The sequence below is a fragment of the Ascaphus truei genome, chromosome 4 (genome assembly GCF_040206685.1).
Source record: "Ascaphus truei isolate aAscTru1 chromosome 4, aAscTru1.hap1, whole genome shotgun sequence".
In the NCBI taxonomy this organism is placed as follows: Eukaryota; Metazoa; Chordata; class Amphibia; order Anura; family Ascaphidae; genus Ascaphus; species Ascaphus truei.
This window is the reverse complement of record NC_134486.1, coordinates 264,203,747-264,347,925: the sequence shown is the minus strand read 5'-3', so window position 1 is coordinate 264,347,925 and position 144,179 is coordinate 264,203,747. Positions and strand designations below refer to the sequence as shown.

Genomic DNA, 144,179 nt, shown 5'->3' with positions numbered 1-144,179 from the left:
TATCAGGTCCAGAATTTGTTCTCTTGTGCGGATTGGGAGTGTTTTAATGATCCTGTTGAGTTCTCTCATGTATTTTTTAGTTGGATCCTCCTGCAGTTGGGTGTAATACCAGAATGAGTGACATTATTAAATATAAGAATATTATGAGATGTCCTTGGCTGAATATGCTAAGAGTTACATATGTGTAACCGGGGGACCAAGCCGCAAATAATGATTACAGACACATGATGTCTGGCAGGTCCTAAGAGACAGATATTAATATCTCTCTTAATTTTAGTATTACACAGTAATATTTAGTCTCATTGGGAGCGTCATGCGTGCCGGAATGTATTAATATGTTTCGCGTGCCAGTAAGTAATACTGAACTGAAGTTATGAAGTTATTTAGATAGGAAAAGCAGTTTTTAAACGTCCTTGGGTGGGAGGAGTTTTACTCTGAGGAAAACTGTCAACCTCACCACTGATTGATGAGAGGGGCTGGGTTTAGGTTGTGTTCAATGGGAAATAATTGTATAAGAACCAGGCTCAGCCTATGGCTATTGTCTTTCATGTCTTTTGTGATTTTCAAGATTGCTGTATGATCTGCTAGTCACGATTTCTGACTATTTCATCATTTCCATCTTAAGTGAGTGTCCATATTTTGTCTGTTATTTGTATAATCTCGTGTGTTCACCTTTTTCAAGGAATAAATTACATTTTATCATATCTAAGTCTCGTTCAGTTCAACCCAGTGATATTTGGTGTGTATTATTAATAGCCTGTTACAAAGCTACCGTCACAGGCATTAACTGCAGGAGGATCCAACTAAAAAATACATGAGAGAACTCAATAGGTGTGTGCAGTCCTATGCTTTGCTCTCTCTGTGTTCCAGCCTGTTCCTGCTTATCTCTGGATTTCCCTGGTTTAACCCCTGCTCGCCCTGGACTACTCTGCTCTCTGTTGCCCTTGAACCCTGCTTACGAACTCTACCTTGCTGACCTCTGTAACCCCTGGACTTGGCTTACGAACTTGACTACTCTACTCTCTGGATCCCTGGACTCTGGCGCACGGACACCACTATTCTTACGCTTACCATCAAGACGTTGCAAGTATACTAACTAATCTTCCAACAGGCCCAGTTACGCCATACCACACTCCGGGCTTGCCCCCACTGCTGTGGGTGTGTGGTAATACCGTTCCCACCTCAGTATTGGGGTCTTGTCAGGTCTGCGGGCATACAGGCGTGACACAAATATCTTGTTGTTATTCTTGCTAATTGCTGTCAGGCCCAGAATTCCATATTTAATATCTTTTGAAAGGTAAGGCTAGACACGTTCCTGATACTCTGTAGAACGTCTCCAAGAATGCCTTTCCAGGTATATGTAAAAGTGCCCTGTTTATTCTAGTGTCAGGGCAGCATTATTTCAATCCCATTTCTGGCAAAACAGATGTTGACTTGAGATAAAATCAGTCTTATAAAACACAGAAAAGACACCATACTGGATGTTGTGGAGGGATACACCTGTATTCCCCAGTGTGATTTTGTCACATGTAAGTGTGTGTATTTTAATATTTAGTATATGGTATATTTTTATTTTTAATTTTTTTTTCACTTTTTTTTATTGTTTCGGAGAGACATAACAAATATATAGTCTTGGAATACATGATGTTTTAACAGTGTCACTTGTCCATACAACAAAGGGCATTAACAATTCGTCATCATTACTGAAATAAAATATTTGCTATAACACGGTTTTTGAATAAGTGTGGTCTGTCTTCTTATTTCCGGTTGTGTTAGGGAAGCAGCCGCTTCTCTAGGCGTCTCTCATGAGCTTAACAAAGGAAAGAGAAGAACGTAGAAAAGAAGAAAAAGAAGGGGGGGGAGTGGGTTGGAAGGGGGGGAGAGGGCAAGCCCATTTGTCTGGTCTTTCTGTATTTATTACTATAGGGTCCCTAGTTTCCTGGCCATATTTCCCAAATTTTGTGAAATTTGTCAGTTTTATGGCTCAACTGTGCTGTGAGGAGCTCCATCATCTTTATTTCCCTTAGTCTCCGTAGGACCGTCTGCCTAGAAGGCGCATTCACCTTGTTCCAGGCAGCCGCAATAACACAGCGGGCAGCCGTCATTACATGAGTTATCATCTTACTTTCTGCCGTTCCTAATTCATCTATTGGTTTGGCCAGCAAAAATAGAATAAAAATAGAATATTTTTGTTGGATTTCCCCGGCTTGGAGCACGCTATACGTCACTTCCGGTCCAGAGATCCTGACGGAAAAACAAGGAGTATAAGTATGTGTGAGAGACAGCTGTGTGTGCATACATATAGCACAGTATGTACAGACATGGCCTATAGCGCTCATGGGAAGAGAGTTCACTTGTGTCAGTAATGACTCATAAAATTTCGATCTCTGTTTAGGCCACTGCTAAGTGTCCCGAACAGTTGCATAAATTTGTATTCATGCAACCGTCTCTCTTTCGGTGTTTTAAGATTACCTTTGAGTATGGCAACCCTCAGATCGTTCATCTTATGGCCAGAGTCAGAGAAATGTTTGCCAACAGGACTGTCTCTTGTTCTGCGTGTGATGCTGTGGCGGTGCAGGTTCATTCTCTTGTTTAGCCCCTGCCCTGTCTCACCTATGTAGTAGCAGCCCCCTGGGCATTTCATGCACATGATGAGGTACACGACATTGCTGGAGGAACAGGTGAACCTTCCTCTGATTTTGTATTCCCGATTCCTGTGTGGTATTTGTATTGTGTCCGCTGTGTAGAGCATTGCGCAGGTTTTGCATCTTGAGTCCTGGCATGGTTTCGTCCCACATTCAGTTGTACTGCTGAATACTTTACTCCTCACCATAATATTCTTGAGATTATGGGGTTGTCTGTATGATAATAAGGGTGCTTCAGGGAAGACCTGTTGCAGTCTTGTATCTTCCTGGAGGATGGGTTGTAGTTTCCTGGCGATCTTGCGTAGGGCTCCTAGGTGTGGGTTATATGTGACCACCAAAGGTACCCTGTCGCTTGTCTCCTTCTGTTTGTATTCAAGGAGATCACTTCTTGGTATTCTGGTGGCTTTGTGAATTTGCTGGTCTACAATTCTGTGGTTATATCCACGGTTTATAAAATCTGATCTCAAGGCTTTAATCCGCTGGACTCTGTCTGCTGTGTCGGAGCATATCCGGTTGTATCGTATGGCTTGACTGTAGATGGTTGCATGTTTGGTGTGTGTCGGGTGGAAGCTGTTGTCCCTCAAATAGCTGGCTCTGTCTGTAGGTTTGCGGTATACAGAAGTCTGTAGTTGGTTGTTCTTTATAGTAATGGTGGTGTCTAGGAAATGTACTTCATCCGGGGAATGGGTGAGTTTGAGGTTGATGGTCGGGTGGAACGTATTGAAGTTGTCAAAGAACTGTAGGAGGTCCAAATCAGAAGGATGTCATCGATGTAGCGAAGGTATGCAAGGGGTTTCAAGTGACAGGTGGAAAGAAAGTCACTTTCCAGTTTTGCACAGAACAGATTGGCATACTGTGGCGCCATCCGAGTACCCATAGCGGTCCCGGTTGTCTGGAGGTATGTGTCATTTCCAAATGTGAAGTAGTTATGGGTCAGAATAAATTCGATGCATTTAGTCACTGTCTCTGTGAGTGGCTCCTGAGGTCCCAGAAAGTATCTGCAGGCTGAAATCCCATCCTCGTGGGGGATGTTTGTATAAAGTGACTCTACATCCATAGTTGCTAGTAGTGTTCCTGTTGGGAGGGGGCCAATGGCATTCAGTTTGTTTAGCAGGTCGGTGGTATCCTGGATATAGCTGGGTGTGTTCCTGACAAGTGGTTTTAGAATGCCCTCCACCAGCCAGAAATATTCTCGGTAAGTGTGCCAGATCCAGAGATAATAGGGCGCCCAGGGTTACCCTCTTTGTGAATTTTAGGGAACATGTAGAATGTGCCAGGTTTTGGATTAGCTGGTATCAGGTCCAGAATTTGTTCTCTTGTGCGGATTGGGAGTGTTTTAATGATCCTGTTGAGTTCTCTCATGTATTTTTTAGTTGGATCCTCCTGCAGTTGGGTGTAATACCAGAATGAGTGACATTATTAAATATAAGAATATTATGAGATGTCCTTGGCTGAATATGCTAAGAGTTACATATGTGTAACCGGGGGACCAAGCCGCAAATAATGATTACAGACACATGATGTCTGGCAGGTCCTAAGAGACAGATATTAATATCTCTCTTAATTTTAGTATTACACAGTAATATTTAGTCTCATTGGGAGCGTCATGCGTGCCGGAATGTATTAATATGTTTCGCGTGCCAGTAAGTAATACTGAACTGAAGTTATGAAGTTATTTAGATAGGAAAAGCAGTTTTTAAACGTCCTTGGGTGGGAGGAGTTTTACTCTGAGGAAAACTGTCAACCTCACCACTGATTGATGAGAGGGGCTGGGTTTAGGTTGTGTTCAATGGGAAATAATTGTATAAGAACCAGGCTCAGCCTATGGCTATTGTCTTTCATGTCTTTTGTGATTTTCAAGATTGCTGTATGATCTGCTAGTCACGATTTCTGACTATTTCATCATTTCCATCTTAAGTGAGTGTCCATATTTTGTCTGTTATTTGTATAATCTCGTGTGTTCACCTTTTTCAAGGAATAAATTACATTTTATCATATCTAAGTCTCGTTCAGTTCAACCCAGTGATATTTGGTGTGTATTATTAATAGCCTGTTACAAAGCTACCGTCACAGGCATTAACTGCAGGAGGATCCAACTAAAAAATACATGAGAGAACTCAATAGGTGTGTGCAGTCCTATGCTTTGCTCTCTCTGTGTTCCAGCCTGTTCCTGCTTATCTCTGGATTTCCCTGGTTTAACCCCTGCTCGCCCTGGACTACTCTGCTCTCTGTTGCCCTTGAACCCTGCTTACGAACTCTACCTTGCTGACCTCTGTAACCCCTGGACTTGGCTTACGAACTTGACTACTCTACTCTCTGGATCCCTGGACTCTGGCGCACGGACACCACTATTCTTACGCTTACCATCAAGACGTTGCAAGTATACTAACTAATCTTCCAACAGGCCCAGTTACGCCATACCACACTCCGGGCTTGCCCCCACTGCTGTGGGTGTGTGGTAATACCGTTCCCACCTCAGTATTGGGGTCTTGTCAGGTCTGCGGGCATACAGGCGTGACACAAATATCTTGTTGTTATTCTTGCTAATTGCTGTCAGGCCCAGAATTCCATATTTAATATCTTTTGAAAGGTAAGGCTAGACACGTTCCTGATACTCTGTAGAACGTCTCCAAGAATGCCTTTCCAGGTATATGTAAAAGTGCCCTGTTTATTCTAGTGTCAGGGCAGCATTATTTCAATCCCATTTCTGGCAAAACAGATGTTGACTTGAGATAAAATCAGTCTTATAAAACACAGAAAAGACACCATACTGGATGTTGTGGAGGGATACACCTGTATTCCCCAGTGTGATTTTGTCACATGTAAGTGTGTGTATTTTAATATTTAGTATATGGTATATTTTTATTTTTAATTTTTTTTTCACTTTTTTTTATTGTTTCGGAGAGACATAACAAATATATAGTCTTGGAATACATGATGTTTTAACAGTGTCACTTGTCCATACAACAAAGGGCATTAACAATTCGTCATCATTACTGAAATAAAATATTTGCTATAACACGGTTTTTGAATAAGTGTGGTCTGTCTTCTTATTTCCGGTTGTGTTAGGGAAGCAGCCGCTTCTCTAGGCGTCTCTCATGAGCTTAACAAAGGAAAGAGAAGAACGTAGAAAAGAAGAAAAAGAAGGGGGGGGAGTGGGTTGGAAGGGGGGGAGAGGGCAAGCCCATTTGTCTGGTCTTTCTGTATTTATTACTATAGGGTCCCTAGTTTCCTGGCCATATTTCCCAAATTTTGTGAAATTTGTCAGTTTTATGGCTCAACTGTGCTGTGAGGAGCTCCATCATCTTTATTTCCCTTAGTCTCCGTAGGACCGTCTGCCTAGAAGGCGCATTCACCTTGTTCCAGGCAGCCGCAATAACACAGCGGGCAGCCGTCATTACATGAGTTATCATCTTACTTTCTGCCGTTCCTAATTCATCTATTGGTTTGGCCAGCAAAAATAGAATAAAAATAGAATATTTTTGTTGGATTTCCCCGGCTTGGAGCACGCTATACGTCACTTCCGGTCCAGAGATCCTGACGTCATCGCTGGAGGGTGGACGTCGAACGCCGAGCGCGGTACCAGTGACCCGTCGTGTCAAGAAAGTGAGTGCCTTTGCTCCTCCATCTATCCCCCGTGTATACCTCTGCTTGTTCAGATATAGCACCGGGATCAGTGAGGCAGTGGCGGAGGGTGGCGGCGAACTTAGCTGCTTGGTTCCTTCTCAAGGGAACGCGGCGGTTTTGCTACCACACGGCCTCCTTACCACACTCCAGCCCCTACCCGTGTGACGCTATGGGACTTGAGCAAATGGGGTGATTATTAACCAATTCATTACACTTATATCACAATGGGACTCTGAACGGAAGTGTACTTTATATATGTTCATGCAGTTTATTCATACTGGACGATTAGTATTGATAGCACACAATTGGTAGCATCAGTATTTCCCTGAAGCAATTCTGGGTTTTTCTTATCTGGTTTGGCCAGCACCATGGTCAGCGGTTCCACCTCAACCTCCACCCCTAGGTACTCTCTGATCAATGTTTGTATCATGACCCAGAATACCTGAATTTTTGGGCAACTCCACCAAATATGAACTATATCTCCTTTTTGCCCGCATCCCCTCCAGCACAAATCCGGGGACCCGGGGAAGATCTGGGCCAGCCTGCTCGGGGTTAGGTACCAATGAAATAGAATTTTATAAATATTCTCTTTGATAGTGGTACAGATTGACGTTTTTGCAGCTACCTCCCAAATGTCCTCCCAGTCTTCTCTATCGATCCCTGTATTCAAATCTTCTGCCCATTTGATCATATAGCTATGTTGGGAACAACCCGCTGATCGCGCCAGGCCCAGATATATCTCCGAAATCAGCCCTTTACAGTAGTATCCTTTCCTACACAGTCTTTCAAAATTTGTTAAAGGTTTGAATGCCGAATCTTTGGAGACTGATTGCAGGTAGTCAAGGGAAAAAAAAGAGAAAAAAGCGCAAGGCCCATAGGGTAGTATAGTCAAGTTTATGAGTGATCAAAAACGGTTTTTAACTCATTCATACCATATCCATTGATTGCAGGTAGTGCCTGATTTGGAGGTAACCAAACACTGGTATATTTATGATTTGGTGTTTCTTCTCCAGCGCCTGAAGTGGTAGAATTATACCGTTATCTACAAAGTCGTCAGCTACCATCATGGCTGTCAGACCATATTTATCTTTATTTCTAGACCATATCCGCCATGTACATTTCATTGCTCCCAGTTTTAATGTTTCCGAGATGGTCTCTCCTCCCCTCTCGGTCCACATAGCGGCCGGGAGAGAGAGAGGTCTTGTATAGATAGACTCAAGTCCCACCCAGCAACTGGTGGTTGGATCGTTGTTCCACATTATTGCTTGTTTGAGTTGGGCCGCCAAATAGTATTTAATGATATCCGGGACTGCCATCCTCCGCAATCTTTTGGGGCTAGCATAATAGATCTAGCTACCCTGGGTCTTTTATTTTGCCAGATAAATTGGAAAATTCTATTTTGTATATTTTTAAGCTCCGGCATTGGAATATCTATAGGAAGAGTCTGGAAATAATACAGGAGCCTTGGTAGGATATTCATTTTGATCGTGGCTATTCTTCCTAACCAAGATATCTGGTATTCGTTCCAGCTCTGGAGGTCCTTTTTTGCCTCTCAAATAAGGGTGGATAGTTATGTTTGTATAGTGAATTATACCCCCTTGTTATTTGGATTCCTAAATATTTGATCTTTGTGGAGTTCCACCTATATTTAAAATTTGCTTGTAGTAATTTAACTTCAGAATCCGATAGGGTTAGGTTCAATGCTTCCGACTTATCCATGTTGATTTTATATCCCGATATTTTGCTAAATTTATCTAGTTGTGAATGTAAGTTCGGGAGTGAAATCAAGGGGTTGGCGAGAGTTAGGATAATGTCGTCGGCAAATAGGGATATTTTGTAGTTTGTCTCTCCAATTACAATTCCGTTTATGTTTTTTTCGTCTCTAATTGTTGCTGCCAAGGGTTCAATAGAGAGAGCAAACAGAAGCGGAGACAAGGGGCATCCCTGTCGAGTACCATTCTTTATGCTTATAGGGTTTGAGTCTCCTCCTGGGAGTTTCACTATAGCCGTGGGAGATCTGTATAGGGCTCTGACCCCTTCTAAATATGGGCCCTGAAATCCATATTTAAGTAGGGTTTGGTCTAGGAAGTCCCATCTAATCCTGTCGAATGCTTTTTCCGCATCCAAGCTCAACAGAATGGCCTTTGTGGATGAGAGATGTACATGGTCGATTATGTCTATAATTTTCCTAGTATTGTCTGAGGCCTGTCTGCCAGAAATAAACCCGACATGATCTATATGTATCAGGCTTGGGAGTATGGGGGTCAGTCTATTTGCCAGAATTTTGCTGAACAGTTTTAGATCCGAATTAAGGAGGGCTATGGGGCGATAGTTACCACACTGTAGTGGGTCTCTTCCTTCCTTTGGTATGATTGCTAAATTAGCTTTAGACATAGATGGTGGGATGACTGTTCCTTCCAGAAACGCATTAAACATATCAAGTAGATACGGGGCCAGAACCGCCTTAAATTTTTTGTAGTATTGATTGGAGAATCCATCCGGGCCTGGCGTTTTGCTGGGTTTTAATTGGGCGATTGCATCTATCAATTCTTCTAGAGGAGATTTCTTTATTTAGGTCTGAGAGGTTACTTTCCGAAAGTGTCGGGAGTTTACACGCTTCCAAGTATGTATAGATAGCCTCCGCGTCTGATGATTTCTTTTTGGGAAAATTTAGGTTATATAATTTGTTATAATAGTCCGAAAATTCGTTCGCTATTTGCGTCTCACAAAGTGTCTTCGTACCTGAGTTTGTCAAAATAGCTGATATTTGGGATTTAGCTCTCATACCGCGCAATTTGGAGGCGAGTAATCGGTCGGCTTTATTACCTTTATCGTAATAGTTTTGTTTGGTCCACCGCAACGCCCTCTCCACTTCATCCATTTGGGTCTGCTTAAGTTCAGATCTAGTTTTGTCTAACAATTTGAATAGTTTTTTCGAGGGATTAGTTTTATGTTTCTGCTCCAAAAGTTGGACTTTCTCCGCTAGCTCATTATAGAGTTTTTGCTTTATGTTTTTCTTATGTGATGCTATGGAGATGATATTCCCTCTTATTGTCGCCTTATGGGCTTCCCATAACATTGCTGGTGACTCTACAGAGCCCTTATTCAGCGTGAAGTATTCTCTGAGTTTTTGTTTAATCTCTATTTCTACATCTACTTGGTTTAACAGAGAATCGTTCAGTTTCCAATTGTATTGGTTAGTTCTATAGAAGGGGAGGGAGAGTGTCAGCGAGACCGGGGCGTGATCCGACCAAGATATTGATCCTATGTCTGACTGGGAGGTTGCCTGGAAGATATCTTTAGTACCCAGAAAATAATCAATCCTTGAGTAAGTTTGGTGTGTGGGGGAGAAATAGGAGTAGTCCCGCTGACCCTGGTGCTGGGCCCTCCAAATGTCTGTCAGGGAGAACTCCTTCATTATCTGTCTAAATTCTCTGGCATTTGTTTCCGTGACACGGGGATGTGGAGTCCCTGTGGGGCTTGTTCTATCTAGTTCCGGCATTGCTATCATATTTAGATCTCCTACTAGTAACAATGTAGTTCGAGTTTGGGGGTTGATAAGGTCACATAGATCTCTTAAGAATTTGGGCTGGCCTTCGTTTGGGGCATAGATGTTAACAAGAGTGACATCCACTCCCGACAGGGTACCTTGGAGGATAATGTATCTCCCTTCTGGGTCAGCAGTCTCTTGTTTTAACAAGAATTTGACCATATGCTTAAATAAGACCGCTACCCCTCTTTTTTTTGTGGAGCATGACGGATAGTACGCCTGTGGAAAAACCCTCTGGAAGGTGTTTGGGGGGGCCGTAGTATTGAAATGCATCTCCTGTAAAAACTGGTATATATATATGGTATATTTTCTTTAATTTTTTTTTCAACTTCAATTTTTATTGATGTTTACAAACATACATTATATCACAGCCCATTGTAGGGTACATCAATTCTTTTCTTAATAAAACAGGGAATACCACATTAAACATGGCGAACATTGGGAGTTACCTAACACACAAGACATGACACACCAGACGTACCTGACACAGGGCCGAGGGGGAAGGGGGAGGAGGGTGGGGGGGGGAGGGCTTGGGGAGTCATTATGCGAGGTGGGTTGTCGATCGCTGAGGCGGTTTGGCTCCGTCTTGGGTTCTTGTAGAATTGCATTCTGATGCATTTTGTTTTGTCTATTTTCCTTCTTTTTTCCCCCCTTTTTGCGGTTTTTTTTTAGCTGGGGCCCGGCATATCCCTCCCCTTAGTGTGGTCGGGATCGTCGTCTTCTGTCTGCCTACCTATCCGTCCCTATGTGCGGTCATGTCTTGCTACCCTCAAAGGAGAATGCATTTGTTGCTATTATTGAAAGATTGTTGTAGTACTTAGCCCTGGGATATCTGTCTGGTCCAACCAAGGCGGCCAGACTTTTAGAAAATTTTCGCCGGTGTCATTAACTAGACTCGTTAATTGCTCCATCCAGCAGACATGCCAAATCCTATTTTTAATTGTGGGGATGATTGGTATTTCCTGCTGCTTCCATAATGCTGCGATCTCGCACCTAGTGGCGGTTGCCAAATGCACGATCAATTTATGCGTCGCATTTGATATACCCTGGATCCGCCTGCCCAATAGGAACAACCACGGGTCCAGGGGGATCTCCAAACCGAGAATCCTCTGTAGCCAATCTCGAATTTGCTCCCAAATCGGGACCACTCTTTTACAAGACCACAGCATGTGTTGCAGGTCCGCCACCTCCCCACACTGCTTTGGGCAGAGCGGGGAGTGGCCTCTGACGAATTTAGCTAACCTTAACGGGGTATAGTACCAGCGCATAAGGACTTTATATGCGTTCTCCTTTAATGTGGTGCATATAGAGCTTTTCGCCGCTCCCTGTATGATCTTGTCCCACTCCTCATCCACTAACGTCTCGCCTAAGTCTGCCTCCCACTGTCTAATGTACGTGAGTCAATGGTCATTGTGGGTCTTTGGACAGATCACTTCCCTGTACATTCTAGACGTTAGTCCCCTTGTGTCCGTAGCCCTAGAACACAGCTGCTCGAAATTAGTTCTTATAGGCCTAATTGGGGTTTTATTATAAAAGTCTCTGATCTGGAGGTATCTAAAAAATTCCTTATTTGATATCGCCGTTGCGGCTTTAATTTGGTCAAAGGTTTGTATATATTTGTTACCCTCCAGATCCTTGAGTCGTGTAATGCCCGACTGTTCCCAAGCTATCAAATTATTTCTATTCAGGCCTGGAGCGAAGTCTGAGTTGCCAATAATCGGTGTCATAAGTGAGTCCTTGGAGATTAGATTACATCTGAATTTGGTGGCCTCCCATACCTTTAATGAATTGACTATGGTCTGAAGTGGCGTGCCCATCTTGTTTAGTCCCTTTTTGGGTATCCAGATCGCATTATGTATATCAATAGGTGCACAGAAAAGTTTCTCTAATTCAACCCATCTCCTTAGTTGTGGGTCCATGTGCCACTGCGTAATTTGACTTAGTTGGGCCGCTTTATAGTAAGCTATCAAGCAAGGTACCGCTAGTCCTCCTTTACCGGTGGGTCTCTTTAAGATCCCCTTTGCAATTCTTGGGTTTCTCTTATTCCAAATGAATTTCATAATTTGGGACTGTAGAGAGAGGATGTCTGGTGTTACTAAGGGTACAGGTAGACTCTGGAAGAGATATAACATCCTCAGGAGAAGGTTCATTTTCACGCTATGAATCCTCCCAATCCATGAGATACTACCTTTCATCCAGGTTCGGAGATCCTCTTTCAACGTCTTAATTAACCTGGGAAAATTGGCTTTGTATATTGTTTTGTAGTCCCGTGTGATATATACCCCTAAATATTTGATTGCGGAGGGTTGCCATTTGAAATTAAAGTTTATTTCTATCAATTTCTCCACCTCTTTGGGTAGGTTTATGTTGAGGGCTTCTGATTTGGCCTGATTGATTTTAAACCCCGAAATTTTGTTGAATTTACTTAATACCTCAAATGCATTGGGCAGGAATGTGAGAGGTTTTGACAGCGTCAAAATGACGTCGTCAGCATACAAGGCTATTTTGTGTGTTTGGTCATCGATCGAAATTCCTGCAATATCTGGACTAAGTCTGATGTGGGCTTCCAGGGGCTCAATACACAGGGCGAACAACAGCGGGGACAGTGGGCACCCCTGTCTTGTTCCACTTTTAATGTTAAATTGCTCGGAGGGGTATCCCTGATGCCTCACCCGTGCCGTTGGGCTCTCGTAAAGAGCCATAATGGCTTTTAGGAGGCGTCCTTCAAAACCAAATTCCCTAAGCGTCGCTGTTAGGTAGGGCCAGTCTATTCTGTCGAAGGCTTTCTCTGCGTCCAGACTTAGCACCATGGATTGAATATTTTTCTGCTTGGCCAGATCAATCAAATCAATTATTCTCCTGGTGTTGTCTGCCGCTTGCCTTCCTCCTATAAACCCTACTTGATCCGCATGAATCAACCCGGGAAGGACGCTACCCATTCTGTTAGCTATGAGTTTGGAGTAAATTTTAATGTCGGAATTAATCAGAGATATAGGCCGGTAGCTCTTACAGTCTGCCGGGTCCTTTCCAGGTTTGTGGATCACTGATATTGAGGCTTGTAGCATTTGAGTTGGGAAGGAGGCCCCCGCTAGGATCTCATTATATGGTATATTTTTAACTAACACCATTGCTTTGTGTTTTGTTTTTCTTTCCCTATCTTACACGTCTGGGATGATGACTTGAGTCTACGCGCTGGAGGACTTTTTCTCTCTTTTGTGCAAGCTGTTTCTGGAGGGACTGGAACTACCTCCTTGGACTCTAGCGCCAGGACTTTAAATACGCTATACATGTTTATATTTATTTATTGTATTCAAATTTATTGTTTTAGACTACGTTGAATCCTGGTTAACTGGTTGGCGCTGCTTTCCTTTCCTTTATACAACACAGGCCTGGTTTGAAAGGCCATAATAATTTTATTATTAAGACAATTTGTAACCAACGATAACACCTTGAGTGCCAGATTGATTAAAATACTTAATATATCGAGGATGCGCATGCGCGGCAGGTTGGAGATGGTAGTGTAACTGCACAGCTCCGCCAACCGCCGCCAGATAATAGATAATAAACGATAATAAAACCAAACTTGGACACTTCAAAAACAGTGCTAGGAATCCCTAACATACCCCAGAATATAATCTGAGACCGGAGGCGACATGGCAGCGACCAGGCCAAGAACGAAGCGCAAATCAGATATGCGCTCCTACCTCATCGGTCAGAGCAAGGCCGGGGTAGCGGAGCTCTCGGCAATGTCTGACTCTGATTCGGCCCAAGATCCGCAGGAAGAAGCGGCCACAGCGGGCCACTCCAGAATAATAAAAAAAGAAATTTCCCGTCTGCTTGTTGATTTAAAAGCATTCTTCAGAGGTGAGGTGGAGGGGCTCCGCAAGGACATACTTCAAATCGGCAACAGGACAAATGAGCTGGAGGAGCAGATGGAAGAAAGCTCCAAACAGCACCGGGAGACTCACTCGCGGGTGCAGGCTATGGAGGAAAGGATAGCTGACCTAGAAGCCAGGCAAGAAGATAGCGAGAATAGAGACAGAAGGAACAACCTGAGGGTCGGGGGAATACCTGAAGACATTCTAGACCCAGAGGCCCTCTTGACCCGGTGGATGGCATCTATCCTCCCAGGCAAGTCAGAATCGGACCTGAGGATGGATAGGTGCCATAGGGCACTAAGATCAAAGCCATTGCCCTCAAACCCCCCCAGAGATGTAATCTTGAGACTACACTATTTCTCAGTGAAGGAGGAGGTGAGCAGGATTGCTAGGGCCACCCCACACATCACATACGAAGATATCACACTCACAGTGTTCCAGGATATATCCCCTCTCACCCTGGCCAGGAGAAGAGCAGTGGGACATATCACGAAAGAGCTACGGGACCGGGAGATCCGATACCGGTGGGCATTTCCCTTTGCCCTGATGGTCATTAAAAATGGACGTCCCCTAGTACTCCGGCACCCGTCGGAAGAAGTGAACTTTTTAAAGAAACTGGGGCTCAGGGGGGTCCCAGACTCCGCTTCCCGCGGATCCCGAGAGGGGACCACGGTAGATGTACCAGGGAGAAGATCGGGATCTTCTTCCCCAAAAGAAAAGCAGCGAGAGAAAGAAGCAGGAGGGGGCAAGAGCCCATGAACAACACAGGTTGCTGAAGTTAACAAAGTTAAAAAAAAAAAGTTATAAGGCGCAGTTACTGACGCGCAGTTCCTCCAATTTAACCCACTAAAAAACAGTTGCCCATCAATACCAAAAATGCTACCAGCACAGGTGACAGGAGGGCAAGAAAAGAAGACCCAGACGGTTGAATTTGGCCCTGAGATCTTCAGCCACGTTTTCGACCCTAAAATGGCGATTTCAAACTTACCTGAACGTGAAGATACAATCAGGGCGCGAGGATTTCAATGGCGGACGAGGTATCGGCGGGAGAAAATGATCCATAGGTGAGATCCGCCCAGAGACATGCCCATAGACTTGCCTTCTTCCCGTGAGGAGCTGCCTCCAAACACGATCGCCTCGCCCAGGTCGATGACGTCACTGCACCGGATCTAGCGAGAGCGAGAGGTGAGAAGCACAGACCGGATACAGCAGAAGCCGGATGGATGTCCTGATGATCCCGGAGACCCGGAAGTGAACAGGTCCTCCCTGGCGGGGGTACGCGAATTCCGCCGCCGGGGAGAGCCACAAGTTGCGGCACAAGCTGAGTTTGACCCAGGACTGTTGCGAACGGTCGGCAGAGTGGTAGATATGGGCGCATAGTGAGAGAAGTGGAGGGGCAGAGGGCAAGTTAGAGACTGAGGTCGGAGATCCACACACGGAGATAGAGTGGGGATTCTCGCATCAAAAGGGGGGGACCCGGGATAATGATTTTAAATCTTAAAAGGGAGGGGGGGGAGGGGGGGATCACACAAGGTAGCTAGTTAAACGTTCATAGGGGTAGTTAAGGAGGGAGGGGAGGGCAGGATAGTTAAAGGTTAGAGATTAGAGATAGTTAGTGTTAAGACTGAAAATAGATTATGGGACAATAACCAAGTTTTGGTTACCTTTAATGCCGGCGGGGGAAGGTGGGTTGCCACTCTACCTGCAGGCATGCGCGTCGACCCCAGGGAGGTGGGCTCAACCTGCTACCCTGGCAAAGACCCGGATACTCATGGCTGGGACGCAGAGCCATGGAACTGGACCAAGAGGGAGGGGGGTCTAGAGAGAGAGAATCTCTTCCGGGCAACGAACCCGAGGTCCAGTTGGACCAATACGGTTCTCGTTGTTTTTATGTGTTCTCTGTATTTGTGTTTTTTCCTTATGTTTTACCCCTTCCCCACCCCAGCCCCTGAAGGCGAGAGACCGAAGATGATCTATAGGAGCAAGCAAAGCAGTTCAAGCACCTCACAGGAGATACCAGTCCTGGGTAAGCGTGAGATTTATAACATTTTGCAATACACATACCACTATAAAAGATGGCGGTAACTTTCATATCTCAAAATGCCAAGGGACTAAATAGCCCAAACAAAAGGAGAGTCGCCTTCTCAGAGTTTAGAAAGAGACGGGCAGACGTAGTTTTCTTGCAGGAAACTCATTTCAGCTCAAGGAACAGTCCAAAATTCTTAGACGCACACTATAGACAAATGTACCTATCCTCAGGGGAGGAGAAAAAAAGAGGGGTAGCTATACTGTTTAATAACAAAACCCCCTTCCAAGTTGAGAGGATAAAGCGAGACCCTGCGGGTCGGTTTATTGTATTAGTAGGTCTCCTCAAGCAACACAGAATAACCCTGGCCTGTGTGTATGCACCGGGAGAAGGGCAACCTCTCTTCTTTGATACATTCTTCAGGAAACTACAGCAGTGGTCAGAGGGACTTATAATATTAGGAGGGGATTTCAATACAGTGATAGACCCGAGAGTTGATCGGTCCACCTCTCAACAAACCCCGCGGAGAGAGGGCAATACCCCCCTTTTGAAAGGCCTAAAACAACTTGGTCTCGTGGACATATGGAGGGAGCAACATCATGGAGACCGGAGTTATTCTTTTTATTCCCATCCTCACGACAGTTATAGCAGAATTGATCACTTCTTTGTATCTGGTAGGATGGTCCCACAAATTGCCGACACAAACATACATGACATTACATGGTCGGATCATGCATCGGTAGAGCTGCGATGCAGTCAAATTGGGCCTGTTAAGCTAGGAGCAAACCGGAAACTATATGAATCCATAATTAAAATACCAGATATCCAGAAACAAGTCAAAGTTGCAATTTCAAACTATTTTCAGATTAATGAGGGCAGTGAGGAATCCCAGACCATGCTCTGGGAAGCTCACAAGGCCACGGTTAGAGGGGTGCTAATTGGCATTGCTGCTGGCAGAAAAAAGAGAAAAGAGGCCAAATTAACCCAGCTTTATCAAAGGTTACACGAGCTCTCTACGCTACATAACCGAACAGGTAGAGATGACACACTACAGGAGCTGAAGGATGTTAGGATTGAGCTAAATCTCCTCCTGACCTCCAGGGCCGAGAAAGACATGAGTTGGACACAGAGGAAGTTTTATGAGAAAGCTAATAAACCGGACACTATGCTAGCCACCAGACTTCGAAATCGGAAACCAAATTTTAATATACATGCTATTAAAACAGCAGAGGGCCGGATCTCCTCTAATTCTAAAATCATTGTAGAAGAGTTTGCAAAGTTTTATGCTCAGCTGTACAATGGGGAGAAGGTGGTTCATAGTACCAAGACAAGCAGTAAACTGCGGAAATTCTTGGTAGATGCAGCCCTGCCACAAGTAACCAGGATAGAGAGAGAAGCAATACAATGCGACTTTATGAGAGAGGAATTAACAGCGGTAGTGAAAAACTTAAAGACATCAAAAGCCCCCGGTCCGGATGGGTTCTCCAATCTGTATTATAAAAAAATTATTGGAGTATTAGCTCCACACATGCTCCGGTTGTTTAATGGAGTATTAGCAGGAGAACCCTTCACGGAACAGATGCTCCAGGCGTCAATCTCGGTAATTCATAAAGGGGATAAAGACCCCACAAACTGTCAAAGCTATCGGCCAATCTCATTGATTAACACAGATGTTAAAATCTATTCCAAATTACTGGCCAATCGATTAAGTGTCATCCTGCCAAGGTTAATACATCCGGATCAAGTTGGCTTTGTTAGAAATAGACAAGCGTTATGTTTAATGCGTTTCTGGAAGGAACAGTCATCCCACCATCTATGTCTAAAGCTAATTTAGCAATCATACCAAAGGAGGGGAGAGACCCACTACAGTGGTAACTATCGCCCCATAGCCCTCCTTAATTCGGATCTAAAACTGTTCAGCAAAATTCTGGCAAATAGACTGACCCCCATACTCCCAAGCCTGATACATATAGATCAAGTCGGGTTTATTTCCGGCAGACAGGCCTCAGACAATACTAGAAAAATTATAGATATAATCGACCATGTACATCTCTCATCCACAAAGGCCATCCTGTTGAGCTTGGATGCGGAAAAAGCATTCGACAGGATTAGGTGGGACTTCCTAGACCAAACCCTACTTAAATATGGATTTCAGGGCCCATATCTAGAAGGTGTAAGAGCCCTATACAGATCTCCCACGGCTATAGTGAAACTCCCAGGAGGAGACTCAAACCCTATAAACATAAAGAATGGTACTCGACAGGGATGTCCCTTATCTCCGCTTCTGTTTGCTCTCTCTATTGAACCCTTGGCAGCAACAATTAGAGACGAAAAAAACATAAATGGAATTGTAATAGGAGAGACAAACTACAAAATATCCCTATTTGCCGACGACATTATCCTAACTCTCGCCAACCCCTTGATTTCACTCCCGAACTTACATTCACAACTAGATAAATTTAGCAAAATATCGGGATATAAAATCAACATGGATAAGTCGGAAGCATTGAACCTAACCCTATCGGATTCTGAAGTCAAATTATTACAAGCAAATTTTAAATATAAGTGGAACTCCACAAAGATCAAATACTTAGGAATCCAAATAACAAGGGAGTATAATACGCTATACAAACATAACTATCCACCATTATTTGAGAAGCTAAAAAAGGACCTCCAGAGCTGGAACAAATACCAGATATCTTGGTTAGGAAGAATAGCCACGATCAAAATGAATATCCTACCAAGGCTCCTGTATTATTTCCAGACTCTTCCTATAGATATTCCAATGCCGGAGCTTAAAAACATACAAAACAGAATTTTCCAATTTATCTGGCAAAATAAAAGACCCAGGGTAGCTAGATCTATTATGCTAGCCCCAAAAGATTGCGGAGGCTTGGCAGTCCCGGATATCATTAAATACTATTTGGCGGCCCAACTCAAACAAGCAATAATTTGGAACAATGATCCAGCCACCAGTTGCTGGTTGGGACTTGAATCTACCTATACAAGACCTCTCTCTCTCCCGGCTGCTATGTGGACCGAGAGGGGAGGAGAGACCTTCTTGGAAACATTAAAACTGGGAGCAATGAAATGTACATGGCGGATATGGTCTAGAAATAAAAATAAATATGGTCTGACAGCCAGTCCAACACTACTTACCCCTATATTCTATAACCCTGAATTCTCCCCAGGCTGGCTCCCACAGAGACTCAATAAATTTAAGACGTTAAAGCTGATGGTAGCTGACGACTTTGTAGATAACGGTATAATTCTACCACTCCAGGCGCTGGAGAAGAAACACAAAATCATAAATATACCAGTGTTTGGTTACCTCCAAATTAAGCATTACCTGCAATCAGTCTCCAAAGATTCGGCATTCAAAGATTTAACAAATTTTGAAAGACTGTGTAGGAAAGGATATTACTGTAAAGGGCTGATTTCGGAGATATATCTGGGTCTGGCGCGATCAGCGGGTTGTTCCCAACATAGCTATATGATCAAATGGGCAGAAGATTTGAATACAGAGATCGATAGAGAAGACTGGGAGGACATTTGGGAGGTAGCTGCAAAAACGTCAATCTGTACCACTATCAAAGAGAATATTTATAAAATTCTATTTCATTGGTACCTAACCCCGAGCAGGCTGGCTAAGATCTTCCCCGGGTTCCCGGATTTGTGCTGGAGGGGATGCGGGCAAAAAGGAGATATGGTTCATATTTGGTGGAGTTGCCCAAAAATTCAGGTATTCTGGGTCATGATACAAAGATTGATCAGAGAGTACTTGGGGGTGGAGGTTGAGGTGGAACCGCTGACCATGGTGCTGGCCAAACCAATAGATGAATTAGGAACGGCAGAAAGTAAGATGATCACTCATGTAATGACAGCTGCCCGCTGTGTTATTGCGGCTGCCTGGAAAAAGGTAAATGCACCTTCTAGGCAGACTGTCTTACGGAGACTAAGGGAAATAAAGATGATGGAGCTCCTCACAGCACAGTTGAACCAGAAAACTGACAAATTTCACAAAATTTGGGAAATATGGCCAGGAAACTAGGGACCCCATATAAATAAATACAGAAATACCAGACAAATGGGCTCGTTCTACCCCCCCCCTTCCACCCCTCCCACCCTTCTTTTTCTTCTTTTCTACGTTCTTCTCTTTCCTTTGTTAAGCTCATGAGAGACACGTGTTATATCAATTATTTTATTTCAGATGACGAACTGTTAATGCTCTTTGTTGTATGGACAAGTGACACTGTTAAAACATCATATGTATTCCAAGACTATATATTTGTTATGTCTCTCTAAAACAATAAAAATAAATTGAAATAAAAAGAAATAGACAAGCGGCCGACAATACTAGACGCATTATAGATATAATAGATTTCATAGGAGCCAACGAGATCCGAAGTGTGGCCTTAAGCCTGGACGCGGAAAAAGCCTTTGACAGGATTGACTGGCCATACCTGGAATCCACGCTTGGGGCATTTGGGTTCGGTGGCATATTCCGAAGGGCAATAAAAGCATTATATACAACACCAGCAGCAAAGGTGGTTCATCAAGGGTTCCCCTCAGAGCTGTTTCCAATTAAGAGTGGTACGAGGCAGGGATGCCCGCTATCTCCCCTGTTGTTTGCCCTATGCATCGAGCCACTTGCAGCACAAATTCGGAGCAATGCTGATATCTCTGGAGTACAAATCCACTCCCAAGAACACAAAGTGGCTTTGTACGCAGATGACATTATTCTAACTCTTACCAAGCCGCTCATCTCATTACCTAACCTGTTTGAGCTTCTAGAGCATTTTGCTCAAATCTCTGGGTTCAAAATTAACCAGACAAAATCAGAGGCACTAAGTCTCAACATACCTAGAGAGATGGAGAAGCTGATAGAACTCAACTTTGAGTTCAAGTGGCGTCCCACATCCATGAAATATTTAGGAGTGCATATTACAAAAAACGTAGGAGCTTTGTATCAGGCTAATTACCCCAGTTTGTTGAAGACTCTCAAAAAGGAGTTAAATGACTGGAAGGCATATGGTATTTCATGGTTGGGGAGAATTTATAGCGTCAAGATGAACATCCTCCCCCGCATTTTATATCTGTTCCAAACTCTTCCGATAGCCGTGGTGTGTGTAGACATTACAGGGCTTCAACAATCAATCTCAAAATTTATTTGGAATGGGAAAAAGCCACGGATCAAAAACAAATTGATGCAGAAACCTAAAGAGGCTGGGGGTCTGGCAGTTCCAAGCATTATATCCTACTACAAAGCGGCACAATTGTGTCAAATCACGCAATGGCATGGCGACCCTGAGCTTAGGCGATGGGTGGCGCTGGAGAGGGAGATGTGTGCCCCGCTTGAGCTCAGGGACCTAATCTGGTACCCGAGGAAACGGGTGAAGGATATACTCGTTCCACTGTCCTCTGTGCTTAACTCACTCTCGGTCTGGGAGGCATCCAAAAATAATCGCTCGATAACCTCTAAACACACACTTATGGCTCCCCTATACGGTAATCCAGACTTTGCTCCTGGTTTAGCAAGCAAGAGTTTCCCACTATGGCGCAATTTGGGGATTAGACGGCTGAAGGACCTGGAGGGTAGAGGCAAGATTAAATCCTTTGAGATATTACAGTCAGAAACGGACATACCTAACACAGAATTTATTAGGTACCTCCAGGTTCGGGCATATTACAACGCACACCCGGTGAGACCTCCATTAACGAATTTTGAACAGCTTTGCGTGCGAGGGTCAGACACGCGGGGACTGATATCTGCTTTATACAGAGGAGTGGTCAATACGGACTCTGACCAGACAGACAAGCCCCGGTTTATAATGCAGTGGGAAACAGACCTACAGAACACGTTAGAGGACGAGGACTGGTCAGCGATATTTAAGGCCGCGGCTAGCAGCTCCATCTGCACGACATTAAAGGAGAACTCATATAAGGTACTGTTACGTTGGTATCTCACCCCAGTTAGATTAGCTAAATTCATCCCAGGCTCTTCCTCGCTCTGCCCTAGGCAGTGCGGGGAACAGGGGGATTTGGTGCACATGCTGTGGTCTTGCCCGAAAATAGTGCCTGTCTGGACCCAGATCCGAGATTGGCTGCAAAGGATCTTTTTGGGCCTTCACATTCAGATGGACCCGTGGTTATTCTTATTGGGAAAACCAACAAACGATGTATCGAGATCGGGTAACAAGCTGATAGCACACTTTGCTACAGCTATGAGATGCGAGACTGCGGCATTGTGGAACCAGAATGCAATTCCTTCTATAGATAAAATCAGGAACAGAATTTGGTTCATATGCCGAATGGAAAAGTTAACGAGTTTAGTTAACGATTCGGGGGATAAATTCCAAAAAGTTTGGTCGCTCTGGCTGGCCCAGACGGATATCCAGGGGGTGAATGATGCCACAATCTGGCTTTGATAGCAGAAAGTGAGTTCTCCTTGGATGGGCGGGCTGGAGTCAGGGACAACGGGCTGACGATAGGGAACCCCTCAGAACTAAATAACATGAGAGCTCAAATTAAAAAAAAAAAAAAAAGAATCAATAGGCTGCAAGGGTACTACTGCGGCAGCTCGCTTAGAGGTGACTGGCTGCCAAATACTGGTAGCTGGTATGGATAGCTCCAGCACACACAACAAAGGTGGTTAATCTCCTCAGGTCCTGCTTCACGCCCCCACCCCACCCCACCCTTCCCTTCCTCTTTCCTTTGTTATTCGTGGTCTGTGGTTGTCTTGTCAGGTTGTCTCCCCATCAGGTCTTTGTTATGTGTAGTTTGTCTTGAACAGTTCTGTGTATGCTATGGACAATTATCATTATTATTTGATCCCATGTTTGTATGCACAAAATGCCAATAAAAACAAAGTGGAAAAAATAAATACTTAATATATCATGATATTATAATAAAATGCAGAGAACATGCAAACCCACCTCATTCCGTTGGCAGGTTCTGTCTGAGATGTGATATGAGACTTTCTAAGGCATCTGCATGAGAAAGGAGTTTAAGTATAACAGAATACAGTAAGTCTGCCACTTGCCCACATGCACAAGGGCACACAAAAAGCACTAAATTAACTAGTGGTTCATCCTTGTTGTACCTAAATTTATGTCCCAACAAACAGAAAAACATGTGTTAACAATCCATTACATATTTGCCCTTGAATATTTGCCACCTAATATATGTAAAAATCCCAAGCTTTAAAAAATACAATAAAAAAAACCCCACAGGATCACATTGTGTATAATGTGAGTTGCAGCAACCCTAATTACTTGTCAACTGCTATTAAAAAATAGTGCTAATGTACCTAATTTCGATTTAAAAAAATGAGTACACATTCCACGTTGAAACTAATATGTTATAGGCTTAATATTATTTATGCACGGCATTTTTAATAAAATCCCACTCTCTTTAAAATAAATAAATGAATGTGTAGGTTTGCAGTATTATCTGCACCCCCCACCTCAATACAAACATCATTAATCATCTTTATTTGCTTATTGACAACTGCAAATGAAAACAGTAATTAGCCATATGCAAACTGCAGCCACACCCTTCCCAATTATTATTTGTTAAATGTCATTTGAAAAAGGTCGTTTGAGATTGTAGGGTCTAATAAGAGAAGCAGGCACAGATTAGTGCTCTGATGAATCATCCCGAGTGTCTGTAATTGCATTGTGAACCGCATGTCTATTATATAAGGGGTTTAGTGAAATCTCTGCCGCAGGACCCTGGGGACACTGTATGTGGTAAAACACAGCCAACTTGTGCTGACCCGTAGCAATGGCCAATGTCTAGCAATCACTGGGTGGGAAGCCTGTGATCTCAGTGTACATTATGGGAATCAGAGGCACAGTGTCCACACCGTGATCTGCCTGGCCAGCATGTTTCCTGGGATGAACAGCTGACTCAATGTGTACACCAGTAGGGACTGTCACAGCTGGAAGATACTGCACAGCAGATCATTTTCTAACCGCTTCCCAGAAAATGCCTTATTTGTTCAAGCTCCTTGTGTTGATCTCCTGCCTCATTCTCCTGATAGAGAGCAAGAAGAACAGGAGGAGGCGATGGGCAAGTCAGGTGGAAGTGCACAAACAGGCAAGGTAAGCATCCCTACTGAATATACTACTGTTTTGCTTCTCATTTGACTCAAAAAGAATGTTAACCTCAAAGGCTCTACTGAAGGTTAATCAAGGGGCCAGATGTGACTTAATTCCCCAAACAATACAAACTGCATACTTCTTTGTACAGTATATCAGCAGTTTCTGTTACATCAATAACAAACCCCAAATAATGCAAATATTTTAGCATCTCTGAAATGTTAACCTTCCTTAAAGTTGGCTTTGAATTGCTTCTCTATTTCCGTAGTACAAAACAAAACTTTACCATTACTGCTGAAAAACATACATATGTATATACACTGGCACTTAAATGTCTAGCCATTTAAAATGCAATATAATGTGCCAATGACAGATTTAAAAAATATAAAATGCCTATTTCCTGACTAGTACAGAAATAAAAAAAAATACAAGTGGATAATTATGTCCTAGTTGCTTCTGTACTTGTGTGGAATATAATATGTTAAAGCTTTACACTTTGTTAAGAACATATGAAGTAGGCAGATACATGCGGTTTCCATGTATGTAATTAGTAGGTATACATGATAATTAGTGCAAGGGAACTTGTTGCTTTTGTTACATTGAAGGGGTGCACCTTTTGCACCTAAAGAATGTTTTCAGCAGAATGCTAAAAACTGAATGACTTCGGCCAATTCTATGTGTAAATTGTTGTTTATATGTGTAACTTATTTATTTGTGCATGAATATATGATCAAGTCAGGTACTGAAACAAATGATTGAAGTTTTCATCTGTATGGTTGAGCGTGAACAAGAAAATAAAGGCAAATAAAATACTCCAGATATTAACTCAAAATAAGAAATGTTGGCACATTTACTTCTGCCATAAGATGCATTATGATACTTGACGACACTTTACAGCCCTCTCAGATGTCTTATGGCAGAAAAGTGCCTCGTAAATATAGCTCTTTATGGAATTATTTTACATGACATCCTGTGCTTTTTAATTAAAACTTTGAGTATCTGACTTGAATATTTTTTGCTTGCTATTAGCCGAGTTAAAAAAAAAAATCCTCAAGAGCGCCCACTGTCCATTTCCTCTATTCACATAACTAACGTCACTGGTGAATACTCCTTATTGACATGGTGTACTTTGAATCACATCAGAAAGTAAATCTTTTAAACCATTCACACAATCTGTTGGGTGTCTCCGTTCCCCCCGTGGTTATGTCGTTACACAACAAAAATGCGTCCCTTCAGATTATTATTTTTAAAGCTGCTCTACAGAAGCAAGAGTGGATCATTCAATATATGTCTTAAAGAGAAACCCTTGCTTTGTCTTTCCTTAGCTCTTGAGTGCTTCTTGAAATATCATATTAGCCTCAGTCTGACGTCTGAAGCAGGGATTTGTGAGTGTTTGAAAGTCAGTCAATAATAATACCCAGGACTAGCAGAGCATTGAGACAAAGACGAAAAGGATCAAATGGCACGTCTCTGGGCTTAAAAAAATAGCACATTTATTATATAGCGAATAATATCAACATTTTGGTTCCACTATCAGACTTTGTCAAAGGTCTGATAGTGGGACCGAAACGTTTATATTTTTTGCTATATAGTATATTTGCTAATATTTATAATAAGTGTGCTATGTTAACCAGTAGCAAAACTGTTGTGTGTTAAGGTGACATTAAGATTATCGATTATCTTGCCAGCAATGATGTTGATATATTTTTCTCCCTTGTGGATATTCTCCTCTTCAGAGAACAAAAGTAAATACCAATGCATTGGGGATTTCATACATGTAAGACTAAGGGGGTGATGTTCCAAGAGATCTCTTTTTCATCAAAAATGAATAGACGATACCGTTCTGTGGCTAACAAAATGCTTTTATTTGTGCGAGTTTTCAAGATGCACTGATCTCGTCTTCCGGCGGTGTTACAATGACTAAAGCAGACAACAGGTTTACTCAAAAACAGTGCATCGTGGAATGTGACTAGAGCCCAATCCTCCTCCCTGTGTAGTGTGTGATTTATGACTTGAGGTGTTAAATAGTCCCTGAATGTGAGTGATGTAAGAGAGTGTGTGTGTGTATGTAAGTATGTAAATATAAATAAATAAAGAGCCTACAGTTTATACAGCGCTTTACAAAAAGTGTGTGTGGAGTGGGAGTGTATATCAATGGTGTATGCAGGTTTGGAAATGTGAGAGGGTGTTGCATTACTAAAAGTGTGTGTAGATACAATGTGGTCCCTATTGGTATATACTATATATATATAGGGATGGAATTACATAGAGTATTTGTATGTGTAGGAGACAGCTGTGTGTGCAATCATATAGCGCACTATGTATAGACATGTTTTTTGAGTAAACCCCTTGCCTGCTTTATTCATTGTAACATTGTCAGAAGATCAGTGTATGTTGAAAACTCGCACAAACAAAGCATTTAGTTAGCCACAGAACGGTATCGTCTATTCATTTTTGATTATTAAAGCTCGGCTAGCACGATACTGACACCTCTATATATATATATATATATATATATATATATATATATATATATATATATATATATACACACACACACTGATTGCAGCATTAATATATATTTGTAAAATATATCATATATACTGTACAAAGAGAATAAATAGGATGGCACGAGTCACTATATTGAGAATTGTCTATCTAGCTATTACTATTCTTTACATTTCCCATCTTACTAACCTTTTCACTGCGTTAAAAATGACAACGTCTAAGGACCGAAATCAGTGAGATTTGGGGGGCTTCTGTCCCCCCAAATATAATGAATATGGTATAATAATGACTCTTGCCAATGAGATGTCATTGGAATCTAATGGACTGGTAAAAAGTGAGACTCACAGAAAATCAGTGGACATTTCTGCTACACGATATTTCGCTGAATGTATTCCTGTGCGTCAGTGTAACGTCAGCGATCTTTCCTCTATGCAATTATCATGATAAATGCATACAACATGAACGGCCAGGTAATCCCGTGCACCTTTTCCGTTCCCCCTGGGGCAGTCACGGGAAGTGTCCAGACCCCGTCTGCAGGAGACAGAAGAGGAGGGGGCCCCACTTTCATTTGCATCGGGTTGGCCGCTCCGTTGGAAAACATAATAAACACTTTTAGCCTTCTGTGCTGCATCCAATCACATTTTAAATGATACGTGGCAATTTAATATACAGTAGATAGACTTTTTAGGGTTTTAGGCCAGGTGCAACTTAGTTGGCAGACGATTTTGATGCACTGGCTCCGTTTTGGGGCGGTTGCACAGAACATCCTTTTTTAGTGCATCCCCTTTACATGTGTATTCCAACCTCAGCCCATTTCTGTGCTCCCACAAAAATGGCAAACATCTTTTTTGACGCTGATGACACAGATGGAAACATTTCAGGTTAGTACATACCGATGGAGCAAGATTTATGATTTCCTTTGCCGCAAGGAAACTGCAGCTCAACTGAGGCTGGACCGAGACCCAAATGCAGTTTCCTTACGCCCAAAAGCCTAGTGCACTAATTTCCCATAAAGCTGCGGCCAGGCAGGGAGCGAGCGAGCGCGCTGGTGCACTCTGCTGGGTCGGGCGATTTATGGCCAGCTAGTTGCGCGTGCGGGGGGAGGGGGGCGTCGGGGGGTGCGGCCATGATGTCATGGAGCTGGTTCGCCCTCATTGGGCGAACCGCTCATGTGACACGCCAGCAAGCGGCATAATCAAATTTGCTCTGCAAGCAGCTAAGGGCCGAGCATGCGCAGGCGCTCACTCATGCTGGCCACACACATTGCAACAATGTGTTTCATGGTGGCCAGCGCCAGCGCGCGCCAACACTCAGCATCACCCTGGACGAGGCCTTAGGATTGCCACAGTGGGGGGGTCCCTGCTTCTGAATGCTTTTTAGTTTATGTATCTTTTGATCAGTGGGAGCCCCATTCAGAAGCAGAGACCCGCGCTGTGTTAGTCCTTTTGGGACATTCCCTCCTGCGCTTCACGTGGCTGTGATCAGGCTGCACTTGGGATGTGGTTCACCCGCAACAAGTGCAGGGCAGAGTGTAGCTAGAGTATGACTTATCTGTATGTGCACACAAAGGCAATTTAAAATGAGATTTCTGTGCGCCAATATTGTGCCAAAAAAAGTCAGGCCCCTATGTGTCCTTTCTTTGCAGAGATGAGGTTTAAATAGCCCCTTATTGTTTGCATATGTGGATGTGAACTTTCAAATGGACCCTTTTACAGATGTAGCCAGCCTTACTGTTTCCGGCGCCGCAACCGAAACTCCCCAAAAATGTGGCGATGGGGGAGGTCCAATCCTTTCAATGAAACCCCCCACAGTGTTAATTCTCCTGGGCTGTAATTTGCAGTCACAGCACTGCGCGTGATCGCAGCGCCGAAAACAGCCTGACTACATCTGTATGTGCTTTCAAATTATTCAATTTTGCCTCTATTAGGTACCCTAACATATAAAAAAACATTCAGGATGTATTAATGGTGAATAATATTAATTGTATGTAAGAGTTCTGAATTTATCTTTAAATCCTCTCAAGTATTAATAAACCCTTATAAATCAAAAGTTTTGCCCATTTTCATTCATTTATAATGTACTTTAAAATGACAACGAATATTGTTTTGAGACTAGCCGTGATGGGGTTAAAATAACTTTTCCCACTTCTATGACAACAGAGGGCTAATTAAACCTCACCTTGACAATAGGTGGGTCCACCCATGAAGAAGCAACCCTACGCGAAACGTGCGTCGGTCGTTGATGATGACACCAAGGCTGAAGTGACAGAGTGTGTACCAGACACGGTGCGCTCCCTTTCCAGTCAGCAAGGGGGGAAATCCTGTTTACACCGGACAACAGGCGCCAAGCAATGCATTTCCAATGGTGCAGTATACAGCTTACATCTGACTTCCTGTGATAGACCAATTACTATTTTCAGCATAAAGAGTACTCTACAGGAGATTATATATATCATATAAAAATATTTCTTGTGAGCACATTCACATGTCTTAGACAGGTCTGCAACCCTGCTTTTCACATTATCACCTAGCATACAGTGCTTCCACTGCAGCAAGGGATTCTGGGAAATGAAATGCAAATGAGCACACAGTGCCACCTTTTGTCTCAAGTTCATTATTACATGGAGCCCTTAAGCCAATGCTCGCTGTTTTAAACACAGCTTTTAAGCATAGCCTGGGGTGAGATGCAAAGCCAGTGAACCCACTCACAGACAGACTGTCTCGACCTTTTGGGTCTCAGTGTGAGGTTGGTTGTACTGGCTTTGCAATTTGAGACTTTGGGTAGGTCTTCACCACACATTATCCCTTGCTGCAGTGGAAGCACTGTAGGCTAGGTGATAATGGCAAAAAACAGGGTTGAAGAACTGTCTAAGACATGTGAATGTGCTTACATGTAATATTATTATATGCTAAATGCTATACGGTGGAGATTTTTTAGTCACTTTTTCACCCACCATAACCTAATTTATATATATCTATATATATATATATATATATATCTATATATATATATATATATATATAGATATATATATATATAACAGGACAGGCACTCCAAGATCCAAGGATGAAATTTATTCCTCAACGTTTCGGCTCCCAATGGAGCCTTTATCAAGAGCACCATTGGGAGTCAAAACGTTGAGGAATAAATTTCAACTTTGGATCTTGGAGTGCATGTCCTGTTTTCTTCTATCAGATGTGCCGACTTGCTGACACATGGACAGTTTGCACCCTACTACACCTGTATCTACACATATGTGAGTGCCTGGTTTTCTGGACTGATTGAGAATATATATTTTTGAAAATAAATTGTCTTTTTACATACAATATTATGCCATGGAGGTGGCGCTTCTTCTTGTCTTTTTTTTTTAACGTATATATCTTTTCTATATATCTCAAACTAAGATTAACTAACAAAGCTCCATAGGTCAATTCAGATGTGTCCTGCTTCCTTTACTCCCAGCCCGGCAATATGAATAGGTAACGGAACATTAACGTATTACAAGCCTAAATGCCAGCAGAGTATTTATCATAATTTAATGCAATACACAGTACACACAATGTACTTTATGGCTCCTCCACCACAGATAGCGGTATGAGATATATTCTACTATTGGCAGTATGATTATAACACTATAATTAATCAATTGCGGTCTTAGCTGCATAGCAACAGCTAGCATACAAATAAATAAACATATAGTATAAGTTTCTGAGCAATAAGTGGGACTTGGTTGTCTAACTGACTATTTTTGCACCTAAATTGTAGTGTTGTTTGATCACTTTCGTCTATATCACTATGCGCTTTTGATCCAGCATTAAAAAACTGAAACACAGTGTCTAATTAATCATTATTGTTGTATATAATTAGTTGTTTCTTTCATTTTAATTTAGTTTGAGTAAAATCTGAGTTTTAAATATGGATTATTGACCTACAATGGACGAATCCTATGGTATGGAGTGTTCTTTTCTTTCTCATTGTTTGGAATGTCCCCATAGTCACTCAGCATACAGTGCTTCCACTGCAGCCAGGGATTCTGGGTAATCACATGCAAATCAGCACTCACAGGGTGTCACTTTTTTGCTTCCTATCCATTTTAAGATCGACCCCTATAAACATATGCCTGCCGTATTACACAGCTTTTTCAGAACAGCCTGGGCTAAAGATGTGCACAAAGCAAAAAAGAAGCGCAAAATGATCACTAAGGGGAATCAATATTATATAACAATATTACATGGGAAAAGTGCTAATAATGATAGCCAGTAAAAATGGTATATTAAAACAAGTGATTATTAGATAGAATAAATAGTGAAAAAGGGAAAAAATACCACTTAGTATGCAAACAACCTTTGAGAAGATGCAGCTTTTTCAAAGTATGTTTCCCAACATCCACAATACAGAAGTACATGTAAAAACAGGGAAAATACACAACAATAGTACATCACAGCTACGTAACTGAAGATGTGAAATGACCCAACACAATATAGTGGGAGATTGATATTGTGTTGGGTCATTTCACATCTTGGTTCAGCTGTGCTGTACTATTGTTGCTTATTTTTCCTATTTTTACATGTACCTTGAGTCAAGTTTGCACTTGGGTATTTTGTTGCTCTGAGTTAAAGTGCATGGCCAGTAAACTTGCCCACAGACAGCTGTATCAACCTTCTTTGTCTCAGTGGGAGGTTGGTTACTTGCCTTGCATTGTGAAGCTGATAGTGGCAACCCGTGGATAATTAACCCTTAACTGAAGCATCATAGTTTGTATAATCCAAGGTAATTGTTATTGAGATTGTTGCGGTTAGAATTGTTCATGCTACATCTGCAAAGCTAATCAACTTATCTCCAATTATTGTACGAGACAACCGTAAAATTGGCAGATAATGTGATATATTGCTAAGGGATTTCAGTTTGTTGTAATTTCAGTTTACGCTACAACATCATGTAGTCTACATGGGACAGTATATAAAAGACAGCATTCTCTTTTTATAAGCAGAGTCACACTAATGATGTTTTATGACTGTATGTACCATGGTAATAGATTATAGTTGACACAATAAGTGACATGGAAACATTGGTTTATTTTTTTCACAGCAGTGTACACAAAAAGAATCATGACATTACCAAATTTCGAAGGAGTAAAAATGATCAGCTTCTCCGTGTCGATGAGCATGATTTTACTATGAGGCCTGCATTTGGAGGTAAGACAGATTTGCTTTATGTGGTGCTACAGTAGGTATCAGCTTCATCATTATCTGCAGATAGGGAAAATGTGGTCTCTTTTCTTAAAAATAAATTAAGGTCGAAATATTTTTTTCCCCTGAGATTATATTTATCACAGGTCGTGACCCTTGTACCCTTGATTCATGGCCGTTCTGTTTTCTAACCCACCTAAATAAATACAGTAGAAACACTTTGGTTGGAATAAATACAAACTCTTTGGTTGGGTACAAATGACATAAACCAACACTCCTGGACCTTGTCAGCAAGTAGCCCCACCCATTGAACCTGATTATGGTCACCACCGCTAGATGACCCACTGAGCCCTCCTGGTTGGTAACACCTGGGGTCCTTCTTAGGAGTGCACCCCGAGGCCCACCACACTTTGCCCAAATCCAGGAGCGCATCCTTTGTATCCCTCTCATTTCTCAATAAAGCTTGGCCACCTGCAGACGCACTTACCAGAATTCCCTCCTGCTGTCTCTGTACGTTCTCCCTACCTACCAATTAGATTGTAAGCTCTTCGGAGCAGGGACTCCTCTTTCTTTTTTTTTTATAACTTGTATTTTTTATTTTTGTGAAAATACAGCATATATACATCTTATTTCCAGTACTGCGACATGCATTATTCATATCTCTTGTGTATGGTAGCTGAACACAAACATTGTCATCAAAACAGAGTTATAAGCAACGACATAAACTTAAATAATAAATAATCATAAAGTAAAATTAGGTGGGGGGGAAGAGGAAGAGGGTGGGGAGGGGGAGAGGAAGGGTGGGAGGCCGCGGTTCTGATCAACGCTTCAGGGACCGATGTCTGGATTAATTTGTTGCTGCTGGGTGGGCTACTCCATTACCGGAGAACGCATCTAACTACTATTAAAGCAAAACGGTGGCACTCTCCACCCCAGGGATGTCTGTCTGGGCCAGCCAAGGCGTCCAGACTTTTAGGAAATTTTCGCCAGTGTCATTAACTAAACTTGTCAATTTTTCCATCTGGCATACGAACCAAATTCTATTCTATAAATTAATATCAGCTATTATGGCGCTATACACTGGTCCGACAGCTAAAGTTATGCATCAAGGCTACCCCTCGGACATATTTAAGATCAAGAGTGGCACGAGACAGGGTTGCCCCCTCTCGCCCTTACTCTTTGCCATGTGTATGGAGCCTTTAGCGGCACATGTGAGAGAGAATCCGGATATTTCCGGTCTCAAATTAGATAATCAATCCCACAAAATAGCCCTTTATGCTGATGATGTGCTAATGGTCTTGTCAAAGCCACTCACCTCTCTCCCTAACCTCTTCAGCCTATTAGATAAGTTCAACAAAATTTCAGGATTTAAAATAAACCAGTCAAAGTCAGAGGCCTAGAACGTCACCATTCCGAAACCAGAAGAAAAACTAATCTCTTTAAACTTCAACTTTCGCTGGCAGCCTAAGGCGATCAAATACCTAGGGGTATTTGTCACTAGTGAATATAAATCAATTTATAAAGCAAATTATCCCAAATTAATTAAAACACTGAAGGAGGATATAAGAAAGTGGGCGAAATTCAATATCTCCTGGATAGGAAAAATATATAGCATAAAAATGAATATTCTCCCACGCATCTTATACTTATTCCAAACCCTCCCAGTGCCGTTAAATTTGAAGGAAATTAGGGACTCCTCTTTCTTAATGTTACTTTTATGTCTGAAGCACTTATTCCCATGACCTGTTATTTATATTATTTGTTATATATATGATATGTATTACTACTGTGAAGCGCTATGTACATTTATGGCGCTATATAAATAAAGACATACAATATTAGCCATCACGGAGCGACATCCCCTTAGATAACCAAGCCCCCTTACTCATCTTCCGAACCCCCCCCCCCCCAGTGCATCACTGCAGGGTCACTCGGGCTAAAGGTCATGCTCCATTCACCTAATTTGGTCAGGGGTTCATTTACAGCAGGTAAATTAAACACTTTGGGCACAATATTAAGGTGCAGCAGTGCTTTGCTCAGAGGCGTCAATGTTCTCTCTTTTTGAGAATTAACATGCTGCAATGTATAAGAAGACCACACCTTTATTTACACTTCCAGCCTTTTCTCGTTAGTGAACATCTAAATTAAAGAGCCTTCACTGTCTTGCGAGGTATGCCCATGATGTTTTGTGGTGCCTGACTCTGACTCATGGACACAATTATAATATGGCTTCTTCCACTGAATATCGTTTTGCAGGCACAAGTCTTGCCCCGTGGAGCTTACAATCTATGTTTTTGTTGCCTGAGGCACAAGGAGGTAAAGTGACTTGCCCAAGGTCACAAGGAGCCGACACCGGGAATTGAACCAGGGTCGCCTGCTTCAAACTCTCAGTGCCAGTCAGTGTCTTTTATTCACTGAGCCACTCCCTCTCCTATATAATTAGAGATGGGTAAACCTTCTCAAACTTGCGAAAGTTCGTCTGTACGATTTTTTCTTATAAAGCCGGGTTAACTCATTGGAAATTCTGCTAAAGCCTCCATTTCACTTACTTTCATTTCATTTTTTTGTTTGCTTTTGCCAATGTATTAACTTCAGTTGGCGCGAAACAATAAAAGTCTGTTCACCAAAAAAAGAACAGCAAAGTTTTTCATACAAATCAGCAAAGATATGAGTTAGTGCAATGGAAGTTTGCATGAACTAAATGTGAAAAGAAAAAACAGCGGTGGGTTTTTCCTAAAGCACATCCACAAAGATTTGCACTTGTGAGGATATGCTGATTTTGCTTCGAAATCAAATTTTGGCTAAAAGTTTGCCACTCTCTATATATAATATCTGCTTGTCACAGCTTTGCTTGGTTTTGATCATTTCTGGTTTATATGGTCTAAAATACATAGGAATAAATAGGTAAAACCACAGTTTTCCTTAATTTTGTTGATTAGCGTAGTATCTTTATTCATTCTTACCTGACTTCTGAGTAGAGATGTGGGAACTTGTCCCATTGCAATTTCTGAACTTTTCACACTTTACATTTTTCTTTTACACTTTGCATTACAGATTAGTTGAAACTAGAGAAATGTTTCGATTTTTGGTGATTTTAATACCGAATTTGTCAAAAACAGCGAAATTTACAATAAAAATACCAAGGTCACATAAACACAGGTTTTTAAAAATTCTGTGTGTGTCCAGCATTGTATCCTTTGTTCTAAAATGTGTCCAGACCCAGATCAACATCAGTGTAAATATTAAAGATCTTTGATTCTTTATAAAAAAAAAATATATTGTTATTATTTTTCCTATTATTTTATGAACCATTATTTATTTGTGCCACTAAATACATTATTTAAAAAATCTGTATATTTTTTACATTCTACAGGAAACAGTCAGGGCCGCTTTAAGGCACTGGTGGACCCATGGCAAAGTATAAACCCGTAAAGTCTAAAATAATTCAACTATTAAATATTGGGCCTTGTGTGGGGTGTGGGGTGTGGGGAAGGGGGGGAGGGGAGTTATTGACCTGTGGGGGCAACCATAGGCCTGAGAGGGAGTAGTGGGGGGTTAGAGAAGAAGGAGGTATGGGCTTGGGGGTAAAGGAATGGGCAGGGAGGGCAACAACAGAGGGGTGGAACCGAGTGTGCCTAACTGCAGCCTCAGCGGATGGAGGGGTATGCTAGTTACCAGTGGAGGGGTCTGCCAGAGGGGGCCTGCAGAGGTGCCTGTCGGAGTGTGCCTCCCTTCAATCAGCCTCCAGCAGGTTCCCACTGACAGGCACCTCCATGGGCTCCTTCCAGCAGGCCCCCTCTGACCCTGGGTAGGCACCTGACAGAGATGGACCGTTGGCTATTGGATAAAGCAGCCCTGGAAAAAAGTATATGGTATATTTATTTAGACAGAAAAACAAAAATATAAACAATGTGTCAAATAAGTTTTAGAGCATCTCCTTACATTGATTTATTGTAAATCAAAGTACAGGCATACCCCGGTTTAAGGACACTCACTTTAAGTACACTCGCGAGTAAGTACATATCGCCCAATAGGCAAACGGCAGCTCGCGCATGCGCCAGTCAGCACGTCCTGAACAGCAATACTGGCTCCCTACCTTTTCCGAAGCTGTGCGCAAGCGGGGAGACTATAGAGCCTGTTACACATGCGTTATTTACATCAGTTATGCACGTACATGCATCGATAAGTGGGGAAAAGGGAGTGCTTCACTTTAAGTACATTTTCGCTTTACATACATGCTCCGGTCCCATTGCGTACGTTAATGCGGGATATGCATGTATGTTATCCTTGAAATGACATGAAAAATAGTCAACAACCCTGAACGTGTTGATTTTGTGCTGTTTTGCATGCTGGCTTCAATCCTTGTGTGTTTGCATATTGCAAGTATTGCAGTTCTCAGGCCTTTAAAAATAGGTCATCAAAACACCAGTCAGGCAAAATATCCACTAGACAGTCTGTTATGTCAACATTTAAGTCAATTCAATGTAAATATGAGTAAGATAAAGTCGTAATACAGAGGCAATCTCATTCAAACTGTCACATGAAGTCTTCTCATTCAAGCTGGCAGTCTCAGTCACATAAGCCCAGGGGGGCACGTTCATCTACCATATTTTAGGCCTAGATGCACTATGCAAATATAGCCTTTGTCTTCTTGTTATTCTCGTGTGGGGTCTTATCTTGTTAGTTTATCTTGTTTTGTGGTCATTTTAAATCCTGTAAATGCATTTCCTTTGGGGTGCAGTTTTTTTAATAAATGTACTCTATTGTTTAAACAGTTACGTGCTATGGAGCTTGCGCTTCTGTTTGTTTTTTGTTCATATATATATATATATATATACATATATATATATACAAAAGATTTTAGGTACGCAAAAATACCAAAACAACTAATTATCTAAAGACCATTAAATGCTGCCTCAAAATTCCTAACCTCACACCAAGGTTAACATATATAAAACCAAACAATATGAATAAAGGGCGCAAATCAGTGGATCAATAAATAAAAAAATATCAATACACAATGTGTCATCGGAAAGGTGTCCAAGATGGAAACAAAGTCCCAAATTCTTTGATCCTAAAGAGAATGAAAAAAAGGGCCACAATAGTGAAGTACTAAAAGGCAACTTTATAAGCAGGTAGAAAATTGGCTACTAAACAAGGTAGCTGAAAATATCAGGCAGTGTGGGTGTATGTCACCACACAGACAATCTGCATACAAATCAGCGACTCCCTCTCGCTTTGGAATCCTCTGTCTTGGAAGTAGATCTTCCTACAGCGCGGTGTCGCATCTCTCAGCCGGGTCTGCTATGCCAGCAGGTAACCTTTAGTGTGCTGTCACACCAGTCACCAGCGTTGCTGCCACGGCAATGTAATCCCAAGATCAATGCCAATATCAGGAACAGTCCATTGTTAAACTCCAAAGAGCAAACAGTCCGAAGATATTTAAGCCAGATGGGTAACAGATTATCAAAGAGTGGATGTCGCTGTATAAAAGCACTTACAATAAATGCACAAGAATAAAACCTTACACGTTTTGTTCCTAGTGTGTGAACTTCTTCAGAGGTAACAATGGACTGTTCCTAGTAAAAACACAAAATATACAGTATTTTGTTTAGACTGCGCCTATGAGTGTATGGTAAAATATCTAAATATAAATATACCCCAATGTTATGGAGGTAAGGAATAGTATTGGCAAAAAAGATGTCAATTAGATCAATGAATTGTAATCAGTAACAGAGATTAGAAGCAATATATATATATACTCCTACTGAACTGATAAAGAATGTCAGTAAATCATTACACTTCTCAGATACACCCGCTACAGCTAAGTTGTGTAGGTAATGGTGCTTAGAGGGGCTAGATTGATGGAGAACTGAAGATGGACAGAATCCCTATGTAGCACTCTGTTACTGTGTGAGATGATGAAATAATTAAAACATGATTTATTCAACTAGATAATTACTTCATACGAGGACTACTAGGGCCAGTGAATTCACAAACACTGGGCATTAATACTTACTATATACCTCCACTCCTCTGGAATATACTTACCCCAAGAGTCTATACAGCGCTTGAAACCTATTTAATTATTGTTTTAAACCCCATTGTTTTAACGAAGTTTTGAATAAATCATGTTTTAATTATTTCATCATCTCACACAGTAACAGAGTGCTACATGGGGGTTCTGTCCATCTTCAGTTCTACAGTAAATCATTAGCAATAACAAAGACTAGAAACAATGATATAGATTATACTGCTGCTAAGATGATAAAGTATGTAAAAAATATAAAAACATGTATTTAAAAAAGAAATAAAAAGTCCAAAAAACGTAAAAATAGTCCGGTAGCACTGTAACCCCCAATAGGTTAATCTTGATAAATCTTTAGGATGCTGGCAGCCTTCTTCATGGGTTCAACTACCTCCCTTCACGTGACCCGAATAGAAAAAAAGAGAAGAAAAAGCAACTGATCCTGGTGTAATACCAGTAAGTAAAATGTAATGATCTTGCACAATAACAATTTAAAACTCACAAACAGCTATGATTTTAAAGTGTTGTATGAGATAACGCATGCCCCAACATGTTATCCAGGACGCTGCTCTGCTCGATCCGTCGTGGGATAATCTCCTTGAGAATCCTCTCAGTGTGTGTTACCCTTCAGGGAGTCCTCTGGCAACCAGCAGTAGATAAACAGCGTTCGAGTGGTAAAGTTCCTAACACTCTAGGGCAGAGTGTAACCACCTTCTCCATTGTCGTGATTGGAAATCTTTACACACCGCTTCTCACAGCAGCACTTGACCCTACGCGTTTCATCAGACCAGGCGGATTTCATCAGGGGGTGGATTCTAACTACACTTACGTGTATATAGCGCCAGAATCCAATCAGGAGAGACAGGATTAATTTACACCCGTGTGTAGACCATTCTAAGTCCCTCAAATTTACATACTTAATTTAAACAGAGTGACAGAGAGTTATATAATAAAATATTATTCAACAAACATATCCTGATAAATACTTTGTACAAATATATATATAAAAAACAATCAATATATTATATTATATATACTTTGTCTTTTATATTAGATTTTGAATTCTAAAAAGATGGAGGAGAAACCTCTATATTAATTGGCTTGTTTAGAGGACAGCAGAGAAAATTAATTCTAAATGATTACCAAAATATGTATACAGAGGTACTACAATACACAACATATGCATTACCAATTTGTAACTAAACATGAAGTATATCTCACCTAAATATAGTTTAGATATATAGATGTTAGATGCATATAATACTCCCATTTGGTTATTTAGATTCTGATATCAATATTCCAACCACTCATAAAGTGAATGGAATTATATACCTATTGTTCAATAAATCTGGAAGGATACTGCCGATTGAGAACTATATCGATTACCCTCCACAATGGAGAAAGACTGGAAGAGAATCACTATTACTCCCATATGTATTTTTATATATTAACAAAGAGAACAGACCTGGGTTACCACAACAAATGTGCGAAGAGAACCAAAATGTGCCCATCTTAGGCTGTACAGCAGGCCTGCACAACTCGTAAAGTGAGAAGGGCCGAACTGCTCCAAGGAAAAAAAATTTGGGCCGCACGGGTAAAATCATCATCATCATCATCTCCTCCAGCACCTCTCATCATCATCATCATCATCCTCATATCTCCCCCAGAACCCCTCACTATCAAACTTTACGATACTCCCCATCTATCTCTCATACCCCATCTCTCCCCCTCACCCACACAATACCCCCCTCCAGATCAAACACACAATACCCCCCTCCACATCAAACACACAATACCCCCCTCCACATCAAACACGCAATCCCCCCCTCCACATCAAACACGCAATCCCCCCCTCCACATCAAACACACAATCCCCCCCTCCACATCAAACACACAATCCACCCCTCCACATCAAACACATCCCTCCCTGCACCTCCCATCACTCTACCCCCCTGCACCTCCCATCACTCTGCCCCCCTGCACCTCCCATCACTCTGCCCCCCTGCACCTCCCATCACTCTCCCCCCCTGCACCTCCCATCACTCTCCCCCCCTGCACCTCACATCACTCTCCCCCCCTGCACCTCCCATCACTCTCCCCCCCTGCACCTCACATCACTCTCCCCGCCTGCACCTCACATCACTCTCCCCCCCTGCACCTCACATCACTCTCCCCCCCCCTGCACCTCACATAACTCTCCCCTCCTGCACCTCACAAGGAAAACAGTCGGGCCGCACGGGTAAAACAGCATTTATTATTCTAAATAACACATTTATTTACGATGTTTACTTTAAACAAAATTACATTTAAAATACTTTAATTCAAATTAACTAATTTCCTAATCATCCATGTCAGCAGCCCCCCCCCCAAGTCTGCACCCCCCCCAAGTCAGCATCCCCCCAAGTCAGCATCCCATGTCAGCAGCCCCCCCCAAGTCAGCACCCCCCACATGTCAGTTCTGCAACCCCCCCAAGTCCATTTCATTTCAGCAGCCCCCCAGCCCATTTCATCAGCTCCCCCAGCCCATTTCATTTCAGCAGCCTCCCCAGCCCATTCCATGTCAGCAGCCCCCACCCAAGTCAGCATTGTCATGGGAGAGGGGGTTTGGCCCGGGATTAAAGGGGTTACACCCCATTTGGTCAAACCCTACTCTCACCTGGGAAGCAAGGGGTTAACTGGACTGTGGTCCAGTAATGTGTTTTCCCCTTGCTTCAACATCCTAATGTATATTCCCGTTGAAATGTATTGTCTCATCCCAGTGTTTGCACCAACACATACACTAGGGTTGATGCGGGAGGGAAGGGGTTAATGTTAATTCAGTGATTATAGCCCTTTGTTCCCTTTTCCCACGTTTTCAGGCTCCAGTTTGCAGCCTTCCATAGGTCACCATTGAGGCTCCATGCATTGCAATGGCAGAAGTAGCGGTTTTGGACCTGTTTTCCAGCGACGACCAGCAGGTGGCGTCCGAGAGGAGCGGCGGTTTCCCATTGTAAGTCAATAGGGCCATTGACTTCAATGGGGATTCCTCGACGCCGGCCTCCAGGAACAGGTTGGCAGCCATCCAAACCGCAGACCGCAAGAGCGGAAACATTTTCTAAAAGAGAGCTTTGATCACTGTTAGTCAAGTTCAACGACAAGTGGCGTGGGAATCTTAGGTTCTAGGGCACCTGGGAATAAAATTATTTTTGCCCCTAGCCCCTAGGAACCCCCACATATGACCCCCACCGGGTCCGGGAATGAGGGACCCCCGTAAGGGGTCAAGCGGAGAAAGAGGGTCGCGCCATTGACTTTAATGGCGGAGCGGAAGTCCCATTGAATCCAATGGCGGTGTGCGCCCATGCATTGTCTATGGCGGCGCCGGCCATTGATTCCAATGGGGAAAAGCAGCGTGGCGTGAAAACGGCTAAGTCCAAAATGATGAAGGAAGGACCAGAGGGCTGGGATTTGGGTGGCATGTAGCCAAGGTTCCGGCATGAATGCATGGCCATTCCCAGCCATCTCCGAACAACCAGACTGAGTGTGGGCAAATGTAAAGATTTTTGGGGTTTTCCATAAGCTTCAATGGCGACATCTCCCCATTGAAAGACTATGGCGGGGAACTCCATTGACTTCAACGGCTGAGCCACGCCATTAAAAGCCTATGGCGTGGGAACACGTTGATTTCAATGGGGAAAGAGTGAAAAGCAGAGATCATTTTAAAGGGAAGAATCCTGTATTTTAAAAGTGTTTTAACCTGCATTTGTGCATCTCTGGTTCTGGGGTTCGCAGCGGGCTGAGATTTGGCCACAATGGAGATACAGTTCCGGCAAGAAAAGCTGGCAGATATCAGCCCACTGGACCCAACGAAACCGCTTATATTAATATGTGAAGATATTAAACTGTGAATGGTATTTTGGGTCTGATATGAGAACGCAGAGCCCATCTGCTATGCTAATAGGTCAGGGGGGCAGACAGATGGTTTAGCATAAGCCCTCTGATCAAAGGTTGACCGCCCTGATTGTTTACAGTAGGGCGGAAGAACAAAGGACCGGAGTGGTCTGTAAGTGTCATACTTCACACTTAAAGATTCTACTTCAAAGGGGTCTGCTAGCCAGCTAGGTGCCCAGGGTTAAGAGATAGGCCTGAGATGGTATATAAATGAGGCTCAGCCTATGCTCATTGTCTTTGTGTCATTCTGAGATTGCTGTATGAACTGCTAATCAAGATTTGTGATTATTTCATCATTCCATCTTCAAGGTGCTGTGTGCACGAAACGCGTAGGTGCATTCGTGTGGTCCTGTTTTTGTTTGTCTATCCTGCAATAAACCAGACCTTATTGCCATTTTGGAGTGCTCGCTTTTTTCCTTCTCCCCGGTCAAGTTTGAAGTTGGATTCTTCTGGCTGTGCTGCTCATCATCTACAACTACTCATATGTGTATAAGTAACAAATATATATTTTCCACCTAAATATAAAGTAAACCATAATTAATAATATAGTGAGTGTGACATTAATAAGTGAAATATTGGTTATATACCAAGTGAAATTAATAATGAAACTAAAAAACTGAAAAACTAAATGCATGTGTCAATATGTGCTGTGATCTAAAGTGTAACTCCAGCCAAGGAACCTATTAAGAACAGGAAACACAGGGAACATGTCAAGCATATTCAAACCAGACCTCTATACCAAATCAATAGACAGGAGGAGGAGAAACATTCAAACAACACTGCTAATGTCTATACAATCATTTAGACCCATTGGACCCAATGTATTTAATACATAGATCCAATAAGTCTCTCTTAGATTTAATTTTCTTGGTTGCTTGTATTGTGTAAGTAGTTGTTAGTCGCAGCTGTCTTGAAATGCGTTTTAAGACAGTTGTGACTAACAGCTACTGACACAATACAAGCAACCACTATAAAAAGTGGCTTGAGAATATCCCCCGGGCCAATTTTTCAGGGTCAGGAGAAATTGTTCTCTTGAATCTGATTTCTTGACTCAGGGGGAAATTCTTGTAGATAAATTTGTGGCTAAGGGCTATGATAGAAAAATTGTTCAAGAAACATTCAAACAAGTGGGTCAGATAGATCGACATAACCTCCTGGAAAAAACAAACAAAAAAGAAACAGCTATGTTCTAATAAAGAGGGCAAAGAACTAACAGGAAAAGGGGTAAGTTCAAAAATACCAATTTTTGTCACACAATTTAATAATGCGGCCCTGAAAATTAAATCCATCCTCAATAAACACAGGGTCGTATTAACTGTTTGTCCACATTTATAGTTTATGTAATCATGTGTCCTTGGGGCATTCAATATGTGGGGAGGACAGCACGTACCCTGAGTACGCGCTTCCAGGAACACCGTCGGAATGTAGTACATGGTCTACAGACACATAGTCTATAGACACTACATGGAAAAACATAATAAAATAATGGGAATTGAAGCCATTACAACCTCCCTTTTGAGCGGAGATAGGCACAAGAAATTAAATCTAAGAGAGACTTATTGGATCTATGTATTAAATACATTGGGTCCAATGGGTCTAAATGATTGTATAGACATTAGCACTGTTGTTTGAATGTTTCTCCTCCTCCTGTCTACTGATTTTGTATAGAGGTCTGGTTTGAATATGCTTGACATGTTCCCTCTGTTTCCTGTTCTTGGGAGGTTCATTGGCTGGAGTTAAACTTTAGATCACAGCACATATTAGCACATGCATTTAGATGTTCAGTTTTTTAAGTTTTATTATTAATTTCACTTGGTATATTACCAATAGTTTACATATTAATGTCACACTCACTATATTATTAATTATGGTTTACTTTATATTTAGGTGGATATTTAGGTGGATATATTTATATATATATATTTGTTACTTATACACATAGGAATGGAATAGGATTACTCACTAAAATTAAGTACAAACACCATTAGTATTAATACATTATTACCACATTAATACACACATTTATTCGTTACATGTGATTCCTATCATCTTAATTAATATATAGTTTAGTTGGTTAAAATAAAATGTAATATTTTATATAAAAACACAAAAGTTTGAAAAAAATAATTACAAATAAATATAAAATAAACAATTTATATATGATTGCTGTACAGCCTAAGATGGGCAAGTTTTGGTTCTCTTGGCACATTTGTTGTGGTAAACAAAAGGTACATACAGTAATTCCATTCACTTTATGAGTGTTTGGAATATTGATATCAAAATCTAAATAATGAAATGGGAGTATTAAATGCATCTAACATATGTATATCTAAACTATAGGTTAGATATACTTCATCTTTAGTTGGAAATTGGTAATACATATGTTGTGTATTGTAGTACCTCTGTATACGTATTTTGGTAATAATTTAGAATTAATTTTCTCTGCTGTCCTCTAAGCAAGCCAATTAATATAGAGGTTTCTCCTCCATCTTTTTAGAACTCAAAATATAATATAAATGTAGCACTGTTTTCCCCCTCCCCCCATTGGGAGATACACAGCCTCTGCTACCTGTGTGTGGTGCGGATTCCTGTTAGGATCAGGAGAGCTGAGTTGGATCTGCGTTGGTATGGATATCAGTAATACAAAGGAGATTATAAGTGGCACACCACTGCTTAAGGGAAAAATTTCTCAAGGTGTTTGCTTTTGGTGCTCACCTTCCGTTGATCCTGGCGTCCCAAAGCTGGATCCAAAAGTACTGGCAAGGTAGGAGAAAGGAAGAGGCACACAAAATATAGTGGAATCAAATGATTTCCAAATGTATTAATGCATCAGAGCTTACAGTGGTAACGTTTCAGGGCACAAAGTCCCTTCCTCAGACCAAACACCTTGCCGGTATGGAGATAAGGACAGGCTTGGGTTCTTTCTGTAGTTTTTCTCATGGTATTAGTGCCTCCAGCTGTAGTGGGCTCCAGGGTGTCCAGAGATCAGCTCCCACTATTGCATTCGTCTCCCTCCTGCCCAAGGACTGATACTTATTGAGTGTCTTTATTGCATGGCATGCACTCACTGCAGATCTTCCTCACAGTGATGCAGAGTTTCAGAGGTCCCAGGCCTCTGGATGGTGATTGACCCTGATCTTACAGGGCATCTGTGACTGAATCTGATGTTCCCCCAGCCTTTCATCCCGCCATTGGAGAGTCTCACAGCTCCACTGTTCTCTCTTCCACCTCCAGAGCAGGTCTGGCTAAATTTGGCACTCCCCTCATCAGGAAGAGGAAGGGGTGGGCTCATGGTCTACACATATCCCTGATAGGCTTACACAGGCCATGAGTCATTACCTTACCATCAGAGATGGTATATATATATTGTTTGTTTGTTTGTTTGTTTTAAAAGTACCAAAGACATCAGCAGAATTGTTCATCAAGACTCCTCCCGGTCAGGCGATTAACCAGAAAAATGTGAAGGTAAAAAGCTAGGGCATGTTCCCTATGTAAGGCACACATTGATATCACACAAAAGCAAGGAGCTAAATGAAGTACAAAGGTCTTGTAGATATTGTAACTTGTAAACGTTATTTGAAAATCCCTATGGGAATTGAAAAAATATTATTTGCAAAGTGCCATCTGATTGTGATCACATACATCAAACTCTGATCCAGAGGTTTTCTATTTTGGAGAAATAATAATGCAAATAGATTTTATGTAGAAACTGTTGGAAATTGCGGCCACTGTGATTTTGTAGTAACTGCTTTAGAGCTCCACCATAGCTACTGCAACATTGGAATTGCTGCTACATTTCTTCACCAGTTCTGAGGCACTAACTAGCCCCTGACATAATGTACGTAGATTCTGTAATATTCGTTACAATTTGGCCTCCAGAACAAAATATGCAAAACAATATATTATATTTTAAATGATGAAACATCCTTTAGAAAAAATGCAGATAATATGTTACAGTATGTAACGTTCACTATATTTCAGTTCCAATATGTGCTGCTTAATTCAACTGCACCAACCAAAAAAACAGAAAATACTAGAAAACTTCAAAAGACTAAACCCAATTGGCGCATAAAGGCAGAAAGAGCTAAGATAATAGTACAGACTGAAAAAAAAATAAAAAACGTAAATGCATGCTTGCTAATGCAAGAAGCCAGACAAATAAAATGGGGGAACTTGAATTAATAGCTACAAGGGAGCAGTATGATATCATAGGCATTACTGAAAGATGGTGGGATTAAACTCATGACTGGGCAGTTAATTTAGAGGGTTATTCTCTTTTTCGGAAGGATCGAACAAATAGAAGGGGAGGTGGAGTATGTTTATATGTTAAACTGGATCTAAAACCTATTATAAGGGATGATGTCTATGAAGGGAATGATGAAAATGTAGAGACCTTGTGGATAAAAATTAGCAGTGGAGGTAAAAGTATAAAGAAAATGTTTGTAGGGATATGCTATAAACCACCAAATATCTGTGAGATTGAGGAAGCTAAAACACTTTTGCAAATGGAGAAGGCATCACAACTAGGTCATGTTTGCATAATGGGGGATTTTAATTATCCAGACATAGACTGGGGCAATGCGATTAGCATTACAACAAAAGAAAACAGGTTTATGGGGGTGCTTAAAGACAATTATATGACCCAAATGTATTAGGATCCAACCAGGAGAGGGGCAATACTAGATTTGGTAATATCAAACAATGTAGAAGTAATACCCAAATGTTCCCGGACTTTTATATTTGTTAATAGTGATCATAACATGGTCTCATTTGAAATAAATTATCAAAAAAAACCAGACTAATCTGCAAGCAATACATTTGGATAATGTTTTGCAGGGAAAAATGTAGAAGATAGATAGGCTGTTTAAAGACATTGTTAGAAAAGCACTCTTATCAGTGTATAATGGATAATAAGTATAAAAGAAATAATTCAAAACCAATATGGCTAAATTAAAAGGTAGGGGAGGAAAGGGAAAAGGCGGTGTTTAGATTCTTGAAGTCAGAAGGGACGGAGATATCGTATCAGAATTATAAGGAATGTAACAAAAGTTTCAAAAAGGTAATTAAATTAGCAAAAATGGATAATGAAAAAAGGATTGCAAAAGAAAGTAAGATCAACCCTAAAAAGATATTTAAGTACCTTAATAACAAAAAAAATTCAGAAAACAAAATATAGGACCCTTTTAGTGTGAGATGGTCAGGCAGATTATTGGAGATAAGGTAAAAGCAGAGGTATTAAACAAACTGTTTGCCTCTGTGTTTACCAGGGAAGAATCAATTTCAATAGTAGCGCCGCAGGAGGAAGCCAAAACATCTATATTAACAAACAATTGGTTAACTGAGGAAGAAGGTCATTGGCAGCTTGATAAAATTAAAGTAAATAAGGCACCTGGCCCCTATGTCATGCATCCAAGAGTTCTTAAGGAGTTACGTTCAGCAATAGCCAAACCATTACATTCAATATTCAAGGACTCCATTTCCACAGGCTCAGTACCACAAGATTGGCATAAAGCAGATGTGGTGCCTACATATTTAAAAAGGGAGCTAGATCACAACCAGGGAATTACAGACCTGCAAGCCTGACTTCAATAGTGGGGAAGCTACTTGAAGGTTTAATACAGGATAATATTCAGGAATACCTAATGGAAAACAAAATTATTAGTAATAGTCAGGATGGAATTATGAATGATAGATTATGCCAAACTAACCTTATTTGTTTCTTTGAGGAGGTAAGTAGGAATTTAGACCAGGGTAATGCAGTTGATGTGGTCTACTTAGATTTTGCAAAGGCTTTTGGTACGGTTCCACACAAGAGGTTAGTGTACAAAATAAAGCAAATTGACTCAGTAATAATGTATGCACATGGATTGAAAACTGGTTAAAAGATAGACAACAGAGAGTTGTCATAAATGGAACTTTTTCAGGTTGGGCTAAAGTTGTGAGTAGAGTACCTCAGGGATCAGTACTGGGACCCCTGCCTTTTTTAACTTGTTTATTAATGACGTTGAGGTTGGCATTGAGAGCAAAGTCTCCATTTTTACTGATGACACTAAATTGTGTAAGGTAGTAGAATCAGAGCAGGATGTAATTTATCTCCAGAAGGACTTGGAGAAACTGGAAACGTGGGCAGGTAAATGGCAGATGAAGTTTAATACAGATATATGTAAGGTTATGCATTTGGGAAGCAAGAATAAACAGGTGACTTACATATTAAATGGGGATAAATTAGGGGAATCTTTGATGAAGAAGGATTTACCAGTGCGTGTAGACAGCAGACATCGCAATAGTGCCCAAAGTCATGCAGTAGCTGCAAAGGCAAACAAGATCTTATCTCGCATTAAATGGACAATGGATGGATAAACATAATTATGCCCATTTATAAAGCATTAGTAAGACCACATCTTGAATATGGGGTACAATTTTGGGCACCACTCCTTAGAAAAGACATTATGGAACTAGAGAGAGTGCAGAGAAGAGCTACCAATTAATAAAGGGGATGGACAATCTAACTTATGAGGAAAGGCAAGTTAAATTAGATTTATTTACATTAAAAAATAGATATCTAAGAGGGGATATGATAACTATATACAAATATATTCGGGGACAGTACAAGGCGCTTACAAAATAACTATTCATCCCAAGGGCAGTACAAAGGGAATGGGGTCATCCCTTAAGGTTGGAGGAAAGGAGATTTCACCAGCAACAAAGGAAAGGGTTCTTTACAGTAAGGGCAGTTAAAATGTGGAATTCATTACCCATGGAGACTGATGGCAGATACAATAGATATCTTCAAAAAAAAGGTTGGAATTTTTTTTTAGAAAGGAAGGGTAGACAGGGATATACCAAATAAGTATACATGGGAAGAATGTTGATCCAGGGAGTAATCTGATTGCCAATTCTTGGAGTCGGGATGAAATTTATTTTTCCCATTACATTATAATAATAATATCATAATAGCATGTTCTTGTATAGTGCTGCTAGTTTTATGTAGTGCTTTACAGAGACATTTTGCAGGCACAGTTCCCTGACCTGTGGAGCTTACAATCTATTTTTTGGTGCCTGAGGTACAGGGAGATAAAGTGACTTGCCCAAGGTCACAGGCGGAATTGAACCAGATTCCCCTACTTCAACTCAGTGCCAGTCAGTGTCTTTACTCACTGAGCCGCTCCTTCTCCTTCTCCTTCTCTAATGAGATATTATTGGATGATATGTCACTGGAGTTTTTTGTTTGCCTTTCTCTGGATCAATATACTGTAAGTATAGATATAGGATAAAGTATCTGTTGTCCAAATTTCCATAAGTTGAACTTGATGGACACACGTCTTTTTTCAACCTCATCTATTATGTAACTATAAAAGATGTGGTAGAGACTGATCACTGCAAAGAAATAGGGCTGGAGGCTCGTATTCAAACCCCAAAATAATTTATTAAATGCGCATATTAGCAAAAAAGGCAGAAAAAAGGTCCTCTGATGCGTTTCTCACCCGAAGGGTGCTTTATCATGTAACTATGTAACTATGTAACAATCATTCACTGGTTAAAGGGAATAACATAATATTTAAGATCCCTGTTCTCCATTAATTACATTCTTTAAAAAATATATATACAGTTTTCAGACAAATGAAGAAAAAACAGAATAATAAAATCAATGACATAAAATCCCTTATCTTTAGTTACTGTCTGGTAGCAACATTGCAGAGGGTTATACTAGGATATTTTCAGATGCTTTTAATGGTGCTTGTGTCTAATAAACATCTGGAGCTCTGCAGCATGTGTGGGTGTCTTTGCAGGGCATCAGGATTAAACGTAGAAGCTTCCTAATGATCATGAGGATTAGTTGAACAAAAACCACTGGGCATCTTTGTGTGAGTGATCAACAGCTGTTTAACCCTTTGTACTGCAAAGTGAAACAATGCACAAGCCTGTTTCCTCCTTCCATCCGTTGCTGCTCCATTGCGTTTTCTTATGAGGCTGCCAATGTCTGCGTGTTGTTGCCTGAGATGAAAAGATTTGGCCAAAGTCATACAGAGAACTGGTTTTGCACACAGACCTCAATAGTGGGGGAATGTGTTAGGTTTGGGATGAAATGGCAGCCCTCAAGCACGTAACTTATTTATGGTACCATTATTATCCACTTCCACCTTGACATCGCACTTTGAAAAGTGACCTGTGAATTTAGCTTTGAAAGCTCCTTACACTATATTGGAACCTATGAACAATCATAATGTTGATCCCCTAAAAGGTGTCACAACCTATAACACTTCCAAACGAGGGTCATACTCAGCGGTCAAAGTAACTTAAAAAAGGTATTTGTACTGTGTCACATGTAACATTTTTTCTACACTTATTATACTTTAAAACAAAGCTCTATGGACTGTATTTCAGAAAGATTTCAGGAGGATTTATGCTTGGTTGCAAAATAAAAGTGATGACACCATCACAAGTCATATAACAAAGAGTAAATGCTGCACACCACAATATGATAAAGAGTGATACAATTACCGGTGCTTCCATCAATGTACGATCGGCTGCATCCAATCCACGGCATACAAAAAGGAATGAAGATGGGGCACACGGATTTCCAAAATAAAGAGATTTATTAAAGCATTCACAACGTTTCGACCCTAAGGTCTTTGTCCAGTGCAAAAAGCCACTTTTTGCACTTGACAAAGACCTTAGGGTCGAAACGTTGTGTATGCTTTAATAAATCTTTTTATTTTGGAAATCCGTGTGCCCCATCTTCATTCCTTTTTGTATACCATCACAAGTTAACCACATGACATAAAAACTTGATACATTGATGCAATTGGTGAATAACCTCTCAGTCCGCATACCCTTCCAGGAACCCAATGGATATAAGCATGGTTTCTTAGCATAGGGGAACTAACCTAAATACTCACTAGAAAGGATGATATGAGGGATTTGTCATTTCCATTCCCAATCCCTCCTATCATCCTTACATTTGCACATATGGGATTTCCCCAGAAGCGCTTTATGTACAATTTAATTTACATCACAAATCCTTATGGACTATGATCCATACAACTTGCCGTTTAGGTCTGTCCTCTTGTGATTCATGTTAGTTGTTACATAACCAAGGAGCACTTTGCATAGGCTTTCAATAAATCGTACAAAAAAAGGCAAAAGATCTAGGATTTAATGTGACCTGAGCCAAGTGACTTTTGGGGACATTAATTTATCTAGATAGGGCCAATCGGGGGATTATCACATGGAAACTCTAATTGACTATAGTGAGAGTTTCCATGCGATAGTGCCCTTATTATATTGTAACCTCCTTTAAGCGATCCTGCATAAGGATACCTTACAATATACTAATATACCAATATAAGGATACCTTTTGCAGGATCGCTTGAAGTAGTATTTTGGGGCATACTCATGGAGGTCAACTACTTTGCTTTAGGTTTAGACAGGTATATTTGTTACAACACCTGTTTAAAAATGCAGTTGACCTCATCCTATTGCACAATATTTGGTTGACTTTAACCTTTTTATATTAATTCTCTTACAATGGATGTAATGAATGTGGATGCCCTTTATTTAAAATATAATTGGTAATAAAGTATTTGAGTTCAGTCACTATACATATATACTGTGGTGTTCCGCAAAGGGAATCTTTCTCTCCCCAGTACCCCAGTGTACTATAGCTGCTCTTAGCCCTTGCCAGGCAGCACACAGTATCATTACAAACATCAGGTGTGAGCGAGGTTCCCTATAATATATACCTGTAACTCAATGTATCAAGTTGCCTTGCTCCATTATTTGCCCCAACCTGCTCCTTCGTGCCATGAGTGTTTTGGGAAGTGGTTATAGAAGGAGTTCTGGGAGGAGAGAGTCAGAGCATAAAGAGATATATCAAAACTTGCACCTACAGTATAACTAACGCAGTTTTCTTCTCTCTTTGTGCCAAATAAATCTGCCAGGTTTAAGTGGCAGCCTCTGCTCCAAACAGACCTGTGTCAAATGTAAGAAGCAATATTTGAAAGATACATACAAACTGTATTTCGCTGCTCCCAAATTAACACAAATGCAAGTATTTGCTCTGTTTTTTTGAGCAAATTGCCCCATCTTTTATATATACCACTCATGATGTTTAAAACAAGATTTGAAAGCCTTTATGATACAGGGAACACATATATCATATTTATTCTTTATGTAAAATGTAAAAAAAACTAAATTCACAAAAAAGTCAGCAAATTAGTAAAGGGAAGGGAAAAAAAACTATTCTGATTGTTCTTTTTGGAAACGAGGCATTTAAAAGTGGACATTAGAACTACAGATTGCACGTTTAAACTTTCCCTGCACTGCGGTAGATAAATCGTTCTGTAGAGGTCCTGCAATCTTAGCTCACATTAATACATTACACCTACAGAACCGGCCCACGACTCAACATGGTCACAGGGAGTGGTAAACTAATCTGCGTATATAAGGAACTTGCAATGGAGCATTTAATCCTAAATGTAGTGCAACTTACCTTGGGTCATCCATTAAAATGAGAAGGAAGGAGATTTAATGAACAGCCATGTAAATATGCGCCATTAGCAAGCCTTGGAGATAGTCATAGTAGATAGAGTAGACATATGCAAGAAGATAGTGGATATCTTAGAAAGGAAATGTGTACAGATGGCGCCCGATACAGTTACACCCTGCGTGCGGGTGGACCATGGCACAAGTGCGGCCTGATCACAGCCAAGTGCAGCGCAGGGGGACTCTCCCATAAGGCTTAACACAACGGGGGTAACTGCTTCTGTATGGGACTCCCGCTGTGTTATTCCTACCGGGCTGCACCAGTCTGGAAGAGACACGCAGAGAGAAGCTGTTCCTCTCTCTGTGTCTCCCCACAGCTCTTACAGGCGATCGCGCTGTTTTTATTTTCAATTCCCGGTGTCAGCTCCTTGTGTCCTTGGGCAAGTCACTTTGTCTCCCTGTACCTCAGGCCCCACCCCAAATAGATAGTTAGCTCACCTGGGCAGGGACTGTGTCTGTAACAATCCTAGGTGCAGTGTACTGCGCGCTATATTGTAATGCAGTTGTGAAGCGCTTTGAGCCCCATTGGGGCTCGAAGCACTAAACGAAATAAAGTCGTTGTTATTATACTTTGTTAAGGTTGCACTGATCTTCCAGATCGGTAAAAATATGTTTGCGTTTTTTAACATATCTCAATCCAGGAAAGGGTTGAATTTGATGAATTATGTCTTGCTTCAAAACAAAGCATTGTGTGTTAAAGAATGTCCAAATGCAATCCTACCATGCGGGTAACATCTGTGACGTGTCAAATGATGTTATAAGGCACTGTGACAAAAAATGGTATTGCACTATGGTACGAGACGCAGAGATTAAACAAGATATTAAATCAGTTTGCAGAGATAAAAAAAAGAGATGAACTGCTTGAAATAATTTAGAAAATGAGAATGAAGAGTAAAGTTTATCTCATTACCCGGCAGTTATTGGAAAGCTTAGAATCAGGAGGCAGACAAGAATAAGGGAATGGGGCTTTGTTTCATTACTTGAATGAACAAATCCGCTTCTCATACTGGTGACAAAACTAGCAGGACATGAGGGTCCTGAACACAGGTTAACCATAGAAGATTATATCCCAAATAACATGACAGTTTTTAAAAAAAGTTTTTTGGTGCTCAACAGACAAGACGAGACTAAGGCCAAAATGTATTGAATTATGCTAACCATAGATAGCCAAATTGGCGATGAATGAACACGGTAAATAAATAAATGTATTACTTACCTCTGCCGGGGTGAGGGCCATTCTCATCTTTAGGGTCACCGACACAGAGATCCAATAAAGGGCAGATGGATTAATCAATGGGTTAAAAGGCTAGATTTTGATTATGTTTTTTTTTATTAAATGTATATTTTGTTAAATGTATTTTTAAAATGCTTTTCTATGGGCAATATCCATTTCAGTCATATTTGCGAATAGGCCTATTGGCCATAATTGTGTGGGGCGGGGGAAATAGTTTTGTTAAGGGTGGAAGATGCGGTAATTGCCATGGGGTGGGTGGTTGGGCCTCCCAGGGTGGTGGGGTTAATCCATTAATTACCTTAGCTGTAATTCATGGGTTAATGCTTAGCAATTACTATCCACAAAGGTAGCCATGTAATCTATTTTTTTTTTACCCTTCATAAAAGTTTTTTATTTAGAAAATGTTTTTGGGGGGTGGGAGATACAGAGATTAAAATCCTGGGCAGAAAGTGGGGAAGGGAATGCAAAGGTTGGGTGCTCCCACTTTGTGACCCAAGGGTTCCATGACACCTCAGTTTTTTTGAGGAGTTATTGATCCAGGCCATGAGTTTCTCAGGGCTCATAATGTTCCAGACTCTGGTAATTGCAAATATATTGGGAATCGGCCCCTTCCATCCCTGCGCAATGGCACATCTGCCACGGAGAAAATATGATTGATTAGTTTCCTCTGCCTAATGTTGGTCCTTAGGACTCTCTTATACAGGAGTACTTCCCATGGTGAGGGTGTTATAGATAAACCTATGGTGTCATTGATAAGTGTGAACACATCCGACCAGAGTTCTTTGATTACATCCACTTAGATTGTAAGCTCTTTGGGTCAGGGACTCATGTTCCTATTGTTTGGTCTGAAGCGCTTATTCCCATTGTGTTATAATATAATTTCATGTGTATTGTGAAGTGCTATGTACCTGGATGGTACGGTTTAAATAAAGATATACATACATAAAGAATTATGCAAATACAATGTGTATATTAAATTGGACACACACAAGCAAAATTGCCCACCAATTGCATGACTTTTACTTTTACTATTGTTTTATGCCCCTTGAAAACAGAACAAGTGATATCTTTGTTGCTTTGTTGAAATCTGTCAGTGAGACACTAGGTACATTTTTCCATTTCACAGTGCACAATGACAATGAATTCAGTAAAAACTATAAAAATGTGTTTATAAAAATATCCCCAACGTTAAAATTTCAGCCTCACAAAATTCGAGAAATTGTGTCAGATAGGCACGCATCAAAAAGGTCTAATAACAAAAATTTACGCTGGGATGGAGAACCCAGACAACCCCCCGCACATGATTATATGCTCAAATGGGCAGCGGAATTGAACATGGTTATTGACAGAGAGGATTGGGAAGAAATATGGGACTCTGCACCAGGAACTTCCATATGTACAACAATCAAGGAAAATATATATAAGATAATGTATCACTGGTATCTTACTCCAGTGAGATTGAAACAAATCTATCCTCTGGCTTCTGATCTATGCTGGAGAGGCTGTGGACATAGAGGGGACATGGCCCATATTTGGTGGCTATGCCCAGAAATTCAGAAATATTGGCTCACAATTAAAACTTTAATAGAAGAGGTCACAGGCATCACAATTACCATAGATCCACTGATCTACTTACTGGGCAGACCAATAGAGGAAATTGATCGCCCAGTATGGAAATTAATCTCCTTCATTCTTACAGCGGCAAGATGCTCAGTGGCGTCCTCTTGGAAGAAGGTGTCTCCCCCTCCTTTCTCTCCCTCTCGCTTATTCTTTTTCTACCCTATCTAGATCTCTGGGCCATGTTGTTGCCCTGGGGGCCCGTTCCCTCCTTGAGCGGATGCCTCCAATGATCCTTTTCTAACCCGAAAAACTTTTCTTTTTATTAGACTATGTTTGTACTGCAATGTCTGTAAAATTTACTAATGCCTATTGTAGCCCTGTGTAATTTTGGGGTTACATGCCTTTCTCCTTCTGTGCAGTAATCCCTGTTAAGAGGGCAGGTTTGCCAGAAGTAATCATGAGGTTTTGCCCTCAACCCCATGTGAGGTGTAATGTGTAGCAAAGGAAGTGACAACATGCTCTGTGTCCACTAACAGTGACACAGGGGTGGGCCTTCTGGAGCTATATAATACGCATCACTTCCTAAAGTTAGGAGTCAGTTGAAGTGTCAGTTCTGTGAGACTAGAGTTCAAGATCAAGTCTGTCAAGTAGTGGCAGAGTGTGACAAGCTGACCCAACACTGTGCCAGGGCTCAGATTGTAGCCCTCCCTTAGGGGAGAGGTGGCAGAGATATTCCTGTCTCTATTACAGAGTCAGGAAGGGACTTCCTTGAGGTGGGCAACCTTGAACATGTGCGGCTAAGTACCAGCTGCTATGATGGGCAGTCTGCCTATGAAGATGCTAATAAAGAGTGCCTTGATTCAAAGAACCTTCTCGCCTGAGCCTGGAGTCATTCAGGGAGAAGCTGCACCCAGGGGTTCTCTTCCAGAGACTGCTCCCTGCTGCTGTGGGGAACTGGAAGAGATGGAGGCGCTGCACCAATTGTGAGTACGATCTCAGCACTACTTCACGAGCCAGTCCTGGTGAAATCCCCAATACCATCAAGCGGGAGACTCAGGAGTCCTGTAAGCCAGCAGGTGCACCACACGACATGATATGTAACTGGGGGCAGATTCCTCACATAGGGGCCCATATGAGATTGGGTAGGGGTCTGACCGTTACACTAATAAAAATGTTTGGAAAAAACAAACAAATGTGTTTATAGAAATTCCAGTATGGTCACTTTTTTAATTCATCCAGATAATCCATTTAACTGAGAGACAAATAATTATAAGGAAATAATCATGAAAATGTCAAATACAGGTAAACCCCGTTATAGCGCGGTCCTCGGGGTCCACCCCTAGACCACCGCGTTAGTAACGGGGGTGCGCTAATTTTTAAAAAAAATGGCCGCCGCGCGCCTGATCGGGAGGGAGTGAGGAGGGAAGGAAGGAAGAGGTGTCTGGAAGCCCTACACCTGGCATGCACAACATGCGGGCCGCATGTGGCCCGTCTGGCCTCTCTGTGCGGCCCGCGATGACTCTGGCCAGGCGCCAGTTAATTAAATAAATTAAAAAAAAAAAGTTTAAAAAGATTCATCCCTCTCCCTCCCAGTCCCCTCCCGCTCCCTCCCTCTCCCTCTCCCTCCTAGCCCCCAGGTTCAGCAGCATGAGGAGGATGCGGGAGCCGTGTGTTTTTTTTTCTTCAATAGCAGGCTGCCGGGGAGGTCAGAGCATGCCGGGGGCGGGGCTTAGTACCGTGTGTGTGTGTGTGTGAAAAACGGGCTGGTGGGGGGTAGGGGGTGGGTGTGAAAAACGGGCTGGTGGGGGGTGGGTGTGAAAAACGGGCTGGTGGGGGGTGGGGGGTGGGTGTGAAAAACGGGCTGGTGGGGGAGTGGGCTGCTGACATGTGAGGGGGGGGTGGGCTGCTGACATGTGAGGGGGGGTGGGTTGCTGACATGTGAGGGGGGGTGGGCTGCTGACATGTGAGGGGGGGGTGGGCTGCTGACATGTGAGGTGGGGGTGGGCTGCTGACGTGAGGGGGGGGTGGGCTGCTGACATGTGAGGGGGAGGTGGGCTGCTGACATGTGATGGGGGGTGGGCTGCTGACATGTGAGGGGGGGGTGGGCTGCTGACATGTGAGTGTATTGTGAGAGCTGAGTGCTGTGAGAGCTGTGTGCTGTGAGAGTGTGCTGTGAGCAGTGTGCAGTGAGAGTGTGTGCTGTGAGCAGTGTGCAGTGAGAGTGTGTGCAGTGTGCAGTGGGAGTGTGTGCAGTGTGCAGTGGGAGTGTGTGCAGTGTGAAGTGGGAGTGTGTACAGTGTGAAGTGGGAGTGTGTGCGTGCAGTGGGAGTGTGTGCATGCAGTGGGAGTGTGTGCGTGCAGTGGGAGTGTGTGCGTGCAGTGGGAGTGTGTGCGTGCAGTGGGAGTGTGTGCGTGCAGTGGGAGTGTGTGTGTGCAGTGGGAGTGTGTGTGTGCAGTGGGTGTGTGTGCATGCAGTGGGAGTGTGTGCGTGCAGTGGGAGTGTGTGCAGTGTGTGCAGTGTAGAGTGTGTGTGCAGTGTGTGCAGTGTAGAGTGTGTGCAGTGTGTGAAGTGTAGTGTGTGCAATGTAGAGTGTGTAGAGTGTGCGCAGTGTATGCAGTGTAGTGTGTGCAGTGTAGAGTGTATGCAGTGTAGAGTGTGTCCAGTGAGCAGTGTGAGCAGTGAGCAGTGTGTGCAGTGAGCAGTGTGTGCAGTGAGAGTGTGTGCAGTGTGTGCAGTGAGCAGTGTGTGCAGTGTAGAGTGTGTGCAGTGTGAGTGTGTGCAGTGTGTGCAGTGTAGAGTGTGTGCAGTGAGAGTGTGTGCAGTGGTGCAGTGAGAGTGAGTGCAGTGAGAGTGTGTGCAGTGGTGCAGTGAGAGTGAGTGCTGGGAGTGTGTGCAGTGTGCTGTGAGCAGTGTGAAGTGTAGAGTGTGTGCAGTGTAGAGTGTGTGCAGTGTAGAGTGTGTGCAGTGTAGAGTGTGTGCAGTGAGTGCTGGGAGTGTGTGCAGTGTGCAAAAAAAAATTTAATTAATTTTTTTTTTTTTTTTAAACGGGAGCCACGTGAAAACCGCGTTATAACCGTTTCGCGTTATAACGGGGTTTAGCTGTAGTTTTATTTTTGGGTGCCAGGATATAACATATTGTAAAGCAATCAGACAGTTGAAGAAGAGACACGTAATGTTCTAAAATCTCTGGACATTATATAATTTCATATTTAAAGAACTCCCATGTTTGTCTCTTAAAAAGTATAAATTCACAACATACAACGTCTATAAAGCTTAACGATTAATCATACAGAGAAAAATTGCATTCTTGGGGGACCAATACCTCATCCTCCAACTGCACTGTTTTGGTACAGTACCGTCCCCAAAACAGTGTACCTGCTTCTTTCGCTGCTGCACACTCCTTGCTGCAATCAGGTGCCAATCAAAATCTTCGGCGACGCTGATGGGCTGGCCACGCGGCCTCACTACACAGCCAGCCTATCAGAGTCCCCACAGATTCTGTTTGGCCTGTGGTCACAGAGAGCGTGCAGCAGCAGCAGCAGCAGCAGGAAACCGCAGCAGTCCCTGAACCCTTTGCGAGGAGGAGTGTAAGATATGAGTGGGGTACAGTATGGTGATGTGTTTTGTTGAAATCCTCGAAGAGGTAGGAGCGGAGCACAGCGGAATGGATGCAGGGGCTGAACACCAGGGTAAGTAAAAATCCTTTATTCCACGATCAACATCAAGGTGGTGGATAGACAAACTTCTCTTACGCATTTCAGGCTTACGCCCTTTGTCAAAGGGTTCTCTTTTTACTTACCCTGGTGTTCAGCCCCTGCATCCATTCCGCTGTGCTCCGCTCCTACCTCTTCGAGGATTTCAACATATGCTGATCATTAGCGTGACGCACGCTGAAGGAACATCCACCTTTACAACCGTGAGTACCCCAGTCTGTTCACAACGGCTGGGGGCTAATCCTCATGCACCCATATGCTTCCTAGGGGACTATACATTGTTCTCAGGTAGTCAGACATTTATTACTGACTTCACCTGGAGATACAGGTCCCGCAGATACAGGAAGGGGTTAATCTTATGGATTAAACGGTGTATATACTATAGAAGATTGTTCCCTCCTGGATATTAGAACATTATCTTGATACTATATCTACATATAATCTTTGCAAAGATTCCCACCTAGCTGAGCACGGTATTCGGGAGTTTATTCTCCTATCTATCACTGGTGATGTGTTTTGGTCTATTTAATAATCTAATAATAGCATGTTCTTCTATAGCTAGTTTTACATAGCGCTATACAGAGACATTTTGCAGGCACAGGTCCCTGCCTCGTGGAGCTTACAATCTATGTTTTTGGTGCCTGAGGCACAGGGAGATAAAGTGACTTGCCCAAGGTCACAAGGAGCGGACACCAGTTTCCCCTGCTTCAAACTTAGTGCCAGTCAGTGTCTTTACTCACTGAGCCACTCCTTCTCCCATATATGAAAGGTATAGGGTATATGAGGTATCCTGAAGCCAGGGTCACGAATGGTGTATGAATGACTCCAGGTAGCTTAACTCGTGTCTCACCTCTTCCAAAGCACAAACAAGTCCTTTTCTCTTTCTTGGTTTTATTGAGGGAAAACACAGGGAGATAGGTGCTTGTAGATGGAGTGTGGGGAGAGAGGGCTTCTCTGTCTGCTGTGCAGTGTATCAATAATGAGACAGTGTAAAACAAAAAGGCCTTGCTGGGGTGATAGCAGGCAGTTACTCACTCAGAGTCCAGGGTCAAAAGGAAATGAGGTGTAAGGGTCACACTAGATAGGAAGTGGGACTATACTAACTGTCAGCAAGGACAGGGGGGTAGGAATAGCCCACTCTCAGCTAGGAGAATATGAGCTGCAGGCAACCAACACAGGCTGTGTAAACGACATGTTGCAATAATGTTGCATTTTACATACAGCGTTGCTGCTGGGACAGGGGAAACTGACAGGCAACTAAAGAAGGGAGAAATGAATCCCATAACTAAAGGGGAAGACAGAGGAATATGGAATCTAGTTCCAGGACACTCCCCGTCTGGTATCTGGAGATACCACTATTTTAGGTATGTGTGGAACATATGTGCAATACAACATAACATGCAAAACTCATGTCCACATAACGATGCGATACCGTCCGGTACCACCAGCTTAAGTCCTTGCCATCTCGGTAAGGTAGGTGAATGCACAGCTCTAGGTTAGCTTGATGCACCACAATGTCTCTCAGAGTCCATAGAACTGGTAGCCAGTTCTTCTTTGTGATAGTCCGATTTTGGCATTAGGAGGATAGTCTCTGTGATAGGTCTCAAAAAAGTCTTAACGACCCCGTTCTGGGTCACCCGAACTTCCACTTTGCGGACCCTTTCATCTTCGCTTGGGAAGGTTTTGATTATAAGTCCCATGGGCCACTCGTTTCTTGTTACCTGTTTGTCTTTCAACAAAACCACGTCTCCTACTTGGATGTCCGGTTTAACCGTTTGCCATTTATGGCGTTCTTGGAGTGTCATTAGATACTCGCGTCTCCAGCGATCCCAAAATGTGTTAGCCAAGTGCTGCACCTGTCTCCACTGTCGCTTGTACATATCTTTAGAGTGGAAGCCTTCGACTGGGGTGGGGATGTTCCCCACCTTCTGGGTTAGCAGCATTGCTGGCGTCAAAATACTTGGCGATTCTGGATCCGTTGACACTGAAATCAAAGGCCTAGCATTGATTATCGCTGATATTTCGGCCATGAATGTGGTTAACACTTCGTGAGTGAGTCGAGTCAGGTTGCTTTTTAGCATCATAGAGTCCAAGATACGCCGGACTACCCCGATCATGCGTTCCCATGCTCCGCCCATGTGAGAGGAGTGAGGAGGGTTGAATGTCCACGTGCACTCTTGGTCGCGCAAATATCTTTTGATACTATTGTCTCTATTATCTTTAGTGTCTATTTGTAATTCCTTACATGCTCCAATGAAATTGGTACCACAATCGGAGCGTATTTGTTTAACTGGTCCTCTGACTGCAAAGAACCTTCTGAGGGCATTTATGAAGCTTGAAGCATCCATAGATTCTATAACCTCGATGTGTATCGCTCGCATACTCATGCAGGTGAAGAGTACCGCCCATCGTTTGCTGTTTGCTAGTCCGCCCCTAGTTCTACGCGAGATGACCATCCAGGGCCCAAATACATCAAGTCCTACATAGGTAAAGGGGGGTTCTGTATTAAGTCTGTCGACAGGTAGATCCGCCATCCTTTGGTCTTGGCTTTTGCCTCTCAGCATTCGGCACCTAACACATTTGTGGAGATTACTGGCCACGCACCTTTTCATGCCAACGACCCAAATGCCCGCCGCCCTAATGGCGCCTTCGGTGAAGTGTCGTCCCTGATGCATGACTTGTTCGTGGTAGTGGCGCACCAACAAAGTGGCGATGTGATGCCGGCCAGGGATGATAAGAGGGTTGCTTTCCTCCCTGCTCAGTTGGGACTTATTGAGGCGGCCTCCTACTCTCATGAGGCCGTCGTTGTCGATGAAGGGATTCAACTTCCAAAGTGGACTGTTTTTGTTAACACTCTTCTTTCCGCGAATGCAATTGATCTCTTCCGCATATGTTTCCCTTTGAACATGACTGAGAACAGTTTCCTTAGCCTTTGTAATTTCCTCTACGGTGCGCAGCTCTTTGCAGATGTGCCAGCCGTGGCAACCGGTAGTTTTACCGTCTGGGGTCTGGCGGAAGGAGGAGGCTATATGCCCGAGATGGGCTACTGTTCGCAGAAGGGCCGTCCACTTTGAGAAGCGTTGGAATCGATGTGATCCGAATGCGTTTTTGTGCGATACATTGGTGAGTACCACGGATACTTGTGGGGGCCTTATCTCCGTATCCTTTTCGGGATCCACGAGTTCAAAATCGTCAACTGGGGTTGGTAGCGTTTCCGCAGGCTGCGCAAGAAACATTGGTCCTGTGAGCCACAACGTATTCTGCAGTTGAGATGCGGGTACTGATCTGGTGGCGTGATCTGCGGGATTTTGCTCTGTGGGCACGTGGTGCCATTGTTCTGGTTGGGTTGACTTCCTGATTCTTTCTACGCAGTTAGCTACGTATACGTAGAATCTCCTTTTCTTATTGTAGATGTATCCCAGTACCACCTTGCTATCTGTGTAGAGTTTGACGGCATCTGGTTTGCTGTCCATCTCATTCTCGATAAGCTCCGCCAGTTCTACTGCTAGCACTGCACCACACAGCTCGAGTCTGGGTATAGTATGGTCAGGTTGTGGCGCCAGCTTAGCTTTGCCAAGGATGAACCTGATGTGGCAACTTCCATCCACGTCCGTGGTTTTTAGGTAGGCCACCGCTGCTATAGCTTTGGTGGAGGCATCTGAGAACACGCAAAGCTCTTTGCTGTGTGCGGCGGTGAGAGATATAGGTGAATAGGGGCGTGGGATTTGAAGTTGCTCGAGGGCCTTCAAGGAGTATTTCCACGTTTCCCACTCTTTCCGTTTTTCTGGAGGTAGTGGGGTATCCCATTCCTGTTTTTCGAAGGACATTTCTCTGAGGAGAGACTTCCCTTGTATAGTGACAGAAGCCACGAATCCTAGCGGGTCGTAGAGACTGTTAACGGTGGACAGGACTCCGCGACGTGTGAAGGGTTTTTCTTCGATGGCTACCTGGAACGTAAAGGTGTCTGTTTTAAGATTCCAGCTTATCCCCAGGCTCCGCTGTATGGGAGGCGTGTCGGTCCCCAGATCCAAATTCTTGAGATCTGGTGCTTGATCATCTGCGTGGAACGCCTTCATCACTGTGGCACTGTTGGAAGCTATTTTGTGCAACCTTAGGTTGGCCTTCGCTAACATCTTTTGTGTCCTCTTGAGTAGATCTACGGCTTCTTCTTCGGTGGGAACTGATTTTAATCCGTCGTCCACATAGAAGTCTCTTTCGACGAAGCTCCTGGCGTCTTTCCCGAACTCTGCTTCTCCGTCTTGGGCCGTTCTTCTGAGGCCGTAGGCTGCCACTGCAGGTGATGGGCTGTCCCCGAAGACATGTACTTTCATGCGGTACTCCGTGATTTCTTTTTCTACGTCGTCATCTTGGTACCACAGGAATCTTAGGTAGTTACGGTTGTCTTCTCGCACAAGGAAGCAGTGGAACATCTGTTGAATGTCTGCGGTTACGGCGATAGGTTCCTTGCGGAAGCGGATCAGCACTCCCAGAAGACTGTTCGTCAGATCCGGCCCGGTGAGGAGAACATCGTTTAGGGAGACTCCCTGATGCTGAGCGCTGGAGTCGAATACCACTCGGATTTGGCCAGGTTTCTGGGGGTGGTAGACGCCAAACGACGGGAGGTACCAGCATTCTTCGCCTTCTTTCATTGGGGGCGCCGACTCTGCATAGCCACTGTGGAAGATTTTTTGCATGAAGGCCACAAAGTGTTCCTTGGTCTCCGGTTTCCTTTGTAGGTTACGGCGGAGCGAAGCGAGCCTAGACATAGCATGGTCTCTGTTGTTTGGGAGGCGTCTTCTTGGCGAGCGGAAAGGTAGTGGGGCCACCCAACTGCCCAATTCGTCCTTGAAGAGCTCCTTATCCATTAACCTCAAGAATTCTTTGTCTTCCATTGATGGCGCCTGTTTGTCGTCGTCCTTTGTTGTCTGGAACACTGTACTCCCTAGGTCATTGGGGTATTTTCTTGCCACAGGCGCGTCTCCGTAGTTCCTTTTGGTCTCGAGCTTCTCGTGGACCTGAAAGTGGTTCGGACAAGGTTTGAAGTGGGATATACGACCGTTCTCCAACAAGTTCGTCTGTAGGGCGCCTACGTTGTCGGGTCCTCGTATCCTGTCTATGCATACTTCTCCAACTACCACCCATCCTACATCGAGCCTTTGGGCGCTTGGACCATTGTGGTCCCCATTTCGCTGTTCGCGGATCTTGTGTGCTCTCATGATGTCTCTGCCAAGTAGCAGCAGGATCTGGGCATCTTTGTCTAGTGGTGGGATATGATCGGCAATGGTTTTTAGATGGGGATGGTGTCGCGCCACGTCTGGCGTGGGGATCTCAGTCCTATCTTCCGCCATGTGATTGCACTCGATGAGTGTGGGAAGGGGCATGCTCACTTTGCCGTCTATTGAGCATATGGTGTAGCCATTCACTCTTCTCCCTGTAGTCTCCATTCGCCCTGCGCACGTTCTGAGAGTGTAAGGAGAAGTACTGTCTTGTATGCCGAACATATCGAAGAATTCTGACCTGACCAGCGATCGGTTGCTCTGGTCGTCGATGATTGCATACATCCGTTTGGCTCTTTGGGGTTGTCCCTCAGGGTGCACTGCTACCAGACATATTTTAGAGCAAGATCTACCGTCGTCTCCTTCTCCGCATACTTCTGTGCATTTGGATGCTACTGACGTCAGGGGGGGGGGTGTGTCTCCCACTTCTTCCTCCCCGCCCTGCTTTGTCGGAGGGTTAGGGGCTTTGCTTGCTTTGGGCTTCATAGCTTCCGGGTGTAGAGCGGCTATGTGCCTGTCGCTATCGCACTCTGTGCATTTCATAGCTTCTTTGCAGTCCTTGAATAAATGAGTTGTGGAAGCACAACATTTGAAACAGGCTCCCCATTCCCTGAGTAGGTTCTTTCGCTCCTCTATGGGTTTCATCCTGAATCCGAAGCACTTGTTAAGTGGATGCGGCTTTTTGTGGATAGGGCATTCTTTGTTAAGGTCCCTTGGTTTTTTGTCCCTGTCGGCCGTCTGGCTGGGACTCGCGTGGGTCGTAGGGGGCACGTCCGTCCTGTGGACCGAGATGGGTGTTCTGGAGTCCTTGCACCTTGCTGTTGACCTTTCGTTCCTCGGGTGGCTAACGCTGGATGTGGTTTGCGCCCCTAAGACGAAGCTGGGGTCGTTTCTTGTCTTTGCCGCTTCGCAGATGAAGCTCACGAAGAATGAGAATGGGGGGAAGACAACCTGCTTCTCCCTTTTGTATTTGGAACCTTGTGAAAGCCACCTTTCTTGGAGGTTGAAGGGTAGCTTCTCCAGGATGGGTCTCACTCCACGAGCTGAATCTAGGGCGTTGAGACCTATTAAGGAATGGTCTTTCCTTGCGAACTCCAGTTCTTGCAGCAGGTCTCCAAGATCTCGTAACTTCGAGTAGTCTTTACTCGTGATCTTGGGGAAGCTCTCGATTCTTTTGAAGAGTGAATCCTCGACTGCTTCAGGGCTGCCATAGGTCTCTTCTAGCCTTTCCCACACTAGGTCCAGACCTACTTGGGGTTGATGTGCGTTTGCCGTCCGAAGTCTCTGCGCTTGCTCCCTGGATACGTTCCCCAAGAACTTAACTAACAGGTTGAGCTCTTCCCTTGCTGAGAAGTCCAAGCTGTCGATTGCGTCTTTGAACGTGAACTTCCACGTCCGGTAGTTCTCAGGGCGGTCGTCGAAGCTGATGAGTCCTGCGTGCACCAAGTCGCGCCGGATCATGTACTTGGCTATGTCTGTCAGACCTGAGACGTCGGCGCGTTTGCCCCGTTCTGAGGTAGTTGCTGGGACGGTCTGTGCAGTCGCCTCTTCCTTGGCGTGGATGCGTGATGGCTGCTGGCCAGTGTGAGGGGCTGTTTTCTCCCGCGTGGGTGTACCTGGATTGCGAGCCTGTTGTGGTGCATCCGTGTGCGCGCTGGCGTGTGGATCACTCTTGTGGCTGTGGCTATCCCAGGCAGCATGTACCATTGACGGAGCAGCGTCTTCTCCTCGTGGGCCTAGCAGGTCTTCGGTATCTGTGGAGTCGCTCCATCCGTGTTGAGATGGTGCGCTGGTGTTTACACTGAAGAGGCTCCTTACGTAGTCTTCAGTGCGTCGGGCCGGATCCTCTGAGGCAATCCGTCTGTACGGTTGCTCCCCGCCGTCCTGTTGCGCGGCTGCTTCTAGGACTTCGGCTTGGGCTATAGCGGCAGCGGCTTCCTTCTCTTGATTTAGTGCCTCTAGATCCGCGTCCAATTCGGCCTTTTTACGCGCCGCGGCAGCGGCGGCATTTGCAGCGGCGGCGGTAGCTGCAGCGGCGGCATTGGCAGCGGCGGCAGTGGCAGCGGCGGCGGCGTTGGCAGCGGCATTCTGCTCCTCCTCTTCTATGCGCGCTCTTTCTGTCCTTACGGCTGCCTCTCTGCGACTATATTCGGCCCTGGCACGTGCGGCCTCTGCGGCGGCTCGTGCCTTGGTAGCGTTTGTGCTTGCACTGGACGCGTTAGACTGCGCTGATCTTGCTGATCTAGATGAGTGCCTGGATATGCTTGAGCGCTGCGATGCAGTCTCCAGGAGGAGCTCTTTTCTCACGCTTTGAGCGTCTGTGATGGCGGCCCGCACGCGGCTGTCACGTGCAAGATCAATGTTATTTTGTAAGTCTCTTTCTTGCAGGCTTTCGCCGGTGTTGGTTCTGGTCAAGTAGGTGATGTATGTTTCTGACAGCCCTTGGTAGCACGAGTGATCAGACTTTATTTGAATAATTGCCTGCGCGAGCTGTTGTGCATTATCGCCAATACTAACGACATTGCGTAACTCCAATGCGGTTGTTTCCCAGGCCAACTCTAATTTAGCGCGGTGCGCTTCAATGTCGCTCTCATATTTTTCGCGGCCCTTTTGTGTCAGTGTGACTGTCCGTTTGGGCCTTGCGCCTGCCTGCGCCTGTTGCAGATGCGCAGCGGTCTCTGTGTCTGAGAGATCGCTTTCCTGCGTGATGTCTGGTGAGGCTCTGAGTTCTGCCATGCTGTAGGTGTGTGTAGGCCTTTGCCAGTGCGTGTGGCGTGCGGTCTTTTACCTTGTCAGCGATGGGCGTCTGTCTCAGATGATGCCGAGCGGTGTCCTGCAGCGTGCAGCGTTGGGGTAGCTGTACTTACAGATGTCCGTTGGCTCCTCACTGTGGGGCTGAGCAGCGGGTGGACTCAGACAGAGAAAAAGGCAGTTAGGTTTGTGTGTACAGTCTGTTTGCAAAGCTGCTGCCTTGTGTGCAGGGACTATTCTGTATAGCATAAAGTCTTTGAGTAGTAGCTGCTGTGTGATTCCCCAACACAGGTCTTTGTTTTACTATCCTGAAGCCAGGGTCACGAATGGTGTATGAATGACTCCAGGTAGCTTAACTCGTGTCTCACCTCTTCCAAAGCACAAACAAGTCCTTTTCTCTTTCTTGGTTTTATTGAGGGAAAACACAGGGAGATAGGTGCTTGTAGATGGAGTGTGGGGAGAGAGGGCTTCTCTGTCTGCTGTGCAGTGTATCAATAATGAGACAGTGTAAAACAAAAAGGCCTTGCTGGGGTAATAGCAGGCAGTTACTCACTCAGAGTCCAGGGTCAAAAGGAAATGAGGAGTAAGGGTCACACTAGATAGGAAGTGGGACTATACTAACTGTCAGCAAGGACAGGGGGGTAGGAATAGCCCACTCTCAGCTAGGAGAATATGAGCTGCAGGCAACCAACACAGGCTGTGTAAACGACATGTTGCAATAATGTTGCATTTTACATACAGCGTTGCTGCTGGGACAGGGGAAACTGACAGGCAACTAAAGAAGGGAGAAATGAATCCCATAACTAAAGGGGAAGACAGAGGAATATGGAATCTAGTTCCAGGACATGAGGGGACAGGACCGGTTTGATGGCACCGCGATTGGTGCCTCGGTATCGAGCCCTGCAGTTATAGAGGCCCAGCATCCTCCACAACAATGATACTGATTGCAGGGGGAGAGCGCGGCGCCTCTGTAACTGTCTCTTCTCGTGTCCGGTGTCATCTCCGCCTGCAGTGTCTTGTTGTCATGGCAAAGTGACATCACATAGCCCCGCATTAACATGACGCTGCGTCATCTGAGGAAGACATGCCATGCCGGACAAGGTAAGTGACCCTGCAAAAGCCCCTGCAGCGAGCCCCACAAAAGTCCCAGCTGGCCCTGTCAGGGGGTATATAAGGGGTCCATATAAGGGGTGTAGCGTATATGAGGGGGATACAGTATTTGATAGGAGGTAGGGTCTCTATGAGGGGTGGGGTTATATAAAGGATGTAAGGGTATATTAAGGGTGTGGGGTCTATATGAGAGATGTGGGGGGTATATGTGAGTGGTGTATGGCTATAATAGACGCATGTGTACCTATTTTGACCTGTGAAAGGTTGGAGGCTATGAAATACATATTCACTGTATGTTTCATTTTTTTTTATCAGTGAATCAGTGTCGATTGTAAATGTCTATGACAATGAAACTAAACAAGGAATAAAAGATGAATACACAGCGGGGACCTTGGTTGTGCCTCTCTGTGTATGGTTATTCAGATATAATAATATTATCTAGTGAGCGGCCCAGCTTTGTGCAGCAAGGGATTTGCAGTATGTGTGTTTCATTCACTGATTGGAGTGCACTGGTTCATGCCTTCTTTCTATGTACTGTACTACTAACACTGCAACATCAGGTCACCCCTCCTCCACCTCATGAATAGAAGTTGAGATAGGGATACAAACCGCAGAGATGGCATGTCATGTCTGTAAATATTTGTAGGCCTTAGTTGCTTCAAGAGATTTCATAGCTATCTGAATCCCCATAATAAACAAGCAGAGGGGAATATTAGGAAATGACATGTTTTACAGTAATAGGATAGACCATTAGTACAATTGTGTTTCAGCTTCAGTGATTTTGCTGCAAGAGTAGAATGACCTTATTATTAATACAGATGATTCTGTACACAAAAGTAAATAGCATGAAACCGCAGATGGAAAGGAAACCACTGTATATAATCACAATTCTTTGAGATGTCATTAAAAGGTCTCTTACAGTCTTCTAATCTTTCAGAATTTCCCATGCATTAAATTGGTTATGGTTTGTGTTTGCATGTACACGCACAGCTTATTTACCATGCTATTGGCAGCCCAAGGTGAATTAAAACAGTTGTTTCGTTTTTGGTCCTATTCATGTTGGAATGACCTGCTTTCTGAAAGTATATTAACATATATGTTTTAAATATGTTTTAAACATGTTAAACACTTATTTCCAGAACGTGGGAAAACATTGTGTTCCATACAAGAGTGGGGAAAAAAACAAAACATTTTATTTTACGTGAGGTAACACCTTGCATACTGTAGCTCTCAATTGTTGTATTCATTTGTGGATCACATCTCTCGCTCTGGTTGCTTTTTTTGTATTTAGAAAGTGTTACTACTGTAGTTTGGTAAAGTAGCAACTCTACTTGTAAAATTGTGCTTATGAAAAATAAGTGTTTCAGCATTCAAGCCTCCTTTATAGGGTCATTGGGATTTAAATTGAAAAATGTTGAAAGATCAGTGCCTTGTTGTAAAAGAACAATAAATCCATTGGCCGACAGCTTTCCCGGGGACTAGAGTCTCCACTGAGGCTATAGGTTGTTGGGTGGGGGTGTCCACTCCTCCACCCGTGTCAGATGCCCGCGAGGCCAGTGTGTCCCCTCCATCTCTCACACACTCCCCCCTCTCTCTCTCTATCACACACGTACCCTCTCTTTAAACCCTTCTCCCCTCTCTCGCTCACTCTCCCTCCAACCTCTCTCTCACTCTCCCACTCTCCCTCCCCCTCTGTCTCACTCAACATCTCCCCCTCTCTATCTCACCCCTTCTTTCACTCTCCCCATCTCTTCCTATACCCCCTCTTCCTCTCTCACTCCCCCCCCTCTCTCTCTATACCACCTCCCTCTATTGCTCCCCATTCTCACTTCCCCCTGCTCTGCCCCTTCTCACTCCTGCCTGCTCTCACTCTCTCCCCTCTCACTCCCCTCCTCTCTTTTCCACCCCCTCTCACTACCCCCTTTCTCTCCCCCCCCCCCCCCCAGGCTCTCAACCCCTCTCTTTCTCAATCTTCCTCACCCCCTTCCCCCAGGCTCTACTTGTGTAGCAAGGGGTGCGGGGTCTGTCCAGGCCCTACCAAGCACTGGAGGGGGGCCCACCCAGGTGGCCACTGCCAGAAGTTATGCCCAACTTTCTTGTTCGAAACACTGGAGCTAGTCCCCCTTTACTGCCCATCCTTGTACAGATGTCCCTGTTCTCTCCCCCTACACTTTTATGACAAACACTACTGTACTAATTGTCCTTTCTTCTGCCTTAATAAACTTATGATGCAGATTTTATTTGTGATTTTTTTTGGTCTATTGGAGTATTCAGGAGTTTTATCATCCCTTTTATTCTTACACCATCTTTAGATAACATTAAACTGTTTTATAGTAGCTTTTATATTATCCTACTTAGACAGATCAAAATCAAGGTAGAAGCGATAGCTGCTAAAGGTAACTAGTGATTCTAAAGTGTACAAGCTTTCAGGATTATTAGGGTCCCTTCTTCAAGCTTTCAGGAGTCTCAAACACTGAGATCTGGAGAAGGAACTCTAGTAGACCTGGAATCTTGCACTATTAAAGGAATAACTTCTACAATACCTTACTTGTGTTCTGTCTATTATCGCTCTACAGGCTAACACGGTACCATCCTCTTTATTCTGGTTGTGTCTTTGTAAGTAATACTAAGCATCCCTTTTACAAGGAAATGTAAGCTTTAGAGGTACTGTAGGGTAGCATTTCACAGTACAGGCTAAAGCATTTTTAATACTATCATCTGGTCATAGAAGGTCACAGATGAATTGGATATTCTTTGAGAATAAACAATCAAATATGTTTAAATCTTCTTTGCTGCAGGTCCTGCGATTCCTGTTGGTGTGGATGTACAAGTTGAGAGCTTGGATAGTATTTCTGAAGTCGATATGGTTTGTTTTTATCTAATCTTTCTTGCTATTATACACAAATATTAACCCTGTGAGGGCTTTGCAATATATTTGTCAAGGGGTAAATGAATTTCCAGCATTACACATTTAAATGAACCCATGTGCTTAGCTTTAACCCTAAATGGCCAAAACATATCTAATATCACACTGGCATGAACATGACACACTGGCACAAACATGACAGACTGGCACAAACATGTCACACTGGCACAAACACAAACATGACACACTGGCACAAACATGACACACTGGCACAAACATGACACACTGGCACAAACATGTCACACTGGCACAAACATGACACACTGGCACAAACATGACACACTGGCACAAACATATCACGCTGGCACAAACATGACACGCTGGCACAAACATATCACGCTGGCACAAACATGACACACTGGCACAAACATGACACACTGGCACAAACATATCACGCTGGCACAAACATGACACGCTGGCACAAACATGACACGCTGGCACAAACATGACACGCTGGCACAAACATGACACGCTGGCACAAACATGACACGCTGGCACAAACATGACACGCTGGAAGCAAAGATACTAAACTTTGCCAAACTGGCATAATGGGGTATGTGTAAAGTTATGGTCCTAGTGTCAAAATAATGCAAAAAAAAAGTAAACCGTCTATCAAACTACATCTGCATGTAAAGATATTTGGTTAAATATTTAATTTCTTTGACAGTGGAAGAATTAAACATAATGTATTGACACACTTTAAAAAGAATCATTCCCATAAATACCTTGTTTTTCCATACGTACCATAGACCCTATAGACACAGTAGACTTAACATAGACACATAGGGGCCGATTCACAAAGCAGTGATAAGTGCGATAAATGCCTTTATAGTGCGATACTGCCTGCTGCGCGACTCACAAAGCAGTGATAACACTGCAGTATCGCACTATAATGGCTTTTTATCACCAAAAAACAGTCAGTGATTAAAAAAAGTCATACGATCGTCCAAATGACAAACACAACAGGTTTTGACAGTCAGCGCTATTCATAAAGCAGCGTTAAGTTTATTGTGCTGTAAAAACCCACCATTTCTTTTCACAAGCTAAAGGCTGGCGCAAAAGAGATGGAGACATGCATAAAAGCATTTGTTGTCCCCAGGGGCCCTCAGGTGGTCCCCATGGGTGTCTGGGTGTCCGGGTGTCCCACTGGCTTCCGGTACCAATCCTGTAGGTAATCACTATTATCCATATCTGGATAATAGTAATTTTGTAGGTAATCCCCGCAGGTGGTCCCCGCGGGGGTGGTTCCGCGGATGTCTGGGGGTCCTCGGGTGGTTCCCATGGGTGACCAGTAGTCCTCAGATGGTCCACACAGGTGTCTGGGGGTCCGCGGGTGTCCGGGTGTCCCACAGGCTTGCGGTACCAATCCTTTGCCCAATTTTTTTTTTTACCAATACTTTGAAATAAATACACCCACCTCCCCACCTCCCCTCTAACACATAGGGGCAATAATGGGCAAAATTACTATTATACTATTACTATTATGGGATAATAGTGCATTTGCCCATTTAAAATAAAACATTAACCAGCAGAAATAAAGTAAATAAAACATTCTGATTGGCTGGCTTCGCTCCCTTTACATGACGTCACATCCAAAAAAAAAAGAGGCACATGGTTATCCCAGCCAATCAGATGGTGTGGGAACCATTTGCCACTCAAATGTGATGTCACAGGCCCTATAAAAGCCTGTGCTGCGTCATTTGATGCCAAGAAGCTGAGGTGTGAAGACCTCCTCCCCAAAAGGATTACAATGGTGTTACAGATGAAGATGAATGAAGATGAAGACCACCAAATGGATTACAATAACAGATGAAGATAAAGAAAGAAGAAAAGGACTTTGGACTTTACATGTGGTCCGTTGCTATTTTTGATCGTGGATTTGTTCGAGAGCTTCCAGAGACCATGGGAATCGGAGGGTGAAGACATCTAAAGGTAAGAAAAACATTGAATGTAAGTTATTTTTCTTTTACAGGTTTTTTCATTGTATTTTTTATTTTTTTATTGCCCATTGATTGCAAATGTATTTATGTATGACCCTTTAGGGCTATACATACACACAGTGACAAGCAATGTTTTTTTTTTTTTTTTGCAAATGCTTGCTTTTATGTATTTTAAATGTATTTTTGTTCTTTGTTTTAATTTTTATGCTATTTATTTTGTTTTGATTTGTATGATGGCATTTTTTATGGTGTTTTCAATTGTTTATTTATGTGTGTTTTTTGGTGTTTGCTTTTTAATAGTGGTTTATTTTTGATATTTTGATTTTGAATGATGGTGTTTATTTGGAGCTTTCTTTTATTTATTGGTGGTTTTGTTTTGGTGTTTTAATTGTTAATTCTGGTGTTTATTTGGTATTTGCTTAGTTGATTGGTGGTAATTTTGTTGTGTTGCACCATTGACTACCATAGTGTTAAATCATGCCCATATTATATGGGCATGGAGTACCCTCTGTGCCAATCATTTGGTTAATTGGCATTAGTAATGTGTTGATTTTTCTATGTAATGTGTTTTATTTTGGGCCTGTTTTTTTCTTTTTCTTCGCCATTTATTGCTAGAGTGGCAAATCATGCCCATATTATATGAGCATGATGTACCCACTGTACCAATTAATTGGTGGAGGGTGGTGGTAGTTGCCTGGGGAGGGTGGTTTTGCCTCCTGGTGGGTAGAGGGGGAGGGTGGGTTAACCCCTTAATTACTATAGAAGTTACTAACCGCCAAGGTGATTAAGGGGTTAGGGGCCATTAGATGTACTTTTTATTGTATTGCTTCTGGCAATGGAGGACATGGACGGTGATGAGGATGAGGACGGCCTTCATTGTGGCAGGCTGCCAGGGGTGAGTGCAACTTTTATTTACTTTATTTCTGCTTGTTAATGTTTTATTTTAAATGGGCAAATGCACTATTATCCATATCTGGATAATAGTAATTTTGCCCATTACTGTACTGTATGTGTTAGGGAGGGGTGTATTTATTTCAAAGTATTGGACATATTTGGGGGGGGCACAGAATTGGTACCGCAGGCCAGCGGGGACCTGCGTGGACCACCTGAGGACCCCCGGACACCTGGGGGAACCACCAGAGGATCCCAAGACACCCGCGAGGACCACCCAGGGACCCCTGTGGGGCCTCTGGACACCTGCGGGGACCACCTGGAGGCACACGGACACCTGCGGGCCCCTGGACACCCGCGGGGACCACCTGAGGACCTCCACCGGCCTCTAGTAACATTCCTGTGCATAAAAGCGAACAATTGCTTTTATGTATGTTAGGGGGGTATAGGGGTTGTTGGGGGCACAGGGGGTGGGGGTGTTGTGTATTGCAATGTTTATTGGGGGCAATTGCTCCCAATATACCTGCTATTGTGCCTTAACCCCTTCATTGCCTTAGCGGATAGCCGCTAAGGTAATGAAGCTGCTTTAATGTAATTTTTTTAAGTTTGCGGGAACAGGGGGTCTCCTAAGCTGAACAGTTTTGATTTCTGGCTCAGGAACCCCCTGCTATCTGAGTTACAGGCCCAGGTATGGTAGAGATTTCGAAAACCATGATTTTAACGACAAAATTTAAAAAAAAGAAGAAAAAAGAACGGGAAATACTAAGGGGGCAAGATACTAACATTATGTGAGCTAGAATCATGCAGCCTTCTTTAGAGATTGCTACTTTAAAAGGACAGCCTGATGCACTTGGTCAAAACACTTTTTATCAGCGTAATGATTACAAATACCCAAGAGAGATTGGGGATTTTGTGGAGGCAAACCCCATCCAAGATTGAACAAGGTCACCACCCCATTTCAACTTCCGTTGAGGATAGTTTCACAAAGTTAACCAGTACCTCAGAAACTTCTTCAAGTTTAGCTCCACATCCAACAATTAACTGCCATATGTAGAGATTTATAAGCGAATGGCAAAGCAAACAGACACCAGGGATTTCTGGGATTTCACAAAGCCACCCAATATCTAAAGCCTGAGAGTCTCCCCTTTCAGTTTCAAAAGGTGGCATCACTATGTAACCTTTCAATATTTTGCGAGCTGCTCTTAACCCATTGAGTCTGCACTCCAGGAGCCTCATGCTGTAGTAGCTATGTCATGGGCTTTTTTGTTGGCCAGGGGATATCCTATGGATCACTGAAAGCAGTCTGGCCAGAAGAGGAACAGAAGAGGAGGATTCCTCTTCCATTTGCCTCATCACTGATGCTGCGATCACAGAATCGCGATTTGCCAGAGGGGTTATGGCACTCTGGTGCTGTTACCCCTTCGGCACTCAAAGGGTTGAAGTGTTTTTCCCCGCCTGTGACCTAACTGTTACGTTATGCAGCACCACAGCAGGACTTTTAGGTCAGTAAATGTTATGTCAGGCAGAACTCAAGAGGTTAAGAGGGTGAGAGTATTGAAGCTTACAGCAACAACCCACAGGGCTGCCGACAGCGGGGGAGAGCCAGGCCTAACTTCCTGATCCTGCCGCAGGGCCCCAGCTTTAATCAGCTGCGCAGTCCTCCATGCCAACCCGCCTTCCCCCCATGTGCATGCGAACGGCACCGGAAGTTTGAGCTGCTTAGAAGTCGGGCCGAACTTCCGCATCCTGCCGCAGGGCCCCAGCTTCCCTCAGCCGTGGAACTGGAGGGGGGAGATGGTGGTAGAATGAGAGAGAGGGGGCGAGAGAGAGGGAGCATAGAGGGGGAGGGAAGAGTGAGAGGCAGGGAAGAGTGAGAGAAAAGGAGAGAGAGAAAGGGGGGGTAGAGAGGGGTGGGAGTAAAACAGAGAGGTGAGTGAGGGGGAAGAGAGGGAGGGAAGTGAGAGAAAAGGGAGAGTGAGAGATGGGAGTAGAGAGAGGGGGAGCGTGAGAAAGGGGAGAGAAATAGAGGGAGAGAGGGGTGTGTGAGAGCGAGGAGGTGTGTGAGAGATATGGGGGCGATGGGGAGTGTAAGAGAGAGAGGGGGCATGCTCTCAAAGCTGCCGCCAGGTGGAAACTCGTCCTGGGCCCCAGGAAAACTGCTGGCTCGCTTGACAACCCATCAGAGAGTATCTGTGACAAAAATGATTGTGATACAATGAGAGTGAGAGATATGGAATGGCAGCAGAGGAGTTTCCTTAAATATATTTTTTGTACTTAATTCAGGACTTCACCATGACACTATACTTGAGACATTACTGGAAGGACGAGCGACTGTCATTCCCCAGCAGCACCAACAAGAGCATGACCTTCGATAGTAGACTGGTGAAGAAGATCTGGGTCCCCGACGTCTTCTTCGTGCACTCCAAACGATCCTTCATTCATGACACAACAACAGATAACATCATGCTGCGTGTGTATCCTGATGGGCACGTTCTCTACAGCATGAGGTAAGACCTTGCTGTGCAGTGGTTCAAAGTCAGGACTATTTTGTGGGAGAATTCACCAGACCTGAGTTCCAGCACCTTTTTTTTTAGTGATGAATAGTCTATGTACGTATGTATGTATATCTTTATTTATATAGCGCCATCCACGTACACAGTGCTTTACAGCAGTAATACATATGACATAATAAGAATAAGCGCTTCATACATAAATGTAGACTTTTAGAAAAAGCAGTCCCTGCCCCGAAGAGCTTACAATCTAAGTAATGAAATGATTAGGAATGTTACTGCCCGGGTGCACCTCAATGCTTCTTCTGTCACATTTCTTTATTTAAAGCTGGAGTCATTATTAGAGTTTCCATATAGATCCATGTTTTCTTTACTTATGCTTCTGGCACCTTTTCCTTACAAAACACCACTGTGAGGAAAAATACATACTCATGAAACAGGAATTCAGAGTAGCAGCACATTAGGAATACTGTATGTCCCTGATGAAAGGAGGGTTATATCTGGTGACCAGATTTTGAAAATTAAAAACCGGGACACATTTTTTTTTTTTTTATATATATATATATAACAGTTTATTTATTGTAGTACACTTATACTTTACTACCATTAGAGAGAGAGTGTGTGTGTGTGTGTATGTGTGTGTGTGTGTGTATGTGTGTGTGTGTGTGTGTGTGTGTACACCTCAATAATCGAACAAAAAAAAAAACCCAGATGTGAATGATTCTGAACCCATTAACCAGTGTCTGGATGCCCTCTTCACAATTTCTAAAAGCAGCAATCCCGCCTGGGATCTTACCTGATCCACAGTCCCTCAAGGTACTATACTGGAGGGGAGGTGTTCCTTACCTGTCTTCCGATGTCTCCCGCGTGAAATTTGAGTTAGATCAGGAAGAAAGCAGAGTAGGTTACTTCGGTGAAGTATACGGCAGTTAAGATAAGACAGAGGGTGAGGGAGACAGGGAGGGAGGGCGAGGGAGGGAGACAGGAAGGGAGGGCGAGGGAGGGAGACAGGGAGGGAGGGCGAGGGAGACAGGGAGGGAGGGCGAGGGAGGGAGGCAGGGAGGGAGGGCGAGGGAGGGAGACAGGGAGGGAGGGCGAGGACTGGAGACAGGGAGGGCGAGGGAGGGAGACAGGAAGGGAGGGTGAGGGAGGGAGACAGGAAGGGAGGGCGAGGGAGGGAGACAGGAAGGGAGGGCGAGGGAGATAGGAAGGGAGGGGGAGGGAGACAGACAGGAAGGGAGGGTGAGGGAGGGAGACAGACAGGAAGGGAGGGTGAGGGAGGGAGACAGACAGGAAGGGAGGGCGAGGGAGGGAGACAGACAGGGAGGGAGGGCTAGGGAGGGAGACAGACAGGGAGGGAGGGCGAGGGAGGGAGACAGGTAGGGAGGGCAAGGGAGGGAGACAGGGAGGAGGGAGGGAGACAGGGAGGGAGACAGGGAGGGACGGAGACAGAGTTAGGGAGGGTGAGGGAGGGTGAGACAGGGAGGGTGAGACAGGGAGGGTGAGGGAGGGTGAGACAGGGAGGGTGAGGGAGGGTGAGACAGGGAGAGTAAGGGAGGGTGAGACAGGGAGGGTGAGGGAGGGTGAGACAGGGAGGGAGGGCGAGGGAGGGAGACAGGATGGGAGGGCGAGGGAGGGAGACAGACAGGAAGGGAGGGCGAGGGAGGGAGACAGACAGGAAGGGAGGGTGAGCGAGGGAGACAGACAGGAAGGGAGGGCGAGGGAGGGAGACAGACAGAGAGGGAGGGCAAGGGAGGGAGACAGGGAGGGAGGGCGAGGGAGGGAGACAGGGCGAGGGAGGGAGACAGGGAGGGAGGGTGAGGGAGGGAGACAGGGAGGAGGGAGGGAGACAGAGAGGGAGGGAGGGAGGGACAGAGACAGGGTGAGGGAGGGTGAGACAGGGAGGGTGAGACAGGGAGGGTGAGACAGGGAGGGTGAGACTGGGAGGGTGAGACTGGGAGGGTCAGACTGGGAGGGTGAGACTGGGAGGGTGAGACAGGGAGGGTGAGACAGGGAGGGTGAGACAGGGAGGGTAAGGGAGGGTGAGACAGGGAGGGTGATACAGGGAGGGTGAGACAGGGAGGGTGAGACAGGGAGGGAGGGAGGGAGGGTGAGACAGGGAGGGTGAGGGAGGGAGACAGGGAGGGAGGGTGGGAGGGAAGGAGGGATACAGGGTGGGAGACAGGGTTGGAGGGAAGGAGGGAGACAGGGTGGGAGGGAAGGAGGGAGACATGGTGGGAGACAGGGTGGGAGGGAAGGAGGGAGACAGGGTGGGAGGGAAGGAGGGAGACAGGGTGGGAGGCAAGGAGGGAGACAGGGTGGGAGGGAAGGAGGGAGACAGGGTGGGAGGGAAGGAGGGAGACAGGGTGGGAGGGAATGAGGGAGACAGGGTGGGAGGGAAGAGGGAGACAGGGTGGGAGACAGGGTGGGAGGGACGGAGGGAGACAGGGTGGGAGACAGGGTGGGAGGGAAGGAGGGAGACAGGGTGGGAGACAGGGTGGAAGGGAAGGAGGGAGACAGGGTGGGAGGGAACGAGGGAGACAGGGTGGGAGACAGGATGGGAGAGAAGGAGGGAGACAGGGTGGGAGACAGTGTGGGAGGGAAGGAGGGAGACAGGGTGGGAGACAGGGTGGGAGGGAGACAGGGTGGGAGGGAAGGTGGGAGACAGGGTGGGAGGGAAGGAGGGAGACAGGGTGGGGGAGAGAGAGGGAGGGAGAGAGAGGGAGAGAGAGGGAGGGAGAGAGAGGGAGAGAGAGGGAGGGAGAGAGAGAGAGAGGGAGAGAGAGAGGGAGGGAGACACACACACACTGATACACACACCCCCCCACTGATACACACCCCCCCCACTGATACACACACACACACACACACTGATACTGTTACACACACACACTGATACTGTTACTCACACACACTGATACTGATACACACACACACTGATACTGATACACACACACACACCCCCACTGATACACCCCCCCCCCCCACTGATACACACACACCCCCACTGATACACCCCCACACCCCCACTGATACACACCCCCCCCACTGATACACACACACCCCCACTGATACACACCCCCCCCCCACTGATACACACACACCCCCACTGATACACACACACACACCCCCACTGATACACACACCCCCACTGATACACACACACACCCCCACTGATACACACACACACACCCACTGATACACACACACTGATACACACACACACACCCACTGATACACACACACACCCACTGATACACACACACACCCACTGATACACACACACACCCACTGATACACACAACACCCCCCCACTGATACACACACACACACCCACTGATACACACACACACTGATACACACACACACACACTGATACACACACAGATACACACACACACACACACACACACACACACACACACACACACACACACACACACACACACACACACAGATACACACACACACACACACACACAGATACACACACACACAGATACACACACACAGATACACACACACACACACACACACACACACACACACACACACACACACACACACACACACACACACACACACACACACTGATACACATACACACACACTGATACACATACACACACACACACTGATACACATACACACACACACTGATACACACACTGATACACACACACACACTGATACACACACACACCGATACACACACAGATACACACCCACACACACACAGATACACACACACACAGATACACACACACACAGATACACACACACACACCCACACCCACACCCACACCCACACACACAGATACACACACTGATACACACACTGATACACACACACAGATACACCCCGCCTCCCCCTGCACCGCCCGCCAGCCCCTGCACCGCCCGCGACCGCGCAGAAACCACTGCCCGCCCCCGAGCCCATCTCCCACACCAAGGGGACGGGGGGAAGTGAGCGCCGGGGGGCAAAGCTGTGAGCGCCGGGGGGGCAATGGTGGGAGCGCTGATGGGCAATGGTGGGAGCGCCGATGGGCAAAGGTGGGAGCGCCGGGGGGCAATGGTGGGAGCGCCGGGGGGGCAATGGTGGGAGTGCCGGGGGGGCAATAGTGGGAGCACCGGGAGGGCAATAGTGGGAGTGCTGGGGGGGCAATAGTGGGAGCGCCGGGGGGGGCAATGCTGGGAGCGCCGGCGGGGGCAATGCTGGGAGCGCCGGGGGGGGGCAAAGGTACAAGGTGGTACAAAGGCAGGCGCACCCCCGCTACCACCTCCTATTACCCCCCCTTGCTGGGACCCGGGACAGAAGGGGGACACTCACCGCGCACAGAGGAGCCGGGTGCGGGAAGACACGTGTGCTCTGCACAAAGCGGAAGTCCCGCCCTCGGCTTCCTCTGACATGCCTGCAACCAATCCCCTGCAGGCTGGCCGGCATTTTAAGTCCCGCCCCCGGCATTCTCCTTCATTCAGTCCCCCCGGCTGCATTCACACACACACATACAAAATACTTACCGGCCGCCGCATTCTCCTCACCGCCGCTGCCCCGCAATACCGGGACCAGGGACAAAAACCGGGACAAAAACCGGGACGACTTAAAACCTGGACAGGACACAAAAAAACGGGACTGTCCCGGTAAAATCGGTACGAATGGTCACCCTAGTATATCCCCCGAACCTCAGTGCATGTTTTTCTAATCTGCACATGATCTAACAAACAGTGCGATTTGCGCATATTTGGACACCATTGCTGATGTGCTGATACTTTGAATTTCTGTTTCACAAGAATTTGTAAGCCGCTGATTGCAGGACACTGCAGTAAGTAGAGACTGCTCGGGGAGCGAAAACGAAGTGTCTGTTATACACGCGCAGCAAGTAAGAAGAGTGCTGGCTTATGCAATTTACTGACAAAAACAAAATAACTAAATTCAGCGCTAAACCTATATAAACAGTGCTGTGCACAATAAATAAAATGAAATAATAAATGCAGCCTAGTGTTCTATAAGGGGAATTATCTCTAGAACTCCCCAATACAATGGTGAATATACAAATATAGAAAATAACCTGGCGCAAAGTGTACAATATAATTGTGAATATTACTATAATAAGCAATGTCCATAAAAATAAAGGATATAAGTGATGAAAGTGGAGTCCTTCCTTTCAGATGTTTGAGTGGTAAATGGACTCAGTTCCCAAGATTTGTGAAGAAAAACAGGAGGAGTTTTTTTTCCTTTTTTGCTGCAGACTGTTATCCTGTGGTGTATGATAAAAACCATAGACAAAACATTGCGCAGTATTGTTTCATCAATTGAATTCCCCCATATACAGCTTCAACCCGTGCCTACTTACTAGATGCAAAGCAGGCAGCATGCAGTGGAGAGAATCTGTGATTTTCCAAGTCCCAGCGTTTTCAGGCACAGCACGAACCCCACGAGGTGCGCCGTCTTCGGATAGGCTCAGATAAGATCTTTTTCTCCAGGTGTTGTCATCTGTGTCCACTCCCGTATTCCTGTATATGCAACTCCAACCAGGGATAAAAAAGGGGGCAGAGGATTGCGCAATACCTAAAAACCTTTTAATACCTCCAATGCACAAACAGACATATACTCACAGACACAGTGAGTTTTAAAATCAATAGGAGCGCCCGACCCGGCTGTCCACCAGCAAACACCAGTCCCTGGCAGTCCTTGCCGGTAGCCGCGTGTATCTCGCGATGCTCCGGTGTCAGCGCGGTGACGTCACCGCGCTGACACCGGAGCATCGTGAGATACACGCGGCTACCGGCAAGGACTGCCAGAGACTGGTGTTTGCTGCTGGACAGCCGGGTCGGGCGCTCCTATTGATTTTAAAACTCACTGTGTCTGTGAGTAAATGTCTGTTTGTGCATTGGAGGTATTAAAAGGTTTTTAGGTGTAGCCATGTCTAAGATTGGTGTACATATCTCTTTCTCATGCTGGCAGTAAACCTGGTAAGTATGCAGGATTGCCAGTAGTCATCATGGAGGTTTGCCCTCAAACCCTGGTGAGGTGTCATATGTTCCCAAAGGAAGTGACAGCATGCAGTGTGTTCCCACTTAGTGGTACAGAGCATGTTTGTTCTCCGGGGGGTGATATAAGACACAGCACTGCCTAAAGTTAGAAGTTCAGTTTCCTGTTGTTGTGCTGCCTCTGTTCAGTGAGAGGCACATGAAGGGTTGCAACAGTGTTGCAGTGCCTCCTGCTAGCTGTGAGTCAGTGAGCAGACGCAGCAGAGTTAGAGGAGCTGAGAGAGACAAAGCAGCTCAAGAGAGGAGCTTACAGCAGCCAGAGAAGCTGGGGAATCTCTCTGAGAGGATAGGTGGAAAGCAGCTCTATTAGAGGAGAAGGGACCTTTCTAGTGGAGTGCTGCAGTGAGATGAGCGGCTGAGCTGTTAGCTGTGAGGGGCAGCTTGCCCATGCCACCATCAATAAAGATGCCCTGTTTGAATATACCTCCACTGTGTGAGTGTGAAGTTACTCAGCAGTGGATGGCACCACCAAGAAGGAGTTCCTCAGCAGGACCATCTCCCTGCGGAAGCATAGACCCTGATGAGGTGGAGGCGCTGCACATGATGTAAGTTGAACTTGCACCCACTACCTCAGCTACCTGTCCTGATGACATCCCCTAATACCATCAAGCGGGAGACTCAGGAGTCCTGTTGCCTACAGGTGCACCACCAAACACGAACACGTAATGGGGGTTGGTTGTTAGAGTACCCGGGCCAATGTGAGATTGGGGGGGGGGGAAACCCGTTACAATTGGAGGCGCTGCTGAGATACCTGTCAACAGGACAGGCTTTTGCTAGGCACACTAGGAAACAGGGAAAGTGTATGCTGCCACTTTGTGCTGTGTTGGGATGGAACCACAGGGACAACCTGGGAACCTGAGAGGAGTTAGTGGGTCTGGAGAGGGGCTATAGCTGTCCGAGTCACCTTGAGGTAGCGCTAGGGGTAGGATGCCTGAAGGGATCGCCTGTTAACTAGGTCAGGAATCCTGGAGAGGGTCTGCACTAGGCTGACCAAGAGAGGTAGACACCCAAGTACTGCATGGAAGCCCAGAGTACTCTAGCCCATTCCAGATTTATTTATTTATTTATAAAATATTTTACCAGGAAGTAATACATTGAGAGTTACCTCTCATTTTCAAGTATGTCCTGGGCACAGAGTAAAACAAAATAATACATGGTTACAAATACAGTTACATAAATGAGCAAGATATACATTATATACAAGACATTGCATGCACAGTTAAAGAAAATATATATTATGAGCGTATGAAACAGTTACAGACCAGATTAAAGTGTGAGACAGCCTTAGATTTGAAAGAACTTAAGCTGGTGGTGGATATGAGAGTCTCTGGTAGGTTGTTCCAGTTTTGGGGTGCACGGAAGGAGAAGGAGGAACGTCCGGATACTTTGTTGAGTCTTGGGACCATGAATAGTCTTTTGGAGTCTGATCTCAGGTGATAGGTACTGCATGTGGTAGGGGTGAGGAGCTTGTTCAGGTAGCTGGGTAGCTTGCCCAGAAAGTATTTGAGGGTGAGACAGGAAAGGTGAACTTTGCGCCTAGACTCTAGTGATGACCAATCTAGTTCTTTGAGCATTTCGCAGTGATGTGTGTTGTAGTTGCATTGGAGCATTGGAGATCACTTACCGAAGGGAGCACAGACTGGGAGGAAGGAGATACAGCAGACACAGCAAGAGTGAGCCTAGCCTGAGGTAGTACAAACACGAGTCAGATCTACATTAGGTACACAAGGTGGTGCACAAGGCATGTTTGTTGTATCGGTATGGCAGCTGCCCCGCAGAGAGGAGCTCCATATACAATCAGAACAAACACCGCAACCAAAATGGCGATGGCGTTGGAGTCAGTAGTAATGCATATTCCATCCGTTGCGTGTGAAGAGGACATAGGACAATTGGTGAAGTGGTACTACAGTCTTCGTCAGAAAGACGGAGAGGGGCTATTGGATTTCCTCCTGAGCATTAGAGGAGTCTTATGGTTGATGCAGAAAAGGGATTGTATTACGGACACCGAGATGAATGTGTGCTGTTGTTATTAATTTCTGAGAGGAGCGATACCTGACCATCCTATTGTAGTCAGGACGAGGTGCTCCTGGATGCGGGGTGAACCCCTTTCCTGGACGAAGCTAAGGGATGAGATACAGAAATATGAAGTTACCCCTGCTGCTAATAGGGGTGGCAGATCGATCCAAAATGGTGGTTCCCCCTTCCCTGGGAGACCGCGTGGGCCAGTTGCAGAAAATTCTGCAAATGCTAAAATTGCAGAAAGTTGGCCGGGATTGGCGCCACAAGGAAAACCTCACCCTGCGGGGAGGTATGGCGCGAAAGCTGTGGCCGCGCCCTCAGAGACTGTGACGGACTCAGAGCCAATTAGGGGCCATGATGTGAATCTGTGTGACCCTCCCCAAATCTTCACCAGGGGGAGCGAGAGTTTTGAGCAGTCATCAGCCATTTCTGTTCACCAGGAGGAGGAGCCGGGACTCTATATCACTATGAGTTCTGCTGAAGTTCAGGCTGTCTTCAGGGAGAAGTTACTTAGTGCCTCCTGCGACCAACACCCAGCTGTGGTGATGCCCCAGCCGGCGGACCACACCAGTGAAGCTGGAGATAAAGAATCACCTACCTCCGCTGTGGAGGTTGTGGAGGGCCCGTGTGCACAAGTGAACATTTTAGACCCGGTTCCCGAGCAGGAATCACCTGCCCCGCTATCTATGGAACCAAGCGAACCATCGGAGGAGAAGAGCGGGACCGTAGTGGAGGTATCGGAGCACGCCAGCTTCGTACCTATATCCACTGGTTGTATCACAGAAGAACCCGGTGACTACCTTGCGGAGGATCCGATCGTGATATCCTCCGAGGCAGAGGTTAAAGTCCCATCAGTGGTGATGCGCCTACCGGCGGACCACTACAGCGGTGTTGGAAAAGAACCGGCACTTACCTGTGTAGCGGCGGAGTGGAGTCTCGTGTCGCCGGTGCAGAACCAACCTGAGAGGCGCAGTCCCACGGCCGTGGTGACTGGCGGAACAGACGGTGGAGAGGAACCCATCCCGAGCCGACGGAGTGGTGAGATACATCCGTACCCTCCACAGGCTCCGGTGGTGGCAACGGCAGAGAAAGGCCTAGTCCAGGCCCAAACGGAGCGGAGAGCAGAACCATCACTTTTGGTGGCGGATGTCGTTCTGGAGGAAGAGGTTCCGGTTGGGAACCCAATGCAAGATGGCGGCGAGTCCAGTGAGATGGCCGTGTCCTCTCGGCCAAGCAGCTGTACCAGGTTGCCTGGGTCCGAGAAGAGCCAGCAGGCCCTGCGGACGCCTTGGAGTAAGGAGGCGAGTGAACCGGAGTGCCAGTCCGAGGGTACCGGGCAAGGTAGCGAGAAGTTGCGGGTCGTAGCCCCGCCTATGCCGGCAGTGTTTCCCTATGCCCAACCCCCGGCCATAGTTAAAACCCCTGTCACTTTTTCCTACGGGTCCCAGTCTAGCCAAGGGTTGTCTGGGGAGTCCCGAGCCACTTCTGAAGAATGGACTGGGGGAAATCTGGACTGGGGTGACTGTTTTACCTCTGATGAGGGATCGGGGAGGAAAATGGCTATGCAAAGAATGTTATACTGCACTAATGATGACAATCGTACTGTTACTGTGGGGTGTGAATCTAAGAGCATTGGGTCAAATTTTGGGTCTCCAGGAACTTTGGGAGTTTCATCTGGGGATTTGGGTAATGTTGCTCATATGGTGTCTATTGCCCGGGGAGCCCCCTATGTGCCCTCACTGTCAGAAAGAGTTATTAGGGATCACCAAAATTGGTTACGTAATTTTCACCATTCCTGGGAGGGCGAACTTACGTTCGAGATGGGTTCCCTTGATGCAGAAAATTGGGATCCTGGCGGGTTAGATGAGACGTGGTGTAGTCAAGAGGGGATATGCTACATCTCCAGGAGATGCCTTAGGGAGGTGTATGGGCATGATCCTTTCGGTCCATTAGCATCCATGCCAGAATTTTGGGCTGATTGTGGGTGTCCAGTATGTCACCTAGAGTGTCACAGCATTGATGCTCTAAGCCCAGTGGACCATGCTGTACGTAAGCCACCTTAAGAGGGTATAGGGGTACCAGTAATGGATACTACAGCAGGGGGTAATTCTGGTTGTTACACATCTACGTTAGGATGTGTCTGTTATTATGGTTATAAGAAAAGATATGTACTGTAATAATGTGTTGTTATGTTTTGCAGTGCTACCTGAAGGAAGGTTCCGCAAATTTAGGTCCCAAGCGAGGCCGTTGGGATTCCACCAGGGGGAGAATGTAGCCAGGTCTAAGAATGGTGTACATATCTCTTTCTCATGCTGGCAGTAAACCTGGTAAGTATGCAGGATTGCCAGTAGTCATCATGGAGGTTTGCCCTCAAACCCTGGTGAGGTGTCATATGTTCCCAAAGGAAGTGACAGCATGCAGTGTGTTCCCACTTAGTGGTACAGAGCATGTTTGTTCTCCGGGGGGTGATATAAGACACAGCACTGCCTAAAGTTAGAAGTTCAGTTTCCTGTTGTTGTGCTGCCTCTGTTCAGTGAGAGGCACGTGAAGGGTTGCAACAGTGTTGCAGTGCCTCCTGCTAGCTGTGAGTCAGTGAGCAGACGCAGCAGAGTTAGAGGAGCTGAGAGAGACAAAGCAGCTCAAGAGAGGAGCTTACAGCAGCCAGAGAAGCTGGGGAATCTCTCTGAGAGGATAGGTGGAAAGCAGCTCTATTAGAGGAGAAGGGACCTTTCTAATGGAGTGCTGCAGTGAGATGAGCGGCTGAGCTGTTAGCTGTGAGGGGCAGCTTGCCCATGCCACCATCAATAAAGATGCCCTGTTTGAATATACCTCCACTGTGTGAGTGTGAAGTTACTCAGCAGTGGATGGCACCACCAAGAAGGAGTTCCTCAGCAGGACCATCTCCCTGCGGAAGCATAGACCCTGATGAGGTGGAGGCGCTGCACATGATGTAAGTTGAACTCGCACCCACTACCTCAGCTACCTGTCCTGATGACATCCCCTAATACCATCAAGCGGGAGACTCAGGAGTCCTGTTGCCTACAGGTGCACCACCAAACACGAACACGTAATGGGGGTTGGTTGTTAGAGTACCCGGGCCAATGTGAGATTGGGGGGGGGGGGAAACCCGTTACGTAGGTATTGCGCAATCCTCTGCCCCCTTTTTTATCCCTGGTTGGAGTTGCATATACAGGAATATGGGAGTGGACACAGATGACAACACCTGGAGAAAAAGATTTTATCTGAGCCTATCCGAAGACGGCGCACCTCGTGGGGTTCGTGCTGTGCCTGAAAACGCTGGGACTTGGAAGATCACAGATTCTCTCCACTGCATGCTGCCTGCTTTGCATCTAGTAAGTAGGCACGGGTTGAAGCTGTATATGGGGGAATTCATTTGATGAAACAATACTGCGCAATGTTTTGTCTATGGTTTTTATCATACACCACAGGATAACAGTCTGCAGCAAAAAAGGAAAAAAAACTCCTCCTGTTTTTCTTCACAAATCTTGGGAACTGAGTCCATTTACCACTCAAAACATCTGAAAGGAAGGACTCCACTCTCATCACTTATATCCTTTATTTTATGGACATTGCTTTTTATAGTAATATTCAAAATTATACTGTACACTTTGCGCCAGGTTATTTTCTATATTTGTATATTCACTTATGCAATTTACTGGCAACAGATGTACTGCAATAAAATGCCATCACTCTATATTTCATTTGTGAATATATAAGATTACTAAATATAGCTGTAACACCTAACTGTGGAAATCAGTGCAATGCATACTGCTACTGTGTGGGAGCTGCCATGTAAATACATTCTATAGATATTATTGCACAGATTTAGGGAATACAGTGGCCAGAATAATCACAATTCATATTTGAGTGTGTCTCGAAACTTGCAAAGTCTTGTAAGATTTCACAATAGTCATAACATAGGAAGGAGCTTAGAGTAAGTAAAAAGAAAGCCCTGATACATAGGGAAAAGGGGGGCATGACTGCAGTACGGACCTCCCCTTTCCCCCTCTTGTTGGATCTAGGGTCGCGGCCTCACCGCACCCCTTCTGTGTGGATGGTCAGGCAGGATGGCGGATAGCTGGGGCGTGGTGGGATTGGTGGGCATATATTTGGGAGGAGGAAGTGGCCTGGGATCTCAGTCACATGCTCCCAGGCTGAAGAGAATCTCCCACCCGTCCTTCCCTGTTTGACGTGTCACCCCTCGTTATTTTCCTTAGACTGAGGTCTATATGCTACAGTAAGGCGAGGGCCCCAAGTTCTACTCCCCGTTCTGACCAGTGCTATCTCACTAGCTAATCACGTGGCCGATGGTCAGACAATATGACACGACACAGGGCTTTGAATAACAAAAACATATTTATTAAAAAAAACTCCAAACACAGATAGTTATATATACTTATGATCCTCAAAAGGGAGGACTATCCACATACAAGCACAGAACATATCACATACAGCAAGTTGCTGTGCAGCTGTGTACCAGTGTCTCCATAGTTACTCACGCCTCCCTTTGTCTGGTAGGCTGTTGCTTTGCATTGACTCCATTAGTGGACCTGTCCGTGATCTGGTCACTCAGCTCTGTTGAGTCATCCAGCTCACGAACTGGTCCTCAGGTCACCACTAATCAACCCTGAGATCCCTCCAGGTTACGGTAGCTCTACCCCTAGTCCCTCCTCTCTTGAATCAAATATCATTGGCTGGGGGCCATGTCTATCAAAGAGGCACATCATGGGAACAACACAGAGAAGAGCTAGCCAGGGAGCAGTGTATATCTTAACTGTATACTTTACAAAGGGGTTACAGCCTCCCCTTCTTGAAGATGTTGAGACAAGCTTTAGAATAGTCATGGTCTCGTCTGTATCAACATCTTCAGGAAGGGGAGGTTGTAACCCTCTTGTCTGGAGGGATCTCAGGGTTGATTAGTGGTGACCTGAGGACCAGTTTGCAGAAGGTAATCCCGGCAAGCTTGATGAAGATACAGGCATGTATTCAGAATGTACCTGGGTGTACCTAGGTCTTTTTGGCGATTGCCACTGGTTTGTGTTAGAATAGTCGCAGTCTCTGCTGTATCTCCATCAAGCTTGCCGGGATTATCTTCTGCAACTACGATATAAACATACCAATACTAATCTAACAACTGCATCTGCTAATTACATATTATAACAGGTATAGTGGACTTCATACAATTACAGTTTTCACACATAGCAGCATTAGTATACCAGTGTACCACACCACCCAGGTTAACCTAGGTCCAACGTCATGGGGATTGCCCATTTAGCTACACTTACCACAGGAACAGCCTTGGAGAGTCATGCTGTAGGACAGCCTCATGGGTGGTCTGGACTCTCATCTGGAGTGACACACTTTGTAAGGGAGACTCCTGCTCTCTGGTGCTACACTAGAGTGGTGCTCAATACTGTCTGAGTTTTGCTCATATGCAAATTCATTCTCCCGCTCTGGGGGATTCAAGGGGAAGAACTCCTCTGCCTCAGGATCCAACTCAGGGTGGTAGTTTTTTCTAGATATCGTGACTTTGCCGGTCTCATTGAAGACACTTTTCGTGGAGGGTTGGTCTCATCATAGTAAAGAATATCAGACGTGGCCTAACAGGCGCTCTTCCCTATATTCTTCATCCTCGTGGGATTCATCCCTATTCTATTTTGTAACCGACTTTGGAGGACCTTGTCCTCTGTTTAACCAGTCACTCCTCCTTGGTGTTGTATCTGCAATCAAGGCCTCCTCTCTCATGGGGCATCTAACAACCTGGTCTATTTGCAGGAGATGATTCCTATTAAGATTATTTTCTCACCCAGATCCTTTTTTTGTTTTTTTCTGGTTTTACACTGTACATTGGTAATCCCTTTAATTTCTCCTCTATATTATTGGGCTCCAATTTCCATTTATTTGCTGTTTTGTATTTACTGGGAATACCCAAGTTTCCAATGAGAACCCTGTCATCCACTTGTAATTCTTGCCCCTTTACTTTTCTGTTATACCGCACTTTGTTCTCTCTGTTTAGTAGCCAGTTTATACGCCTCCTGCAATTCTTCCTTGAGTCTTTGTATCTTCTGCATGTATGTTGTAAGGGATGAACCATCTGCAGCAACTCTAAAAGACAGGTCTATTGGCAATCGGGCCTCATGCCGAATATCAAGTAGTATGGGGAGTTCCCTGTGGTTTCATTACATGTACGCGTGCACTGCAGTAGGTTGTGCATGTGTTGACTCCACTGTTGTTTTCCCCTATTATTCAACATGCCCATCATGTTTAACAGCATCCTGTTGAATCTTCCAGGTTGCTGTTCCCCTTGTGTTTGATCTGACGTTGTTTGAGATTTCTTTACCCCACATAGAAGTAGCAATCCCCAAACTACCAGCTACTTTATTTATGTTTGCTGACATTACACATCTGCGTGACTTTACCTGTTTGCACAATGTCCATACTCCAGTGGTTGAAATATCCTCCCACTGACTATCATGCTCCAGGTATCCCGGTGAATTCGAGACAATGCTTCAGCATCAATATTCTGCTTTCCCGGTCTGTACTTCAGGCTGAAATTGTATGTGGCCAGTGCAGCTAACCATCTATGACCAGTGGCATACATCTTAGCAGAAGAGAGGATATACGTTAGAGGGTTGTTATCAGTGTGCATCACAAACGCTGCTCCATACAGGTAGTCATGCAATTTTTCAACCACTGTACATTTTAAGACCAGAAACTCGAGTTTGTGCACTATATAATTCTTCTCTGAAGGGGCTAGCCCTCTATGCACAAATGCCACAAGCCGGAGTTCATTTGAGTGTTCCTGACATAACACAGCTGCCAGTCCTGCCAGGCTGGCATCCACATGTAAGATGTAGGGCTTCTGTGGGTCAGCAAATGCCAGTACGGGTGCATTAGTGAGGTGGGATTTCATGGCTTTGAATGCTTCCTTATACTTGGGGTTCCACCTACTGTATCTCTGAATGGCTCATTCATTTTGAAGTAGTCCTGATTGTTGGTGCCTGGTAATACCCACAGAACCCCAAGACGGACCATAGTTCTGTTAACTGCCTGGATCCACATATGTATTGTATGTTTTTATTTATGTTGCGTCAAAAGTGTACTCCGCGCTTCATAAAGAATACAGTATCGGGAATTACAATAATACAATAAGTGCAGCAAAATCAGACAATAGGAAAGGAAATCCCTGCCCCGAAGAGCGTACAATCTAAGTGGTATGATGGGAGACTTACAGAGACAGCAGGTGAGGGAAGAAGTGCTGTAGATGGCACTGGCAGTGCTTGGTCACAATGGGTGGTAGGAGTAACTGGGTGTGGGACAATAGCCATGAGTGCAGGCTATTGGGATGCTTGATTTGTGGGGCAATTTTAAGGTTAGTCAGTATTAAATCCGAAGGTTAACACCATTTACAGGGGAAGAGATGGCAGGGAGTCATGGGTGAGATCAGGTGTGTATGTCTTGGTTCAGGCTTAGGGGAGATCCCCAGCAGCAGGAAGGAGTAGATAGAGTGTGTGAATAGAGGATTTGTGTGGGTGTTTTTATTGAGGGGTAAATAAGTTGTTGGGAGAGAGGTGCATAAATAATGGTGCAGTGGGAAGTGGGGAAGTTGGAGAGAACAAAGACGTTCACAAAGGAGTGAGAAAACAGTAAACAGAAAAAGCAATAGGTAGGGCATAGTGAGATGCAGGAGGAGAGACTTCCCAGTTAGGATAGGAAGAGTACAAATAATCACAGCATTTAGCAAGTCAAGTTCTCACAGTTGCAAAGTTGTTTTACAGAGTCCAGATCTTCCTATAATCTTCACCTCCAATTTCAACTCCAAAATTAACTCTTCAGACACTTTAATTGTTACATTTTTGATGTTACACAGCCATATGGCTCACAGACAAGATAGACTGCCTTAAATACTTTAAAACACAGTCACTTGACTAACAATTAAGGGAGTGGTCTGCCTATTCAGCTCATACCAGGTAGATGTTAAATAAAGATCAATATCAGGTGGGCTTAATTTGATAGTGGGGTTCTTCCAATCAAACAAACATACCTGGTATATGAAGGCTGTCTTCTCCTTGTCTTGCTCACACATGGTGATGTGATAGCACCCGCTGCGTAGGTCAAGAACCGAGAACCACTTGATGCCTGTAAGTTAGTCCAATGCGTTCTCTATTCATAGCATAGTATACTGGTCGGGATTAGTTTGTTTGTTCAGGGTGCGATAGTTGATACACATCCTTACAGCGCTACTTTTTCTCAAAGCTTCCACTATTCGAGAAGCATACAGGCGCCTAGACTCCGATATTATACAGTACCTGCCCCCATTCATTCTATTAAGTATTATCTTATGTCTTCTACATCAGCTGGGGCTAATCTCCGTGAGCTCTCTCTAAAAGGGCAAGTGCCATGGAGGCATATCCAATGCTCTACTCCCTACTCTACTTTGCACGTCCAACATGCCATTCATGGGTAGAGAACACTTCAGGCCTTTGGGCCATCTTCTCCCTCAGCCTTCTCTTCCAATGTTCAGGGGCAGTACGGTCTCCAAAGTCAAACATAATTAAAAACACAATTTACTCCCACCAGTTCTCTTCTGTCAGGCTTAACTCATTACTTCGGTACTGTGCAGATGGGCCCCCATTGTGTCTCTCCTTACTAGCGCATCATGGGTGGTTTCAGCTCCTTCCACTGTAGTGCTTTCCATAATTTCTGAGGGGAACTGCTAGTACCCCACTCTTCACCAATAGTCCTCCTGGGTACCCTCCATGAGGGGGACAATCTATCATAACTGTAGAGCCATCTGTTTCTCGTAGGAGGGTCACCTTCCCATTTTTTGTATTCTGTTTTGGGGTATCCTCATGGAACTAGGGCCCATCCAACTGACTTCCCCAATAGGTCCATCATTCAGAGTCCTCTCCTCCACTCTTTGGTAGGATTTCAGACACTGGATAGACGGTCAGTCCATCCATAGTTGTCTCCAACTGCTGCCGTGCACCATTTTGCTAGTTGGCCAAAAATATTGGCATTCGTCCCAATTATGGCACCAGTCTTAGCCTTACTTTGGACCTCTGGACATATCAAGGCAACTACCATCAAGGGTCCTGACACTCCTGTGACCTTATTTGGGAATTCCAAGTTCACTACTACATACCCCAGATATGGCTATCTGGCATCACTGAGGCCCCACATGACAAGTCCCTCCAAGGGCTGTAATGGCAGATGCTTCTGGAGATTATCATACCATGGCTTAAATATAATGAACGCTTGGGATCCACTAACCTAAAGGACATCACATTTCCTCCCCTCTATCTTGGCTTCCACTCGGGCGAACAGGCCAAGTAGCCATTTTGACAAACGGGATTGGTGCTTTTCTTTTGCAGGAATGTTGTTTCCAGGATTAGATTGGGACCATATGAACTGTTTGATGACCTGAGGTAGGTTTTCTCTCTTCCTGCAATGTATGGTGTAGTGTCCCTCCTCTCCATAACTGTAGCAGAAATCGGGGACACTTATTTTGCTCAATGGCTCTCTGCGCCTTCCTCCCCTAGGGTGTGCCTCCTTTCTTTGAGGCACCGCTCTGGTTCTCAACACTCCTCTCGACCATCCTCTGTGGGTACTTCTTCCATCTGCATAGCGGCCATGAGTTCCATCACCCGCCTGCTAATTCTGCTCTTCTATCAGACCCAGGCTGCTCCTAACTATTTCTGTCTGGGGTATTTACTTGTGGCAGTCTCTCATCCCCTTGTCAGGCTTCATCTGCGGTGTCTCCTAACCCCCGCTGACTGCTAGCTGCTGAACGTTTGGTGGACCCTCCGCCGGTCAGTCGAAGTATCATCTTTTATATCCCGCAGAAGCTCTAAAATTGAGGGGTGATTCTTTCTGTTCAGGAGTCGCAAATACAGTGCCATCACATCCCCAATGGGTACCCCTCATATTAATTATTCCACTCGGGTACAGTAAACCATCTCAGGGGTCACTCTTATTCCATATGACCCTCTGCAGAGCCACCTCCAGCTTATGTAGGGATTCCGATAATTTCTCTCCCTCTTGCTGATACATTCCCCTGAACTGGAAATATAGGTCTTCGGTGGTGCCAAATGTGTTTTCTAGGACACGTAGCTACTCACTAGTGGTGCTGACCACTTTCCCCTCTCTAACGGCTCTCACTATTATCCCTAAGCTACTTTAGGAGTTCTGCGATCCAGATGTTTTTCATTGTCCGATTTCACCCCCACTCCCTCCCCCCCATTCCTGTACCATCTTCATGGTCTGCTAGATCCAGCTCTCAAAATCATCCTCACTCAAATGGGTCGGTCTCACGCCCAAGAACATTTGGAATCTTCTATAATAATTATTCCCACTGTGGGACTGCATGGGATGAGTGCCTCTAGTGGTGTGGGGTCATTGTCCATAGAGGAAGTGAGTGCAGCGGGGTACATTTCATTACAAAACTCCATTGTGGCTCCCATTTTAACTAAGATCTCTCAGACTTTATCTTCAATAGTGCAGTTCACTGGATTGCTAGGGCCAGCAGAAGGGCTATGACAAATACAGTAGTAATGTCCCACATTTCCTTGTATCTCATGCCCGCGACCTTATTAGACATCTTAGCAGAATCAATGTCTCCATCGCACATACACAGTATAAATGCATTCTTCCCCCTTGTGCTCCACCAGGGACTTTTAAAGACTCCCTCTTTTAGTCCCTCCTCCCTTGAGTCAATTGTCATTGACTCTGGGCCATGTCAATCAAAGAGTCACATCCTGGGCACTCCACAGAGAGGAACCAGCCAGGGGGTGTATCATAGTTGAATACTTTACAAGGGGGTAACAGATGTAAGGGAAGGTGGGCAAGGGGTCTAATGGTAAGACGAAAAGGAAAATGAGAATGTTATTAAACGTTATAATAGTCATATTTTTGTATTTGTTACAGCTGCGACAAGGTTTCTGCATTTTGGGCGATAAAGCCATGTCAGACTGGGGGTGTTACAAGAGGTGCCTATTATAGGCAATTGGAGGAAGGAGCTGTATCCACTGGGTGGTCGGTACCGGGAGCTTCCTCATTTTTGTGGTAATTTGGGAGGAGCCAGAGTACTGGGCGTTACCCGGTAGGGTCTTGGGGGCCACGGTGGTGGGCCAATGGGTGAGTAACAGGTTGGGTATTTTGACACTATAAAGTTGGTTGTACAATGTTAAATGTACAATTATGGTTAGTAAAGTTGTGACCCCAACAAGTGGGTTGCTGGGGGTTGGTATGTTGGAAGAGGTGAAGAAGAGGGGAAGCCCTAAGATTACAAGGTTAAGCACTGCACCATTCAATTCTTAAATCTAAGTGGGCACATATGCTGCATGTAACACATTATTTGGTATCACAATATATCTATTGATAAAGGACAAATAACAGAAGTGCTGTGCACAGTGGTGGATTTATCCTTTTGCTAACCATAGGCTCAAGCGGGAGGGGAGTGGACGGGGGGGGGGGGGGTGTGCGTCCTGAAGCGTGGCGGCGTCATGACGTTATGGTGGCATGTGATGCCGCATTGTCATGGCAACGTGTCGTCATGTGACGTTGTGGCGTCATTTGATGTTGGGTCGCCCTGACAACACAAAGCTGCAGGAGGGGGGAAGCCCCAGAGATGGTAAGACCCCCTATTAACACACACAAAAATTGCCACCTCCCAAAACTGACTCTTTGCTTTATACTGTAGCTAGGGATTCTGATTTTTGGTGTTTGTTTTTGTAAAACCATTTTTATATTAAAAAAAATTCCGCTGTTAAAAAAAATAATCTTTGTTTATCGGTGTTAACAATTAATACAATTGTACATAGATTTGAATGTAGTGTTTATCAGTGCTTTTAATTTTTTTTTAGTTTCCATACCCCCCTTGTGAGCCTTTGTCTCCTACCTGCGGCTGGGCTGCTACAGTAGCTGATAAGAAATTATGCCTCGTTTCCAGTTTTCATTTGTAGCCCTTGTACCCCTGGGGTTCTAGAACTGCTGCTGTCACCTGTGAGGCTAACAAGAGGCCTGAGTCTCCGCCACTGAGAGCCTGGGGTATACTTATACACGGTGCAGCGCCTCCACTGGCGAGGGATCTCAACGTGGTGGGAGTGCTCCCTCAACAGAATCAACATATATAGTAAATACAGTCACAGTTGAATAAGAACAGTATTTACTAAGCATGAATAATAGTAACCTCTTTACATAGACATCATTGCATCATTCCTCATGTTTATTAGGATATCACCCCACATTTCAATCATTGCATTACCCTTAGTCCTTTTGTGTACCAATGTGCCTGGGCACTTAACCCCTGAGTGTCCACAAGCTATTATGTACGTGTGAGGGATAGCACTTCCCTGTGTTGGGGCCCGGTGGTGCACTTAATATACCTTCCTGGTCATAGTCCTGACCAGGATAATCATCAATAATCAGCAACTCTGCAAATGTGGTCCAGCTGCGCGACACGCTGCTCCTTGCAGGAATGATTCCCCCGTCTGACTACTCTGGGGAGGGATCCCCAGCCGGATGATCCTTTGAGAACAGTCTCTACTATTGAGTCCAGATCTCCTTTCAGCTATCAAGCTGCACTGGTGTTCAGGCAACGTCCTGCAGCATATCTCTCTCTCTCTATGGATATAGTGATGGAGTCCCTATCTTAAGGCCTTTCAATATATCATTCACTTAGATTCTCTACCGTGTCTCAGGGGACTAACTGGGCCCTGGGGGTTTACCTCTGGCCTAGTCCCTGGAGCACAGCTCCGTGGACACTACCTGCACCTTCTGGGTACAGGTCTTGACTCCTCATTTCCTGTCCCAGCAGGCAGTAGTCTTTCCTCCCTTTTCGAAGCAATCCATTCATTCCATTGGCTATCGTACATCACCTGGCAGCTTCTCCCTAAGCATCATGGGAGTTGTAGTCTCTCTGATGCACAATTAACATTGAGACTGCGTGCGCATAGGACACTGCGGATGCGCGACTCTAACGGCCACCACAGAGTGCCCTTCGCATTCCTGAACCAGCAAGGACCCCTATCTTACCAAACCGCACTTCTGCGCATGCGCGACTCTTCACGTGTGTGCGCGCACACACACAACATGGCAGCGCCCTGCGGCGGGAGCCACCGGCGACTCCATCGCCCTGCCAGTAACATCCCCATATGTGCGGGAGAGGAGAGGGAAAACGGGAGAGCGGGGAAACCGGAGGGGACCTGGCTACAATTGGTTGTAAAACATACTGGACACCTAACAAGCTCCTATTGAACCCCCAAAATAACCACAACATATATCTAATACAGAGTGCTTTTCCTGGTAATGTACAGGTTAATAAAAGCTTCAATCAGACTTAGAACTTTGCAACTAATATTGACAGATTTACTATAAATCATTCTTCCTGTTATTACACAGGTTATTAAGAATTTATATTAGCGTTAGGGACCCCTGAATTGTGGTCTGCCGTGCAGTTGGCTCAGGGGCTTACAACAATTTTGGCCAAAAATGTTAAACTACAAGACCATTTTACTTAATAGATATTTATATATATATATTTAGGCACTGTACCGTGTATGAGTTTCACTGGATGTGCTAAAACTGAGCTTTGTCTGTGTTTTATGTTCTCTCTCTGGTTTTAAATAAAATTGGTTGTAACCAGAAGTGAAAGATGATCAGTCGGGGAGGTTTTATTCCAGTGTTTTTCAGTTAAACCTAAAACTGGAATCCATAATTATAGCTATTTCTGCTCTTTTGTCAGTTTTGAGCTAATTCTATTTGAAATAATGTTAAATAAACTCCACTTTTTGCTTGTGATCTGCTCTCTGTGCATCGCTGCAATGTAATAGTGTTTAGATGATACTTAGCTTGTGGCTTATTCACGTCTGTCAGAAACGCACCAGAAATTATTATTCTCTTTGAACATTAATTCTAGAATTCATCAATGCTATGTGAGGCTATATGATTTTCTATTTTATTGCCTTGGCATAGGATCCCGTTGAGGGATAAACAGAACAGCTATTCTCACACAGCGATTTCTGGGTCACTCTTCAATAATAATCACATTTGTTTAAATGCTTTGATTAGGACTCATGTCTGTCCAGATTAAATGCACGTGTGACATTTAGCAGGCTTCACAAAGCGTTTATTAATGTTGAGGTCGGTCAAATTTAGCTCCTGACTGGGATGGCTGTACATTGGAATAACAAGCTTGTATACAGTACATGGTTTGCACAGATAGTATTAGCAAAACGTGACCAATATTCTCACCATACTGTAGCCTTAAATCTTTTTGTATTATAGTTATTTGCCCCTCTTTCATTGAGGATACATTTGAGGATCTGTATTTTCACATATTATGTTTACATTTGATACAATACATAGGGACATTTCTATATATATAAAAATGAAGTTTATAACACTTATTATTGTGTCACATATCATAATGCAAGGTGGACATGATAGCCAGCGACTGGAGAGGTAACATCATTTATTTTGAATAAGAGTTTTGGCTTTACATATCCCTACTTATGAGTTTAGAAAATCATGGAACCTCCAATGTAGGAATTTATTGCATGTGAAGCGGAAAGATATGTTCATCCCCATAATATTAGGGGTAGTTGAATTAAACAATCATAAATAGGCACAGCAGGGATCACAACAGAAATAAATGTTATATTAACTAATAGATAACACAAATGTATGGAGGATTTATTTAGCTCTTGCCCCCCTGAAGCAATAACTTTTGTTTTGCATCAGTATTTACATTAAAAAGCAAATGGAAATATTACTGTATGTTCATTTGCATGTCTTAGACAGGTCTGCAACCCCGCCTTTCACCATTATCACCCAGAACACAGCACTTCCACTGCAGCAAGGGATTCTGGGAAATGACATGCAAATGGACACACTGTGTCACCTTTTGCTTCAAAAACCATTTTTAACATGGTTTCCTATAGGCTTAAGCTTGCTGCATGGTCACAGCTTTGAGCACAGCCAGGGTTAAGATGCATAGCCAGTAAACCCACCCACAGACAGCCGTTTCGACTTAATGGGTCTCATCAGTGTGGGGTTGGTTACACTGGCTATGCAATAAAGCAATGAGGATGCATTAAAAAGGGAAGACAACAATCTTAAAATATTGGTGCTCAATTGCAAATATGTGTAAATCTGCTCCTTGTGGCTCTAATTTATTAACATGATTCTTAAATTATAAGTTAAAGCAGCAATGCCTTTGACCAACATTTTTATACATTTTTTTAACTGCAGGGGTATTAAAGAGGCAATCCAAGCCTGCAATCTTTTTTAATTTTGAGTAATATAGGATTGAAGCATGGAGTCTCTGGAGCAGAATCCATTCATTTCAGCTCCGGGGACCTCCGCTCAAAGATTTTGCGTCCTGCGAGCCAATAGGAAGCTGTGATGTCATTGGCGCAGATTCCTATTAGCCCATGTGATGCGGGAGCTTTAAACTTTAAAGCCCTGTTATTTAGCCGGAGTAGCTACCGGTACCTACTTCGGAGGTAATGAACCTTCAAGGTTCCCAATTCAGAGAATGAGCTGCTCAGGTGCTTTAGGCATGACATTTTGGCATGAAATTCGCTCGAAATTGAAACTTTATTCCGAAGTTCGACATTGGAAGGAACTTCAAAATTCACAAAGTTAGGATTTCAAACCCTCAAACCTGCCCATCCTTAGTTATGAATTTAATGTACGGCCAAGTATTATGTCACAGGGATAGTCACTGGAATGCAATTTGTAGCATATATATATATATATATATATATATATATATATATATATATATATAGTGCAGAATAAATGAGTTTTTCAGTATTAGGTGATACCTTTTTTATTGGACTAACAATTTATGTCATAGGACAAGCTTTCGAGAGTTCTCCTCTCTTCTTCAGGCCAAGTAATACTGATATACAAAGGATTCAATGGCTAATACAGTGTAGAGAGAGGGAAAAAAAACAACAGATATGTACTGTAGATAAGGTAGGGTGTTAAGTGTTTGAAGCCAGGGGACAGTGTCAAAGAAAGGTGGGGAGGGGAAGGGATGCTTGGGGGGAGAGAAAGTGTGGATAAGAATGGAGGCAAGCAGGATAATTACAAACAATTTTGATAGGGTGTGAGTAAACCCATGTCCGCATTAAGTCCTTTGGTTTTGGTGTCAAAGAGTCTTATCATTCTGAGTTCAAATATTTTCCGTTCTTGGGTGCTTTTAAACATTTGAAGTTTTCTGCTGACTAATTTCTGTTTGAGGTTTGGTGGTTGCCGGAATGCAAGAATGGGAGGTTTGGGAAAGAGATCTTTTAATGTCGCATCCTCTGTCAGCATGGGTTGCAGATCTTTGATTATTTTTTGTATATCCTCTAGGGTAGGGTTGTATGTGGTCACTAGTGGTATGCGTGTGGTAGGTTCCTCCTGTCTGTATTGTAGCAGGTGTTCTCGTGGGGCTTTTAGTGCAGATGTAATAGTTTTGGCAATGGTCTTTGGTTTGTATCCCTTCTGTCTGAACGATTCGGTCAGGGTTGTGAGATGCCTGTTTCTGTCTTCAGTGTCAGAGCATATGTGGTGGTATCTTATAGCCTGGCTGTGTATGATACCTTGTTTGGTATGAGTGGGATGGAAGCTGGAGTTGTGGCGGTAACTGCATCTGACAGATGGACTAGGGACTAGCCTTAGACACTAAGGACTAGATCAGTAATTGGCAACATAAAATATTTCAAAAGGCCACATGTGCGGCCATTGAGCCCCCAAAAGTGCAACACATCAGCCACCTCCATATATAAATGTGGGGGAAGAGAGTGACGGGGGCTAGGGAGGGGGGTTACACCTTTGAATTCCTCTCCCCTGTGCACATTCAGCAGGAACGCTGCAGCTGTGAGTTGGAGCTTCTGCCCTTTCCCTCCAGTCAGCTGCCTAATGCCAGTATGCTGATAAATACTGCTTCGCTGCTCTTCTTACACTGGGTACTAGTGACGAGTACAGGGGTTGTAGGCAGCAGTTGAAGCAGGTGTCGATTACACGTTAATTTAGGGAGCATAACATCCATTCTTGTTTTAGGTAAAATCACGTTATCTTCCCTAACTTAAAGGAGCTTAGACCTAAGAAGAACATCTCAAAAGACTCAGTGCCGCCGATGGGGGAACAGTCTGGACAAGTGTCGGGCCTCTGGTTGAAAGTGGTTAGGCTCAACTTCTGCATCTGGCTGCCAGGCCTCTTGTTGTCGCTAGGCCTACGGCTCTCCCACGCTCCTGTGGGCCTCAGCCCTGCACCGGGTCTCTCTCTTTCGCCAGCGCGCATCGGGGCAGAGAGGTAGACCCAGGTGGAGGCTTGGAATGGGAGAGGGGCCTGCAGCAGATTGGGAGAGCCAGGGTACCATAGGCCTGAGACGACCAGCAAGGTTTTTTAGTGTGGGGAGGGGGTATTGTATTTTGTGTGTGGGGGGTGGTATTGTATTTTGTGTGTTGGCTGTGGTATTGTATTTTGCGTGTGTGGGGAAGGGGTATTGTATTTTGTTGTGTGTGGGGGTAGAGGGTATTGTATTTTGTATGTGGGGGGGGGAGGTATTGTATTTTGTGTGGGGGGGGTGGTATTGTATTTTGTGTGTGGGCTGTGGTATTGTATTTTGTGTGTGTGGGGAAGGGGTATTGTATTTTGTGTGTGGGGGTAGAGGGTATTGTATTTTGTGTGTGGGGGGGGTATTGTATTTTGTGTTTTATTGTATTTTGTGTGTGAGGGAACTTTAATGGTACAAAAAGAGCTTTATTCACATCTGTTTATAAGGCTTGCCATACAAGGACATACTTCATGTAAGACATATTAACTGGTAGCAAAGCATAACGTTTCTCTGTGCTTCTTCCTCTGGTCGTTCTCATCCCTACACTGATGGTCGTTCTCATCCCTACACTACTTGTTTCCCTTTGTATTGGTTAGATTGTCAATCTCCTGCATAGCGGCCATAGTGCCCCATCTCAAGCGGGCCCCGGTTGGCAATACACTTTTTGGATCAGTATCCCATTACGGTATACGGCATACTTCGTCCATGCATATTAGATCGGGAGATTACTAAGGACCTTCCAGTGGGTCCGATCCGATGTATGTTTCGGATTTTTTCCCCTGAGAAAGCTTGCTAAGCACTTGCTCACTCCTCTTCCAGCATGAGAACAATCTTAGGCCATTACTATAAGGGCTAACTATATAGGGCACATTCCTTAAATGAAAAGAGTAAACAGGGACAGGACACTCTTAATATACATATTTATAAACTTAAACATAGTTACAGGACTCCTAGTGAGGCCCTCTGTCAGAACTCGGAGAAACCTGCTTCTAGAACATTGGGTGGAGCTACATATACCCTTCTATCTCTCTATGGGAACGTCACTGGTCACAAGACATACAAAGGAGTGGCTTTCCTTCTGCACAGTCATCTTATATCACATGATGGGAAGGGGAGTAAAAAGATGTATCCCTCACAGTTAATCCATTAAGATTGTTAACAACTTAACTTAAATAGTTGTCCCAAAGGGGAGCTACACACTCCCCTATCAAAACATGATGTTGTCCCCATAATCCTTTAAATATACAATGGGGACCATGTTACAATATTTAACCATTCTTGAACTAGGTACAAAACCTGACACATACAGCCGCATGCATTTCTTTTCTTTCTCTACACACTATATAACCCCAATGTTAAGCATGGTATGATAACAATAACACATTTGCATATTCAACACCATTGTAACGAGTGCTCACCACAAACTAGACAGGATCGCAAGGCTGAGGTGGGGATGTTGATAGCCACCAACCAACAACCACGCATCCTTGTCCGGAGTGCAGAGTGGTAGTCGTGTAGCTGGGTCAGGATAGGAGAGGACAGATTGGTCGTAATACTCGCCATGGTCTAGGATATGAGAAATCGGAAAGTCATTGCGTGGTGCCGGGGTCCAGGAGTATAGAAGGTAGAATCGTTGGCTCTGCTGTGTACAGGACCACTGAGACATTCTCATTAATCTCCGGTGCCGTTGCTTCTCTTGGTACACCAACCAGAGCAACTTCTGTGACTTGTTCCTCTTTGGAGCACATATTGGGGTCTTTGCTCCCATCCTCCCTTGTGTGAAAATCCGGGGAGCTCTTCACCTCTCTGAACCCTATGTCGGCTGCTGCTCTCCTGCAGATGGGGAAAGTAGCTTCATATCACCTCCTGTTAAATGAGAGGAGACGTCCATCTCGCTAGAACCTTCGCTGCCCAGTAGAGGAGAAACATCAACATTCTTCAAGTCCCTAAACTTCAAACTCTATAAATACAGATGTAGCCAGACTTACTGTCCCAATCACCGTGGACAAACAAGCAAAAGTCAGCAGTGCTAGGGACAGTGTAGAATGCGGGGAGGATTAACACTGCTGGCTGTGCATGCTTCTGAATGGGACCCCCTGCCGCGATAATTCTCCGCTTGTACAATAACCCCCATATCTTATCTCCATTCACTGCTGTATGAGCGAATCTCCTCTACTCAATGCGCTGTCTTCACACACCTGTAGCCGGCACTCATTCACCCTGCAAGCACTGTCTAACCCCTCATGATGTAGATGACTGAATATGAGTATCTATATCTTGAGGGGGAATACTATAGGACCATATTCGGTCATCTACGTAATCAAGGGGGGGCGAACAAGACATTTAACACTGTCCAACCCCTTTGATTGCCATTTTTAATTTTTACCTGAAACCATTATAAACGACTATTGTCTTCCACACCAATTAACTGTCTTTACATTTATTGCCCAGAATTACTGTGACAGCGATGTGTAACATGGACTTCAGCCGTTTTCCACTGGATACACAGACATGCTCCTTGGAGCTGGAAAGCTGTAAGTAACGTATTTATTGTAAGATTTGGAAGTCTCTTCATGACAAACCTCCTCAGTTGATGTCCTATCAATTTAGATCAAATTCTACACCTTTCCTCTTCCTTCATATCTTCCACCCTTCACATCCTCCATAAGCCGCAACCTATTTGCACCACACTGCACTGTTGGTTAGATACTCTTGTTTACTTTTATCTGTATGTGATATAGTATTATTACATTTATCAAATATACACCCAATGTTCATTATTTTTACTTTGTTAAATCAGAACACACTTTTCTAAGCATGGGACAGGATGCTCGCTTAATGTCTGCCAGGTCATTTAGTGTTTTCTTTCTTTCTTTGAAGATGCCTACACTGATGAAGATCTGATGCTGTACTGGAAAAATGGAAATGAATCCTTAAAAACAGATGAGAAGATCTCTCTGTCGCAGTTCTTGATTCAGAAGTTTCACACTACATCTAGACTTGCCTTCTACAGTAGCACGGGTATCTAGATTTACTTACCACTGGAGCATAAAAGCGGAGTGTATGTTTTGGGACACATGATTGAGCCTTGGAATTGGACACGCAGTACTGTATGATAATGAGAATCTCTATATACTGCCAGCCGTCCAAAGCATTTTCCTTTTTGGAAAATATACCTTGAGGTAGCCCCTACACACAAACACTTACTAAGTGTAAACCATAGAAAGCATGTAGGAAAACTGTGCTTGTGTCCCTGTAAGGCACCATAATGATAACCAGCAGCAGGGGTGCGCAAACTGGGGGGGCATGCAATATTTTCTGGGGGGGGCGCGGTGCTTACAGAGGCGCTCTTCCCCAAAACATTTAAATTAAATGCCCGGGGAGCGCACGCGAAGCCTCAGTAACTCACTTACCTGGTCTCCGGCGGCTTCTGGCAACGTGTCGCCATGGTAACGTGGCGTCAAATGACGCTGCGATGTCAGAAGATGCCGGAGAACAGGTAAGGGGGGCCGGGCACGAACAGGGGGGGGGGGAGAACAGGCAGGGGGGCGCAGGCAGAACATTTTGCACACCCCTGACTTACAGTATAAGAATTTTTGTTTTTTGAGGGATGTTCTAGAACTTTCGGCATAGTACAGTATATGGGGTGAGCATCTGTAATTATTAGGTGCTCAATTACATCTTTTTGCAGTAGAGAGAGAATACTTTTTACATTTGGAAGCTTAATCATGAGGTTCATTATACCTTTTTAATACACTATTTTTACTTTCGTGCAGTTTTTTTCAACTTTAACTGATTTATAAATAATGTTATACATTATTTCCACTTTGTAATATGCTATAGGTCCAAAGTACATACATAACAATAGCTTAGAGCAGAGGTTCCCAACCCCTTCCTCAAGGACCACTAACAGTGCAGGTATTAAAGCAGCAATCAGAGTGCTGTTTATTATATATATATATATATATATATATATATATATATATATATATATATATATATATATATATATATATAAAACAGAGGGGCAGCTGGCACTCCCATTAAAGTGAAATTGTATGGTGCCTGTCCTATACAAATAAACAGAGAAAGCAGTCATCCCTAGCAAGGGAAGACAAAGGACAGCACACAAGGATAAATGGCAACAAAAAAACCTGTATTCAGATGGTACAGCACAAACAAGACCAACGTTTCGGTCCTTGTAGGACCTTCCTCAGGGTGGTGCTAGAGAACACTGGCCAGTGGATACCTTATATACCTAAACCCACACCAAGTGAGAGCAATCTGGATAGCTAATTAGTCCCATGATCAATCCCATAGTGTCAGGAGTCGCATTACAGCCGTCATAAGATCAGCTGTATGGAAGGAAGCATCAAACAGTGTACATGCTCTTGCTGCTGGTGGCCACTTGGAGTGTCGTTGGTCCGCGTCCTGTGTTGCTTGGCAATGCGCTGCGTGAATCACGGCACCAAAGTGCTTTGGAGGATACTTTACAGCGTCATTTGGCGCGTATGTGCAGCCCGGCCAGTCAGAGCAAAGAGCAAGACGGCGTCCCACATTGCCAGGCGACGCAATATTCTCCTTGCAAAACACAGCTGTCAGCAAAACTAGGCAACGGTCCAACAGCAGAAAGGGAACGTCTTTAGCAATATTGCAGCGCTCATATAGACAGCAATGAGATGAATATCAATGGGTAATCTAAAAAATAGAGAAGTGGGGAACAAACGTGATTGAGGGGAAAAGGAAATAAAAGCAAGAATGTCATGTAATCACAGGCTAATAAGTTAAAAATAGCATGTAAACGAAAGGGTCAACAAGCAAATGAACAGACTAAAGGTACCATATGTAACCATCAGAATGATGGCACGTGTTAATAGTATTAAATACTAATGATATAAACACACAGCTGGACAGTAAGGGGGAGGGGGAGGGAAGACAAACAAAACCACAACAGGGAAGAGGCAGGGGATACATAAAGGAAAAGACTGCTGGGGTCAGGCATCAGGGAGAGGTAAACACAATGAATACATATTGTGATGTATGAAATAAAGATCATAGAAAACAACCAAGTTTGAAGTCTTCATTAAGCCCTCTCGGGGCCATTGTGTTCAACTCAAAGATGAGTCTTGTTTCCAGCTGGAGCAAAAGCTTGCCGCTGTCGCCCCCGCGTGGTGGCGCATGGGCTTGGAGAATGGGCATGCATCGCATTGTGGCAAGACTGTTTACATTTTTTGAAATGTCTTGCCACAGGCTGTAGTTTATGATCATCATTCTCATTTAGCTCAAGTCCTTGACTTCCTCAACTGCGAGAGCCACTTCATGGTTTATTTCATCCGTTGCCCATGTGGGTTGTACTACGTGGGCAAAACCACACGGATGTTAAAGGAGAGAATATGCCTACACAGATCATCAACCCGGAAAGCACTGCTTGAGCTAAATGAGAATGATGATCATAAACTACAGCCTGTGGCAAGACATTTCAAAAAATGTAAACATAGCTTTGCCACAATGCGATGCATGCCCATTCTCCAAGCCCATGCGCCACAACGCGGGGGGCGACAGGGGCAAGCTTTTGCTCCAGCTGGAAACAAGACTAATCTTTGAGTTGAACACAATGGCCCCGAGAGGGCTTAATGAAGACTTCAAACTGGGTTGTTTTCTATGATCTTAATTTCATACATCACAATATGTATTCATTGTGTTTACCTCTCCCTGATGCCTGACCCCAGCAGTCTTTTCCTTTATGTATCCCCTGCCTCTTCCCTGTTGTGGTTTTGTTTGTCTTCCCTCCCCCTCCCCCCCTACTGTCCAGCTGTGTGTTTATATCATTAGTATTTAATACTATTAACACGTGCCATCATTCTGATGGTTACATATGGTACCTTTAGTCTGTTCATTTGCTTGTTGACCCTTTCGTTTACATGCTATTTTTAACTTATTAGCCTGTGATTACATGACATTCTTGCTTTTATTTCCTTTTCCCCTCAATCACGTTTGTTCCCCACTTCTCTATTTTTTAGATTACCCATTGATATTCATCCCATTGCTGTCTATATGAGCGCTGCAATATTGCTAAAGACGTTCCCTTTCTGCTGTTGGATCTTGCCTAGTTTTGCTGACAGCTGTGTTTTGCAAGGAGAATATTGCGTCGCCTGGCAACGTGGGACGCCTTCCTGCTCTTTGCTCTGACTGGTCGGGCTGCGCATACGCGCCAAATGACGCTGTAAAGTATCCTCCAAAGCACTTTGGTGCCGTGATTCACGCAGCGCATTGCCAAGCAACACAGGACGCGACCCAACGGCACTCCAAGTGGCCACCAGCAGCAAGAGCATGTACACTGTTTGATGCTTCCTTCCATACAGCTGATCTTATGACGGCTGTAATGCGACTCCTGACACTATGGGATTGATCATGGGACTAATTAGCTATCCAGATTGCTTTCACTTGGTGTGGGTTTAGGTATATAAGGTATCCACTGGCCAGTGTTCTCTAGCACCACCCTGAGGAAGGTCCTACAAGGACCGAAACGTTGGTCTTGTTTGTGCTGTACAATCTGAATACAGGTTTTTTGTTGCCATTTATCCTTGAGTAACAAAACAAGAAAAAACCAGGCGCTTACCTTGACTTTCAGATCAAAAGTGCTTACAATACGACAATATAACCAACAAATGTGATCTCTTTCAGGTACTTAGAGACAACCCTTTGATCCCTTCTGCTTCAACCCCAGAATAGGGATAATCCAGAGCCCTTATAGAAACATAAAAAACAGACAGGATAGGGGGAGCATGGGATTAAAAAGATGTGCAATACAAATGCAGACGATATACAGCTGAAAATGTCCTAATATGGTGGACAAGGGGCAAAGCTCATAGGATAATGATATACTTACACGGCCTTCTGTAAGCACAAATAAAAATAGGTATCTTTTTGGGATATGTCCTAACTCGTCCAAAAGCAGGTGTAAGTGGGTCAATGGAGTATAATAATATATATATACTCATAAAATTTTATGAGCCTGAGGAAGCCGTTTACTCGGCGAAACGCGTTGCTCGATCTTGTAGCTGTTTGTGTCCCACAGAGGCTTCCGTAGCCAGTTCTCAGCACCGCAAATGCAGCCGAGCAGAGCAGTGTCATCTTTCTGCACCCCGGACGCGGGGACGGAGCAATTTGCTGCTGAGGCTTGATACTGGGCTACGTGGGAAGGCCAGGGGTTCATCACTGTGTATGTGAGTTCACCTTTTGTCGGATTTCATTTAATAAATGTCATTTTTAACCTACACTGAAATCGGGCCTCACTTATCCCCCTTCACTGCGGAATCGGGGAGAGATATTGCCTGACTATAAGCAACCGGGAAGTGAGTTCCGGTTGAAGTCTTGCTGAAGGGCAATCTCCCACGTCCGGTCTATAATAACATTGGACGGGTTGAGTTAACCCCAAAGATACCTACCTTACACCTTTACTCACACTGGGCCGTGTAAGTATATATATATTATTATACTCCATTGACCCACTTACACCTGCTTTTGGACGAGTTAGGACATATCCCAAAAAGATACCTATTTTTATTTGTGCTTACACAAGGCCGTGTAACTATATCATTATCCTATGAGCTTTGCCCCTTGTCCACCATATTAGGACATTTTCAGCTGTATATCGTCTGCATTTGTATTGCACATCTTTTTAATCCCATGCTCCCCCTATCCTGTCTGTTTTTTTACATTTATCCTTGAGTGCTGTCCTTTGTCTTCCCTTGCTAGGGATGACAGGTTTTGCTTTCTCTCTCTCTCTGTCTCTCTCTGTCTCTCTGTCTCTCTGTCTCTGTCTCTCTCTCTCTCTCTCTATATATATATATATATATTTATATATTTTTTGTACAGGATTGAAGCAGGGGGTCTCCGGAGCTGAGCCCTATTAATTTCAGCTCTTGGGATCCCCTGGTTATATAGACCTCCATATGGAGTGCCGGTAGCCGCTCTGGCTGAGCTGGCTGGGTTTTAAAGTATAAAGCTGCCGCACCACGCGGACCAATAGGAAGCCGAACCTGATGATGTCACGGCTTCCATTTGGCCCGCAGTGTGCGAGAACTTTGAAACACCGCCATAATGTGAACCCTGGAAGCCAAGCCAAGCGGATACCAGCACCCCGTACAAAGGTAATTATCTCCCAAAACAGGGTGTTTCCAGAGCTGGAATTAATGGGGTTCAGCTCCAGAGACCCCCTGCTTCAATCCCGTGTAAAAAAATAAAATAAATGTTAAAAAAAATTCAAAAGCGTTGGATTGCAGCTCTAAGGCTATCCTCTCATTAGCCCAGGAGGCATAATTTTGACTTAAGTGTACCCCTGTGCTGAAGCAGGGGTATACTTAAAACCTGCACTGGTAGTGGTCCTTGATGACTGAAGTATGGAACCTCTGGTTTAGATAAAAGCATTGAAGGGCATCTTGTTTAATTAGTGCTACATTTTGCCAGACTTTCTGTGCTACGACTTGTGAACATGATAAGGGGCGTTGGTCGCAATCATTTTGTATTTCTTTATCTGCAGGGTGGTACAATCGCCTCTACATTAACTTCACCCTGCGCCGTCACATCTTCTTCTTTCTGCTCCAAACGTACTTCCCGGCTACTCTGATGGTCATGCTGTCCTGGGTATCATTCTGGATAGACCGTAGAGCCGTCCCTGCAAGGGTCTCTCTGGGTAAGTTCAACCAGGAACAAAGTATTATTATCATATACTAATAAAGAAAGGCAGCAGGGCAGCTTGTCACATACAGCATACCGTATATGTTGAAGAGTCAAAATGTTATCTAGTAAGACAAATGAAATGTCTACTTTATCATTATATTAACATTATATCATGTTACAGAAATCTAATGCTTTCCAGGGTTCCTATGCTTTCGTGTAAGATACTTAATGATCCATAAGGTCATTTATGTAGCTAATTATCTTTCCTACTTTTTTACCTATTGTTTACTATTTTTTCCCGAGTCACACAGAGATATAGTCGAGACACTCCTCCTCCTGCAGATACTCTCATGTTTACTAAGGGATGCGAAGCCTAAAGGTTCGTTAGTACCCAATTTATTTGAAAGAACATAAAGTGCCGTAAGGACCAATCACTGTTGAATAAATATAGGCCTAAATCTTTGCAGTCAGCAAAGGTATTCTTTATTGTGAGCAAACTCAAAATTTGGCATTTATCGGTCTCACTAGTTATGTAGTAGGAACAAACATATGTTTTTTCCATGCACCGTTTCACACTCTAGTTCATTATATGTCAAGTAGACGCATGGATACTGCTTAACTAATAACCATATATCACTTTACCTACCACCATCATTTGTTTGTTTAAAAAAAGTTGAATATTTTACCAAAAATCTTTTGTTCGTGATTAATGTACGATGTGTGCTGAAATCATGTTTATGGTGTGGTATGTGGTCAAGATCATTTTTGTAGGTGCTGTCTGTGTATCTATGTTTAATAGTCTCTTTGGTGATATCAACAATTCTATTTTAATGATAGTTGTAGTCTAAGGGGCGTAGTCACTGTCAATGTTCCAAATGGACAAACGGGGTTCAGTTGATAATAAGTAGTTTATTGTACAGTATCATCATACTCATTCAAAAGTCTACAAGACTCTCTCTGCCAGGTGTGACAGGGTAACTAACACCTTTATACATTTCATTTCCTTTTTTCAAAATGTGTTACTAGGCAGATTATACTAACTACTCCTTAATTCTTAAACCAATCATTTTACAGCTCATTAAACTTGGTTTGAACTGGCCTCAAACAGCCACAAATAGATACTTGGTACACACTATCACAAGAATGTGGGCGTTACTTTAGGCACAGTCGTAAATCTACTTAGAAGCTAAATCACCCATTTACACCAGACACATTCTTACTCACAAAATGGATACTGAAAACAATTAGATTATACAAAACGGAAACTGAACATCACTTTCAATACTTCTCCAGAGACCCCCCAGTCCATTTAAATACAGGCAGTCCTCGGTTATCCGACACAATGCGTTACTCAAAATGGCGTTGGATAGCGAAACGTTGTAAAGCAAAACACGTTTTCCCATAGGAACACTGTTTAAATGAAAGGTTCCGTTCCTGAAGGCATTTTTAACACTAAAATACACCAAATATTTTACGCAGCCAATAAGATATGCAGCGCACACACAACTTATATAGTGTATATACTGTATTATATATATAATATAACATAATAAATAATATATTATATAGTATAATATAATATTATATATATACAATCTTACGACACTTTGCAACGTTGTTTATAGACATATATACATAAAAACCGTTGCAAAGCGTCGTAAGAGCGTTGGATAAGCCGTTTTGGCGTTGTAAAAATGAACATAGGTATGCATTGCATAGCGTTGGATAAGCCATTCGTTGTAAAACTAATCGTTGTAAAACGAGGACTGCCTGTAATATCTCAATAGTATCTTCATTTCAGCAATATTATTTTGTCATCACTAAACTTCAGTACATTAATGCTGGTTAGGTGCCCTTTTAGAGGGATATTGCATGTGTAACTATCCACAACGCTTCAATAATATGGCAATATAACAAGTAGTGCGGTAGCTGAAAAAATGCGAAATCGTAATTTGCATATCAAGAAGTTTCTTTTATTTTTACTGCATAGGATTGAATTTGGGGGTCTCCGGAGCTGACCCGCATTCATTTCAGCTCTGGAGAACCCCAGATTCAGTCCTATGTAATAAAAATAAAATTACAGCCAGTTTCATTACCTTAGTGGCTAACCGCTACGATAATGAAAGGTTAAATGTCAGGAACTGATTTTTTTTTGGTACAGGGGATAGGTGAGGGTGGTAGTTGCCCCAGGGTGGTTGTTTAGGCCTTGCGGGAGGGTTGAAGTAAAAGTTAACTCCTTCATTACCGTAGCAGTTACAACCACTAAGGTAATGAAGGGGGTAACCCCTCATGCTACCCTCCCACAATGCCTGAACACCACTCTGGGGCAACTACCACCTTCACCCACCCCCTGTACCACCAACATCACACCAGAATGGGTAAAAGTGCTATTAGCCAAAGATCGCTAATAGCGCTTTTCGCTATTCAAAAAACCATTACAGAGCAATAAAAAAAATATATATACAACCCCTCTCCTGCCCAAACACACACTGTAAGGGGCAAAATTCCTATTATCCAGATATGGATAATAGTGCATTTGCCCATTAAAAATAAAACATTAGATCTGCTATCTAGAGGATCTCTGATGACTCCATTATGGGGCAACCCTGATTTTGCTCCAGGCCTGTACAGAAAGGAATTTTCAATTTGGAAGCAATTAGGCATACATAGACTCCGAGACCTAGAGGGGAGCAAAGATATGAAGCCCTTTGCACAAATTAGAGAGGAATCAAACATCCCCCCCTCAGAAATATTTAGATTTCTCCAACTGCGAGCATTTTACATTAGCGTTACCCCACGACCCCCACTAACCAAGTTTGAAAAGCTCTGTCTGGTTGAGACGGATACCAGGGGACTCATATCGCTGTTGTACAAAGAGGTGATCGGTTCAGGAGTACAAGATGACCACAAATTGAGGTACATGGATCAGTGGGAAAGAGATCTAGGTGAAGTTCTAGAGACTGAGGAGTGGGCTAGAATAATTACGGCATCTGCCAAGAGCTCTATATGCACAACTTTAAGGGAAACGCATATAAAATTTTAATGCGATGGTATCACACTCCCTTGAAATTATCTAAATTCGTACCAGGGTACTCCCCCCTGTGCCCTAGACAGTGCGGAGCAACGGCTGATTTGCTACATATGCTGTGGTCTTCCCCGATGATTAGACCGCTTTGGCGAAAAATCAGAGATTGGCTTGAGAAGATTCTAAATCTTAAAATTTCCATGGACCCGTGGCGGTTTCTGCTGAACAGACCGTCCTTGGGGTGGACTAAATCAAGTAATAAACTAGTTGCTTATTTCGCAACAGCTACTCGGTGCGAGATCACAGCATTATGGAAGCAACCCGAAATTCCCCTAATTCCCAAGATTCGGAACAGAATTTGGTTTGTATGCCAGATGGAGAAACTAACAAGTCTAGTTAATGACACTGGCGAAATTTATCTAAAAACCTGGACACCTTGGTTGGACCAGAGGGACATCCCGGGAGTAGGAAGAGATACTATCCTGCTTTGATAGTAATAGATGCATTTTCCCTTGAATAACGCTGAGTGTAGGAATCACGCAGAACACATAGTGCCAAGAACACCCTCGGCAGGCTCGTGAAGTGGGTATCTAAGACATCGGGTGGATAGGTTCCCCTAGAGGGGCTAAGGATATAACAACCTTTAGGAGCTGAAACTCCACGATTCTATTAGTCCTAGTGGGGTTGACTCCCGCACCACACCACCATCCCTCTCCCCCCTTCCCTGTCCCCTCTCTCCCCTACATCCCCCCCCCCTTTATTTTATTTTTATTTTTCTGTTAGCTGTATCCCAATACCTGTTTGTGAGAAATGTTAGTTTGTAACACAATTCCTTTGTACAATGTATGATGAAGATTTTGTTGTACATGTTCTTTGCTGAAAAACTCAATAAAACAAAAGTTATAAAAAAAAAAAAAAAAAATTAGCCAGCCAGCATAAAGTAAATTAAAGTTGTACTTTCCCCTGCCAGGATGAAAGCCATCCTCATCTTCCTCTCCGTCCTTGTCCTCCATGGGCAGCAGCATTAAAATAAAAAACTAACTACTGGCCACTAACCCCTTAATCATCTTAGTGGTTAGTAACCGATCTAGTAATTAAGGGGCTAACCATTCTCCCCCACTAACCACCCGGGAGGACTAACCACTCTCCTCGGGGCAACTACCCCCAGCCCCCATCCCCTCTACCCATTGATTGTCACAGTGGTGAACCATGCCCCAATATGGGCATGGATTGCCACAACGGCAATGAATGGGCAACCTAAAAAAAAGCAGCAACATAAAACACATGAGATTTAAATAAAAATAAGCATTTGACAATAAAGCCATTGATTGTGACTGTGTTAAACCATGCCCACAATGACAATGAATTGGCAACCTTAAAAAAAAAAAAAAAAATACATTACAATTAAATTAAAAAAAAACATTTGCCAAAATATGCATTGCTTCTCACTGTGCTTAACTATACCCAGAAAGGGGCATAGATAAGCCTATTGCCAGTCAATGGGCAACCTAAAAAAAATATATATACAATTAAATAAAAGCCAATCAATGTGTTTCTTACCTTTGCTGGATTCACCCTCATCATCCTTCTATGGCACCAACTCTTGACCCTCGGTGCAATGTTCCTTTCTTTTCTTTTTTTCTTTGTAATCCGAAAGGGCTCTGAGATGTTGCCCCGATGGCTTCTTGGGCTCAAATGACACGGGAAAGGCCCTACAGTGTATAACATCTCCAGGCCCCTTTGAATTATATAGAAGAAAAGAAAGGAACAACTCACTGGAGACATTTCTTCAATCAACAAAGGATCATGTGCATCAGGCTGTTGAGTATTGCGTTGTGGGTCAAGAGTTGGTGCCGCAGTAGGATGACGAGGGTGAATCTGACAAAGGTAAGAAACACATTGATTGTATTTTATTTTATTTTATTGTGTATTTTTTGGGGTTGCATATTGACTGGCAATGTGCTTATCTATGACCCTTTCTGGGTGACAAGCAATGCATTTTTTGGCAAATGTTTGTTTTTATTTAATTGTAATGTACATTATTTTTTATGTTTTGTTTTTTTAGGTTGACCATGCATTGTCATTGTGTCAATCCATACCCATATTGTGGGCATGGTTTACCACAGTCACAATCAATGGCTTTATTGTCAAATGCTTATTTTTATTTAAATGTCATGTGTTTTATTTTGTGGCTCTTTTTTTTAGGTTGCCCATTCATTGTCATTGTGGCAATCCATGCCCATATAGGGGGGTCAATCAATGGGTAGAGGGGGTGGTGTGGTTGCCCCGGGAGGTTGATAACGCCACCTGGGTGGCTAGCGGCAGAGGGGGGTTTACCCCTTAATTACCATTGTGTTTACTAACCACTAAGGTAATTAAGGGGTTAATGGGCAGTAGTTGTTTTTTTAATTTACATTTTTTGGAAGACAAGGATGATCTTCGTCCTGACAGGGGTAAGTAGAACTTTAATTTACCTTATGTTGGCTGGGTAATGCTTAATTTTTAATGGGCAAATGCGCTATTATCCAGATCTGGATATTAGGAGTTTTTCCCATTATTGTACTGTATGTGTTTGGGTGGGATGTGTTTGTTGTTAGAGTGGTTGGGTAGTAGGGTTGTTGTATTTTAATTTTTGTTGGGGGTAGAGGGGTGGGTGAAGGGGGTAGTTGGCACAGGGTGGGTGGTCAGGCCTACCGGTTGGGTAGCGGGAGGGGTTAACCCCTTCTTTTGGCAATGAAGTGGTTAACTCCTCCTGCAACCTTTGTGGTAGGCCTAACCACCCACAAATTCTTGTGATCTTGTGATCTCAGTAAAAATAAACAGTGAATTCTCACTCATTTGGGATGATTGTGTTTTGTTGGAAAGAAGGAATATTGGCAGGTTTGTTCTGCCGTTAAACAGAAGATGAATGTAACCTACTTGTCTGAATTAATTGTGTCGCTCTTTCTTCCAGGTATAACAACTGTGCTAACGATGTCAACGATCATTACCGGAGTAAACGCCTCCATGCCACGCGTGTCATACATCAAAGCCGTGGACATTTACCTGTGGGTCAGTTTTGTGTTCGTCTTCCTATCGGTGTTGGAATATGCGGCTGTGAATTACCTGACCACAGTGCAAGAGAGGAAGGAAAGGAAGCTGAGAGAAAAGGTAAGCAAACTAGTAACAAGGTCACCAATTTCTATAAATGTATTGTTGATCCAAATTTGTTTTCAGATCCATTTTGATCCCCTCCTAGTTACTATAGGGCTTATATATAAAGTTTAGGGGAAGTTCAACTTGCCACATTTTCTTTGTCATCCCTATGGCAACATGTAGCATAACAGGAAAAGGCCCCTCCTCTAGCTAGAGGTAGAATAGAATCAATGTCCTACCTCATACCTCCTTTTATGTTTTGTTAGGCAGCCTGCAGTGTGCCTATGCTGAGTAAAGGATGACCCAAAGTTCCTCCAAGCCGTTGGTGACAACGAGTGTCGGTCATCAGGCCCGACCTCTTTCCCTCTCTGGATGGTGGAGGAGAGGTGGTGTGAAGCTCGGATGCAGCACTTGCACTGCCTCCAAAGCTATGGGAAAACCAGTGTCTTCCTGTCTGCATGAAGCCCAGTGCGTAACTTAGCATGACCAGAAGTGCAGGCAGGAACTTCCACATGGAAGAGTGTGAGTCTCTGGGGGTTCCTGATTGGATAGCACGAGGGTGTGGCTTGCTGACCAGCCTTCAAAGAAGCCTGCTTGGGCAAGAATGGCTCTGTCTGATCTGTCCTACTGCTGTGCATGTCAGACACCTGCAGCAGTAGGTCTGTGCCCAAGCCTCCTTTTCCTGACCTCAAAGGCTGCTTCCCCTTTTAAGGTCAGAAAAAGGAGGCTTGGGCACAGACCTACTGCTTCAGGAGTCTGACGTGCACAGCAGTAGGACAGATCAGACTGAGCCATTCTCCAAAGAAGCCTCATAAGATACCACTACAAAACCAAAGGAAAGCAACTGCCAACATTTTCTAAACACCTTTTCTGCGCTGACTGTGAACATAGATTATCATTCAGTTATCCTAAGAAACTATGTGCAAAATGTATCAGGAATACTGCTTAAAAGTAAAAATGCCATCACAGATGACAGAACTATTGGTGTTGATGAAAAACATAATGATGGAACAGTTGGAAGCAAAAAGAACAGAGGATGCGAGGGGGTCTTTGCATAAGAGGTCAAGGTTGCAGACTTCATTTGATTAGCATAGGGAAACATCCCTGTCAAGGTGAGAGTACCTTTACACCTATGCAGGAGCCTTCCTTGGAGGATAGCGGGGTACAGGAGATGTCTGGTGCATTCAAGCGGGAAGACATTACCAATTTAATAAAGGTCATGAGAATCCTAATTTTATTAGCAGTCACCAGTTGTATTTATATCCCCTCAAGTGTCCCTCCCAATAAATTAGGGAGACATGCCTTTGCTAAGAAAGTAGAACACCTGAGCGATATCCTAATGAATATGCAAAGTATATTTAAATGAGTCCCACCCCACACTTCCTAAAAAGATTTCCATACCAACTACTGTATATAGAGTTCATAATAAGTCTAAGGCACCAACCTACTGTAATAACTGGAATCATGTCAGTTCCAATAGGACTAGAACCCACAACCACTGCTTTACTAGGCCACAGCACTAGCAGTGTGAGCTAAACCAGCTTATTTTCACATCCTACGTCTGAGCTGCTCACTGCTCACACATGAAGCTACTCAAGCTATTAGCGTATCTCACAGGTATCTCAGGTGTGCCCCACAAGGATCATTAAACTATCAACCGGGAAGAGGTCTGCTTTTAAAGAAAGCCAGGTGGAGAGGGCTAATACAAGTACTGTATATGCACTAATTTTGTTGCTACATGAAAGATATGCATAAAAATGGTTACGGTATAGCAGAACAGGGACAGAAATATTCACTGTTCCATGTGCCAGATACATACTGAATTGAAATACTTTATTTTACAATAAATAAAACTCAACAAACTGCAGGAAGCTATTCCACTTGCTTCCGAACAACACACAAAGTGTTATTGGGTTGACAAGTCTAAGAGACATTAGGAATGCGGTCTGGTGTCAGACCCAAGAAGACCAGAAGTTGAACCCACACAATCTTTGTTATTCAGAACAACAGCTCTAGCAGTGTGAGCTAAACCAGCTGATTAGTTGTAGTGCACACTGTCTACTAACAGCATGCCTCCAATGGATGAAAATAGATGAATAAGGTAAAAAAGGAGCATTGCAGAAAGGAGAGAACTGGATGCAACTTGAAACAAAAAAACCTAAGATTTATTGAGGCGTCAGCCTAAAAATGAAAAAGAAAACCTCTAACGCGTTTCTCGCCAATGGCGCTTTGTCAAAGAGTGGTTTTCAGAGTCAAATAGGTGTCACTTTATAGGCATTCCCCCACCAGAAGAAATGTCAACCTGTATCCCAGGTAAAAAAAACCCAGGGAAACAATTACCTTCTGGAGTAAATGACATTTTGGTCATGAAGGACATATTTATAAAAATTGACTCATAAGATAATTAAATAAATTGGATGTCTAAAGAATAGCAACACATAAATAGTCAATTAATTATAATAACAATATTACTGAGAATAAAATAGATAATATGTTAATATATTGTGTGTAATTCAATAGAAACTCAAAGGCAATAAGGTCTGTCTTCACCTGAATTGCTGAAAGCTTAAGCTACAGTAACTAACAAAAAGCCCATCATTTGAAGAAGAGCAACAATATAGAGACATAAGTATCAAGACAGCAATAAATACAAATGTATAATAAAAATGTATCACGTGTGTGTGCACATATATACATACTAATGTATCACATAAACTGTGGCTATGCAGAGGCAGGCAGGAGGGACCATAATAATAATGTTCATCTAGATCAGTTTCCCAAACTTTTTTTTCCGTGACCCGGTTATTTTTTAACTTCTCCTTCGTGACCCCCTAAAAAATTTTTATCTCCTATAGGTAAAATAAAACAGTTATGAATGTCCATACAGATTTTATATATTCTCCCAGTCCCCTCTATTCTCTCTTCCCCCCCCCCCCATTTTCTCTCTGACCTGCACAGATGCACACAGTCACTGACCTACAGAAACTCACACAGACAGACCACGCACAGCCACTGACCACGCACAGACACTGACCACGCACAGACACCCACACAGACACAGCCACTGCTGGCCTGCACAGACACACACACAGCCACTGATACACACACACAGCCACTGATACACACACACGCAGCCACTGACAGACACGCAGCCACTGACACACGCAGCCACTGACACACATGCACACACAGACACTGATACACACACAGACAGACACTGATAAACACACAGAAAGACACTGATACACACACACAGACACTGATACACACACACACACACAGACACTGATACACACACACAGACACTGATACACACACACACAGACACTGATACACACACACACACACACACACACACACACACACACACACACACACACACACACACACACACACACACAGACACACACGCAGCCACACAGAGACACTGCTACACACACACACACACACACACACACAACACACACACACACACACACACACACACACACACACACACACACACACACACACACACACACACACATACACGGATACTGATACACACACACACACATACTGATACACACACACACACTGATACACACACACACACACACACACTGATACACACACACACACAGACACTGATACACACACACTGATACTGATACACATACACTGATACTGACACACACACACACTGATATACACACACACAGCCTCTGATACACACACACAGCCACTGACACACACGCAGCCACACAGAGACACTGTGTTACGCTGTGCTCACCACGGACAAGGAGGGACCCTGAAACTGAGGTGAGATGGGTAACAACTGCACCCACAGCTATGGGGACACGCCTGGAAAGTGGAAAATAGGCGTCTGGAACCGTCTGGGAATATACGATAAAGTAAGATACTCACCAGACAAGAAGGGAGGTTCCAGAAGATAGTTGGTACCGAGAGCCTTGGGTCCAGAGCCGGGGGGTAGGTCAGAATCCGCAAGCCGAGGTAAAGGGTCGAAGTCCAGAGCGGATCCACAGCCAAGCTGGTTCGGTACACAAGAGATCACTAAGGAAGACAAAGAGACAGAAACTTAGACAGGCACGACCGTGGGTAACACAGGTCACACAAAGCTATGCTCAGCCAAAGAAGGAATGGCTGAGCAGAGTATAAATGAGAGCAGAGCCCAATGGGAAGAGGGGGAGGAACGGAGGAGCAGCCCCATGGGAGGCAGGGATAGGTGAGGGACAGTGCCACAGCTGATTAGCTTGACGCGAGGCTTGTGGGCGGTGCACGCGCGTCAGATGTGTGTACCGTGCGGGAGAGGTGCGCGCGACCCGAGCTGGGGGCAGGAGCTCCTCCTGTGGGAGGACAGAAAGGTCCGTGATTGCGTGCACGCGCATGCGCGCGTCCTGTGGCAAGCGCAGGGACCGGGGAGGAAGTTGGAGGGTCCCGCTCGCGGCGGTGAAGTTGTGGAGCCGGAGCATGCCGGGTAAGTGGCATCGCGGGGGGAACCCTCTTTGGGAGAGGTGTCCCCCGAGGCCTTACAGTACCCCCCCTTGAGGAGCGGCCTCAGGACGACTCCAATATGGTTTTTGGGGAAACTTAGAATGGAAGAGTTTCAGCACTCTAGGGGCATGTATTTGGTGGTAGGGTACCCAAGATCTTTCTTCTGGACCAAAGCCCTTTCAGTGAACCAGGTACTGCACCGAACCCCTCGTCCTCCTGGAATCCAGAATAGACTGAATCTCAAACTCCTCCTGCCCCTGAACTATGACCAACTTAGGGTCAATCGGTGTCCTGTAGAACTGTGGACTCTGGGACACAGGTTTTAGCAGTGACACGTGGAACACTGAGGGTATCTTCATGGATGGAGGAAGTTCCAGACGATATGCCACAGGATTGATCCGTTCCACTACTGAGAATGGGCCCAAGTAGCTGGGGGCCAGCTTGTGGCTCGGAGTCTTCAGTCTAATGTTCTTGGAGGAGAGCCAGACCTTATCCCCTGGTTTGAAGACTGGCGCCTGGCGGCGGTGAAGATCTGCCTGTGCCTTTTGTCTGTGGGTTGCCTTTCTCAAAGCTTCTTGGATCTTTTTCCAGGATTCCTGAAGATCCTTGATTCGGTCATCGGCCGCTGGAACCCCGGAAGGAACTGAGGTGATGGGTAGCTGACCTGGGTGAAAACCATAATTAATGAAAAAAGGGGATTTCAGCGTGGAGCTGTTCTTTAAAGAATTATGGGAGAACTCTGCCCACGGAAGTAAATCTACCCAATTGTCCTGGCTGTCCGCGATGAAGCATCGGAGGTATTGCTCCAGAGTCTGGTTCATTCTCTCAGTTTGCCCATTAGTTTGGGGATGATACCCGGAAGAAAAGTGGAGGGTGATATCCATCCTGCGAGCGAAGGCCCGCCAAAATTTTGAGACAAATTGTGTACCTCGATCGGATATGATGGAAAGAGGAACTCCGTGAATGCGGAATATTTCCTTAACAAAAACGTCTGCCAGGGTGGCGGAATTGGGTAGGCCTTTGAGAGGGACGAAATGGGCCTGCTTGGAAAAACGATCCACGACAACCAAAATGGTGTTCATCCCTTTAGAGGTTGGAAGTTCCATTACAAAGTCCATGGACTGATGACTCCATGGGCGTTCTGGTATAGGGAGGGGTTGTAGAAGACCGTACGGCCTTTTATGAATGGTCTTAACCTGGGCGCAGATTGGACAGGTTTTTACGTACTCCGAAATGTCCTGCAACATGGTTGGCCACCAAAAGGTACGACTAATGAGGTCAGAAGTTCTGCTAATGCCTGGATGACCGGCTGACCTAGAAGAATGACCCCACTCAAGAATCTTCTTAAGGAAGCGTGGAGCTACATACAGACGGCCGACCGGCACCTTAAGACCCCTCGGGAGGTTAGATTGTGCTGCCATGACCTGATCCAGGATATCAAAAGAGTTGGCCGAAATTATATATTTGGAGGGTAAGATTGTTTCGGAGATAACTTCGGAATTGTCCTCGAACAGGAATTGACGTGAAAGTGCATCTGCCTTTTGATTCTTTGAGCCAGGAATGTAAGATATGAGATAATTAAATCTCGAGAAAAAAAGAGACCATCGAGCCTGATGTGCCCCAAGGCGACGTGCACTCTCAATGTAAAGTAAGTTTTTATGATCAATAAAGATTGAAATGGGGGTCTCCGTTCTCTCCAGAAGATGTCTCCATTCCTGAAGGGCGAGTTTAAAGCCAGGAGCTCTCTGTTTCTGACGTCATAGTTCCGTTCTGCCGAAGAATTTATTTTTTAAAAGAACCCACAGGGATGAAGTTTGGCCTGTGGGGACTGTCTCTGAGAGAGAATGGCGCCAGCACCGACGTCGGATGCGTCTACCTCTAGGGTAAAGGGAAGCCCGGGGTCAGGATGACGCAAAATAGGAGCAGAAGCGAAAGATTTTTTGAGGGAGTCAAAAGCTTGGAGAGCTGCAGGAGACCAAACTGCTGTGTTAGCTCCCTTTTTGGTAAGGGCAGTAATGGGGGCCACGGTAGAAGAAAAATTCTTGATGAATTTACGATAGTAATTCGCAAATCCCAAGAATCGCTGTATTTCTTTCAGGGAAGTGGGTTGTGGCCATTCTAAGACAGCTTTGAGTTTGACTGGGTCCATAGAGAAGCCAGTGCTAGAAATGATGTATCCAAAAAAGGGAATGGAAGAAAGATGAAACGAACATTTCTCTAGCTTAGCGTAGAGATGGTTCTCCCGATGGCGGGACAGGACTAATTTGGTGTGCTGAATGTGGTCAGAGAGGGATTTAGAAAAAATAAGGATATCGTCAAGGTATACAATAACGAAGCTGTCGAAGAGATCACGGAAAATCTCGTTGACAAACTCCTGTAAGACCGCCGGGGCATTGCACAGGCCGAAAGGCATGACTATGTATTCATAATGCCCATCCCGGGTGTTAAAGGCGGTTTTCCACTCGTCGCCCTGATGGATGTGGACAAGGTTATAGGCTCCGCAGAGATCAAGTTTGGAAAAAATTGTTGCCCCCTGTAGACGATCGAAGAGTTCAGAAATGAGTGGCAGGGGATAACGGTTCTTGATCGTAATTTTGTTAAGACCTCTGTAGTCAATACAGGGGCGCAGGGAACCATCCTTTTTCTTAACAAAAAAAAATCCAGCTCCAGCTGAAAATGAAGAATTGCGGATGAACCCCTTCCTCAAATTATCCTGGATATACTCGGCCATGGCCTTGGTCTCGGGTATGGATAGAGGGTAAGAACGGCTCTTGGGTAAGGTAGCACCGGGAAGAAGGTCAATAGGACAGTCAAAGTCGCTATGGGGAGGTAACACTTCAGAACGTACCTTATCGAAAACGTCCGCCAGGTCCCAGTAAACCATTGGGAGGGAAGTTTTATACTCTGCGGGTAAATCCACTCCGGCTAACATCCGTTTGGGGGGAAGACAGGTCTTGAGGCACTGGGGGCTCCATCGTATGGGTTCTTTATTAACCCAATCCAGTTGTGGGTTGTGTAGTTGCAACCAGGGGAGTCCCAGAATCACATTTACCGATGGAGTATGGATCACGTCCAAGATAATCTTCTCTTGGTGACCGTCCTCCGTGGAGAGGGATAGAGAACAAGTCTCCAGGGAAATAAAAGCTGGTTGGAGTGGACGCCCGTCTATGGCTTCCAGACCAACTGTAACAGCCATAGATCGGAAGGGAATCCCATTCCTATAGGCAAAATTCTGATCAATAAAGTTTGCCTGAGACCCAGAATCTATAAATGCGGAGGCGGGGATCAGGGAGTTATTCCAGGCCAGAGAGATAGGCAGCATTATTCGAGTGGGAAGTTCTTTAGAAGAAGAAAGAGGAGAAGAGATGACACCCAACGAGACCCTCTCATACCTTATTGGGTCCTGGCATTTTCCGGCCGCAGGGAACAGCTTACCAGCAGATGACCGGGGTGACCGCAGTAATGGCACAGTCCACCCTCTCGTCAGCGCTGTCTCTCAGACGCGGATAGCCGATGACTTCCGATCTGCATAGGTTCAGGCTCATCCATGGGTTGGGGAACGTAATGGACGAGACTACGGCTGATAGACCGAAAGGAGGTGGTACGAGGAAGAGCGCGTTCAAGTCTTCTCTCTCGTAGCCGCTGGTCCACGCGGATGCAGACTGCAATGAGATCCTCCAATCTGGTAGGTCTCTCCATAGTGGCCAGCTGGTCCTTGATGGCGTTCGACAGACCCTGCCAAAAAGCTGCGGAGAGTGAGTCATCGTTCCAGGAGGTCTCCGCCGCGATGGTCCAGAAGTCCAGAGCATACTCGGCGACAGGACGAGTACCCTGGGAAATGTGAAAGAGAGAAGAATCTGCCGTAATTTGGCGACCAGGCGTATCAAATACTTGCCTGAATTCTCGAAGAAAGCGAGGATAGTCACGCGTCATGGCAGGCTCCTGCTCCCAGATGGGGGATGCCCAGGCTAGGGCCTTTCCATTCAAGAGAGACATAATATAGGCCACCCTTGAACGTGCAGTAGGAAAGCGCAAAGGAGATTATTCAAATTGAATCTCGCACTGATTGAGAAACCCTCTGCACTCGTGGGGGTCCCCTGCATAGCGGTTGGGAGCTGGGAGATGAGGATCCACAGCCACGGGAAGACCCGGAGAGGGAAACGCCGCAGCTGCCATGGCAGAGGTGCCTGGGGAAGGCTGCAACGAGGAGAGTCTAGAGAGCTCCTGCGTCATGGAGGCAAGCTGCGCCTCTAGCTGGAGAAGTCGCTGCATGGGGCTTGGTTGCTCAACCTCTTCGGGGTCCATGTCCGTAGGGCTGAGGATAATGTTACGCTGTGCTCACCACGGACAAGGAGGGACCCCGAAACTGAGGTGAGATGGGTAACAACTGCACCCACAGCTATGGGGACACGCCTGGAAAGTGGAAAATAGGCGTCTGGAACCGTCTGGGAGTATAAGATAAAGTAAGATACTTGCCAGACGAGAAGGGAGGTTCCATAAGATAGTTGGTACCGAGAGCCTTGGGTCCAGAGCCGGGGGGTAGGTCAGAATCCGCAAGCCGAGGTAATGTGTCGGAGAGTTCAGGAGGTCAGGGTACAAGCCAAGGGTCAAAGTCCAGAGCGGGTCCACAGCCAAGCCGGTTCGGTACATAAGGGATCACTAAGGAAGAAAAAGAGACAGGAACTGAGACAGGCACGACCGTGGGTAACACAGGTCACACAAAGCTATGCTCAGCCAAAGAAGGAATGGCTGAGCAGGTTATAAATGAGAGCAGAGCCCAATGGGAAGAGGGGGAGGAATGGAGGAGCAGCCCCATGGGAGGCAGGGATAGGTGAGGGACAGTGCCACGGCTGATTAGCTTGACGCGAGGCTTGTGGGCGGTGCACGCGCGTCAGACGTGTGTACCGCGCGGGAGAGGTGCGCGCGACCCAAGCTGGGGGTGGAAGCTCCTGCGGGAGGACAGAAAGGTCCGTGATTGTGTGTGCGCGCATGCGCGCGTTCTGTGGCAAGCGCGGGGACCGGCAAGGAAGTTGGAGGGTCCCGCTCGCGGCGGTGAAGTCGTGGAGCCGGAGCACGCCGGGTAAGTGGCATCGCGGGGGGAACCCTCTTTGGGAGAGGTGTCCCCCGAGGCCTTATACACTGACACACACACACACACACATTGATACACACACACACACACACACACTGATACACACACATACACACACACACACACACACTGATACACACACACACTGATACACACACACAGAAACACACACACAGACACTGATACACACACTGATACACACACACACTGATACACACATACACTGATACTGATACACACACACACATACACTGATACTGATACACACACAGACACAGACACTGCTACACACACACACACACACACACACACACACACACACACACACACACACACACACACACACACACACACACACACACACACACACACTGATACACACACACAGAAACACACACAGCCACTGATATACACACACACTGATACTGATACACACACACACACACTGATACTGATACACACACACTGATATACACACACAGAGCCACTGATTCACACACACACACACACACACACACACACACACACACACACACACACACACACACACACACACACACACACACACACACACACACACACAGATACACACACACAGAAACACACACACAGACACTGATACACACACTGATACACACACACACTGATACACACATACACTGATACTGATACACACACACTGATACACACACACACTGATACACACACACACACACACATACTGATACACATACACACACACACACACTGATACACACACACAGCCACTGATATACACACACACTGATACTGATACACACACACACACACACACACACTGATACTGATACACACACACTGATATACACACACAGAGCCACTGATTCACACACACACACACACACACACACACACACACACACACACACACACACACACACACACACACACACACACACACACACACACACACACACTGATACACACACACAGACACACACACACACTGATACACACACACACACTGATACACACACAGCCACTGATACACACACACTCTCCCCTATACACACACACAGACACACACAGTGAATTAGAGGCAGCGACGGATGTGAGTGACTGGAGGGAGGGGGGGCGGGGGAGAGAGGAAAGGACGGCGGTCCAAGCAGGCGGCTCCACCGCCTCCCCCTGCCCGCCAGTGACTGCGCAGCCAACATTGCCCGCCCCCGCGCCCATCTCCCGCACCAAGGGGACCGGGGGGAAGGGACAGCCAGGACAGGAGGCACAGGTACAACACCACCCCCCCCCCTACCACCTCCTACCTCCTATCCAGGGCCGCCAAGAGAAATCATGGGGCCCGGGACAAATGAAAGGAGCAGGCCCCCCCCCCCAACCCATAGCGCACCTACCACGAAAAAATATATTTTAGCGCGCAACTTTTATTTAACTGTTTTCTTATTGAGATATAAAAATAAAAGGTTAGTAGAGAACTGCTCACCTATTAAACCAAGAGGTCCTTAAAAAGGTAGGTGCAATGGGGGTTAATACATATGTTAGAAAAGATGAATGAAGAAGTTCATCGATACCCCTAAAGATGCACTCTAAACCAAGCGTATATGTTCCTTAGGCTATAAGGTAAAATCCCCTATACCAGAAACTAAAAAGGAAAGGCGGCGCAAAAAAAAAAAAAGTTTTATTACATATTTTCTAATAATAGTTACACTCAAATGGATAAAATATAGGTATGAACTAAACCCCTAGGAGGAGCAATTGGAGTAAGGATTGGGTATAGTGTAGACCTTATTGATATCTACAGTGACTATTGTCTGAGATTAACCCCTTCCACTCCTGCGATAAATTCGGACATATGACGCTCATGAGCTAAACACATTTCTTATGCATAATTGGTAACCAGAGTCAAAACACCAGGGTAGTGATAGTGTCACATATAGGAGTGTATACTCGTTGGTCAATGCTGTCTGTATACCTGTAGTCGCTCTGTTAGCTTATGTGCTAGGTGTCACATTAATAAGCCTGTAACTGAGTGTTAATTAGTTAGGCTTTAAACAGTTTATGCACGTTTATGTAATCGGCCACATTCAAGGAAAGGACACCAAATCTCTAGGCAGGAGACAATGTTAGTTGTATTTGTAAGTTCTGCTCCGTATATATGCTATATACCAGGGTCAATGCTAGTAACTGATTGCCAAAACATTATATAGTAACAGTTGATATACTCATAAACCTTCCCTTATATGCGTGTGGATATCTGGCTTGTAGGCTAAATAGATAAGGCTGTCTCTAATAGTGGCTAGATATTCACAGCTTCGCCCCCTGAAGAAGCGCGTCACACGCGCGAAACACGTGTCGGAAGTTGCTGACGTCACGAGGGTGACGTCACCGGAGGAGTGACTGCGAGGACTGTACCAGACGCTAGAACAGGTCGTATGCCTCTCTTTTACTGCTATAGGGCTCGCCGTAGCCCGCTCTCTCTCTCTCCCTTTACCCCTCTCTTCCCAGAGTGTCGGAAACCCTAGCCTTCTATTTACACATAGCGCTGCTGGCAATTACACCACGGCCGCCTGACAAGTGCACAGCTGTGCATATTGTGTGCATATGAAGTCAGGCATTACTCTGGGAAGCTGTGAATATCTAGCCACTATTAGAGATAGCCTTATCTATTCAGGCTACAAGCCAGGTATCCACATGCATATGAGGGAAGGGCTATGAGTGTATCAACTGTTACTATATAATGTTTTGGCAATCAGTTACTAGCATTGACCCTGGTATATAGCATATATACGGAGCAGAACTTACAAATACAACTAACATTGTCTCCTGCCTAGAGATTTGGTGTCCTTTCCTTGAATGTGGCCGATTACATAAACGTGCATAAACTGTTTAAAGCCTAACTAATTAACACTCAGTTACAGGCTTATTAATGTGACACCTAGCACATAAGCTAACAGAGCGACTACAGGTATACAGACAGCATTGACCAACGAGTATACACTCCTATATGTGACACTATCACTACCCTGGTGTTTTGACTCTGGTTACCAATTATGCATAAGAAATGTGTTTAGCTCATGAGCGTCATATGTCCGAATTTATCGCAGGAGTGGAAGGGGTTAATCTCAGACAATAGTCACTGTAGATATCAATAAGGTCTACACTATACCCAATCCTTACTCCAATTGCTCCTCCTAGGGGTTTAGTTCATACCTATATTTTATCCATTTGAGTGTAACTATTATTAGAAAATATGTAATAAAACTTTTTTTTTTTTTGCGCCGCCTTTCCTTTTTAGTTTCTGGTATAGGGGATTTTACCTTATAGCCTAAGGAACATATACGCTTGGTTTAGAGTGCATCTTTAGGGGTATCGATGAACTTCTTCGTTCATCTTTTCTATGAGATATAAAAATAAACAGGTTGCATTGCAATGTTTTTTTCTGTATTTTCAACAAAAGACATGTGACTGTCTGCCTGGGTGGGTGAGCGGGTGAATGACAGTGACTGGGTGGGCGAATGACAGTAGAATGACAGTTGGTGAATGATGGTGGGTGGGTGAATGACGGTGGGTGGGTGAATGACGGTGGGTGGGTGGGTGAGTGAATGACGGTGGGTGAGTGGGTGGGTGAATGACGGTTGGGTGAATGATGGTGGGTGGGTGAATGACGGTGGGTGGGTGAATGACGGTGGGTGGGTTAATGACGGTGGGTGGGTGGGTGAATGATGGTGGGTGGGTGAATGACGGTGGGTGGGTGGGTGAATGACAGTGGGTGGGTGGGTGAATGACGGTGGGTGGGTGGGTGAATGACAGTGGGTGAGTGGGTGGGTGAATGACAGTGGGTGGGTGGGTGGGTGAATGACGTGGGTGGGAGACAGTGACTGGGTGTGAGACAGTGACTGGGTGGGAGACAGTGACTGGGTGATTGGGTGACAGTGACTGGGTGGGTGATAGTGGGTGGGAGAGAGTGACTGGGTGGGTGACAGTGACTGGGTGGGTGGGTGACAGTGACTGGGTGGGTGACAGTGACTGGGTGGGTGACAGTGACTGGGTGGGTGGTGACAGTGACTGGGTGGGTGACAGTGAATTTAACAGTGACTGGGTGGGTGACAGTGTCTGTGTGGGTGGGTGACAGTGACTGGGTGGGTGACAGTGACTTTGACAGTGACTGGGTAGGTGACAGTGACTGGGTGGTTGGGTGACAGTGACTGTGTGGGTGACAGTGACTGGGTGGGTGACAGTGACTGTGTGGGTGGGTGACAGTGACTGGGTGGGTGACAGTGACTTTGACAGTGACTGGGTGGGTGACAGTGACTGTGTGGGTGGGTGACAGTGACTTTGACAGTGACTGGGTGGGTGACAGTGACTGTGTGGGTGGGTGACAGTGACTGGGTGGGTGACTTGACTTTGACAGTGACAGAGACTGGGTGGGTGACAGTGACTGGGTGGGTGACAGTGACTGGGTGGGTGACAGTGACTGGGTGGGTGACAGTGACTGGGTGGGTGACAGTGACTGGGTGGGTGGGTGGGTGACAGTGACTGGGTGGGTGACAGTGACTTTGACAGTGACTGGGTGGGTGACAGTGACTTTGACAGTGACTGGGTGGGTGACAGTGACTGTGTGGGTGGGTGAGAGTGACTGGGTGGGTGACTTGACTTTGACAGTGACTGGGTGGGTGACAGTGACTGTGTGGGTGGGTGAAAGTGACTGGGTGGGTGACAGTGACTGGGTGAGTGACAGTGACTGGGTGGGTGACAGAGACTGGGTGGGTGGGTGACAGTGACTGGGTGGGTGACAGTGACTTTGACAGTGACTGGGTGGGTGACAGTGACTGTGTGGGTGGGTGAAAGTGACTGTGTGGATGACAGTGACTGTGTGGGTGACAGTGACTGGGTGGGTGGGTGACAGTGACTGGGTGGGTGACAGTGACTTTGACAGTGACTGGGTGGGGGACAGTGACGGTGTGGGTGACAGTGACTATGTGGATGACAGTGACTCGGTGGGTGACAGTGACTGGGTGGGTGGGTGACAGTGACTGGGTGGGAGAGAGTGACTGGGTGACTGACTGGGCGACAGTGACTGACTGGGCGACAGTGACTGGGTGAGTGACAGTGACTGGGTGAGTGACAGTGACTGGGTGGGGTGACTTACCTTGCCGCCGGACGATTTCCCCTGCTGCCCCCGATTTCCCTGCGGCAGCTGCCCGGGACGGGAGGAGGGCATGGGGGCGCGGGAGGTGGGGCCACGGGAGGTGAGCTCGGGAGCTGGCCACAGGGGGAAGCGGGCCGCAGTAAGAGCTAGTACTTCGCCCTCCATCCCACATAACGTGCGGGCCACAGAGGAGCTGGTACTTCCTCCTCCGTCCCACGTTGGGAGCGGGGGGGGGGGAAGCAGGCACTGCTTGCCCTGGGCATGCGCGCGGGACCGCGGGGGAATCGCCGCCATTTTTTTACCTTGAGCAGGGGGTATGGGTGGGGGGAGATTGGGGAGGGACATCGCGTGGCCAGCCTCGCTGCGACCCGGCAATTTTGGTTCCGTGGCCCGGTGCCGGGTCGCAACCCACCATTTGGGAAACGCTGATCTAGATCATATAGGTATTATAGGAAATGTTTTAGATTCCATTCTACATTCCTCCCAAAAAGTGATAGTGTTTAAAGAATAAATCCAAAACATCTTGCGCCTATTGAGCTGCTTAATTCTATCGCTCCCTCATATAGGGGCTGGTACAAAATTAATAGCGGAAAACCGAAAAAAATTAGTTTTCCTGATGGACAATTAGAAAACTGTCTAGAGACTGGGAAAAAAGCATCCTGTTGGTTGGGATGTCGGGACCACCTACTTCGGGTTTGTGAGTATCACTCCAACTGACCGCTGAAGATTTGCTGCCAAGATATTGGATTAGTTTGCTTTCACTAAGGGATTTCTCTACTATATTTTGCCCTTGGTTTCCAGTGGGTGACTATTGGCTTTTTCTAGGCTTTAAGCAATCCTTATCCTTTGTGATCATTGTCTACACTATCCTACAGCAGCTGCGGTTTATCTCACAGAAATTGCCATCTCTACTTATAAACGGATGTTCAATAAAGCTCTTTTTGTACAAAGTTCCTGGCCCCCATCCTTATTCTATCTGTATATCCACACCCAGCCTGCACCGACCCAGCACCTATAACAGACTGAGCACTGCCATGTACAGTATTTAGTCAATTCGATGTAAAGTCCTTTAGAGCCGGGCAAGGAGGGTTACATTACAGACGAGTGAGGTCCAGGTGCCGGACATCACAGAATGAAAACACTGCATAAGAGTGGAGTAAGAAGAGAGACTACTTGGTCCCCAAATAGAAGATAGAATTTCTGAAGCTTTTTTTTTACTCATTCAGGAAGGAGAGCGCTGTAGGGGTCGACTATCTCAGTTTCTAGATATTTGGGTTCACATATCAGATATTTGGGTACTAAATGTAATTTGTCAAGCTTATGCCTTAGAATTTCTAAAATAACCAGATCAGGATTTCTTTGTGTAACAAAGGCTGCTTCAAGACGCCAAGGCATTACTTGCATTGATTTTAAATATGTTGCAACAAAATGTCACCATACAAGTTCCAGTCAATCAGCAAGTCAAGGGAATTTATCCCCATTATATTTCTTGTTCCAAAAGCTTCTGGAGGATTCAAACCGGTCTTAGACCTCAAGTCCATGAATCGCTGGTTGAATATTCGGCACTTCAAAATGGAGTCCCTGAGGTCGATCATCGCAGCAATAGAGCCAGGGGCATATCTGGCACCGATAGACCTAAAAGATGCATATTTGCATATACCAATAAATGTCAGCCATTGGAAGTATCATAGATTTTGTATGGCAGGAACCAAATTTCAATTGATGGTCTTGTCATTCAGAAGAGCAACAACAAGCCTCTGCAAAGGAAAGTGCTTAGAGTTTCTCAATTGGGAGCAAGTGACAGCATGTGCCAGTCTCTAGGGTTGGGGAGCTCATTACTGCAATCATTTTGCCCAAGGAAGATGGGTAACAGAAAGCCTTCATACATGTTAAAAGTGCACAAAGATCATTGGATGAGAATGATTTGCAAGAGATCTGGGAATTAACTCCCTCTAGTAAAGTTTCCTTAGTGCCCTATATATATCAAAGAACATAAAGTGTCGTAAGGATGAATCTCTGTTTAATGCACAACAAGCAACGAGAATGCTTGTACATTATTATTATTTTGGTGGCATCTGAAACTGTTTAGATGCAGGCAATATATCCATCCTTTCTCAAAGTATTTTTCACCTTGAGAAAGGTCCATTGAACTTGGACTCAAAATATTAGTAAATAAATTAAAAACTGCATTTGAATGAAACCTTTCATTTTGCATATACTGTACCATTCAAACTTTTTATTTGTATTTTCTTACTTGCATTGCTACCAGCCTGTTACTGATATTCACTGACATCAGTGATTGAAGTGAGATGATACTATGATACTACGGAGTATCACTTTTGTTTACTATCAAATCTGCATTTTGACAATAACATTTCAATTGGTTTCTCACTTTTCATTGTTATAATATCAAAAGACCACAAATATTTAGAAAATAGGGCCGAAAGAGCTTCCCCTCCCCCCCCATAAATAGCAGGAATAAGATGTTCACAGAATAAGGTACAATACCACTGCTTTTCCAAAATCACTTTTACAAATGATTGTACAATAATCCAAGTGTCATGAACATTTGCTAAAGAGATTAAAATGACATTAATGGGGCACAGAATAAAATAGGGGGAGGGGGTTATAAAGATAAGTGGGCAGTTACACCAGTTGGATCAATAATGTGCTACAAACCTCTCGCTAGCTCTGAATAATCTTTTCCTCAGCCCTTTGTTTAGGGTTAAGGAACAAAGCTGAGCAAAGTATGGCTACGTAGTGATTATCTGCCTCTAATTAAGAAACAAGACTAAGTTAAGGATCATGTACAGTAGTATGCTGTGCACCTGAATCTAAAAGATAGGATGCTTCTCATGACCCAAACCTAAGGTTATTATTTAATTTTTTATACGTTGATTATTTTTAAACAAATACTGAGAGAAAAGGTTAACCTAGTAGCCGGGCACTCAATCACAGAAATGATTAATGAATGTGTTAAAATACTTTATTGTCATCAATGAATATAAAAAATAGGGGTTTAAAAATAAACAGCACGGGCAGGGACTGTAATCATTGTAGCATCGCTGTATCAGCGCTGTTGATCCACGAGTTTGGTAGATTGGTGACAGGATGCCAGAAATCTTATGCTGAAACGTAACAGCCTATTGAAGTGTATCACCGTGGGCAGAATTCATCTGTCTCAGGAATAGTCCACATTACAGCAGTGCTATTAGCATTTGTCCCGTGACTATACACTTCAACAGGCTGTTACGTTTCAACATAAGATTTCTGACATGTTGTCACGAATCTAAGTAAATGGACCATAATCCAGCAATTTAACAGTAACAAATATCAGGACTTGATGTATGGCATCAATATAACCAGAACTGTGGAATTTAGTCATTTTTATGCCAGTCCTGATATTTTTATCGGTTGCGGTAAGAAAAATGCAGTATTTGTAGTGATGCAACGTTGATGTATTGCACCATAGAAAATAATCCTTTTTTTTGGCTGATAATACCACATTTTTGGCTTACCGGAGGTTGATGTATGCAGGTTTCAGTGACATTAGTAGACCTAAAAGAACCCTATTGGAGAAGATTAAAATAAGATTTTTTTTTTCTGATAAAATCCTTTGTAGTCTACATGGAAAACAGCTCTGTGCTGTCTGGTGGAGTGGCGAAAGTGAGAATAAACAGCAGGCGTTGATATGTGAACATTATAAATAACACCTTACTTGGTCATATTGGGGGGAAATTGCATCCCTAAGGTGATCTATGTCATACCACTGTTTAGTATATCTGGGCCCCTGAGTCCCCTTTTACAATACTTAACCTAATACTTTTTTGTTTTAGCAGTTTCCATGTACATGTGGAATATCTCACACAAGAACCATGATGCTGGATGGAATGTATGGCGATTCTGATGCCAATAACCTGGCCGGGTACACCAGAAGCCCGATTGTGGCAGAAGATATGGAGAAGCAGGACAAAATGGTGGTACATGTAGCCTTGAGTCCTAATTCTAACTCCACCAGGAAGAAAGCTCGTAAGGGCCATGTAGGCTTACGCCTCATGCAGAACACTCACGCTATTGATACGTACTCCAGAATGATCTTTCCTGCATCATTTATTTTTTTTAACTTGATATACTGGTGCGTGTTTTGCTAGAGCTACTTGCAAGGGCTTCACAACACCTGAAGAAGAGCAGAACATTGAGTCCCATTCCCTTTGCCATTGTATGATTAAGCAATAGCTCTCAAAAAAGGCAGCATATCACGTGCGTATACTTACAATAAAACAATGTACAGATCTAGCCAGACTTGCTGTCCTCGGTGCCGCGATTTGCTCCAGTACGGCTGAAGTATGGCCACATTGCGGCTACAGCGCCCACGGCCCCAAGGACAGTAAGTTTCCCAGGAGGATTAACTCTGCAGGGTTCCATGCTTGAGAAGCAGTGACATACTGTATGATTAGCACCGTGAAAAACATCAACAAATACACAGGTGCACTGTAACACTGTAAAGTATTTTCACTCTGTTTGGCTAGCAGAATGTATATATTTAAACATATATGCGTAATCTGCCTTTCTTTTCATTCATGACATTTGTACTGTTTTTGTTTTTTTTCTCTTATATAAAACTCAATGCAGTATAAATGGACTCTGAACTTCAGTAATTGGGAATAAATACATGTAATAAACTGTCCAATGGAAAAAAAAACAAAATATACAAAAAGAAAACAATCTGAGCATACCTGGGAGCTTCTAAAAGAGAGGTGGTATAGCTAACTACAGTACCAAAAATAATAAATACAAAAATCTTAGGGCTCATAGAGAAGTAACAAACCTGGTTTATTAATTCACCCTCGAATTAACCAACATCATGGCCTTCATTAGGGTTCCATACAGTCAGGGCTGCAAACAGCTTTCTCGGGGGTCCAGGACTAGAGTTTTCCACTGCCCCTTCCTCACAGTGTCGCCACCTTGCGAGACCCCCCATCTCTCTGCCTCTCTCTTTGCCCCCACATCTATCCCTCAAATATTGATTCCTAACGAAGAACTATTGTTAGTAAAAATATAACTCTATACTGTAGTAAGTGTGCTCAATGTGGCAGGATAAAAACACTGTAGAACCATGGATTCAATTATATAGAGGGCAGGGATTAATGTGAAGATTTCATCACAGGGTATGTGCAAACTAGAAATAATAAATACAGAGACCATTATAGTTCCATCCAGGTGTTTCAGCCAATAGCTCACAGGCATTTATTTCATGAATATGTATATATTGTATAAATTGCTTCAACATCTCAGAAAACAATCACACATTTTGTACTTAAATTACTACATTGCAAACTGATAAGTATTACTATTTATGTGTACAGTATGTGTATCTGTACATGTACATATGTAAATATATATTTCTTTATATGTGAGTATTATTATGATATGTAAATGGCAGACGTGTTCCAGATATAAAGACTGGAAGTCATGAACATCCAATGTTTAATAAGTAAAGCTGATGAGAAGGCCCAGATGTTTCTTGTTTGCAAAATTATGTGTACAAATAAAGCATAATAAAAATATTTGCCTTCAGACATTTTTAGTGTTTTCTAGAATTTAAAGGTGGTAGTCTGTATCAAATATGCCCAGATAAGTGTTGAACGCCATAAATAACATATAATAGTACAGAGCACGTCCAGATTCTTGGAATAGACACCCTTGAACCTCAGAAATCTGAGCAAAATTTTGCAAGGGTGTCAAATCTCTATGCTGTTCCCAATCCAAAATTGAGACAAAGCCCTGTTTTGTTTTCCTAGAGCGATAGCAGAGAAATATGAAATAAATAATAGTAAACAATAACATCAGAATTGAATTATATCTAAAACTAATCATTAATTTGACTACAGTTAATAGCTATTATACTTTAGACACCCTTATCTGTTGACTTTAAGTATTGTAATAAAAATGGCGTGGAATATTAAGTATTTTAATCAATCTCGTACTTCAAGGGTTAATGTGGCTACAAACAAAAACAGACCTCTCTGGCGCTGAGGATTGAAAAAGATGGATCTAGGATGGATTGAATCAGGATCCTTATGATGATGTGAACCTCAAGAAAATGGAGACAAGAAATACATACACACTACCATAGTGCATTACCCAGAGAAAAAGATTGATAAGCTAGGTATATCTGGCAAAGGGTAACAATTTAATAAAAGTAAATTACTTATAAAATATATATGTATGCACACATTGCGTGCTCACAACATAACAATAAAATGGTGATGACCTTGGTCACTACCGTTACAAATTTCTCCGCCGTGGGTAAAAATTGGAAACCTACTTACAAAAAGTGGCTAGGTCTCAAGCCTTAATGTGGATAATATCACAAGCATTGGGATCTTCTCCCGTCTGTGGGTAGTGTCCTCCGTCGGCCTCTCAGCTTCGTGGCGCCAACTCCTCCGAATCGGCTGCCCTTCCGCTGCTCCGGTGACGTCACTCACTATGCGCCCACTACGGTGTCCTAGCTGTGCCACAATCCAACGCGTTTCTAGACTCGTAGTAACTGGTCTCTTCGCCAGGGATAATCACTAAGGCAGTCCTTGAGGGGTATTTATACCCAACTAAGTCCCAGATCGTGTATAATAGAGCATTAATCAATCAATTACATAATTAACTGCTAGCTAACATATGAAATAGACATGTAACAAATAAAACAATATAATAAGTACATACTTAATAGTAGATCAATAGTGGATAAGAACATGACTATAACATAACAATAAAATTTGACAATAAAATGTGCATATTCAAAACATAAGTCTGATAGAACATCGTCCCCCAATCTTGTATGAAATGGACACAGACTCACATCTAATTAAACTCTAATAGTTCTAATACCTCATACTATCCAACTCCTAAGTGTTGTGAATATGTGTAAAATACTAAATGTAAACCCTATGACTAAGCTAAATATAAATATAATAATGACTAAGCTAAATATAATAATATATTGTATGTTATGAACTAAAGAATAAGTAGTGATTAATCTATAAATATATATATAAAATAAATAAATGTTGAATGAATAAATATATATGAAAAAATGAATATATATAAAAAAAAATATATATAAAATGTGTTAAATGAATGACTATATAAAAATGAAGAATGAAGAAATGAAAAGACTTTGCCATACTAGACAAATCAACTGGTGATATTATTGTTGGGAAAAAACGAATGCAAATGATGACTCCATTACTTCTAAGAAATTATTTCAAAAAAGCCATTAAATCGAATTCTATGTTGAGTCCATGTGGACTCATGGTTTTTAATTCAAAAATCCAATAGGATTCTCTTTTGGAGATTTGGTTCACCCTATCTCCCCCTCTTTGGCTAAATTTTGGACACTCAATGGCATGGCATTTTAATCCCTCAGGGCTCTGTGAATGTACCTGTTTAAAATGATGTGAAACATTATGACTTTCAAGTCCTCTTTTTATGTTGTATATGTGTTCCCTCAACCTAATTTGGAGAGTCCTGCCCGTGTGACCCACATACTGCAGGCCGCATGGGCAATCTAACAGATATACAACATACTGACTTTGGCAATTGATAAGGGTACCAATCTTGTACTCAGTTTTGGTGACATTGGATCTAAATATTTTAGTTTTCACACTGTACTTACAAGCTATGCATTTAGCACATGGAAAATATCCTTTGACACCACCAAATGTTGGCTCGGAGAGAGTCTAGTTTTTAAATTATTTGCTCTCCTAAAATATATCTCTGGTTTATCCTTTAGAAATCCTCTCAGGATCTCATCCTGCCTCAATAGATTCCAATACTTATTAAATATTCCTATTATTTGAGGTGCCATAGAGTTGTACTGAGTTACAAATGCTACTGTGTCATTTATCTCATCATTTGTGCTATCTTTATGTCTGTATATCAACAGGTCTGATCTTGTCATTTTACTTACAGTATTAACTGCATCATCATGGAATTTCTGATTATAATTCCTATCAATACATTTTTGTTTTAGGAATTCGGCCTGTTCCTTAAATACTGATTCTTTTGAACAGTTCCGTTTTAACCTCACCAGCTGGCCCTTAGGGATATTCTTTATCCAGCTGGGGTTATGATGGCTGCTGGCGAGGAGATAGTTGTTTGCTTGGACCGGTTTGTAATATGTCTTTGTCTGAATAGTATTAGACTCGACATATATCTGAAGGTCCAAGAATTCAATACTTTCTTTACTTTGCTTGAATGTGAAATGCAGATTCCTATCATTACTGTTGAGATAGGTCTTAAACAATTCTAGTTCAGTGGAAGAGCCCTTCCAAATGAATATTACATCATCTATGTAGCGCCGCCAGAGCATCAGGTTCGCCCCAGTGGGCAATTGGACCAGATGGTGTCGTCCTCCCATATGCCCCTGAAATGATTTGCATAACTGGGAGCGAACCTGGGGCCCATTGCCGTACCACATATCTGCAAATAGAATTGTTGGCCAAACATAAAAAAATTATGATCCAAAAATAATCTTATTCTTTCTAATTGGAAATCATTAAGAGCCAATGATGATGTGGGATTATTTATAAGAACTCTTGATATTGCCTCACAACCCAACTGGTGCGAGATTATTGTATATAGAGATGTAACATCTCCTGTAACAAATGTATAATCTGGTTGCCACTGGATGTCATCTAATAACTGCAAAATATGTGTAGAGTTCCTCAAGTGGGAACGTAGCTGTGACACATAATTTTGAAGATGATGAGCTATATATTGAGATAGGGATGAGGTGAGGGAACCAATGCCCGATATGATGGGACGTCTGGGTGTTCTCTCAAGGTCCTTATGGATTTTAGGAATCATATAAAATATTGGAATTCTGGGTGAGAACACATCAGGAACTTGTACTCATTGTTTATAATGATCTTATTATTTAGACCTTACTTCAGAATTTTCTCCAAAGTTTCCTGATATTCTAATAGTGGATTATGGTCCAATAACCGATATGTGGCCCTGTCACCTAGGATGCGTCCAGCCTCCTCGAGGTAATAGGATGAATCCATGACGACAATGCCTCCCCCCTTGTCAGCTGCCTTAATGACAATTTGGTAATTATTTTCCAAATCTTTCATTGCCTTAATTTCTTCCTTACTAAGATTACCTCTTTTAGGTTTATCTATTGCATTCAGTTTTTCCAGTTCTGCCAAAACCATCTCAGAAAAAGATTCAACAAGGTTGCCTCTTGCAAATCTCGGATAGAAGGTAGAAGAGGGCTTAAATTTAGTGTGGGAAGTCACCTCAATGGTACTCGGTAATAGTGATTTTTTACGAACCACATTGTTAGCAAAAAATCTTTTTAAAGCTAACTTTCGTACAAACCTCTGTACATCTATATAGATGTTGAAGTTATTAAGACTGCTCACCGGAGCAAATGAAAGTCCCTTCCCTAATATCCTTTTTTCATTCTCAGTCAAAATATATTTGCTTATGTTGAAAATGTTTTTCTGATAAGATAATGATTTGGCTTCCCTTAATCGGTGTCTCTTCTGGCAAGTCTTTTCCTTTCCTCCCCTTGTTCCTCTTTTTCGCTTTTGCGCTTTCTGAAGTTGGGTACTACTGACTCCCTGTCTAAATAACTTCTCTGAAATGGACCCCAGTTTCGCTCCCAGTTATGCAAATCTTTTCATGGGCATATGGGAGGACGACACCATCTGGTCCAATTGCCCACTGGGGGCGAACCTGTTGCTGTGGCGGAGCTACATATATGATGTAATATTCATTTGGAAGGGCTCTTCCACTGAACTAGAATTGTTTAAGACCTATCTCATAGCAATGATAGGAATCTGCATTTCACATTCAAGCAAAGTAAAGAAAGTATTGAATTCTTGGACCTTCAGATATATGTCGAGTCTAATACTATTCAGACAAAGACATATTACAAACCGGTCCAAGCAAACAACTATCTCCTCGCCAGCAGCCATCATAACCCCAGCTGGATAAAGAATATCCCTAAGGGCCAGCTGGTGAGGTTAAAACGGAACTGTTCAAAAGAATCAGTATTTAAGGAACAGGCCGAATTCCTAAAACAAAAATGTATTGATAGGAATTATAATCAGAAATTGCTTGATGATGCAGTTAATACTGTAAGTAAAATAACAAGATCAGACCTGTTGATATACAAACATAAAGATAGCACAAATGATGAGATAAATGACACAGTGGCATTGTAACTCAGTACACCTCTATGGCACCTCAAATAATAGGAATATTAGGAATATTTAATAAGTATTGGAATCTATTGAGGCAGGATGAGATCCTGAGAGGATTTCTAAAGGATAAACCAACATTTGGTGGTGTCAAAGGATATTTTCCATGTGCTACTGTAAATGCATAGCTTGTAAGTACAGTGTGAAAAATGAAATATTTAGATCCAATGTCACCTAAACTGAGTACAAGATTGGTACCCTTATCAATTGCCATAGTCAGTATGTTGTATATTTGTTAGAATGCCCGTGCGGCCTGCAGTATGTGGGTCGCACGGGCAGGACTCTCCAAATTTTGGAATCTATTGAGGCAGGATGAGATCCTGAGAGGATTTCTAAAGGATAAACCAGAGATATATTTTAGGAGAGCAAATAATTTAAAAACTAGACTCTCTCCGAGCTGCCCTTTCAGTAATCAGAAAAAAACAACATTTGGTGGTGTCAAAGGATATTTTCCATGTGCTACTGTAAATGCATAGCTTGTAAGTACAGTGTGAAAACTGAAATATTTAGATCCAATGTCACCTAAACTGAGTACAAGATTGGTACCCTTATCAATTGCCATAGTCAGTATGTTGTATATTTGTTAGAATGCCCGTGCGGTCTGCAGTATGTGGGTCGCACGGGCAGGACTCTCCAAATTAGGTTGAGGGAACACATATACAACATAAAAAGAGGACTTGAAAGTCATAATGTTTCACATCATTTTAAACAGGTACATTCACAGAGCCCTGAGGGATTAAAATGCCATGCCATTGAGTGTCCAAAATTTAGCCAAAGAGGGGGAGATAGGGTGAACCAAATCTCCAAAAGAGAATCCTATTGGATTTTTGAATTAAAAACCATGAGTCCACATGGACTCAACATAGAATTCGATTTAATGGCTTTTTTGAAATAATTTCTTAGAAGTAATGGAGTCGTCATTTGCATTTGTTTTTTCCCCACAATAATATCACCAGTGGATTTGTCTAGTATGGCAAAGTCTTTTCATTTCTTCATTCTTCATTTTTATATAGTTATTCATTTAACACATTTTATATATTTTTTTTTATATATATTCATTTTTTCATATATATTTATTCATTCAACCCTTATTTATTTTATATATAGTTTTATAGATTAATCACTACTTATTTTTTAGTTCATAACATACAATATATTATTATATTTAGCTTAGTCATTATTATATTTATATTTAGCTTAGTCATAGTGTTTACATTTAGTATTTTACACATATTCACAACACTTAGGAGTTGGATAGTATGAGGTATTAGAACTATTAGAGTTTAATTAGATGTGAGTCTGTGTCCATTTTCATACAAGATTAGGGTACGATGTTCTATAAGACTTATGTTTTGAATATGCACATTTTATTGTCAAATTTTATTGTTATGTTATAGTCATGTTATGATCCACTATTGATCTACTATTAAGTATGTACTTATTATATTGTTTTATGTGTTACATGTCTATTTCATATATTAGCTAGCAGTTAATTATGTAATTGATTGATTAATGCTCTATTATACACGATCTGGGACTTAGTTGGGTATATATATCCCTCAAGGACTGCCTTAGTGATTATCCCTGGCGAAGAGACCAGTTACTACGAGTCTAGAAACGCGTTGGATTGTGGCACAGCTAGGACACCGTAGTGGGCGCATAGTGAGTGACGTCACCGGAGCAGCGGAACGGCAGCCGATTCAGAGGAGTTGGCGCCACGAAGCTGAGAGGCTGACGGAGGACACTACCCACAGACGGGAGAAGATCCCAATGCTTGTGATATTATCCACATTAAGGCTTGAGACCTAGCCACTTTTTGTGAGTAGGTTTCCAATTTTTACCCACGGCGGAGGAATTTGTAACAGTAGTGACCAAGGTCATCACCATTTTATTGTTATGTTGTGAGCACGCAATGTGTGCATACATATATATTTTATAAGTAATTTACTTTTATTAAATTGTTACCCTTTGCCAGATATACCTAGCTTATCAATCTTTTTCTCTGGGTAATGCACTATGGTAGTGTGTATGTATTTCTTGTCTCCATTTTCTTGAGGTTCACATCATCATAAGGATCCTGATTCAATCCATCCTAGATCCATCTTTTTCAATCCTCAGCGCCAGAGAGGTCTGTTTTGTTTGATATCTATGTACTGGGCATTAGACACCCAGACTTTTAGGCTGCTTTTGGACATTTTCACAGGATTACCATAATTGGTGTTAATGACTTTATGATTTCTCACCATTCACTGTATTGTATTTCACAATTTATGTTTTATATTAGCGCTTTTGGTACAGTAATTATCCATCTGGTTAGTGTGGCTTCAGTCTGATTTAAAAATACAAAGAAATGTTTTATGGCCTGTTAACCCTTGGGCAGGTCTAGTTTTAGGACTGATAGAATCTAGAGATAAGAATATCTGTTTTGCTAGAGATGGGATTAAATTATGGCCCATCTGACACCCCTGAAAACAGGACACTGTTAAAGGTACTTATTTCTGGAAGGATTTTATAAAATGCCAAGGGGTGTAACTAACCCTTCCTTTCAATAGCTATGGTATAAGGAATTATCGGCCTTACAGCAATTCATAAGAGTAACAAATGTATATCTGTCATCCTTGCGATTAGACAAATCAAACCATACCACACACTGCATGGATAAGAGGTTCCAATTACAGATAACTGTTTCTCCTGTGAAAATAGACGTTAGTCTGTAATTTTTTAATGCAGGCGTGTATGTGAAGTGCATAGGCCTAACCGTACAGATGGCGTCCGTAAAAGTATTATACAAATAAAGTTATGAGGCCTTTTATATATTGAGTCAGATTTTAAATGTCAAAAGGGGAGTTTTTTTTCCCCAAGTCATAATGTCAGCCAAGTAGCTTATTTACGACAGGGATGGGTCTTATGTGTGTTTCAATCCAAGAAGGTCTGGGCATAAATGTTGGCATGTTTGAATAGAAAATGAGAATTCAACAGA

At 44.0% G+C, this 144,179-nt stretch overlaps 1 protein-coding gene across 2 annotated transcripts; it reads left to right on the top strand.

The window, feature by feature from the left end:
• The first annotated feature begins 23,412 nt into the window (after positions 1–23,412).
• LOC142493415 (gamma-aminobutyric acid receptor subunit rho-2-like) lies at positions 23,413–136,515 on the top strand. 2 transcript variants are annotated; one of them, XM_075597443.1, is made up of 9 exons: positions 23,413–23,831; positions 31,425–31,531; positions 70,469–70,536; positions 75,711–75,934; positions 103,812–103,894; positions 104,241–104,381; positions 109,903–110,055; positions 116,021–116,217; positions 134,771–136,515. In XM_075597443.1, the coding sequence occupies exons 1-9, from the start codon at positions 23,641–23,643 to the stop codon at positions 135,080–135,082; spliced, it is 1,476 nt and encodes a 491-aa protein (XP_075453558.1). In that variant the 5' UTR covers positions 23,413–23,640; the 3' UTR covers positions 135,083–136,515. The 2 variants fall into 2 exon arrangements, with proteins under 2 accessions (XP_075453558.1, XP_075453557.1); XM_075597442.1 differs by having other exon boundaries at positions 134,768–136,515.
• The last annotated feature ends 7,664 nt before the right edge of the window (positions 136,516–144,179 follow it).

Bases quoted from the DNA above. Each gene is read 5' to 3' on its own strand.
- LOC142493415 (XM_075597442.1), top strand. From the start codon at position 23,641: ATGTGTACACCAGTAGGGACTGTCACAGCTGGAAGATACTGCACAGCA. The intron at 31,532-70,468 runs GTAAGACAGATT...TCTTTGCTGCAG, and splicing joins TATGAGGCCTGCATTTGGAG to GTCCTGCGATTCCTGTTGGT. The intron at 104,382-109,902 runs GTATCTAGATTT...CTTTATCTGCAG, and splicing joins TGCCTTCTACAGTAGCACGG to GGTGGTACAATCGCCTCTAC.